Below are 100997 nucleotides of genomic sequence, written 5' to 3' on the forward strand. Positions count from 1 at the left end.
GGATATAATAAACAGAGCAGAAGAGGTATAGGTCGCAAACCAGAAAAAAATGGTCTTTAAAAAGAGATGAAGAAACAAGACCAATCGCCTAGAGCACCAAGACAGGTGTTAATCTAGGAATACCCAGAAAGATGACAGCTGATCAGTCATGTAAATTAAACATTTGTTACACAAGAATTTATCCAGAAAAGGTGTATCCATCCGTCCTTTTATTTGAAATTATAAAGTTCCAATCACTGTTTTCTAATGCAATACTCCATTGGTGGAAACAAGGTGTGTGTGAAAATGGTAGAAAACAAACCAAAATAAGCGTGTGAGTAGGTCAACAAGAAAAGTTGTTTTTGTCCCTTAAAGTGCAGAATTAGTAATGAGTGGAAGATATTCATTCTCTCAAGAAGGAAACCTCCCTGTTTGGGGTGCAGAATTAGTTCTTAGTTAGCTCTAGTGACTTTTTCAGACCTTGTTTTAAGGTAAGACAATTCACACTACGTGTTGAATAAGTTGTGTAAACGATTGTCAGGCTCCATGATGATTTTAATGAGCATTTTGACTTGCAGTGTGCAGCTGATGGAGGTGCACACTGATGGATGGCTTTGGATCAAAAAACATGTCACATTATTGAACTTAGAATATCCTGTGTGGCCAATAACATATATATATATATATATATATACACACACACACACACCCACACCACACATATCTGTGTGTGTATCTCGTAACACACATCACCAATCTTTTCTTAAACCAAAGCCTGTAGTTTACCTTTAGTAAGCTTAACCAAACCTAAATGACACTTAATATTAAGCATGTGTTAACCACAGAAGCTAAAGGTTACCTTGTACGTCTGGATGAGATACATAAGGGTGTGTTAAAGTGTCAGTATGTGATGAGCTGGGATGAAATGGTGCTGGATGGACAGGCAGATTGGTGCAGTCTCAGCTGTAATGCTGTTGTCGTACTGGACCATTTTGATGATAAGGGAGGTGAGCTGGAAGACAAAACAATCCATTTATCCACCGGTCAATCTGCATTTCTCACCTATTGTCATGAGCTCTGGGTAGTGACAAAAAGAATGAGATCACAGATACAAGTGGCCGAAGTGTGAGTGAATTTCCGCTGTGGAGTGTCTGGGCTCAGCCTTAGAAACAGCGAGGAGCCCCGACATCCAGAGAGAGCTTCACATTGAAAGAAACCAGCTCAGGGGGTGCAGGCATTCGATTAGGATATTTTCTTTGGAAGTTCAGGCACATCCAGCTGGGAGGAAACCCAGGGGAAAGATTATATATCTCATGTGGCCTGGGAACTCCTAGAGATCCCCCAGAAGGAGGTAGAAACATTGCTTTCTGGAATATCCTGCTTAGCTTGCTGCCACAGTGACCCCTAGATACTCTAAAGAAAATGGATTCTCTGAGCCTGACTTGGAGAAGAAAAATGTTGTCTGAGTGTGTGCTTTGTTTTTCCTCCACTAATACAAGTGCTAACAAATTCATTCACTTAGTTTCCTTCAAATAGTATCTTGATGAGTTTTAAGCCAGCTGCTTCATCTCTAAGTGTTGAAAATGTCCATAATTGAGCAGTCTTGATATTAAGTCAGTGTGTTTTCTACTCTTCTGCTGTGTATACATCTTGGACAAACTAGAAACCTATCTATTGGACATGTAAATGTAGGAAACATGGTGCCACTACGTCACTTTTAGTGCAAAGCCTAATATTTAAACTGATGATGCTGACACGGTCGGACAGAACAGATGCAACCTGAGGAGCTGATCAACATTTCTCAGTAGCAGAACAAAAGAAGTAACCAGAGCTACGTTGCTTTGATCACACTTCTCTGTACAGCCGGATATATTAATGATTTAACAATTAAAAGCACAAAGAATACCCAGTTTATGAAGAAAAGATCGAGTAGAAGATCATGTTGTTGAGATTTTTCACTGGGGAATAATTTGCATATTGCTTTGAAGGATGCAAACTAGGTACTGGGACATGTACTGTCTTTCCCCTTTGATGGACAGGTTTTAAGATTGTACTGTGTACTGTAAATGGTTAAATACTGTAGCAACCCAGAGAACAGTTTGTAAGGGCCTCACCTGCAACTTTACACTCAGGCAAGAATTCACGAATACACTTCACACTTCAGCCTGCTCAACATGTCACCGTCTGACAACTTTAAGCCGCTTTCCGAATCTTTTATTTTTTTCTAAACCATGCTGACACCTGTCCCCTTCATTAAAGTAATAAATCAGCCTCTTATATTCTAAAAATATACCGAATGAACCTAACTGCTGCATCCCAAGATCTATAATTAATGTGGTCATATCCAGCGCGGGAAGAGGAAATCTGATGTTCCCCTCTCCTCTCCTCCCTCTCTCCAGCGCCATCCTCAGCAACCCAATAATCCCTGAGAGAACAAAGTGAGCTGTGAAAGCATAAATATAACTGTAGTATCAAAACTTTCAAATCTCTGTCGCTGTTGTTCTGACAGCTGCCTGCACTAATAAGCCATCAAAGATCTCCCTCCACTAACAGCTAACACCAGTTCAGTATCATCGCTGCTGTCTGAGCATGTTTGCGTGTTGATGTTTGTGTCTATTTACCATGAGCAAAATGCAGGTAAAGATAAGAAAAAAACCCATGACGTAATTTTCGATTGGGTTGTACATCCATCCATCCATTTTCTATACCGCTTATCCGTCAGGGTCGCGGGGGAGCTGGAGCCTATCCCAGCTGACTACGGGCGAGAGGCGGGGTACACCCTGGACTGGTCGCCAGTCAATCGCAGGGCCAACACACAAAGACAGACAACCACACACTCTCACACTCACACCTAGGGGCAATTTAAAGTAGCCAATTAACCTAATGTGCATGTTTTTGGTATTGTGGGAGGAAGCCGGAGTACCCGGAGAAAACCCACGCAGGCACAGGGAGAACATGCAAACTCCACATAGAAGGGCCCAGACCGGGATTCGAACCTGGAACCCTCTTGCTATGAGGCGACAGTGCTAACCACTGCACCACCGTGCCGCCCTGGGTTGTACATTTAAAATAAAAAATAAACTAGTCTTTGGACAGTCATGAGCTATGATATCAACAACGGAACAATGATAAATGGTTACAAATGAAATTATTACAGGTTGGGCTTTTGTGGCCACAGTGATATGTGTAACCACTTTCTTCGTCATGGATTATTAATCTGCAAATGTGAGTCACTGTCAAGTCCAAGAAAGGCTAAAGCGTATTATTTGTTTGGTTTTACTTTATCAAAATGCCTCCCATTGTGACAGGTAGATCATATCCCTTACATTTGTCACTGATGACAAATATGGCCCATTTAATCCCAGTCATCCTGAGGAAACCAAAGGGGAAGACAAACGACGCCAGAACTCACTCACTCTGCGGCTGAAATCGTCTTGTTTGATGGGGTACAGGTGGTGATTCACCTAACTTGATTTTCTCATTAAGACCCTCCGATGTCCTCGACGCCATCCAACTCTGGGGCCACGGGGGAGAAAAAAAACGGCATATTAAATCAGCCCCTACTCAGCTGTACGGCTTCCTGAACTCACCACGTTACCCTGTGAAACCTCTCATCTTAAGAACTGTCACTTTCTATTAATACAGCCTGCAGACAATCTGATCAATTATGCAAATAGTGAATAATTTATTAAATTTAGCATGAATTTCTCATAAGTGCGTCACACTGACAGAGAGGCCCTTGTGTAACTACTGTAGTATGTTTGCCACCATCAAAAGCTAATAAAAGCATCTAGAGATCAGCCTTTCCTGTGTGACAGTACAACTGTCAGAAGACAGCAGATACATTTCAGTGTTACACAGTACATTAACACAGGAACCATGTGCTGGCTAGAGTGAAATGGTAGAAATGTCATTTTGCTGTTTTAAATAGTCTTCAAAATAATGATTTTAACAGTTTTTTCAGGTGCATGTGGATCCCTTATTTTGTTGTGAAGATTAACATATATCTGGTTTTCTACTGTATTCTGACATTAGTGATTGCCTTTAGCTCAGTTTAAAGGTTAAAGGAGTTGCTCAACTTAATTGGCCTCAGCAAAATAGTGCCATACCTTAAAATGGAATGTTTCTTCACTTATAGTCATAAAATTGTCCAAAACCGATTAAAAAACAGGCTCTTTGGGGAAAAATAAAGGGCACAGTGTACAATTGTGAGTCTGCATGTTATCTGTACATCTCCGGGTGCATTTGTATTGAATTTACACTACTTTGTTGAATTGGAATCTTGACGCTGTACTTTGGTGCCAGCTAAGGTGCACTGAGGATATTTCCTTATCTGCACTGCTTGGTCATGATGACTCGCTCTGCATCACAGTGGCAGGGTGTGTGATGCCAGTCCAGCAGTATGTTGCAGTCTGTACTAAATAAGTGTGTCAGCACTTGTGTGTTCGACAATACGTTGGTAAGTTTATTTGGTGTAAACACACCTATACACATTTCTCCAAAATGTTGCCAACCAGCTGACGTGTGATCACACAGACACACTCACAGAAAATTTGATTCTCATTGTTACACTAATGCCAGCAAGACAGAATGAAAAATGGAGAATGGGTCTGACCAGCTCTGTAACCTAAGATACTTAATAGACTATACTGAAGGCCATTCCGTACTGACTCTCTCTGATGCCATCTGAAGGCAGTAGGTATATGTTTAACTGCAGTCTCTAATTTGAGTAGTGTTGCACACCATTAGAACCAAGACTATTCCAAAATGGCCAAAAACCTCTAACATCATTTAGATTAATTATTCTACATGCTCTACTGCCAAATGGAATTATCAAATAGTTTCCAGAGAACCCTGACAAATAATAGATAAATTAAAACTTCTCTTTGCTAGCAACTCCTTCAGCCAGCCAGGCCTCCCCCTGTGACTCCATCTCAAACATTCACTTATCCAGGGCTGCCCCCTCTGCTGGAATGGATCTGTTCATGATCACATTCAGGCATTGCAGTAATGCACTTTGAGAGGTATCTAATGTCTTTTATTAAATCTGCTTTTTTTTCTTTCTTTCTTTTTTTTTGGTGTTGGCTTGCTGTGTGCCAGCTCTCTCTTTCATGATGTCAGACTGCAGACAACAGTCGGTGCAATTAATAGATGGGTGAGTCAGTGTCCCCCTGGGCTCTCTATTATTCTCATACATGTCCTCCCAGGCTTCATGCTTTTATACTTGGCACATTACAATGTGTTGACAAATCAACTCATGAGCACTTAATGGCACACAACAAGATAATGTCACACGCAACAATAATGTCAACCACACTGAAAAAAATCCCACTGAAAAATAGCAGTTCCTGGAAGGGTTCTTGTCTACAGGGTGCAGAAGGCAGAATATGTTTCAGTACTGAGGAAGCTAGATAGGAGGCTAGCTGTTTTTACTGAAGTGTAATTCATACAAATAAAGCCACCAAATAACATAAAGCAGATCCTCGATGCAGCACATATTATTGCAAATGTTATGACACCAAACAGCAAAGTTAGCTGCTAGCTGGTGGATATAATAATATGATAATTCTGCAGAAAGGAGGTAGATATTTCCCTCCATAGCTTATGAAGGCTCAGCCCTGTGACTGGCTGGCGGCCAGTCCAGGATGTACCACGCCTCTCGCAGTCATCTGGGACAGGCTCCAGCCCCACCTCGATCCTGCACAAATGAAGTGATTTAGAAAATGGATGGATGGATGGTTTGTGAAGACCTAAAACTGAGCTAAAAGATGAGTGACTATTGGACTTACTGTACATTTTCCAGATGCCACAAACATGACCTCAGCTGAATGTTGATGAGGGAATAAATAATGGATAGTCCCATTTACACATCCGGCTGATGGAGGACTCTTTAGAGGTTAAATGCCCCACTTTGTTCAACAATTAGCTGCTAGTTTTGACATTCTGCTGCTTTTAGAACTGAAAAAGCTGCTGCTGGAAATGATGTTGATGATAGTGGTGGGGCTGAACCAAACAAATAAAGCTTGAAAGTAAAGCCAAAACAATTAGCAGAAAGATGTTAAAATGTTCTGTCAAGTTGTGGAGTTTCACATTTAATGTTGTAGTTAATGTATCGTTAATATAAAAAAAATTAATTTAACTTTAACCTACTATTCTATATGCACTATTGCTATAGTTATCTTTAAGATGTAAATGAATGGAATAAGACATAAATATTCGTGTTTGAAGTAGCAACTTATTAAAGTTTGTCATGAGATATTTTTGTTCTACAACTTTAGCTTCTGATAAAGGCAGGCTGCAGGGGAAAGTTCTTTAGAGATCATGTTCTGCTGCCAAGACTCAGTAATGCGCAAAAATCTCCATTCCAGCATATTTCACCGCAGCTGTAACAAGATTACAGTGCACGTTTAGTCATTGGCAGACACCGCAGACATGCACATATTCTATTTATTTACAGGTACACCAACACAAATAAGATAAATCTGGATCTGGAATACCTGCAAATGGTGCCACTGACAGCTTGCTATGACTTTAAAGGAAATCCCTTTCTCAAAGTTAAATATAAATTCCATATGATCCTTTAATTACTGACGTGCTACTGGTGGCCCTTAGTTAAATAATTAACCACAGTGATAACATACTGTACAGTTCAAAATCTTTGGAGAAAGAAGTGAATACTCGTCAGATCATTTGTTCGCACTATTCAAACAACACCAACGTATTGAAGTTATTAAATCTTTTTTAAGATGTGATAACAGAATGATTAAGGTTTAGCTTAAGCACAAAAACAGTTCGGTAATGTTAAGGGAAAGATAATGGTTTGCACTATTTACTTTGCTAAGTGGATGTTGGTTGTCATGGTGACAATAGCCTAAGAACCACATGCTTACTGTTAGGAACAATCGTGGACAGTGATTGGTTGCAGATTGAAACAGGAAACAAACAGTGGTCTCCACAAGTCTGAAATTTTCATGGGCCATCCCTCCACCCAGCCCCCAGCCCAAAACAGAAGGAATCCAAAAAATCAAAATAATCAAACAATAATGTTTTATTTCTTTGAGTCGCTGTTCCAGCCGTGCTAATCACTGCTCTCACTCTTCATTTACTGTTTGGCTCTCCTGACCATCATTGTGCTCTCCTGTTAAGTTGTGGAGGAGCTACGAACTTTGTGTGCTTACAAAGAGCAACAGCAAAGTATTCTGCATATTATGCCTTCAAAGGAACCAACAACTAGATTTCACAGTCATGGATGTAAACATAGATTACTCACTTATTTTTACTATTATAGGTTTATATGGTTAAAATGTGTGCTGGATTTGGATGGAAACCTGACTAACACTAACACTGACACAAGCGAGTGTCAGCAACACAATCACTTTGAGTTAGCGCAGCGTGATACAATGTGCCCTTCCGGCACTGGACCTTTTGTCAGACGCTGTTGGTTTCTTTATTCCTGTCACTCAAGTCGAAAGCACTGCATTTATGTTTGTGGAAAAGTTGATTAATTAAGTTTAAATCAGAAGTAAGCAAGAAGATACCTGCCATACATACATTCCATTTAATTACATGAACATAAATAAGGTAGGCTCAGGAATATCTCCAGGGAAAGAAATTTATGGTAGGAAATTTATAATTACCTGCTTATTCTTGTCTATAGTGTATGTCATTTGCAGTAAAGAAGCACCTAATATCTTAATATGATACATGTATCTTCTGTTTAATAAAGTAAGGTAAAAAAAAAAAACAACCTAGGAAGTCTGCAAATACCCACAAATCTGTTGGTGGTTCTGTCTCCATTGTGATCTTGAGAGCACAGCTGAAGGTGGTTTGTTTAGATGACATAGATAACAGAAGTACATATTTAAAGGATGCAGTGTGTGTACGTATGTTATGCTGTGATGTTATGTGTACATATATACACATATATAAAGTAGTAACAATGACACTAATTGCATCGAATATATAATATTGAATATATTCTTACAGGTATATCTGTAAGGTTGTTTGTTTGGTAAACTAATGTTACTTCTCTGCTGAATGGTGTGCATGCATCTGTGAGAAATAGCTTCCAATCTTCAGAAAATAAAGTGAAATGGGACTGTAAAATAAAGCAGTGTTGTTTATCCCCTTGGAATTGCAAGATTATTGGCATATCTTTCACAAATCCACCTCTAGAGTGAATAAAATAAAGACCAGGGGTAAATATACAACCTGTGTATTCCTTTCTAGCTAGTAAATTTGTTTATACTTTCAGTGTCTGGAGTATTAAGTGCTTGAACATTAGTTCACCAAATGGCAGGCAGAAGTGACATGAGTATGTGTCACTGACTAATAAGAAAAGGGAGATTTTTTTTTTCTTAACAAAACCAAATAACATCCAACAACAAAATCCTCTGAGTATTAATTTACATCAAAAGTGAGTCCTTTTCACTCTGTTTGACATTTGCCCTTGTATTCAGCAGTCCTAGAGCAGAGCCTGTAGAGGTGCAGAGATGAACCTCTTTACTCAGAGTGTAGATTCTGACAGCAGGATGGGGCTTTTGAGAAGAGAAAAGCTATCACATCCAGATGTAAGATGACACAGTGCTCATTTGCTTCAGAGGTGAGAAATACTCAGGGCCATGGTGCTGAATGACCTTGGCACTTGTGTCCCCAGGGAGAAGTGAATTAATAGCTGACCTTTAGATTATATCCTCTACTTCTCTCTCTTTATTTTTCCAGGCAAGTGTTGATTTATTTGTTTATTTATTTTACTGCAGTCTACTCTAAAATGAAATATTTAGGAGGCATTAGTCTATACATTTCCAAATAAGCTTTCAAAGACAACCAGTCACTCACTTTTTAAAGTTAATGTATAAGTTTAGGTACCAATGAAATGGCAAAAAAAAATTATTAACCAAGTAACTAAATTGATCAAATAGATGTGTAAATAATAATAATAATAATAATAATTAGTAAAGATGTGTGACTATTGGTCTAGAGGGAATCTGTAGTGTAGTGTAGTGTAGTAGAACAAGAGAATGTAATGGGAAAAGGGGATATATTTCTTTTGCTTTGGTTGTGTAGCTTGTGTATAATATAGGAGGAGACTCAACTTAATGACTGAAGTATCTTAAAAGAATGAAGGCAGACTTGTTTGCAAAAGGTATTTGAACAAAGAGAGTGGGGATGACCAAAGTCAACAGGATACATCATCTTGAGACCATGAGTGTCAAACGAATTTGACCACTAAACTGAAGGTAACACCACATATATAGTTTCCTTAAACTTATGCTTTATATATGAGAACTATAGTGTGTTACTTTTATGAAATCAATAAACTTTAAACAGAAAACAACAAATTTTTATTTTCCATTTTTAACAATGCAAAACACTAGCACTTTCCCTCATTTGAGGATTTTTTCAAACTTAAAGGAAGGCTGCCTTTACTGACAATGTAAAAATCACACAGCTGTAGCATATTACCTTTTATTAATAAGGGAAAACAAAAATATGTCAGTTTATATGTTCTTTTGAATAACATTTATTTCAATGTCCCGCTATTCCTTTACAGCAGTCAACCATCAACCTGGAAATGAAACGACTGCATCTGTTAAGGGTCCAATATAAAAATATATATCCTCAAAATAATAGCTCATTCAAATTCTCTCACTTGGTTATTGTGATTTCTGCTCCTAAACGTCACTGCACAGCATATCCATATCTGGGCCGTAAGAAGTCACTTTGAGGCATGCAGGATTGCAAGCTCTCATCTGTGAGGTGCGAGTCATGTTTATTTTTGATGTAGTTCATGATGGAAAATACCTGCTCGGACAAGTATGTGGATCCAAAGATCGACAGGACTCCAAATGCATACTTTTTCATGTTCATGTAAGAGTCGGGAATGGCATTCCATGTATCGAACACAAGTTTGTCGGGTTCGGGAAGGTTTTCAGTGTCACTCCATTTGTGCTTCTGAGTAAGAACAGCCTTCTGATGAGCAACATCTTTAAATCAGCTGTCAAGCTTCTGAACTTAAGACACCCACACGTCTTTGTCAGCTATGTCAGCCAGTTCGAGCTCAAGATCGGGCTGACTTACAGCTGTAACTGCAGTCATGTTCAACAGCAATGATCGCCAGGTGTCGCAAACAGGACGTGATGGATATTTTGATCGACAAAATATTAAAACAAGTTTTACGTTAATGTCACAAGAGCACCTCAATCTCTAAAGAAATAACTATTACAACGAAAAAAAACTGAATAAATAGAATGAAATCAATTTAAATTAAGTGTTCAATATTTATTCACATCATTTTTTCAGCAAAATATGCTCGCCCTCTCTTAGCCACAGGAGCCACAGAAGAGGGACAATGAAATGGGAAATGGACATTGAGGTGTAAAGAATGAATTCCAGTGAACCCTCAAATTATGCGTTTCAAATTGCTTAAATTATGTTTCTGAGAAGTGTAACGATTGTGTATAAGAAAATCAGACGCTGTTTGTATCTGTTTAGAGTGTATTATCTGTCCATATCCAAATATTGTATTTGCATAGTCCTACAGGTGCTATGTACCTTATTGAATAAAAAACTATCAAGCTGCAGTGATTTTTGTTTTCTTTCATGTTGGGAGTTTGGCTGCTGACAGCCAGCCCTGAACCATAATGCTTCTGTCACTCAACACGCTGATACAATTTACTCTCATTTCCCAGTGTCCGGATGCCAAGGGCATAAAAAGGCAAATGTTTCAGAGCATCAAAGAAGCGCAGTTAACCAGCAAGCTATCAACTGGGAACAAAGGACAAGCACAAACTGGGGCTGTTAAATGAATTGACATGGTAATACATAGCATGCGTTGACATTTATGTATGTGCAATATCATATCATGGGTGATAAAAATCTTTCTCTAAAACACATTTTCAGACAGGAATGTCAGGATGTTGTGATATTCACTGGTCTCTCAAGTCCTCATGAGTTCTTCCTCACAACATCACACCATGTCCCACGCGCCACCAATAAATATTTAACCATGTAGTTTGCTCTTACTGTCAATATTTTATTGATGACAAAGTGGTTAAAGTTGTGGGCAGGTTAATCTTAACACAGGGAACCTAGTGACACAGGGGTGAAACTAAGTTCACCAGGGACAGGATAGTTTTCCATAAAAATATATTCATTATTTATCAGATTCATTGCCTTGACTGCCTAGCTGCCTCAGTCATAGTCATACAGCCATACCTTATTTTACTTAATGGGACAGTTAATCCAAAATCAAAAAATATATACACTATATGGTCAAAGGTATTGGGATACACTTCTTTATTATTTAGTTCAGGTGTTTCAATCAGACCCACTGCCACAGGTGTATAAAATCAAACACCAAGCCATGCAGTCTGCATTCACAAATAACAACAAGAGCTCAGTGAATTCAAGCATGGTTCTGTGATAGGATGCCATCTTTGCAATAAGTCAGTTTGTGAAATTTCATCCCTGCTAGATATTCCACTATCAACTTTAAGTGGTATTGCCGGAAAGTGGAAGCATTTAGGAACAGCAGCAATTCAGGCATGAAGCAGAAGGCCACGTAAAGTCACAGAGCGCGGTCACCGAGTCCTGAGGCGAATAGCGTGTAAAAGTCCTCAACTCTATGCTGATTCCATAGCTAAAGAGTTCCATACTTTCACTGGCATTAATATCAGTACAAAAACTGTGCAGCAGAGCTTCATGGAATGGGTTTCCATGGCCAGGCAGCTGCATGCAAGCCTCACATCACCAAGTACAATGCCAAGTGTCGGATGGAGTAGTGAAAGGCATGCCACCGCTGGACTCTGGAACAGAGTTCCATGGAGTGACCAATCACGCTTCTCTGTTTGACAGTTTGATGTGCGAGTCAGGGTTTTGCAGATGTCAGGAGAACATTACCTACCTGACTGCATTGTGCCAGCTGTAAAGTTCGGTGGAGAAGGGATAATGGTATGAGGCTGTTTTTCAGATTGAGCTAGGCTCCTTACTTCCAGTGAAGAGAAATTGTTGATCTCTACTTTGAATAAGTAGGATCCCTAATAATTAGTCTGTCAATTGAAGGAACTTGGAATCCTAGTACAATTTTGCATCATAAAAACACAATACAGTGCAGCAGGTGTTTGCTTTTGGCCCATGGCCCACCATGAAGCTTTAGTTTTCACTCTCTCAGGGAAAGCATTTGGACAATACCCCAGAGTAAGAAGAAAAAAATGTATTTGGGGCAAGCTAATTCCCAAATGTGAGGTGATTCTTCTGTGTTTTTCATTTCACCTTGCTGTCCTGCCTTTTGTCTACAGAAATTCATATCCACAAAGCTAAAGATATTTCTCTACAGCCTCACTGAAGGAACAGTTTGCCCTTTAAAAGAGAACTACTGCACAGAGTGCTCAAATATGCTTTCCTTCCTTTTCACTTTTCACAGACCACATTTGCATAACATATCTCTAGCCAGTGTGGGGCTCTGATGAGTTGGAGGTCCTGATCAGTGAAGAATATGGCAAGTGAAGTGTGAAATAAAGCAGCAGATGAGACCTTGTTCTCTTACTGTGGTAGAGAAGGTAGACGGCGATCATGAACGAGTGGAACAGGGATCTTGTGACTGCCATAATAGGTACCTGAAATGCAAACTGAGTAAGCATCCAACTCACGGATTTCTGTCTTTAAAACAATTTATCACACTAGCTTTAATGAAGATAGAAGTATCATTAGGAATATATTGTGCGTTGCATAAGACCAAACAATTGGGAAGATAAAATCTAATAGGTAATTACATTTTTACTGTATGAAGCCTGTGTAGTGAAGGTGTTTAATCAATTTGCACATTTTGCATAAACAGCAGAGTGGCATGACTGTTTTTATCCAAATGGACTGTATGAATGAAAACATAGGAGAAATATTTATACATATCTAAAAGAGAAATCTCCAAGGTTCTGTGCTCAGGCCAATGCTATTCACCCTTTATGCTCCCCATCTGTGATATTATTAGGAAACTCTCCACACATTTCCAATGACATAAAAACCTGGATAACTTGCAATTTTCTGCTTCTAAATTTGGACAAAACCTAAGTTATTGTTCTGGGCCTTAAACACCAACAAATGATCCAATAACATAGCAACTCTAGATAGCTTAACCTTGGCCTAAGGAATCTTGGAGTTATTTTTGATTAGGATATGTCCTTTAATTCACACATAAGACACATTTAAAGACTGAGTTCTTTCACCTCCACAATATTGCAAGAATTAGGCACATTATGAGTCAGAAAGATGCAGAAAAATTAGTTCATGCATTTATCAATTCCAGACTGAATTACTATAACTTCCTTTCATCAGCTTGGCCCAATAAGTCTCTCAACACTCCCCAGTCAATCCAGAACGCTGCTGCACGATTGCTCAGAAGAAGCAGTATTAGAGATCATATTTCTCCCATACTGGTTTCTCTACATTGGCTGCCTGTAAAATCCAGGACAGAATTTAAAATTCTTCTCTTCACATATAAAGAATTTTACGTTCCACCAGAATTTTACGTTCCCAAGATGCAGGATTACTTGTGGTTCCTAGAGTCTTCAAAAGTAGAAACCAGAGCCTTTAGTTGTCAAGCTCCTCTACTGTGGAACCACCTTCCAGTTTTGGTCCAGGAGGCGGACACCCTCTTTACATTTAAGGGTTGACTTAAAAACTTTCCTTTTTCATAAAGCTTATAGTTAGGACTCCCATGATGCACTGAGCTCTCTCTTCCTCTCCCTCTCCTTTTGAACACATTTATGTCCCATTAATGCATGTTACTAACTCAACTTCTTTCCTGGAGTCCTTGTGCTTTCTCGTCCTGCAGGTTCCCATGGATCGTGATTAGACCTCCTGCTGCGGTCCTGCTTGAAACCCACTGCAATTACTACCGTTTATTCATAATTTATTTTAATTCTATTACTACTCTGTACAGCTGCTACCATTATTATTGTTACTATTATCGTTATCATAATCACCATAGTACATTCTGTATACTTCATCATTATCATTATCGACAGTTCCAATACTTCTGGTATTATTGTCCTTCTCTCACCCCCCACCCCCACCCTTCTCTCTCTCTTTCTCTCTCTCTCCCTCTCTCTCTCTCTCTCTCTCTCTCAGCCCAACCGGTCAAGGCAGATGGCCGTCCATCTAGAGCTAGGGTCTACTCCAAGGTTTTTGCCTTGTAAAAGGCAGTTTTTCCTCACCACTGTCCCCAAGTGCTTGCTCAAGGGGGAATGCTGGGTTCTCTGTATTACAAAATTTAATTAAAGAGTTTGGTCTAGACCTGCTCTAATTGGAAAGTGTCATGAGATAACTTTTGCTGTGAATTGGCGCTATATAAATAAACTCCATAGAATTTAATTGAAAATAGGATCGTGGTTATTATGAATATTTTGCTCAATTTCTGCTCCTAAATCCTTCTGAATGCTGCACACTGGACCTGGATGAGATCCTATTAAAGAAAAATGATGGACCTTCACGGGAGAAAACTCTAGTGACCCTGAAAACAAACACACAGAACAAGTTGAAGCAGTCCCACCTATCACACAAGGTATAAAAATGTAAACTGCTGATTTATGAATTTGAATCGATGCATTCAAACACACATTTTTTTATTAAAAACCACAGTGGAAATAAGTCTTGTACTTTACAATGTGTTGTCCTTTATATTTTTTAGATATTTGTGATGTAATGTCCCTTCCCCACTATCAATTAAATCTAAAGCGTCTTAGTTAGCTAACTTTCTAAGCATTAGCTTGTCAACTGAAATGCCGAAGCTGCTGTTTTAAGGGTTTTTAGGGCTTCTAAAGAAGTGCAAGGAACAACTATTTTCTACACTGATATATTTTTATGAAAGAAGTTAGATTAAGGTAGTTGCTGAAAAGGCAGGTAGTCAGTATGTTAAACAACTATTGTTTTCAGGTTGGTTAGCCAAAATTAAGTCTTAATTTTATTTTATAATTTGACTTGTCTGATAACATGTTCATTTAGTCAATTGATTCATGCATTTCAAGCCATTCCAGAAAATTTTCAAGATGATTTCTGTTGACAAAAACAGCAAATAGGTCAAGCTGAAGAGAACTTCAAAATAACACAATTTTCTATATTTCTGACACAATAAGCTTAAAATAAATGTCATCACAGTGAAGCGAGGGTGTGGGAATGAATGGAAACTAAGAGTCTCACCATAACTCAGGTGCTATTATATGATTAGGCCACATACATACACAGTATGAAAATTATGATCTCCTGTCATTTGTTCTTTGAAAGGAAAGAAAAGGGGTAGAGATTTTCAACAATGTATAAGTGCAAGGGCCTTTTGAATGGGCACCACTCTCTAATTAGAGAGTCACTGTATCAATCACCCTGCAGTGGCAGGCTAATTTTTTCATCATCAATTACCTAGAACATTTTAGACGCTGATCAGACGAGACTTGTCTTAAACCCACTGCCGAGCTGTCATTGACACTAATGGAATTTTAAATTGTCCCTCACAGTGGAGTTGTACTTAAGTGCAAGTTCCAATTATGGGGAGGGTAATTTAGCTAATCTCCTCAAAAAGTGACAAGACTCCAATCAATATCAAAATGTGTGCCCCTCTTAGGAGTGAGCAATTTCCTTCCATTCTGACACACCACTTTGCCACATCAGATTATTGCAAACCACAGAAGGAGAGCTTACCTTTACCTAGGAAATAAACTGAATCAATATGTTGTCTTTGTGGTTGTTTTGCCTTGTGTTAAGGAGTAAATAATATTCCATCACCAGCGCTATGTGATAGGGGGAATAAAGTTCCCGGAGAGTAAATATCAGTAGGTGTTAGGACTCTCTAGACCAGACCCTTTGACTTTTCTTCACTATAGTCATGTACACCAAGTCAGCAGCAGTAAGCCTGTCAGTGCTGGATATCATTACTGTCATTATTCTTTACCATTAATAATAAAAACCATCATTGTTGTAGTATGTGTTTCTATAGGCTGTGGAAATCCTCGCCCAGAAGAAAAGCCACTTATAGACTAGTACAGTAGAGAAAATCTTATTTTAAATACAAACCTTGTGCCTTGAGTTACATCTGTCACTTAGCCACTGTTCACAAGGATTCTCTGAACATGTCACAGTCATTCACCAAATGACTAATGAAGGAGCCCATAGTAAATAAAGAGTCTATTAGGCACTTTGGTTTATCTGCTGAATGGGTTTGGCTTTATGTCTGTTATGGGCTCATGCATTTTTCCTTCATGGTTGATATTTCTGCAAGATTTCATAGCAGTGGTGGGTACATTACAGTTCACCAGTAACTAAATATTTTTTTATTTTATTTACATTTTTTGGCTTATTTTCTTCTATGTTACGTTAGGATTGTGTGCAGGTTCATAAGAGACTGTTTCTGCTAAAGTCAGAAACTAAATATAAAAGGTGTATCGACATGTTACAGCATCCTTAAACTTCAATAATTCCAGTACAAATGTCGCAAGTCTCAGTTCCCATCACAGACAGCCACACACCAGGTGTGAACCCCCCTATCCAGGTTTTGATCACATGAGAAAAAGATCAGTGACAAAATCAGTCTCTTAACTTTCTGAAAATTTCTCAGACCAGATTCCTCATTTCGACAAATTAGGAGACAATGTCACAATTATTCATCTTTGTCCAAGAAATAAAAGTGTTTTCACTCTACTTGAGGGAGATCAACTGTATTTAAAATTTAAAATCAACAGCTAAGCTGTATGTTCTGCTTAGATTTATGTATGCAAAACTAATCCATCACTGTGTATTTCATTCTGTCTAATATCTTTAATTGTCTTGAGCATTGTCACAGAGATTGCAGATTTGGGAACTGCTAGGGATAGATTTCAGATTTTGTTTTTCATTTTCAGATTATTAGAGCCTTGTTAAATTACATTTTATATCATGATATCAATAATTTACAACTTTTAGGAGTGAAATTTTATAGGCCTCTTAGTTTAGTAGCTATTATATTCCTTATTTCTTAACTTGGCAAGCTACTGTAGAGCTTCTCTCTATGAATAGAAGCCATATCATCTCTCATCTCTATTTCTGCTCACCTCTTAAATTTACCATCAGGTTCTCTTGATATGTACTGTACATGCGACTCTTTATCTGACATCAAATGTTGACATCAGCAATCAATAACCTCAGACAAAGCAATGACATATGAATATTTTCAGATTTTTCTCTACAGCTGAGCTTTTAGTGAATTATGATAGAACGGTCTTTATACAAGAGATCCTAGCAGGACATGTAGCCTCAATTTGTCTGTCTGACCTTGTGGAAAAAGCAGAATTGATATTTCAAAACCTGTTACCCCATTATTATTATTATTATTATTCATACAGAAGCAGCTCTTCTGGAACCTTTGTGTATATGACATATTCTTCATCAGCATATGGAGCTGTCATAAAACTGAAGGTGTTTGAATCTTCTTTTTTGGGGAATGAAAATTTATTTCATCTGTGTTATGAGTTTATCTGATGAAGATCATATGATATAACTGAAAGCTCTAGAACAGGGAGTAAATGGACCTTGTGAAATGAATGAATGTACTTTATTAATCAACGTTCACTGACAAGACCCATTTATTGTCTTTGCATCAGCAAAATGTATACTTGTTTATCTTCATATACACTATATAGAGAAAGTACTGTGACAACTGTTATTATTCACATGTAGTATGGGGCTGCTTTTTAGGGGTTGGGCTCTCCCCCTTACTTCCAGGGAAAGTAAATCTTAATGCTTCAGCATACCAAGATATTTTGGACAATGCTATGCTTCCAGCTTTGTTACAACAGTTTGGTGAAGGTATTTTTCTATTCCAGCATGACTGTGTCCCAGTGCACAAAGCAAAGTCCATAAAGACATGGTTGGATGAGTTTGGTGTGGAACAACTTGACTGGCCCACACAGAGCCCTGATCAAAACCCCATTGAACACCTTTGGGATGAACTGGAACAGAGACTGTGAGCCAGGTCTTTTCATCCAACATCAGTGCCTGATTTCACAAATGCTCTGCTGCATGCATGGGCGACAATTCCCACAGAATTGTCTTCCCACAAGAGTGAAAGCTGTTATAGCTCCAAAGCTGTTTGTGTATTTAGAATGCAATGTCATTAAAGTCCCTGTGGGTGTAATGTTTAAATGCAAAGTGCAAAGTCATCATTATATATCAAATTAACTGTCAGAATTTTAAAAGTTCAATAAAAACAAAGCTGCATTAAATACAAAACTGTACAGTTCTTATACTGTAATGTATGTCTTGTAATGTATGTAATGTATTGGCAAAATAAAGTAAGCATGCTACAAGAAATAAAGTTATGTTGGCATTCAAATAACTATTAATAATAACAGCCCACTAATAATAGATGCATGCGTCTTGAAACAATGCATTATATGCTACAGAATGAATAAGAATATAATACATTGAAACAATGCATTACATACTATAGGATAAATAAAATGAGGGGACTTAAAATGGAAACAAATAAAAGGATCCTGCATCAGAAAATTTCTAAATGAGTCTCAGTGGATGAAGTTACAGGGTTCTGGATTCTTTCAGGGAGAGAGGGGGGTCTAAAAGAAACCTGCCCCCCAGGGCTCCTGCTGGGATAATCCAGTCTCGATAACAGGAATGAATTTTATTCTAATCTCCTTCTTATCTGCACTGACTCCATTTGGATGTAGGCAAGACACATTTTCTCATTTATGAACAAGAGCTTCAATTCACAAAGTCAACATGAATTTGTTTAAAGTTCTTAATTAAAAACATACACGTTGTGCACGCGTGAACATGCACAGCAGCACTAGACAATGCAGTTTATCTTGCACCGAGCAGAAATTCACCTGATTCCAACTGATTGTTAAGCTATGAGGGAAACTTTTTATGTACTTCAGTATTTATTTAGCTGTTGCATGGAAATAACAGCGGATGGCTTCTTTTATTACTGTTACTCTTTCAGTTACAGAGTCACACATTTTAAATATGTTCCCATTAGTTAATTGCTGTTTCCGTTGTCATCATGCAGTCCGTGCTAATTTCTTTGATACTGTGAAATTAATCACGAATTGAAGGCACCGCAAATTAATACCACAATATCACTTAAATATTTTCACATTCCTCTCATCTGTGTTGTAACACATAATGTCAACAGCCGTTATCCTGTTAACAGTGAGTGGTGCTTACTGTGGTGCCCAGTGAAGACTGAGTGCTGTCCCATAAAAATAGCAAAATGGCAAGCTGCATCATTGAATTACCAGACCTGTCTGTGCGACACACCTGCTTTACAGCTCAAATGTATGAGAGCGCCATTTAGTAGGAATTTAGGTTGTAAGTTAAATGTTGCTGAAATTGTACTCACACCTGTAGGTGGTATATCTCATGCTGGGCAGGGCAGAATACAGAGAAAAATGTCTCCTGCCTATCAGCAGAGCAGTGATCAATGTGGAAATATTTCACAGGTGGATTCCAGAGGGAACAGGAACAGTGAAAACCTCACTCTAAATGTGCAAAGGTATTATTGCACAATGCATACTATCATAATCTCCATTACTGTATTAATGGAGACTTGGGCGGACCTTTGATTAAAATGTCAGTGCCACAAAGGCAAAACCTTGCCGTGACCTCCCTGAATTTGAATTAATGAGATATTTAGACTGTGGTTTTCCTTCCCTACTGCCCCAAGGGCCATTATGATTATCCTAAGCTGTGGAGTACATCTGCGTCTATTAATTTTCATCTGACACTAAGTAGGCAGGCACATATTCAGCAGACATCCTGGTCACACATAGTGGAGCTTTGAACCCGCACGTTGTGGGTCAACAGTCAGTTTGTTAAAGCTGAAGAGCTGATGGCCACTTTGACATTTCTGCACTCTGAGCATGGAGAATTACTGTAGCTTCTAGCTGACTTAATTAAGAAAATGTCTCTTCACCTTTTGGGGATGTTATTGCTTGCCTGTCATATGATTTAGTTCACAGTACTGTGCTAAATTAATGATATGATGAGAGGCTTCAAAGAAGTTTCTCTATACTGTACTTTTTCACATGTAGAGGTCCATACAGTGAAGCAGAATACTGAAACACATCAATGCTGAGATAAAAACTGCTGTGTTGTTAATCCACAAGAACTACACTCTAGAGCCCACTGTATGTCTATGTCCTCCGTTGGCACTAACTAAAAATCATAAATCACCTGAAACAGGCCCACCAAAGGAAATTTATGACAAGATGACATCATAAATGTATTTTTGGTTTGAGTGACATCATTTTCTCCTCCATTTGTCTTCCTGCAGGGGCCCTCCTGCATAATAAGCCTGCAAGAGAGCACTGGCTACAGAATATAGTGCCACTTCTAAGTCTTTAAGCTTCTTTAAGACTCTTGTAACAAAGTAAAATTGCAACTGTTATTTAGAGATAGTAATGAATGAGTTTCTCCTCTATGACAACACAAGTCAGGGACTGTCTATGAGTTATGTTGTGAGGAGAACTCATTCAGGACATGGCTCAAAATGCTTGCTTTTGACTGTTATGAGCCTGTTAAAATCCATATAGATTGTTTTGGTGTGAGTTTTGAAGATACAAAATTAAAAGTTGAATGTCATACTCCCCCTTGTTATCCTGTGTAACCTTACACATCTGGTGCTCAGAGTGAGGGTGTGGGGTAGAGTTGCTATCTTCAGAGTGGAAAAATAAGCACCTTGCAGATGTGTTCCTGCGGTGGCAGGTAATGAATTTGTACTTTGCACTTGATTTCTGTTTTGTAACATATTAACAGAACTGTGTAGCATATAAGATTTCTAGGTCTGCCATATCCGTTCTTTTCCAATTTAACAAACCAGAATGGAAAAAGATATACCTCAAAATTGAAACCCTTTCACCCACCCATCTACCTGGACTTAATGTTCAATTACATCCATTTTTATAATAAAGTCATTTTACAGTAAAAATACGGTATGCTTGGCCTATCAATTTGACAGACAAGGGTAGGACAGAATACCAGGTAAAACTGGCCCAGATAGGTAAGTCTCAATCAGGAGGTATCACAGATAGGTTGCTAAAATATGAAATAAAAAAGTTTCTTAGGGGGAGGCTCAAGAAAAATATGATGACAATGATGTTGTTATGGTTTGGGGTAGTATGTTTTCTGTTGTGCTTTTCTTTTTGTGCTCTCTCTCTGTTTCCCTTTCCATTTTCTGTTCCTTTTGCAGAGCCTGTGTGGCAGGGGGTGTGGCTGGCTCCTCCTGTTGGCAGCTGAGACACACCTGAGTTCTATCAGCCTATTTACTCCACTTTATAAGCCTGGCCTGCACTCCTGCTTGCTGCCAGATTATTCTATGCTCTATCTCTGCATGCTGTTTGCCAGCTCCCTGCCTCCACAGCCTGTGTTTGTTTCTGGTTTTAGTTTGTGGAGTTGATAAAAAGAACCTTTTATTTCCTCTCAGCAGTGTGTTTGTCTCTGTTCTGGGGTCCTGTTCTTAAAAGAACCTAACAGATGTGAGGATATCCAGAAAAGGAGTTTTCTATGATAAAGGCAACAATGTCCTTTTCTTGATTGCCTTAAAAGATTGGTTTGACTAGCGCTCCAAAACTTGCCCAAAGAGGTCATGATTGTACCTTGATTTCTAAAACTTTAGTTTAGTCCAAAACAAATCACCAGAAATCTTGGTCATTTGGGACAAGATGAAAACGTGGTAAATCTGCACATCTTGAGACATGACCTGAAAATATTATAATAATATAAAAGCCAACCTGCTTTTAAAGTGCTTACCCATGGATAGGGTTACTAAATAAGTAAGTCAGGCACAAGATGTGGATGTGTTCACTACAGTCATGGCCAAAAGTTTTGAGAATGACACAACTATTAATTTTTACGAAGTCTGCAGTTTCAGTTTTTATAATGGAAATTTGTATATACTCCAGAATGTTATGAGGAGTGATCCACTCAACTGCAATTATTTGCATAGTCCCTATTTGCCTTGAAAATGAACTTTATCACTAAAACCACATTTCCACTGCATTTCAGCCCTGACACAAAAGGACCAGCTAACATAATTTCAATGACACACAGGTGTCACACACATTAACACAGGTGTGGGTGTTGATGAGGACAAGGCTGGAGATCAATCTCTCAGGATTGGACACTTGGAACTGGAAGATGGTGCCATTGTTCCTCATCTGTTAGTCATGGTTACCAGCAAGGAAACACGTGCAGCCATCACTGCATTGCACAAAAAGGGCCTAACGGGGAAGTTTATTGCAGCAAGTAAGATTGCACCTCAGTCAACCGTCTATAGGATTATCAAGAACTTCAAGGAGAGAGGTTCAATTGATGCCTAACAGGCTCCAGAGCGCCCAAGAAAGTCCAGCAAGCGGCAGGACCGTCTCCTGAAGTTGTTTCAGCTACGGGATCGGGTCACCACCAGTACAGAGCTTGCTCAGAAATGGCAGCAGGCAGGTGTGAGTGCATCTGCACGAACAGTAAGGCGAACACTTTTGGAGGAAGGCCTGGTGTCAAGGAGGGCAGCAAAGAAGCCACTTCTATCCAGCAAAAACATCAGGGACAGACTGATATTCTGCAGAAGTTACAAGGACTGGACTGCTGAGGACTGGGGTAAAGTCATTTTCTCTGATGAATCCCCTTTCCGATTGTTTGGGGCATCTGGAAGAAGGCTTGTTCGGAGAAGACGAGGTGAGCGCTACCATCGGTCTTGTCTCATGCCAACAGTGAAGCATCCTGAGACCATTCATGTGTGGGGTTGCTTTTCGGTCAAGGGAGTGGGCTCTCTCACAATCTTGCCTAAAAACACAGCGATGAACAAAGAATGGTACCAGAACGTCCTCCGAGAGCAACTTCTCCCAACCATCCAGGGGCAATTTGGTGATGAAGAATGCCTTTTCCAGCATGGTGGAGCACCTTGCCATAAAGTAAAGGTCATAAAATGGCTTAGGGAACAAAACATTAAGATTTTGGGCCTTTGGCCAGGAAACTCTCCAGATCTTAATCCCATTGAGAACTTGTGGTCAATCCTCAAGATGCGGGTGGACAATCAAAAACCCACAAATTCTGACAAACTCCAAGCATTGATTATGCAAGAATGGACGGCCATCAGTCAGGATTTGGTTCAGAAGCTGATCGACAGCATGCCAGGGAGAATTGCAGAGGTCTTGAAAAAGAAGGGTCAACACTGCAAATATTGACCTATTGCATGTAATTCTCAATAAAAGCTTTTGATACTTGTAAAATGCTTCTAATTGTATGTCATTATACCATAGAAACATCTGGCAAACACCTAAAAACCCTAAAGGAACAGACTTTGTGAAAATGTAATATTTGTGTCATTCTCAAAACTTTTGGCCATGACTGTATATTTATGCTCCAAAGTCAATGTCCTCTGCTGCTCTCGACATTAATGTAAAGGAACTGAAGAGTCAATAAAAGTGTCTGTAGGTAGTATAAAATGAATCTAATTTTAACCTTCTGTCCAACACTTTTTAGGAAGGATGTTGTAGTCTACCCTTTGGTAGATTAGGTTTTATAAAACCAGATCAGTTTAGTTATCTTGAATTACAAAGAAATAAAGAAATATTGAGAGGTAGAAAATCTGCACAAGCAATGTAACTTTGTATTTTTGAGGTGGTGGGGCAGGTGAAGTTCTACAATTTATTCTATTGATTTCCCTGTGGATGCCAACAATTTGATAATTAATTTAATACAATTTAATACAGCTGATATTCTGAAGTGAGAGTCAAATGAATAGAGATAAAGAGCAGGAAAGAAATGAAGGGTGGGAGTAGGAGAAAGGAAAAATAGCTACATAATGAAGGTTGCCATTGGTTCCTCAGTACCACACTGTGCATCTGATGGCAGCTGCTGCTAAATTGATGTATAACACAGACTTCCTTTCAAATACTTTCATTTCATAGAACGTGTCATGTTGCCGAAATGGCATCGACCAGAGTCAAATTCTTGTACAACGATTTTTTTAATTTGATTGAAATCTTGAATGCTGTACAGGCCGGAAGGCTTCAAAGATAATTGTACAACTTGTACAGAATCTAGAAAGGGGTCTTCTTTCTGATCCATGGGGAAGAAGAAAAGGGAAAAAATGATTTGAACATGAAATCAAAGAGGATCCAGAGGAAACAAGCGGCTCAATCCAGTTACCTGTCTGTCTTACACAGGGAATGGGAAGAACGAAGGGACTGCAAATCCCTCCTGCGTTTAACATCAGTGATGAGGAAAATTAAACCAATCTTGCATTGCTTTTAGTTAGGCTACTTATTTTCTGAAATACTTGAATCCTTGAGTTCCCTTTACTGTATGTGTGCTGCAATTCTAACACAATTATTTGTGTAAAATGAAAGCAATGATCAATATTTAAATATAATTCAAATTGTAATTCCAACTTTCCATGAAGGAAAGCTGCTCAAACCCGGAACCCTCTTGCTGTGAGGCAAGTGCAGTGTTAACCATCTCACCACTGTGCTACACTGAATCAATCATAGCTATATGTAGATATTGGATTTTAATAATAAAAAAAAAAGATTTCTTAAAAGGGGATATTATGGTTTGGTGACATCAGTGGGTGGTGTTTTGTCAAAATGGCTGTCTTTCTTTACCTCCCATCACTCATCATTGTAGGCTTGATTTGCTTAGTGATGTCAATAGTGGTCTTTTTGTGAAGAAGTCATTTGGTGTGAGTTCCTCCTGATCTTGGGAGAGTTTCTTCTTGATCTTCTACTGAATTGGATCTCTTCAGCTTCTTCAATTGTCCAGCTTCATCATGGACTGCCCTGTTTCCATGCCTGGATATCCTCACTTGACCCCACTTTTCCAGAGTTAGAGGAAGTAATTACACTGCTAAAGCCTTGGTAATCAAGGGCCATCTCTTCAGTTGTTGCTCCACCCCATGATGAAAACTGTCAGCACTCATGAAGGTGTGCCCAAGTTCAAAATATTTGAGTGTGATGTCTTCAGTTGAGTTGGAGTTGTGGTTCCCCATACTAGCAGGCGTTGTCAAGATTCACCAATTGTCACTCTGTGCTGTGCATTTGTCCATCCACAGGACAAAATGAGAAATGTCATGCTCCCTTGGCAGAGCATATACAGACACCACCTCCTCTACCTTCCTCCCAGCTATCCGCTCACGCCGGATCACAGAGATATTGTTGTTCTTTTGTTCTGTTTTCTTGCAAACTGAGGCAAATGTCTCATGGACAATGGTGATCTGTTTGGTGAACACAGCAGTCTTCAGCCCTGGCATTTGTGCAGCATGATTACTTTCTGGATGATCATGCTGCAGATTTGCAGACTGTCACTGTTGTTCTTCAGCATCAAGCTTGTGGTGTTGCCTTCTACTTGCCCCTCTTTTCTTGAGGCCCTCCTACTTTTTACTGGTGGAACAGTCTGTATTGGGATTCTGGCGTCTCCTGCTGAGATAAAGTTTGCAATGCTCCTCACACAGTTTGGTGAAGCTGATGTTATTGTTCTTTACTGTTTTCTGATTTTTCTGACATTTTGTATGGTTTGTTATATCACCTTCGTTTGTGGTTGTGTTCTCTGTGATAACGACTAATTGTTGGACTTAATGTGTTTGTAAATAGGGTCAACTTTATTTTATTGGCATAGCCCTCTTTGAGGGGTATGAAGTTTGATGGTAGTTCAGCTCATATAGTAATGTGATTGCTAGTTTCTCAATACTTTATGTTATCATTACTTACCATATGCTGACAGTGCCATCACACAGTGATGCTGTTGTGTGTTGTTACAGTAGAATGTAGAATTGGATGGTTGAATTTCAAAGCAGACAACAGTAAGACTGAGGTCCACCATCGTTTTGAGTCAGATTTTCTAGTTTCTTTTCTTTAAAACAAAGGAAAATTGTACTCTGAGACCTCTTTCACAAAACAGTTATCACTGTTGACCTGATGAAAAAGGTCTGGATCTGCAAAGGAAGTTATTAACAATAATTACATTTTGATTGAACATTTCTATAGTACAGCTTTTCTAGCCTTTATGGCAGTGGTTTAGTTTAACGGTAAGAAGCCAGAGTACCTGGAGAAAACCCACGCGGTCACTGGGAGAACATGCAAACACCACATAGAAGGGCCCAGACCTGGAGCCCTCTTGCTATGAGGCAACAGTGCTAACCACTGCACCACCCAGGGAAATTCAAGTAACACTTTCTATTTTAATTATTTTGAGATGCACATTTTTCAAAGAGGTCTTTGCACTCTTTTATTTTTAATAATTTATTTTCACTTAAAAAGAAAAAACTGTAAATATTGATTGTAAATATTTAAATATATTTTATTTGTTATTTATTTGATTTGTCAGTTATTGACTGCATAAGCAGATGTGGAAAGAACTACTGGACTCTTTAAGTATGACACTAAATCATAACAAAGGTAGACATTTTGATGTCCAAGACCTTTTGAAATTTTGACTAACTGGAATTCTAAATAAATACCCAGTGGGTTTTTTTAACCAGGAAGCATCCCACTTAGATTAAAAATATTTTTTTTCAAGTGAGAAGTCAGGGAAACACAAAAGTTGCTTTAATTTAGCCTGAGAGGAAGACGAATGCAAAATGAATGAAAATCCATCCAGTAGCGGAGGTCTTCCAGTCCACAGCGGCGGACTGACATGCTAACAGACAAACCAACTATGCGTATTAATATTATCATACTTTTGTCAGCGTATATTACTGATGTATTACTGAATGTATTAACCAAGCTATAATAATAACTGGATTGCTAGCATATACCTGACAGCCTTCCAGCAGCTGTCATTGTGAAACCTGACCTCACTGTTTAAGTCCTCATACAAGCTTGAAACAACAACAGCACAACTGTGTTCCCTTACTGCAAATATTTTCTGATTTGCTGAGTGAATGTTTCTGTCTTCATATGTCTTCAGTGAAAGGAAAGGAGGAAATAAACAGAGAGCAAATAATTTCATTTAGAGCAAAAGGTTTAACTGTTGCCATTTATTGTGGACAGGAAAAGAAGAAGCCACAAAGGGTACAACCAATCTGATCGCTAACAGAGCTGTGACAAATAGCTCTGACAATCCTGTCAGTGGTGCAAACACTGGGCCAGAGTGTCTGAATGGAGACCCGCCAGGCCCTGTGTGACAAATCGTCTCAGACTGCCAATCTGTCTGCCTGCCCACAAACTTTCAGCTGTCAAATAATGTGGAGTCAGTGCATAGAGATTATTGAATAAATATCATATTTCTGCTTTTATTATTCTTTGCTTCCTGTTTCTTTTGATAGAATTTTTGCACCTTTTTCCGCACAAGTAGGCAGAATGACTCAAATATTCCTATTAAGAGCAATAGAGAAGCACATAAAATGAACAAAACAACTGAAAATATGAAAAAATATTGTAAGTAAAAACATTCTGTATGTGAGTGATCAGAAAACTGACACAGCTACTGTAAGAGAGTTCCAGCCATACTTCCACTAGGTCTGTGTGCACATCATACCGTTTCTTCTGGTGTCTTCTTCCAGCAGATCCTGAGGTGTCTTCCAAGATCACCTTTGACAGATGAGAGTTTTATTTTGTAACCCCAAAGAAGAATATTTGATAACTGATATGTAGAAGAACAGGTGACAAAAGCTAGAAAACTATGAAATGAGAGGGAGGCACCTTCTCTTCTGTTCATGTGCAACTAACTCCCTAATACTTCTAGCAACAGGCGCAGCATTTAAGCCCCTGACAGGTGAACTGAATACCTGCAACTCTCACCTGCCTAAGTGGTTACCTTTTGGACTCCTTTTGCTGACCTATTTGGACTGTTTTATACCTGGACTTCCAGCTGCTTTGAGTTTGCCACTTTTGAGTAAGTTTAATAAAATTCCCTTTCTTCATTTAACTCCTTGTGTCTGTGTATGCATTTGGGTCCTCCATTTTGATACAAACATAACACAAGTATAACAAGAACCAGTGTCACATATCACAGCATCTGATTTGTAATTCTAGTCTTAGGTGGTTCTCTAAAATACACAAAACTCTACAACAAATGCATACTACTTACTACATCAACTATGTGGCAAGTAAGTTTCAACTTGAATTTGAAATGAGCTCAGTCTAGATTAATTTTGTAACTTTTGGCTAAGGAAGCTCCGAACAGAGAAAGTTTGAATTATATCATAAGTTAATATTAACAAATTGAATGCCTAAAACATATTTAGTTTCTAAAGAATGTGATAGTAGTGTGATATTTGTAGGTTATACTTAAAATATTTAATTTCATGATTATACGTCATAAGTCGGGATTGTTTAAGAAGCTAAATGTGAACAAGAAGTTATACAACCTCAGGGTGAAAGGGTGAGAGAATGCATGAAAGTATGTAGCATAAAACCAGTTCGCTTTTGTAGCCTTTTAATCTAATCTAACAGAAGGCCGACGTATTTTATTTCAGGAGCAGGACTGGCTATGCACGGTATGGACAAAAGTTAGGCATTTTTGCCAATTCATACAGCAGAGCAATAATGAGGTCAGGCACTCATGTTGAACAAAAAGTCCTGGCTCACAGTCTCTGTTCCAGTTCATCTCAAAGGTATTAGATGGGGTTGAGGTCAGTGCTCTGTGTGGGCCAGTCAAGTTCTTCCACACCAAACTCATCCAACCATGTCTTTATGGACTTTGCTTTGTGCACTGGGACACAGTCATGCTGGAATAGAAAAGGGTCTTCCCGAAACTGTTGTCACAAAGTAGGAAGCACAGCATTGTCCAAAAGGTCTTGGTATGCTGAAGCATTAAGATTTCCCTTCAGTGGAAGTAAGGGGCCGAGCCGAAACTGTGAATAACAACCCCTATCAGAATACTTTTGTCTGTGTAGTGCCCATGAAGATACTAGGTCAGAGCTGATTTGGCAGCACAAGGGAACCTACAAAATATCAAGCAGGTGGTTTTAAAGTTGCAGCTGATTGGTGTAATAGTGTGATGTGGTGATGTGTTGATGTTCTTGTCTGGTGATGTGGTTGCTTTGCATATGCAAATTCTGAGTATTTAGTTGCAGCTAAATCTGACCATTAACATTTAGTATCAGCCATTTCACGTTCCTAACAAGCTTGTAGGATCTAACAAAGAGGCTACAAAAAGGTAGACTCTAGTTTGCAACAACGGTAAACCCAGTGACTCTCTTCCCTGCTGGATCATCCTGAGAAGTGGGTTGTTAACAAGAATACTGCTCTAGGCTGGTTCAAATTTTGTTAATCATTATTTTATGGCATAGGTCCATAATACCTCCTTGTCTGGTGCCTATGTTTTTAACATTTGGGGGGACATTTCCCATCTGTCTTTGACTACAAAACCAGATAAGCCAAAACCTGATCTTTTTCGAACTCTTTTTGTGCAGAAACACATTTTCATTTCAATGGACAATTGAAATAACACCACAACATTTAAATATATCATATATAAAATTTCAACATATCTGTGGTTTGCAGAAATATACAGTACAAACATTTGTTCTCTTGATTGTGATAGGCAATGTATTCTTTTGTTGTTTTACACCCTGATTTCTTTCTTTCTTTTAAAAGATTCTCTTGTCACTTGTGTGACTCTCTTGGTCCATGAAGTGGAGCAATTAATGAGTTACTCAAATAAAAATTGAACAAACTGTCCTAAATTGTGGAGAGATGGGCAGCTTAACTGAAGGTCACATTTGCATACAATTTCCCTCTATTGACTTGTAACCTGAAAGACGGTGGCTCAGAGAGGTGAGTATATCTCCTGACAGCAGCAACATGCTCGAGTGCCGGCGAGGAAGCCCTCGGCTGTGTTAAGACTCCCAGCAAAGTGTTTGTCACACATGCTGAAGCTCATTTTTCCCAGGCAACAAGCTTTCCCTCTTCATGAGAGCGCCATGAGCACACACACTAACAATGACAAAAAGCGCCTTTGGTGCAGAAATACCATGCAAATTGACTCCTTACCAAATCTTGAATATGCAGTCACAGTTGCTCAGGTAGAGTTTAAAAAGGAACAGAAAGGCAAACACACTTCCAGCATGTCTCTGCAGATGAAAAATGAGGGACTGATGTGGCCGCCACCCTCGATGGAGGGTGGCGGCCATCTAGTCAAAACCTGAAGTGAAACTCCTCATGCGTCTTGACTTTTGTATAGCAGCCCACAATGATTTTAATTTTCTAAAATCCCCCCCTATGCAACATGTGACCACCTTCCATTAATTTAATCATACTTCACCCACAGTACTTACCACTGGGTCATGCCCCATTATAAATACAGTTTTCTCTATTAATGCACACAGTGATTCCCAGTAGGTTTGAAGAGTAAGTGATTAATTTGATTGGCTTTCCCCTCTGGCGGTACAGCCACAGACTTTTCATTTTGCAGAGCAGATAGGGTAGTAGGAGTACAAATTTACCTTTGTGCAGCTCGTTTTTCCTGAGTGACGAAAAGAAACACTGAAACACACACAATATTTGACGAAACTGCTTTGTGTAAGGTTAACACTTAAATCGATAAATAAATCAATCAATTTAAATCCATATTGAGACATCATCAAAAAATATATTTTTTTACCCAGTTTCTATGTTATTATTAAGCATGTATAATTTTTCAAAAAAAATAAAAAAATAGCCACCTCTATGCCAGCAGTGGTTGTGCCAAGAGGCATCAGGTTTTTGGGCTGTCGGTTTGTACATTCATCAGTCCTGTTCTTGTGAACCAGATATCTCAGGAACACCTTGAGGGAATTTAGTCACTTTTCACATAAATATCCATTTGACTTCCAAGATCAACTGATTACTGTGGGATAACATACTGTATATTTTTTTCTGTTTGTGAATGACTTTTTGGTGAAACCAAAACAATATCTGTTTGTCCCTCCTTAGCCCATATAATGTAAAAATGTGATATTTGCCCCATAATAACAATGCTTTATGCATTATGCATTGTGCAGAGTCAGTTTGCGACAAAGGGTAGAGTTAAAACATCAGTAATTTTCATTATTTTGGGGTAAGATCAAAAAAAAGGAAAAAAATGAGATAGTATGGCCAATCAATTAAACAACATGCGTTAATTCTGCAATGCTCAACCCTGCTATTGCTAAGAAATATATAGTAAGTTTTAATGTGGAAAGTTCTAATATGGTGTGCGTTAATAAGGTCCTGAAAAATATATTTTTGCTGTAGAGGTTGCAGGTTTTCCAGATTACTCAGCGAAGCTTGGAACAAGATTCACTTCTAAATGTAGAGCTACAGCAGTGTGCTTCACAGAAAATACACACTGACTTTATGTGTTAATAATCAATGCACAAAAACACAGAGGGATTTACACACATGCTAGATATAGATATTTAGGTCAGAGGTATGTTTTATAAACTATTAAATGCTTATAGACTGTTTGCAAATGATAAGTGAGGGTTGAAGCAAAGAATTGTTCCGTATTTCATTTGCTCTCTTATCATCCAGGTGGCCAGTTTGCTTAACCCACAAAAATCATTGAATTAAAAATGCAAAGGGCTTCCTCATGTAACATGACACCTTCAGTGTTAACCCGCAGAGAGAGAGACACCTGCATCTATGCATATCCCATTAATCTTGTTATAGTCCCATCCTCTTTCGTACTGTTAAATATGCATTAAAAAGAATGGAGTCATTGAGTATATTTGGCATATAAAAGATACAGGCTCATCATTAAAAATCCATGTAAGCCCTTTAAAGCTGAAGAGAGGTGATTTCATGCTTGGCTGCATCATTTCGTAGGTGCTACACTCCACTGCCGCCGCCAATACAAAACACACACACACAAGAACACACACAGAATCAGACAGTGACGTCCTTGGGTCTGCCTCCCCCATGCAAGGCTCAGTGGGATGGATGCGGTGTCTGAACTAATGGAGCAGGGAGAACACAGGCTGGCTGTGAATAGAAGGAGGTGGAGGAGAGATCAGGGTGCTCTTGAAGCACCTCTTCGCATTCGCACGACAGCAGGTTACTGTCATCACTGTTTTTTGGAAAGCAGAGTAATATTTAGTGACGAGAGCTGCCGGATCTTCGCTGGGAGTAATAACTGGAGACCGTCCCTCTGGAATGTTTGGGTTGCAAATGAAAGGTCCCTTGCTTTTGTTTACATGAGACTTCACGCTCATACATCAACTCATTGGTGAAAATATGCTGCTAAATTTGACTTGTGCACTAATGATACAAATGTGCCAAAAAGTCCCCCGAAGAACATCTGCGGTTCCATAACCATAAAAACATTTTGCCTCTGATTAATGTGGTATTCTTAGGCTCATGGCTCTCCTTAGCAGACCACCAGATGAGATGTTCAATCAACTATGCATGACTTGACCTTAATGGATTTTTCACTGGGAGGCTTGGGTTGGTTATTAGGGAACCAGCTCATGTGGAACAACCTTGTCCCCTTGGGAGGGGAATTACACCAGTTCATAGGAAACCCACATTATGGTATGAGGAGAATAGAGGAAAGTACTGCTTCCTCTTGGCTCACATACTTCTCTCAGTTTAAAATGTGCCAACTGTGTGATCTCAAAAGAAAATTTTCCATCTGCTGCTTGATTATGAATTCCCTACCCTTTCTCTTTACTTTATAGTGCTGTTGGCCTTTTGACTGTGGTGCTGTTCATTTGTCTTCACAGTGCTTAATGTCACCCATTGTGATTTACCTGCCTACTTGAATACTGGATATTTCTGACAATAAAATCAACTCCTCGTTATATGTAATTATACAAATGTGCTCGTGATTGGCTTAATTTTCTTGTACGAATGGGCAGTGTCTATTAGACCTCGTGCATATTTAAAGTCGCTGAGGAAATTAAATGGTTGCACTGGATGTCTGGTGAAAAGGATGACCCATTATTGCGGTGCCAACCAGAAACCTTGATCACCGAGCTATGTTTATCCCATTCCAATCCGCATGCGTTGGTAAATAAACAAACAAAATGGCCTGGTGTTGAATTAATTTTCTCCTCCAGCTGTGTACTCTAATTGGGATAATAAGCTGAAAGGTTATCAACACTTGATGAGGCATTATTCAAGCACCTATCTCAGTCCCACCTACCCTCGCTTCTCTTCAGCAGCATTACAGTACGTCTGTGCTATAAAGTAGGAAATGAAACCACAGCTCCATCTCTGTATAAATACATCAAATTCTCAAATTCGGTGGCTGTAGAGATGCCCTGTCTTGAATATAATGGAACTAGATAACACTAGTACCAGAAAATTTCAAAACCTCAACAGCAATGCCTCTTTCCAGAAATCGTTACTCAAGAGAATCCGCCGACCTTGTTGTGAGCAGTTTCACATGGGAACTATTTTCTTTCTACCAAACTACACTGGATCACCGCACAGAAGGAAACACACATCTACTCATGGATGAGAGGCTTGTGCTGGTGACAGGGTGGGAAGTAAACATTATTGTCATTCTCCTGCACTGAGCTGTAATGTTAGCTAGCTTAGGTACCTGGCCTTTCATTCATGAGTAAATGCACAAATCCGTCTATGTGGTGATGCAGGATAAAAACAGATTTGATAATATCATGTCAGCACACCTTGACAGCCAAATTAAAGGGATACTCCAGAAAGATACTCGTGGGCTTGAGTAATAAAGAGAATGTACCCAGAACTTCCCAAAATGCAACACTTATGACAGCGTCTTTCATTCAATGATGAATGCCTACATTTTTCAATCTCCAGTGCAGGCTTTCTTTTATTTATTTAAAGTCTCAAGGCTCAACATCAGTGACAACATGAAGGTTATTTATAAGACTTATCTCCAAAGGCACAGATAAGATTATACAATAGGCTGTGCAGCACTAATCATGATGAGTAAACCGAGTTACATGTGTAAAATTGGTGGGTGACCCCTTTAAATCTAAATTATTTTATGAATCGTTGCACTCTGAAGTTGCAGGAGAATTTTCAAAAGCTGTCCCTAATCAACTCTGATTATCTTGTAGCTGTGTTGTTTCAGTGGACTCATTTTCCCTGTGGATTTTCTCAAGTAAATCTTGTCATTTGTGTTTTGACAAGTGAAAATTAATTGGATGGGCACTTGACTTCCACACACAGGCTGACACTCAAGGCTGTTATCATAATTATTTTTTTACATCTTTGTTCAATAGCACAACAAATACCGAATGCCATGTGACCTATTCATAAGAAAAATACAAAGGCACTCTTATTTATTATATGTCAGCAATGACATTACATCAGTGAAATTCATCTGCTGCATCTACTGATGAATTAATGGAACCATTCTGAGCGTCTGCAGTTCTAGCCTCGGTTAAATAATGTTTATACTAAAGTAAGAAACAGGTTGCTAATGTGACCATTATAGACCATCTAATTAGACCACAAGGTAAAGTGGCACACTGGAGCTAAATAAGACTCATTAGCCTTGCCAGCAGCCCTGTATGCTGTACTGCTGATCACAAGGTACAAGGTTCCTTCATTTATAATTCTATAACATACAGTGGTTTAACAAGACGTTACTTGTAGTTTATGTTACTCAAAAAGAAAAATTAAATAAATATATGATCAAATAATAGAAGCTTTTTTATGGTGGAGTGTGGAGCTGGTTATTGGGGATACTTGGGAGAATGATGGTTGGCCTCCAGTGTCAGATCAGTGTTAAAAATGTTATAGAGACAACAACAGCTACAGTTCCTCAGAACTGCAGACAGCCCTGCCCGCTTTTAACCTGATTGTGTGTTCTGTATATCATCACATGCGATTGGTCACATGCTCAAAGACATCAGTACAACATGTACTGCTCATGGACGAGCAGTGCAGTGCAAAAGCAGACAGCACGGGAGGGAGATAACAAAGGTACAGGTTTACAGTTTCTGAGATAACTGTGCTGCTAAATGCTGTAAAATTACAGAGTCTTCAGGAGGAAGGCATGTTATTAGTATTTAACAAGACTTAACCTAGTGTGGCTGGACTGCATGTGTTCAGTGAGTGAAAATATGGACAATGTGTTATACTGTGTTAGAGTATGTAGTGTGCATTCTTAGATTTAAATTGTTTAAGTACACTGAAGCAGCCCATTATCGTTCCCCTGCACCAGAGAATGTTAATTGTCTGAAAATAGGACAGAATTGATGAGGTAAGAAGATGTGACTACTCTTCACAAAATAACAATAATAATAATAATAATGATAATAATTTTATTTATATAGCACTTTTCAAAACTCACAGTTACAAAGTGCTTCACAATAAAAAATTTGCAAATCAAAAAGGACAATCAATTATTATAATTAGATAAAATGCAGCAAAATTCAATTCCAGAGTTTGAGGGCATGGACAGCAAACACGCAGTCACCCTTAGTGACTTGCCGAGATTTAGGGACTGACAGGAGGGCCTTGCCAGAGAATCTCAGGCTGTGTTCAGACTCATAAGGAATTAAAAGATCCTGTATGTAAGAGGGAGCAGGCCATTTACAGCTTTAAAAACAAACAGTACTGTAGTCTGTGAATGTTATGTTTACTGATACCTGAGTAAAGGGCGTTAAAATAGTCAAGTCTGGAAGAATGAGGACATGTATGACAGTTTCAAACAGAGGTAGGGGGGAGGTAGGGGGAGGAAAAGTCGAATTTTTCTTCATTGTCTTAGCTGTGAGAAACAGGGTTGAACAACCTTGTTTACTTGTGTATCAAAGGAAAGCTTGGAGTCAAAGTTGCCACCAAGGTTGTGGGCCTCAACACATATGTTATTTGACAAGGTTCCAAGACAGGAGGACAGATGGGTAACATTACTGGAATTTGGGGTGGGAGGTGTAATGATGATGATTTCTGATTTAGCGTCGTTTAACTGCAGGAAGTTGCTGGACATCCAGTTTTTGATTTCTGTTATGCAGGATAGGATATGTGTGACATCAGAGCTGCTGGTTGTGAGTGGTACATAGAGTTGAATGTCGTCGGCATAACAGTGGAAATCAATATTGTGACTGCGTAGGATATGACTTAGCATGTAGACAGTGAAAAGGAGAGGACCCAGTATGGACTCCTGAGGCACACCACAGGAAAGGGGATGCATTTCCTGGCAGAACTGAAAAGGACCTATTTGATAGGTATGATGTGAACCATTCTAGTGCCACTTCACTTACTCCAACAGTGTGCTTCAAACGGCTGACTAAAACATTGTGAATGCAGCACTGAGGTTGAGGAGGATTGAAATCGAGTGCAGACCAGAGTCAGCTGCCAGTAGCAGGTAGTTTGAGATTTTGATAAGTGCAGTCTCCGTACTATGACGGCTCTGGAAACCAGACTGGAACTTTTCAAAAATGCAGTTCTTGTTCATAAAATAAATTAACTGGAAGGCTACAACTTTTTCTAGAATTTTGAATGAAAAAGGCAAATTAGAGATGGGTCTATAGTTACTTAGAACAGCGGGGTCAAATTATGGCTTCTTTAAAAGAAGGCAAACAATAGCATGTTTGAAGGGAAATGGAAAGATTCCAGAGAATAGAAAGCAGTTATCAATGGCTAAGATGTTGGGACCAACTGTGTGAAGCACAACTTCTAAAAAACAGGTAGGGATACAGTCTGGGAGGCAGCTGGTATAGGCTTTGACTGTGCAACAATGCGTTCCAAGGAGGAAAGTGAAATCTCATGGAACTGTTTTAGGAAGAAAGGGGCAGAACAGACAGATTTCTGGTTCTTTAAAGACACAGTGGAATTGTTTAAGAACATCATTAATTTTTGTTGTGAAATAGTTGAGAAATTTCTCCAGAGAGGGTTCAACAGACTCACTGGCAGGGGTACTCAATACAGAATTAATTGTTTTCAATTAATTCACACAATACTTGACCATCACAGCAGAGAGAAAGGCTGATAGCTAAATCAGATTAGTTCATCCTCTGCACTGAGCAATGGTATCATATTGTATGATGCTGCATGTTGACATTTCAGCCAAAGTTCCTCATCAGCCTCAACTCTGCATTGTCAGATTTCAGTGTTCTCAACTTTCATTTCAGTTTGTCAGGCTCAGCTCCACTTATGTGCCTTAATTGCACAATGCTGGGATTAGTTTTGACATGTCTGAAGCAGCTACATCAGCTAAGCCAACATTGTGTTCACTGACTTATGAATAGCTATCGACTGCACATCCGTTTGATGAAGTAGTACTAATATAACAGACCACACAAAATGAGGTACATCATTTATGAAAAGACTAAGCTCAGCTGCATTACATGATACAGATCAGAGACATGGCATCCCCCTGTCACTGTAATTATGCACCACAATGGTGCCAATGCATTTAAAGCAGCTGCATTATTACAACTGACAGTAGATTCATCTCTTCATCACTTATGCAGTGTGAGGCAATTTTCCAAGGCTTCCCCAGATGGTTGCCAATTTTATACAAAATGGAAAAGAGATTCAGTCCAGCTTAAATTGATATCTCCAAGTCATAGGTTAGATAGTTATTTGAATGCCTTGAAATAAAGTATGGGGTGTTGCTCTCACGTCTATCTGACAAAAGTGACAAAGAAAAATCACATGTTTCCCAGAGATATCTTTCCAGAAGGATGACAAAACATCCTAGCTGGCTTTTATGGAACCATTTATTCCACTTTAACATCGCCCACACTTTTCAGGGTCTCTTAGGTTGCCTTAAAAGTGGCCATTACCACAGCTTTCAGAGACAGGGACCTCTTGTAGGAGGAGCACCACTTGATACAAAGAGCTTTCATCCTCAGATTTTTCTGTCTGAATGCAATGCTGCACTAAAACAAACATATCACGAAGGATTAAATGAAAATGTGACCAGATAACTAATCTCAACTTGTTTGAAATTCGTTAAGACTGCACACATTAAGTGTAGTCACTCCGCTTATGTCCAGCATCCTATCATTATTAAATAGGCCTCACTCACAAAATGCGATGCATGATGATTTGTATAAAAGTCCTACTGTGCCATTCACGCGCATCACAACTGTGATTTGTGTTTTGTTTTTTTTCTCTATTTTTGATTGGTAGTTTTTGAATCCTTTTTGTCAGATTTTCTTGCTTAAAAGCCCTCGATGAATAGGTTGGGCTTGACCTGACTGAACTATCATTTCACAGAGTGACAGCTGACTGACATCCAGTGCTGTGAATTAAAATGTAATGTCACTGCTTCTCTCAATAATGTTTGTTTTAACAAATCAACTCAAATAGCTTTTGTTATCATCCCTTCAAATTATATCAAATGACACCCCTTCAATCACTTCAAAAAGTGAAAGATTTATCATAATACTCATCATCTCTCTAAGCCTCATCATCTGCTTTATATTCATACCAAAATTGCACTCATTTAACAGCAAGGCCTCAGATGAGAAATAGCCACCAAATTTACTCTTGAGGATCCCCAGGTGTCAGTGTTTTCACAAACATAATGGTAAGTGAAATGGGATGCTGGTTTGGTTGCCTTTTCATTGAGGCAATTGATTCACAATTTACACATAAAAGAAGTGAAATTAATCAGTTTTGGTGCAGTAACGTGATAGTGATCTTCTGTGAGTTACTGCTTATATTGAGTTTCTTGTAAAGTGCCTGAAGTTTTCTTTGGAGTCAGTAGCATAGAGTCAGCTATACATAATCTAGTGTGATTACTGGTTAAAATGTGATAGCTTATTACATTAAGTAGTTTTAGTTTACAGCAACAAATCAATGCCAACAGGCAAAAGGTCTGAGAAAACTGAACATTATATCTTTGTAACATTAAATTTGAATTATTTAAATTTACCTACCTGATGAGTTGAAGTCAACTGACAAATTGTGGAATCAATTGACCAACATGCTAGAAAACAGAAACAAAAAAATACATTTGGGCAATGACTGACATCACTGTTTTATGAAGCATAAATGTGACAATGGAGTAAACACTGTAACTGGCATTAGCTTACTAGTTTTTTTTAAGTCCCCAGAACAAAACTAACACTGTCCATTGTAGCACAAAGCATGAATGTAGAAGCTGTGACTGGCACACAGATGTAATGAGGTGGTTCTATCCAGACTAATTAAAAAATAAAAAGAAAGAAAAAAATCTGTGGCAAAAGATTATCATTAGTTATGTTAAGTTTCCTCTGGACTAAGGTGAAAAGACATCTTTCTCTTTAATTTATTTAAAATATTTACAGATGCTGGACCATAGAACCACATTACACATTACAGGCTAGAACAACTTGGACAAATGAGTTGGATCTATGATGACTTCCATACAAATTGTATATGAAGTACAGTTGTTCTGATGTTAGGTTAATCACAGTAACATGCACAATCACTATTTATAAATGCTTTTGGACTGGCTAATTCCAATAATTTCATCTAACAATGCATTTCTACATCGTTAATGCACTGGGCCTGCTTCTACAGAGGAATGCAGGGTGTTGTATGCTGTACAGATTGTAAAGACAAACTTTTCTCTAACGCAGTAAGATAAAACTGTTTTTATACTGACCTCTCCAGTCATGTTGTTGGCGTGTCCTGAACTGTGATCAAAAACTGAAGTGTGAGCACAGGAGTCATTGCACATCCCATTTGATGACCATAATAACAGGGTCTAAGACAATCCTGTGCATTCCTGCATATAATGTGCATCTAGTGAGGACAGGCACTTAATTTTTATCTCAGTTGTTTTTGTTTCAACAGTGCTTTGTGATGAAAGACTCTGTTGGAGACTCTGCTGAGAGCCACAGAGGTTTATACTGATGCCCTGACTACAAAAGATGTGATACCACTTGCTTTGATTTATTAGCTACCCTTCAATGTAACTGTACCCACATTTGAAAGGTACATATTGGTCTCAGCCCGCTATCGATTCTTTTGCAGTTAAATGGATGGCTTTGTTTAACAGTGAAAAAGTGAGCAATTTTACACGCAATGGCAAGCTGTTTAATAGTCCCAAATCTATATTTCATTAAAATGATGACACATTGCACTCCTGGCCCTCTCCTAACTCCTGTACTATCGATCTCCAACAGTTTGGGCCTTGTAGAGAATAATAAATCGTCCCTGCATCTCTGGCGCTCTTTTTAAACACTCACCTTCCATTATACATGTGATGAAACACAGGTATTGCATAGTGACATGAATTTGAAGTCACCCTGCCATGAATCTTTATCACTCAAGATGGGTTACAGAGTGATTCCATTCTCATGACAATGTACAGTGATGGACAGTAATTACTGTCTAGGAATGTTCTCACAATATACTGCATGTTCTCTAACAGAAGAGAAAAAACAGGAGAATCCATCTCACTTAGCTGCTCATAGTTCCCCAATTTTTTGTGTGTAACAGCCAGGAGCACCACAATCAATAGTATATTCTCTATTTTTCTCTGCTCACACAACCCCCTCCACTCATGTGTGCCTTAATAACAGGGAAAATCCCTGCTTCTTAGGCTCATGTCGTGTCATCTTTCATAAAAATATGACCTTTATTGTCCCTAAGTAGCATTTAGTTTGAACAGATAGCAGTGCGCTTTTTTTCTACATCTCTTTTCTTTCATTTTTACTGTATTTCACACAATTAAACCTAAGTAGATCAAAATGGAATGAGAGAATGCTTCAGTAATGGGAACCTGTTGTGTTTATGATGAATACTGGCCAATCTGTCTGCCTCTGGAGGGTAAACACGTTTGACATTTGGTGCTGACCTTATCCCTTCTATTAGACTGCTTGTTTTTCTGACAGAGATGGATAAGGGAGCTTTTTCTCATTTCATCATATAGTATGATGCTGGTTAACAAGGTGTCCTTGTTAGGTCAAAGCATATTCACATTTACATGTTTCAGCGGGACATTTGAGGTGAGCTCATAATGAACATGAGCTGCTCTGAAACGAGGAGGGCTATGCCACTTGAAATGTCAGCGAGTAATGATTTTAAGTATTTTAAGTACTATGAGACATTTTCCAAAGTCTTTCTATTCTCACTATAAGCTATTAACATAAAATTGAATGCATAAATATTTCATGAAAGCTTTTAATATGATTGGCTTCCCAGTAAACAAAAGAAAAAAAAATCCAGTTCGCCAAAACAGCAGAGGCTACTGCGGCTGGACAGTGAAAGAAAAGCATGCTGTTGCCTACACAAAGTCAAACAGTAAATCAAAGAGACCTCTCAGTATACTGAACAGACTGCTTGACTGACAAGTGACCTCTGGGAAGTGCAGCGCAGAAACACAGCAACAAGACGCTAATCAAGATTAGCACCTGGGTTCTGTGGCGTGCAGCGACAGACTGTGATAAAAGAATGGATGCGGAAATTTGTCCCTGACTGACCCAGACATAATCCACCCACCTTCACACATCCTCCACCTCACAATATGGACATCACATGAAACAAACCATAAGAGCTTGTTTTGAGTTTTTATATGCCAGTAAAAAAATGTATAACACTGTTCATTTATGATTTCCTCCATAAAGACATAATCAACACACAAACAAATACTGTAAGCACTATCAGTCACTAAAGTATGCCATCAGCAAAGTGGTCCGCTCAAGTTTTCTGATGTTTTGTTCTCAGAAGTGCATCAAGCTTTTCTCGAGTCACTGTAGTTACAAATCTTATAGACAAAAAGATATTGTGCGATGTAGTATAAAGCCAGAATATGTCAGTATATGGAAGGAGCTGCGGTGGGAGATGGATCAAACAACACATACATGCACTTCAGTCTTTCCTGCATGTCTAAAACTCATGAAAATGGTTTAATTCTACAAAAGACACATGAACACTGGGAACAGCTATATGTAAAATGTTTCAGTCTGTCCGGTGAAAGAAAAAATTAGTTCCTGGATGAAACTGCTCATAACTAGGTCAGGACTTCTGGAAAGAAAATCATCTTTTTTGGTGTTTTGAGCACCACAAGTGAAGTATCGTCTGGTTCCATTATATTCAAGAGAAGGCAGACATCTCTGCAGCTAATATCTCCAACAACTAGCAACTCATCAAAATTAAGAAAAATATGTACTTTTGATTTTGGTCTAAACTGTCCCTTTAAAGTCACATGAAGAGAAGCATTTAAAATGGAATTGTAGAAGGAACCCTCACTGCCGGTTATGCTCATGTTGTACCGGCCAAGGTTTCACACTCATGATTCTCTTGCCATTCTCGATAAGAGTCTTCGTCGGTTCACAGACACTATGCCCTATGAGAACCCAGTACAAGGCCTGTGCTTCCACCTGAACCCTGGCTTTGATTACAGAAAAGAACAGGTGTGAATTAAGCGAGTGCAACAGGATAGCTTCCTGTGAATAAATGCATTTTGATTATGAGCAAACATTGCCCTCCTTTGGCCCTCATTATGCAAATTAGGAATTGTATTTTAGGGAAAGGGAAGAGATGGAGGGTGATTTGTTTGCAAGAGGATTTTGTGCAGCCTGGCAGTCATATGCTGTTGATTAACGGACTAATGGACAGGCAGCAGAGTGGGGTGAAGTAATTTCATACCAATCACTATTCATTACTTAATGAGAGATGATGACTCGGGGCACTCTCCAGCCTCAATGGCTGCAAAAGGCAAAGTTGATGAATCGTAATAAAAAAATCATATCATTATTTACCTCTTTAAATTCACCGGGGCTAAGGAACATAATTAAGAGGCACACGGGAGAGCGATGGAACAGTTTTTTCACAGAAAGACAATCATTTATTATGACCTAATAGGATTTTTGTTTACAGCTCAGCCCATGAAAACAACCATAGTGTTTACCTGTTGAACCAAGGCATAATCAAATCAAATACATGATCCACAATATATTTCACTTTCGTAATGCTGCTCAGTAATGTGTGGTTACCCAATGACTTTGTAAATGAATGAGCCAGAAAGAGTCATCTTATTTTATGATCTCACTTAATTAAATTTTACAGATTTTTATTTTCATGACATTATTTCTGGAGTTTGTGCAGTGGATAATGAAGTGGTTGTAATCTAAAAACAATGATACAAGTGAACTTTTTTTTTTGAGCTACTGAAATTTACAGTTTCTGTATTTGCTTAATGGACTGATAAATGGAGCAGAGCTCAACTTTAGCTTGGACAGTGGTATATTAATATAATGAGAACATTTTCTGTCATGCAGTGGTTGTTAAGTACATACAGAGGATTGCAAAATGTAAACTACAGGCTGTATTATCTCATCTTCTTAATCTTTTGTTCTACCTAATGGATTGCAGGGGCCCTGAAAGCCCCAGCTTCATTTTACAATATTTGATATGTGGTAAGTAATGAAGTGATAATCTGTTATTTACATGCTAAAATTTAAAAATGCTTTACAATAGTCCCTACATTATCTCCTAAGAGATGTAGGGATGTAACATACAATAATTTTTGTTATGAATCAATGCATTAATTAGAAGAGAATTATCACTGACTGGACGTCAACATAAATAAAATTCTTTGGTGTGTGTTATACTGGCGAAGAAAGCTTCTTCTTCTTCTTCTTTTGACACCAGTAATGTAGTTGGTGTTGAGTTTGTATTTCCAGTGTTTGTACAGTTAACTTAACAATGCGAAGGGAAATGGATCACGGTAAGGTTTCATACTAAAGCGTAACACTGCCTGCATGGCCTGCACCAACTTGTTACAGATAAGAGATTTCTCTGTTGTGAACGTTGATGGCAGTAGCAGTACACCTGACAAATGAAGGTTCAGTTAGTTTGCATCAATTCAGACAAGTTTAACCTTGTACACTCACCAAGGAAAAAAACAACAGTAGCATAAAGAAGAAGAAATCCAGCGCAGAAAGATACTGAGGCTGGCTGCATTACGCCATCCAAGAGGATATGGCTGGCCAGGACCAGGCATCCAGCCAACCAATTACTTTGTTTTTGGCTGCAAGAACCAACACAAAAGTCTCCACTTCCTCCTGCCGTCTGTGGATGTCAAGAACCAGTGGATTAACTTTATTTTTGATGGAAATGAGATTTGAGTGTCCCCACAACACCTGCAAATGTGTGCATTTTATTTGAGACTGTTTTCTCAACGAGGGCCAGTAGCAGTACATACTTAAGGATGGATCGGTACCGGCTGTCTGTGATAAGCATTCAGACTCAATAGCTGTAAGTTTTGCCATGTTGTTTTGCTATTTCGCAAAAAAGCCTGTCACGTTCGTTGGACTAAATGTAATATTGAGTGACAGTCCAGAGAAACTGTGGGAATGTTAGATCTTCTTTAATGCAGAATAAATGAGAATTCTTTTCTCAACAGTCAACTCAACTGTCTTTTCCTGTTTCTTTTTGCATTTTATAATAATCTCAGCTAGCATACACTTTCTTGTTAAATGGAAAGTCATTTTGTCCTCAGCAGGTGTGTGTGTGTGTTGCTGCTGTATATGTAAATTAACTTGATAGACATGGCTCACAGGTAACGATATAGAAATGGTCAAACTGCAAGAATTCATTTTCTTGGCAACATTGTGTGGATCTAACTTTGATCAGCACCCAGCAGGTAGCCTGCACAGCGGACATCGGTTAGAGTCCATTTATCACAGTTTCCAGACTTTTTTGTTTCAGTGTCGATCTGTTGCACTTCATGGGGTACAGAGAGCTTCCTTGTGCAATGAGTAAACGTTAGGGGTGTTACAGATGTGTTCACTGTTGGTTTTACATCCAATATGCAAAGTGGTTTAGATAATCTGGCAAAACTACTGTTTTACAACCTGTCCCATCTAAGTGCTCTTGTGGCCCTGTTGGAACTAGTTTTAACAAAATCAGTTAACTTGGTCATAACAGTGTTATCATAGCCAATTAAACCAGTGGACAGAGCTGTAAGAATTAAACCAAATTTGTTGTTAAACTATAGCTACTTTGTTACGGTTAGAAAATAACTGATTTACAAACACTTTTTGTGCTTTTTGTTTGTTTGTTGTTTGTTTGCTTTTTTTGTTTGTTTTGTTTGTAAATACCAGTTTTTACCCTCTGTCCAAAATAAAAAGATATTAATTTTAGTAAGGTAACACAGAGAAAAAAATATATCCAAACATTTGATAAGCTAGAACCAGTGAATGTTTGCCGTGTTTGATAGTTGACTTGAATGATTACCAGAATTAATATTGACAACTACATTTTAATAAATATGTATTTAATTTGTTTGCTGATTTTTGTCACAGGCTGTGGTTTAAAAGAGCCATTTTACTTTATTTTTTTATTCTTTTAACATTTAGTTTTAAAAAGATGATGTGAGATTATAGGCAATGGTGCCTTTTCCTGAACAGAGTTCTGATTTCTTCTGCTGTCCAAAACTTGGACATTAGTTCGCCATAAGTCACATTTTTTTGTTTGTTAAAGGTCTTCGGGCAACTATCTGGTGGCATTTGCTGGGTTTTCAAAAGATGTGTTTTGTGCCCCCCATTTTTATAGTTTTTGTTGTCTTAAGAAGATATTTTATGAGGTTTTTTCTTTCTTTTCTGCTGGGTTTTATGAGATTTTGGAGAGCTGTGCCGAGCTGAAGTGCCGAAGTGCATATGGTCCAATAATCTAATCCATATGGTTGAAGTTATTCCTCATGTAAACATCCAATTAAATATGCTCTCTCATTCTCCTTGCAGTGTTGATCTATCATTATGGAACAGGTGCTGTTTGAATAGTGAACTGTGTAAATTTTGGAGTTTGCCGAATCTCTCCTCTCCCCTGACAGTTGCATGCGATGGTGCACATGATGGTCTGAAAAAGAGATAAAAAGAAAGGGGAGAAGGGAAGTAAGTTGTATTTCAGATCAGTTCACAACATGGAATATTTTTTCATTTATTATTAAATTCCACGGTGGGAGGAAGAAAAGACTGGATCAATTTTGGTCATCATCATAGTAGATCGCATTGCAGGCTCAGTGAATCTGAATTATATTTTCAGAGAATCATCTTCACAATTCACAACTAAAAGTTCCAGTTTGAGACAATGACCAAATTTTAGCAAAATTTGTCTATTGTCCAGTTCTGTCTTTCTGTTGGCAACCCTTCACCTGACTGAAAATTGCTAAATTGCTAAATACTAAGAACTAAGTTTTCTCAATTTTGGGTTTTCTTCCATGTTGTGCAGCTCACTTGGTTCATAGACTTTAGACTCTGGAAAAATTTCACAAATATTAAACCTTTCATTATTTGTAAATTGATAAGAGGCTTTTAATTGACCCTGTTTTCAGTTGGTGGGGTCCTGACAACAGTTTTACAGGTGAGCAACAAAGGTAACAATATATCCATGCATCCATCCATTTTCTATACTGCTTATCCGTCAGGGTCGTGGGGGAGCTGGAGCCTATCCCAGCTGACTACGGGCGAGAGGCGGGGTACACCCTGGACTGGTCGCCAGTCAATCGCAGGGCCAACACACAAAGACAGACAACCACACACTCTCACACTCACACCTAGGGGCAATTTAGAGTAGCCAATTAACCTAATGTGCATGTTTTTGGTATTGTGGGAGGAAGCCGGAGTACCCGGAGAAAACCCACGCAGGCACAGGGAGAACATGCAAACTCCACATAGAAGGGCCCAGACCGGGATTCGAACCTGGGACCCTCTTGCTAATGACGCTAAGCAAAAATTCAATTGGGAGGACTATCTCTTTGCGCATGTCCTGTAAGTCAGAATGGTTTTGCTGCGATCCTTTAGTTCCACTATGTCATTCTTCCCTCTCCCAATCACAGTGTCACGTTCCCCCTACAGACAATTGCTAGCAAGCTGTGAAATTTTAAAAGTGTTCTCTCTCTCCACTCTCATTACGCTGTCTGTCAGCCCCGTGAATATTTGCATTGCTGCTTCATCGTTTGGAGTTCGCTGTCTTTTCAATGAAATTGTCTTTCCCTGATTGTCTAGATAAAAGCATGTCACATTATGACTCGAATTCTCTTTTCAGAGAATTAAGATCTGAACAGCAAACTCCCGCTCCCTCAGTTTATCATAAGCGCCCGCACTGTGTCTTCAAGTCAGTGCTGGCTCAAATGTTTATGAGTTATTAGTTTCCTAGTTTAGATCTGAGGGAATTTCTGCAGCTGTTTCATCTCATGAGACTGCTAGTCTGATTGCAGTCAGCTTTTCTTCCGTTGCTTTGGCACCTTTCACAGAAGAAACAACAGCAACAGCCGAGTCTCAGCGCGGACGTAAACGCAAGAGAAATCAGCTGATTTTCACCCCAGTAGACTAGGCCTTCCTCTTTCAGGCCTTCGTCTTCATCCGCCCAGGCGTTTCAGCATCATCAGCTGCTTCTGCACGACCGCTGCTTCAGCTGCCGCAGCCACTCACGTCCCTCCTGCCACACCATCCACGCCACACCTTGATGCCTCCTAATCACCTGCAGTCGAGTTCACTTCAAGCCGCAGATTCCCATCTCCAGATGCTCTAAAATACTTCAGTCCCTGCAGCTCCTTTGCTCCTCAGTTCAGTCAGTTTAGGCAAGCTTTTCACTCCTTAGGCTGCAAATAAAATCCCCTCCTTTCCCCCTTCACAAGAATGCAATGAGAGACTTTCTCTCCATTCATTTCTGCCATCATTAAATCTATATGTAGAGTTATGATATGTTTCCGATGTATAGGTTTAGCTCATGTGCCACCTGTGGTAATATAAGGTCACACTGCCTCTCTGCACACTATGGCTCGCAGTGTGGTGCTTAGGTTTAATAATCTGTTCATATGCATCAATTTTATGAAAACGCCTGTACTCCCCGGGTGCTCTCTTTTCATCTTAATCAAACTTTGTCACCGAAACCACATTAAACTCTTAAACGCAGGATGACGCACAATTAATCTTATTTCGCATGACGTACAAACTGTATGCACAGCATACACGCAGTTACAGTAAGAAATATACCCCACTGGCTCCACCAACCAAGAGGAAGTGAGACCACTTGAGGAGGCATAAAATCTTGAAATGAGTCACTTACTGAAGCGAAGTAAAACTTCTACTCTTGTGCCTCATGCTTTTGCATTTCCCCTGCATCATTCAGCTCTACAGTGCATCAGCATTTACCCCTTGCTGCAACATATCGCATCTGTCAAGGTCGTGGGGAGGCTAGAGCCTATCCCAGCTGACTATGGGTGAGAGGCTCAGTTCACCCTGGACTGGTCGGCAGTCAATTGCAGGGCTGACACACAAAGACAGACAACCACACACACACACACACACCTAGGGGCAATGTAGAGTAGCCAGTTAACCTCATTTGCATGTTTTTGTGTGGGAGGAAACTGGAGAAAACCCATGCAGGCACTGGGAGAACATGCAAACTCCACACAGAAGAGCCCAGACCGGGATTTGAACCTGGAACCCTCTTGCCGTGGGGCAACAATGCTAACCACCGCCCTAAATCATTATTATGGCAGTTACAATTCATCAGGGTTGAGCTGGCCTTGTAAGTTTCAGTCCCAATGGTTAATAACTGGTTGTTGTTAGCTGTTCGAGAGTCAAGAGGTTTTTTGTTTTGTTTTTTTTTGACATTTCAGTTTTTAGAGTAATAGTGAACAGTGAAACGAGACAGTGTTCTACACTAGAATTTAAATACATACTGTACATCATGCAAACTGATGAAAGACTATACCTAATGAACAAGACTATACTCCCCATACTAGTCTCTTTCTCATGGATGCATCTCATTCGTCAGAGAGTTTCCTGTGGTGATCTACTTCCTGCCGGGGTCTAAGCTAATTCATTTTACTCGAATGATCTCATTCATTTTACTTTCCTATTAGTCTCTCCTGATTGAAATACATCCACAGCCCAGGGTCAAGACTCAGCATGGTATTCACCAGCAACAGTATAACTGGCATCCTTATCGATAATCATAAATACAAATAATAATTATCCTCATAATTTAGCAAACCCCAAAAGTCAAAGAAATACAGTTTAAATTACTGATCGTTATTATGCGGCCAGAATGTTAAGAAGCAGATTTGAGACTGTGGTTTCTCTCTAAAAGAACACGAAACCAATGAACTTATTCCTGTCCACTGTACAAGTTTGGCACAACCTGAATAACTGGCAGTAGTATTAAACTGTAAATGTATTAAAATGGTAAATGTCAGACCATTTGACGCACATCAGATAGATTCTCTTATACAATCCAAAAAATATCAAATCAAATATGGTCAACAACATCATAATTAAGAGTAAATATCATATTCACTTATATAAATGGAAATCATCTAGTCATCTAGTTTGGTTTAGAAATAATTAAAGAATTCTTCTTTTACTAATATTAGCTGGTGTACAAAAGTCAATACAAATTTGTGTCATACTATTCTGCAATTTCTAGTGATTTGACCTAGATGGAATGCTTTTATTATTTATTCCTTAAAGGTATACAATGTATACTCCCTCATTAGTGTGGTGATTTGCTGATTAAGTCGCAAAATATAAATCATGTGTGATACAATACTATGTTTACTTACTTACTTGTTTACTTACTATGTTCCACCTTGGTTATTATGTTTTGGCTGTGTACAGTTGAGGACCGTTGAATGGACTGCTGGAATGAGAAAATGCATCACCTTGTGAATTTTTTCCTTATGTGCATGTATTTATTGTCAGTACAGTCTACTGCTGTATTACCTATTGTCTTTATTGCTGCTATTGATTTATACTGTGTTTGTGAAAATCAACATTACTCTAAATAGTTTTTTTAAAAAAAAAAAAAAAAGTAGGCACCCTTATACTTGAAATACAACATTTGCTGGTTCCTGCTCCTCAAACTTAAGGATCTGCTTCTTTTCTTTGGTCATTTCTTATAATAAATGAAGAATCTCTAGGTTTTGAACTGCTTTTGAACTAAAGCGTTTCTCTATCCACTCTTTCCATACATGGGCAGAAAACTGTTACCTTCAGTGTTACTGCATATTGACTTGGCAGCAACAGGTTCAAGCCTGCATGTGCTCGGCATTCCTCACAGATGTCCAGCTCTGCTGCAGTACAAGTTTCTGACATCCTCCCACTGTTGGATAATCAAAAATGCATTACCATTGATCTGAACTCCATTGCAAATCTTGCATAACGTGGACTTTCCTGAACAAATCACCCTCATTTATGTCTGTTATTCATTCTTTATCCTACCTGGTCACCATTAAAATGTTATGCTGACAGTCAGATACCCCTTCATCAAAGCGGCTGGCAAGACTTCTACTCAAATGAGATGAGGCCTCCTTTCAATTAAAACTGACTCCTAACTGTTCTTTGTTGGGCTTCCTGTGTTCCTGAATTCCCTGTAACCCTTTCATCACCTGCTCCTCATTAATTCACCTCGTATGGTTCTCATTGCATTTCTTCATCTCTTGCTCTTGTGTTTTCTGACTATGAGTTAGCTCAGGTCGACAGCACAGTATGTTTGCAGTGATAATGAAACAGAAAGTCACTATGACCCGTTGTTCACAACCCATGCATGAGCGCATGAGGTGGGCTCCACCTCCACCACCGCCGCCACCAGCAGCTACTCCAGCATGTTTATCGGCTCTGTGAGGATTAGCGTGAAGGTTCAATGAACGTGGCTTTAATTTTTTCCCTCCTTTCAAATCACTCCTGGATATTTTCACTCACTCTCGCAAGCCTTTCTGTCAGTATTGTGTTAGATTTCAGGCCAGCATCAAATGGCAGTGACTAAAGATGACATTTGAAAGTAAAAACCCTAGTAAAACCTTTTGTCTTGACTACCTCTACAGAGAATCCACATCTGCTAGTGATTAAACGGCTCAGTAGCTTTAAAAATTAGCTCAGAATTATATTACTTTTTATTAATAGTCTGGAGAGAGAAAACTATATCTCTGTAAAATGAAGAGGCTGAATAGCCAACTTCTCAATTCCATTCTGAAATTTAATCAAACTGCCAATTAACTGTATTAGCAGGGGAGGCTACATGTTTAGAATTGATGGATCCCAGTTACTCCTCTTCCTCATTCTTAATGAAACTGTGAGACAGGAAAAGCCTTGAAGTTGACCTTCATCTACTGATCTGCTAATTAACTTTGAATTAGACTTTGATGTGTTATTATTTACCTGCATACGTACAGCTAAATATTCACAGATTATGGGGGGAGGGCATAGACAAAGATGAGCAAATTTGTGTTCCGTGTCATATTGAAAGGTCCTGTAGACACGATCACCCTGGCACAGCAACACAAATCCAGGCAGGTATTACACCCGTCCTCCCCTTCTGTTCCTCCATGCATGTCAGGTCATCCTTCCCCTACTTATCCCTAAAGAGACCCTTGTGTCAAAAGGAGGGTGAAAACAAACATCTGGGGGAAAAAAATGTATAGAAATGTAAAGTCAAGATTTAGCTTCCTATGTGTTACGTTGCTCATACCTATGAGCCGAAATCCCAAACTGAATATTGAAAAGACAAACTGTGATGGCCCTCCAGTAAATTAAAACATATGACAATGTCCACTTTGTATTTCCCCTTTTTATGTTCAAATTGAGTTACAGCCATTTGTGGGTTTTTTTTCTCTCTTTATTATTTTTGTCATACATTGTTTACTAGACAGCGCGTACATTTGGTAGCAAACTGTAATTATTTTAGTTGTGTTTTGCTCAAACCTTTTGATTATGCCCTTCTTTAATGCCAGGCAGAAACAAATCAAAACTCTGTATCCAGAAAAGCTGGACTCATCAACACTAGATCTGTTGTCTCTCTCATCTGGTATGTTTTTAATATAAAGAAGTATAAAGGAAAGAGAGAAACCAGAGTTTTGTTTTGATGTGCTTTGCAGTGTGAACCTTTCAGTCATCTGTATCGTTGTGTAGTTATCCATTTCTCAACTTAAATCTTCATTTCAGTCTTGGCTTTCAGATGTATCACCCCACCAGTGGCCAGAGCCTGAGGCTGGCCCACAGGGTTGGGTCACCACAGGACTGCTGCAGTTCCACATGAGTGAACCTGAAGAAGTTTTCACCTTTGCAGCTTCCACATCGCCAGAGAAGACACAGGCTGAGACCGCAGCGAGAAACTCAAGTAAACAAGAATGCATCTGGAGGGCAAAATGTTGTGTGAGAAAAGCATCTGATTGTGCCTTGCAGGAGTTGTGTGATGTTCTGAGGAGGATCATAGCGGCCCCTGACATCTAAAGACGGCGTCATTCATTCCCGGGAGTCCTAGCAATGCTCCACATCGGGAGGCAGATCTTGATGGGGGAAAAAATGAATGCGCATGAATACGTGTGGCTGTGATGTTGAATTTGGATGCATTTCAGAGAAGCACACCATATGCACTTGTCACTGAGTGGATAATCCCGAGATATGCGGGATCAAGGTTAATCTGTTGTTAAAAATGAAATGGCTTCAGAACATATCAAGACACGATATCTCTCACTCAGCATATTTACGGTTTTGCCAGCACAGCACATTTTTGCTGAAGGTTGAAAGTCATGATGACTTACTTGGGAATCCAGACATAAAACCCATATGGATAATTTTTCTAGCACAGAATATCCTCTTTCACCTTCTTTCTTTCACAGCCCTTCTTTTGCATGATGGAGTGGACCTTTGTAAGGATCATCTATCATTACATGGGATTACTATTTCTTTGCATGCTGGGATCTCTTAGGATTACAGGGAGATTACTTCATATTTTCAAAACCCCCGTGCCAGATCTGCCTTTATCTTTTCAATCCGGCATTTTTGGTAAGATTCTGAATCTCCACCATTCTGAAGCCTTATCAGAGAATTCATTTCCACGTTTTCTCAGTGTCAGTAAAACCTGTGATTTACGTGCATTCCATGTGATCTCTGATCTCTGAAGTCCTACAATCAGAAATAAGATAGAGTGATCACAGTCTTTCTGCTATTGCTCACCACATCTGAAACTCACAGAGAAAAGGTAAAAATTTAACGTTTCTTTAAGAAATATTTTTTGGATACTGTGCTGAGGTCAAACTTCAAGGAATCCAAATAAGCATTATTAGAATCACTGTTTTATAAACTAAGAATAGAAATAACTAACATGTTAAACTAGCAGTCCAGACAGTTCACAAGAAGCAACATATTCTTGCAAGGCATCCATGTTAAATAATGCACTGTACTAAAGTAGGCAAACAGAAAACACATTAGAAACCCTAAAGGCCTACATAGACTAGATAACACGGTGATACTAATTGTCAGTGGAAACGTAGTTGCTAACAGCATACCAAGTATAAGAAAGAGGAACAGACACTATTTTTTTCCTGGTTAAGACTTCAGATTAAATAAAATAGAACAAGTCATCTCTTGTTGGTGTACATATTCATAATACCACTTAAATACATTGTTTTAGTAGCTTTAGACTCTTTATAATTCGTAGTATAGCAAACTGGCTGTTCCAGTGAATTTTTTTTTTTTTATTTATTGGGAAAAAAAAAGAAAAAAAGTGTTACAACTGTCCCTGGTCACCACTATATATCTCAGTTTTTAAATTTTTTTGCACAGATTAACCAAACAAGCTTTGAAATTCCCTGAAGACTAACATTCTGTGGCTTGTTCCATGTCCCTAAGGCTTTGAAGGAGACACAGTAGCTGTGCTGTGTAGGAAGCAACACATCATTAACAATTCAGCGAGCTACACTGGATAAACGTGAAGGTCATGTTCTGATGATATTGTCATTATAGAATCTATATAGTAAATGGAAGAAAAGGAGGATAAAAAATGCATGTGAATGTCACCAAAAGGCATGTGCACCAATATCACACATGCACAAAATAAATACATTATTTTCCATGTCACCAAAACAATAGTTCATCATTTTGGTAAATACGCTGATTTGTTTTCTTGAGACGAGATATCAGTGAATGTGTTACTAACAGTGGGTGTGGTTAGCTGCAGGTGGGCAGAGAAAGCTAGCCAGTGAAACCATTTCACCTTTAAAGGACATACTGAGGAAAGCAGTATGAACCTTAGAAACATTAGCATGAGTAAGAAGAGCCATAATTATGAGAATACAAAATTCTTCTTCTTTTTTTATGTCTTTCCCTCCAGTCTTTATGCTAAGCTAGGCTAAATACTTCCCAATGCCAACTTGACCTAATTAAATAATAAAAAAGGACAGTTTATTGGAGCTGGAGCTGAATAGCATTCACCATTTGCCATTTCTGTTACATGATTTAAAAAAAAAAAAAAACTAATAAAAATTAAACAAGCACCATATGTTCTGTGTTGAGTTTACAGGTGTTGGTAGCCATTTTAATTCTCTTGGTAGCCTACAGGGCAAGACTAGCTGTTTTGCCCTCCCTCAAGTCCTCAAGCTAAATATGTCCTCAGCAATAAAAGATAAAAGAGGTTTAGATCAATCTTCTCATCTTACTATTGGAAAGAAAGCAAGTAAGCATATTTCTCAAAATATTGAACTACTTCTTTAAAACTGCATTCTCCATCATGATATTAACCATCTCCTTTTCCTCTTAGCATCTCTCTCCCTCTCCTTCTTGACAGCCTGTCATCCCCCACAGATATATCTGGTTTCAGCATTCACTGACCTCTACAGTTACAGCCCACCACAGCTGAGAAATGATATGGATGTGACTGGTGAAGTGTGTTCACCAGCAATGCTACAAAATTGGTGGGTATTGTCAGAATCACTTTGGGGAGTTGACTTGCTATTATCCAACACCAGAAAAGGTTGGTAACCTTGAGGAAAGGTGAAATGAAATGCTCCTTTAATGGACTCTCACTGGCTTCCCAATCGTAAAATGAATTGAACAGGAATTTCATGTTTTGGGGGCCTTTTGATTCTCTCTTTTAGTTAATCAGAAGTTTTTCTTTGTTTTCCTTGTCCTCTAACCACTTACTGGAGAGACAAGGAGGCATCTTGACACTTTATTGCCAGCACGGATGCTACAGTAAATGTTAAATGTCTCTCGATCAATAGTGTTGCCCATAGCTCTGCACTGTACTGAGTCTCTCACACTGCTCTGCTCATTAGAGATGTGTCTGACCTATAGGCTTACATCAGCTCACTGGCAGCAGATAGAGATACCTGTAAGCCTCCACACACACACACACACACGCGCGCGCGCGCCACATTTTATTGTATAGCTCATCAGTCCAAAAAAGAAAAGAGCAAAAACAGGATCTACTTCAACACAACGCAATAAGACAATCTAACAGATTTAAAGGACATTCTGTAAATTTTTTCATCTCATATTACTGACAAAATGGCTTCATTTATGAGCATTTTAATAACCACAGCCTGTGTCGTCTAACAGACAAGAATAGAGAGTAGCAGCACCATCTGCTGGAGAGACCTGTCATAACTTTAAGCGGTCATGGAATGTGAAAAACTGAGAGAAATTATGGAAATTAGGAGAATATTTTGGTTTGAACATATTTGAGCATATATATGTTAACTTATTAAAGATGCCACCATCTAATGCTTATTCACAAGGAATTCAGTGTGACTCCTGATTTAACGAAAAAAAACTACAACCAATGACTGATAGAAGACATCACTTCTCTTTGAGTTGCAGAAAAATCTCTAGCAATTAGAGGCTCTCATGAAATTTTACATCTCTTGGAAAACAGAGCTGATAGATTTGCCGATGGAGACTAGACATTAATTGTGGAGTAGACATGGACTTCTGTCTATGTGGATCTCAACCCATCAGTGAGGAGATAGATGCCCTCATTTCCATAACAGGCCGGAGGCGTGTTGTATGAACAGCAGATGACAGCTAAAGTAAGGACAGGGACACTTTCAGCTGTCTCAAAATGATGTTACCAGCATTGTTTTTCAGTCTAAGGCTGACAGCTTTTACAATATTTTTCATTACACGGTTAGTTAGCGTATCAAGATTTTTGATTTATTAGTCATGTTTAACTTTATTAGTTATTAATTACTCATGGGTTAGTAGTCACTAGCCAGCCTAACCCTGGTGATGTCACCAGAGTAATCTCAGTGTTGACATTATTTGGAGTATAACCAGAGGAAGAAAAAAATAACATTATAGAGATGCTTGCACTGCAGTACAGGATGGGCAGAAAAACACTCTAGATATTGGGGTCTATTTTTTGATACAGACAATATCACTCCCAAATTTCACTTACGTGCACAACTGCAGGTTCAAGTTCTCAGTTTTACCACACATTCTTTGAAATTCTGATATATAGTTTAGTTCAGTTCAGTCATTTTAGCATTTCAGTTGGGAAATTTGATTTGCAGTCAGTGGCATGAGATAAAGACAGCAAAAATGTTAAAAAAAAAAAAAAAAAAGCCTTGAGCAGGACGTGGATCACAAGGGAGAACTATCCTGCTGATAGTCAGCCGGGTGAAGGGGAGGAAGAAGAGGTAGACAGGACAGAGAGGATGAAAGAGAGAGAAAGAGAGAAACGTACATGCAATAAACATACATTACAAAGGACAAACATGACTGGTTGTTTTAATTGAAATGCTGAAGAACTATGTATTGTATGTATTTGTTTTTTAGCTGATATGCTGTTCAAGGTAGTTCTAATAGCACTACATAGAAGAAGGACATGGGCAGATGTTGACAGTAGACACTGGGTTTGTCAGAGGGACAGATGCAGGTCAGCATGTAGATCTGGATGGAGAGAGACCTGCAGACAGATACAGAGAGAGAAAGGAAGGGAGGAAGAGACACAAAACTACAAGGAAAACTGGACACACAGTTAGTGACATAAAATAATGAATCATATGTTGACTTGATGAGAGGAGAGGAGGGGAGAGGAAGAAGAGGAGAGGGTATGGGGGAACTACTCAGTGGATCATGTTTGTGTGCCCCGATATATATATTTACAACATAGAAAGTACAATAATACAAACAATTCCTAAAATGCTAATTTATATGTTCAGATTGAGCAGAATTATTGCATATTCGAAGAAGAAGAAGAATCTGAAGAATCACTTTATTGACAGTATATATATTTTTACATACACACACTGAATTCGTCTTCTGCATTTGACCCATCCTTAGTTGAGCAACACCCAGCAAATTACATGCAGTGAAACACACACAGGAGCAGTGGGCAGCATCAAGTGCCCGGGGAGCATATTGGAGGGGGTTAAGTGCCTTGTTCAAGGGCACATCAGCCAGCTAATGAAGGGGGGCAGCATTTTCGCATTAATCACTCCACCACACCCAAATTTTTCCTGCCCGTCTGGTGGGGGACTCGAACCGGTGACCCTCCAATCACAAGCCGCTTCTCCAATATGAAATTCCAAAAACAAGACAGAATACAAAATGAGTGACTGGTATTGATTTACAGCCCTGTCATTCCCCATTATTGTCATAATAAAAGACTACACTTGCTTTTGAAAGCATGTACTTTGCACCAGGGTGTTCTTAGCTGGAGCATCCTTTGAAATGAAAAAAAAAAGTCCAATCTTTCTGTACAAACATGGTTGTGCAGAAAGATCAGTAGCGATTTGATGTCCTTGGTAACAATTTTTACTCTTCCAGATTAAAAGAAAATCAGAAAGACAGAAAGACATTATTCAAAGTAGTGCTGAAAGTCCAGTTCTGCCATATTTGTGCTTTATCTTCCTGGTAGTTAGGTGTGAAATCCTGCTCATCAGTGTCATGGGAGATAATGAGACCATGTGAGATCTTATTACCTTCCAGCACCGACAGTTTCAGCGGCAATAATTACTCCCACTGGCGGCTTGCTTATTGACGATGCCTGCCCAAAGTATCACTCTGGGACTAATGGCTTCCCTCCTTCACAAGGCAAACAATGGAATGAACACCGCTTCAATCAACTCTGAGTGATGGATTTAATGACAAAATGATTTTTCCTCCACTTTATCGCAGAGGAGGAGCGACACATGCAGAATAAGATAGGTCTCCAAGGGGATGTGTTTGTGCCAGAGTCGAGCTGTAAACAAGTGCACTGCTTTTTATTTGCTGTGATTTCATTGCATTTGATGGTAAGCGAATGTGACCAACCAATTGCTGTTAACTTGCAGAAAATGAAATGCATTACTATGTGTGAGCGTGGGTCCCTCATCAGTTCTCTGTGATGGCGTGATGTCTTTAGGGTTGTAGTGGAAAAATGAGCTCTATTGATTTCAGGGAGGAAGGAAAAAGAGTAAGAAAGCAAGTAGAGGGACTCCAACTAGCCTCAGTTGGATCATGAGTCCAACATGCAGTGACAAATGGACGGTGGAATGAGAAAGAACACCCTGAAATCAAATTGAGTATGGATTGTTGTGGCCTGGATTTATAACTCTGGGGTATCCCAAACCTGGAAGTCATAAATTGATGCAGTTGAAATGGGGCATCACTAGGGGATTGCGGCTATGATTGGTTTACTGCGGGTGTCACCGACGGACAATACAAACGGCGAGTCATTGTTGTCCCACAACAGGGCTCGTTAATAGAATATACACAGACAGAAGTTAAAGGCCGTGACAAATCTGCCTCTGTGGACCCTGTGGCTCGGGGAGGCAGGAAACAGCCACATATCTGCACACAACACAAGCACCACTCAGGGACTCTGACAGGGTGACAGCCGGGGTGAGACCAGCACAGTGGTGTGCATGTAGAGTATTGCGGACTTTTAGGAAAACATAGGCAACACACAGTCTGTTCTCTCATGATGGATCTGAAAAGGTTTGAGTGATAATAGCATCTGGTGCAGAATTTTTATTAAAATACACTGGCTGCTTGTAAATGATATAAGACTGATGATAGCTACTTTTCTAATTCTTTCTTAACAGATTCTATTAAATTACCATCAACAATAAATGTATCCTAACAAACATGCATGTGTTTCCAAAGACGATATATCCATGAATACATCTGAATAGCTCCACTGTTGTCTGAAATGTATTAAAAATGCATTGATGAGCTACAGTGTTGCACTAACTGACATCTTCAATCTTTAAAATGTATGTTGGCACTGTTGTTTATTTTGAGTAGATCGCACATACTCTAATATTCACTAGAGCACTAAATGTGTGTTAATCTGTGACTGAATGCATAACAAATGTATTGGTTAGTTGTATTGAAACCAGTAGTGCCAGGCTGTCAGCTGGAAATTACTAACCTTTTTTTTTATTTCAAATAACCAAAGTATATTTGCAAGCTGTTTTTAAAGAGTTTTGGCTTAGGCTGATAGCCTTATTCTTATAGCCTTATAAGGCCGTTCCACTTGGAATTCACTTCAAATCAACCAAACTGCATTTTTCCGTACCATGAAAATATGATACCAAATATCTTTGGATATTTATCCAAATAAAAGACAATTTTATCTTGTTCACAATATGATAATATTGCCAAAAAACATTTGATGTCTGTTACAAGGGGCATTTGGTCTGAAAGTGTTTAACTAGTTTGAAATTTGAGAGGGAAAGTGACTGAAAAGGAAGCTATATAACAAAACTATGCAAAAATATTTTCAAGCAAACAGGAAATTGAAAGCCAGTGATAAAAATAATAATGCAAAAAGAACATTTTTATTGTAACATCATATCTGTTATAATAATACTATGCTATGTATATATATTTGTATTTATATTTTTACATAGGACACAAGCTAATCAGGAATACATAGAGTACAGTCAGCAACATAGAAAAATATCCGAGTAGTATTGGCACAGATGAAGAAGTATTTACTGTACTTTACATGTTATACATTCAGCAAAAGAATTGCAGAATGAAATAAATACATGTCCCACAGTGAAGTCAAATTTTTTTTTACATTCAGTTCAACACATGAAAGATGTTCTGCAGCGAGCAGGCAATCGTACTCCTTTCACTTGCAGTACACATTCACCTCCACCATCCACACACACACACACACACACACACACACACACATACAGGAACAGGATTCTGAGTAAAGGGCAATCAAATACAAAAAGGTTCAAGTCAGCTAGTTTCAAAGGTTGACAGCACTAGCAAGGATCTATTGGATTTATGGATCACCTTTGAATTCACTCTCAGTTATTACAGCAGCATAAATGTACAAATACATTTAGTCATAAAAACAAAAAATACCCTGCTCTACAGACTGAAGTTCACTGTAATGTAAATACATTTCTTTATGAGCTAATACAGTTCCTTCAAGTAAAACCTTTCACAGGATAGCCATCCATCTCATGAGACAATTTCAAACCTGTATTTGCCCTTGAAGGGGCAAATCTCACTACCACAAACATGCTTTCCTTTGTTGATTCACGCTGACCACTTTGGGTAAACACACATGGCCTTAAATGCAAACAAGCTAAAGCCTCATCCATAGACAGTATGTGTTTGTGTGTGCTAAGGGGAGGGGTGGCTGAGAAATGATGCGTGATGCATGATGCATGACGGTCCCTACAGATTGCTTACACAGCTTTGCTTAGTGGCTTTTTGAGAACAATCTTTGTGCCCTAAAGGAACCCCTTTGATTAGAGTCAATCATGGTGACACTCTGCTTACCATGCACCACAGCAATGGTTTCCAAACAAAAAAGAGCACTTTGCTATGTCACCTTTTGTACTCTTTGAAGACGATACAATGCTTGAATGGCCGACAGTTCAGTTTTAACAAGAAGTGCAGGATTTGACCTTCAGATTTAAAGAAGCTGTGCATGTATGAGCCAAAAATAAAACAAGGGAAAACAGCTAGTGGAGGTTGATTCAAGGTTGTCAATAAAGTGCACTTGCCATCAAACCAGTGCAAAGGTTAAATATACCTCTATGTCAGCACATAACTACATATTCAGCAGATGCACAACCATCGCTAGATATGAGACATCTGTGGCAACATTGTAATAACAGTTCTCTAATGTCCAAATGTAAACATCATTTGATAGACAGCACAGTGATGAGGAAAGCATGCTCACCTGTATGCTGGAAAATGACATCTCTCATGTAACTCTTGAACATGACAGGAAAGGTTGTGGAGAAACATATCAAAAAATACAACATTTAGCTGATGAGATGGTCAAAATATGGCATCATATATGTTCAAGTACATGATACGGTGTCTGCTACGATGATGCTTCCCTGCTTTCATCACCATCATACTGAACTTGGTTTACAAAAAGTGACAGCATGTGAGGGAGAATCTTGGCAGTGGGTCCATGTTGGAAAATCATCCAGTACCGCCAAACAAGCAATGTCACCCTGATTTACGGCATTTAACAAATAATGAATTTCAAAGTGCCTTATGGAATCTATCTTTGTGTAGACAATTTTAATCTACAATTTAAAATGGCTCATTAAAAAAGTGAAGGTCATTAGACCATAAGATTAGACTGTATAGTCATGGATAACGTGTTTCTTTTTCACATTATGCGTGCATATTTGTTGTTAATTTTATCAGTGAGTCAGTTTTGTGTCTCCCTGTCATGATTCAAGGGACAAAACAAAAATAAGTCCTGTATTTTAACTGTGATAAAACAGTAAGTTATAATTCCACACATATGCTTCAATACTGCTACAGTTTATCACAAGAATTGACCATTTGCTAAACCCCTCTGCTAAACAGCAACTGTCCATTCATAGCTTAGGAAATGCTAAGCACAAGAGGTCAAAGTTTTGATTTCTATACTGAAGTGGTCGTCATGGGATCATCCTATATTAGTGATGTGATTGTAATTCAAAGAGTTTCAGAAGCAGTATTTATTTAGCCTTTCCAAAACCAACAGCAACAGCATGCCAGGCTAATCAGCATATAGTAGTGCAGTAGTAGTTAATACCTACAATAGTAACCAAGCCTTACAAGGTAAAGGAGCATTAACATTAGGAAATTAGGTTGCATCAATTGTGGGTTGCCAGCGTCATCATAAATGTAGTAATTGTCTTTTGTGTGAAACCAGTTTAGCTTAACATTAGCTGCTTTATCCTGCTATAATGAGATTTGGGGAAAATCATCGATCCAGTGACCCAAGAATACATTTGCAAAACTCATCAATCCTCATCATAGAAACCTTTTTGATTTGAATGTTATAAATGTAAACATAGGTTGTACCACTTGAAAACGTGAACACCTTAGCACACCAGCCAAACAGGACCAATTTAATATGAAATCTTTCATTTTTCCATAATCTAGCGTAGTCAGCTGGAGAAAGTCACATGATGGTTTGGGCTGAAGTTAGTTTATGTCCTGTATGTGACATTTATTAAGCATGTGATGTAACTTAAATATGTTACCTAATCTATGTCACATAATTTATCTTACAACTTGTAGTGCGTAAATGGTCTCCTGGCTGAAAGTCCTGTGACTTACAGTTCTTTCTACTGCTTCACTGATATGAAAAACTTGACACAGACAGTGTTAAATGAAATGTGAAAAGCAAAAAAAAATAAAAAATGGAAAATGCAGCACTTGGCAAATGATCAGTTTCTAAATATTAGTCAGTCAGTCTTTCAGTCAGTCAGTGCAAAGAATCAATTATGAAGTCAAGGCTAACACAACAGGTATCAAAGATACTGAATTGCTCATTTATGATGTAGCCTTAAACTTGATATTCATGGTCATTGGGTTAGTTTGAACTGTTGTACAGTGTAACCAGATGTAAATGTATGAAAAAGCTAATTATACTATGTTGAATCATAGGCTACATGGGGTAACACTCCTGGCGCCATTGTCTAATAAACAGTTTGATTTTCATTTGATAGATTTGATGATAACAACACACAAAAGATCACAGTTAGATGGACTACTTACACCATAGACACATAAGTAGATAAAAATAAATAATTTAAACAATATACTCATTTCTGTAAAAAGGAACATCTATGTTTTGTACAACAAAATACTTCATGTACAGTCAAGGGGAAAAATGCTGCGCATCTATTGCCTCGGTTCTAATGATAGTTTAAGGTGTAACCCTTAAAGAACAATTCAATAATCCAGGCTCTAAACCAGCTCTAAAGGGAAAGTTGGTAAATGCTTTTGACCACAATTAGCATCTGTTAGTGTTCTGGCTGAGAGGTTATTTATAAGGCCAACAAAACATCTACAATCAATCCTGTGATAGATGTTTTGTTTTGCATGGCTACACGTCAAACTCAGATGTCTGAGTTAGCAATTTAAACAGTCACAATACACAAATCTTTTAATAACAGTTGCTAACAACCCTAACAAATGGGATATACAGGCCTTGCTTCTTGAATACCAGGGATTATATACATTGAATATACTGTACAAAGTGAAGGTAAAGACCATATCCTCTGAACTGCCTCCATCAGCCACCAACATGCTCTGTCCCGTAAGTACTGCAGTAGTAGCACCTTTATTTGAAGTAGTTGAGCCCTGCCACTAAGAAGAACTTCTCCAGGAAAAGCTCAGAGTCCAAGACAGCAATGTGTGCAGCACGGCCGATCAAGGTGTTGGCTGTGTTGGGCAGAGCGTGGAACACGTTCTGGCGGATCAGCCGGCACTCTTTAGCCTCCACAAGTGGCTGCAGGAGGTTGTTGATCATCTCAGTGTACACCGGCCCTTCAGTGTGAAAGTGAGGAAAGCTCCAGTGAGTCCTACTCAGTACATGATACATCTATTGTATTTAAATGTATTTAATATATATACTGTAGTCTGTCACATAACCTTCATTAAACAGCAACATGGTGTGTGGTGTGCACGCTTCCTTTCTTTGTATGTATTAAATAAACAAGATACAGTATTTTAATTGGTCAGTTTTAGGGGTGCTAAAATAATAGTATTTTAAGAGTATGATGAGCTCACATCCCTAATTAGCCCAAAATTTGTTGTTAATAATGCACTAATATGACATGGATGGACACTGGTCAGATATGAGTCATCTACCTTAAACACAGTTTCTTTGTCACTGTTGTTACATAGACAGCAAAGTTTTAAAAACCTTGAAATATGTCTCTTTATATTTTTTCAAAAGCCCCCGAAGAATCTCATGTTGCGGTTAAGACATGGTGTGTAAGTGCAGGCACCCTATGCAACTTTTTCTAACTGTGAACATTTTACAAGATAATGGTATACAAACTGTGTGTAACAGAGGAGCCATACTACTGACAGATTACTGAGTCAGTTGACTGACTTCGCAAGGTTCGTTACACTGCAATATCTATCTGTAGCTAAAATGAGCCTCCATAATATAGTGCTCATAGCCATTGACTGTATATAAAGATAGATAACATAAGAGCTCATGATACATTAATTGCCCCCTGGTGGGTGGCTCCCATATAGGTAATAACCCCTCCCTCTTATTGTTAATAGACAGGACACGAGCCAAACTAAGTACATGTCATCACACTGATGCATGTTTTCATTTTTCTTGGTTTTGAGTTTGGTTTTTGTTTGTTCCACCGTCAAATCACGACTGCACAGACTCCAAGATGGCATCGTATCCGGGATGTGTTAACCTCAGTTACAGCCACAAAACCAATTAGTGTATTGAATTGTGCAAGCGATATTTTATTTCTTATGATTTAATTATAAATTTGAAAGAGGAAGATGTGTTATTTCTTTGTTTAAAAAATGACATATTGTCCCTTTCAATAATTCCAATTAGTTCAACACTGTGATGTTTACAAATACAATGCTGTAGGCTTGGTACTGAGTATTCTCATAGCTACTGGGACAGTAGGACTACGAGAAGATAATCCATTATAGCATTAATATATGTACTTCTGACCTGTGGTTCTGTCTTTAAGAGCAGTTTTGCACATCTCTATTCTGGCAGAGTGGAAAGGGACATAACGGTCCTGTGGTGATGCCACCAATACCACATTCTTGAAGAACTGAAGCCCTGAAAGGACACAAAACAAACAAGTAAATGAGACTATACTCTGTGTGGGTTTGTGAGCGTGTGTGTGTGTGTGTGTGTGTGTGTGTGTGTGTGTGAGAGAGAGAGAGAGAGAGAGAGGGAGAGAGAGAGGGAGCGGGAGAGACGTGGAGAGAAAGGGAGACAGGAAAGGAATGAATTGGTTGTAAAACGCAAAGTACAATCACAAAGTACAATGACAGGCTTGATACGATAAAACTGCATTTTTTTTCTCAAGTCTCCTGTCAGTGTGCTTTTAAGAGAGTGCGCTGGTGGGTTTCCAATGACAGGGTTTGGATCATTTTGTCAGCCTGCCACAGCGCTGGAGGGGTAAAAAAAAAAAAAAAAGTGTTTTCAGGCTTATCTTCTTCCAGCCTGTGTGACAAACGACTGCTTTGTTCCACTCACACAGTGGGGAGGCCTCTCACAGGCCTTTCTCAGTTAGCTGGCAGGGGTTTGAGTGTTAGTGAGCTGACACATACAGAAATTTGACAAAAAAGACAAGATGACAACATTTTCATGAATATCAAGTAATAGTCTTTTAAGTGAGGCAGTCAATATAGTGTCTGTGTTTCAAATTTGTCCGTTTTTACTCTGTACCTGGTTTTTGGCTCAGGAGATAGAGGAAGGTTTTCCTCGGATCAACGTGGTCTCTGAAGGTGAGCTGCAACAAGGATCCAGATTTCTTCAGCTTCTGCATTAACCACAGACCTAAGTCACACAAATATGGATGATATTCTTAAATGAAACAGCAAATGCTGCGTAGGAGCACAAAACATCAATATGCAGCACTGCACAGCATTGTGAACACAGCACAGTTCCAGTGTGCGTTTTTCCCACAGCTGATTGGTGGCCTCACCTGTGCTGACCAATGTGCTGTTGTTGTACAGCGTTCCCAAGTGTGGGCCTGACAGCGAGAGGAAAGTGTGCAGTTTGGGCAAATAGCAGCGGAAGCGAGGCCTCGTCAGCACTGAGCGGATGATGATGTTCCCCAGAGAGTGGCCGATGAAGCTGTTGGCCGGACACAAACAACTTTCAGGGAGAGAAACTTGCAACTTGAGTGGGCGGCTAGAAAAACAGTGCCTCCTACGCTGCTGACCTACAGTACGACACTGTGCAGTATCTTATTATAGACTCGTCGGTGAGAAGGAACTACTTCAAATGCAGCCGATTTGGAGAATTTAGCTACAACATTGATGATAACAAAAAATTCATTAACTTGTTAAATGTTTAAACATTCTCAAAGGCAATGACAACTTAATGATGCTAACATAGAGGGCGTATCATACAAATTAACAGCGCCTTCCCAGCAGTGGGAGATATTAGATTCATGAAGCTATGTTTAATTACTGTACTGTTACAGCTCTACCCAAAATCCCTCACCGGCATGTCTGCTCCTTCTCATCTGTCTGCTACTGAACTAAATATAAAAGAAACGCGGAAAGAACCAGATGCTATTGCGGCAGTCCATTGCTTTTGTCTTTGATACACACCCTCTAGAGAATATGCCCGAAGAAAGAAAGTTAACAAACTTGGGTAGAAACACTTTTTTAAAAAAAATAAATTGGCACATTGAGGGCAATTAAGCAGGAAGATGAATAGCTTAATTTGATGGGAACCAGGCAACACCTTGTTGCATAAAGGAGTACAGTCTACCAAGTGAAAGTCAGAAACTTATTGGCAAAATATGATAAGAGCTTTTCATCCATTTTGTGCCACTTACCCATTTTGAGCTAGTTCAGCCTATTTATTATCGTGAAACAGCGATTCTCATAATTTCAGGCACTCATGCTGAGACTTAGTATCAATGTAGAGTCTCTGCTGCCATCTGCTGACTGAAGAAAATGCTGCTTAACCCGTCCTGAATTTGCCTCAAATAATCAGTCAAAAATATGAGTTGTCAGTAATGTGTGTGTTGCACAGGATTAAAGTTGAGTGTCTGACCTTATCCTGCCGATGGTGAGATTGTACAGCTGGATATGCTGAATGATCTCATCCAGCAACCTGTCTGTCATGGTGTCGAAATCTGCGAACGTGTCGGTCTGCAGGGAAATGGAGAAGAAAAGCACAGCAGTCAGCTCTCTACGAATCGTTTTAAAGCACTTTCAGAAAATGAGATTGTACATATTATCAAGTAGCGCCCATCACCGTCATCTCCAAATGTACCTGGTTTCTTTCAGACATGAGGAAGTCCAGCCTGGATCCTGGCAGTCCTAACTCAATAAAAGTCTTCACCAGTCGAAGGTCTGCACTGTTTCCTGGAAGAAAAGAGGAAATTATACACACAGATTCTGGCTCAGCTCTTATGAAGAATGCTCATTAATCATTTCAGAGACACCTGGAATATATTTCATGGAATTAGTATTCACATACTGCATAGTGCAAAACGATATTTTACCTTAGTACAACATACTCTCAGAGACTATATTACATTTACAATGCTCATAAGACATTCAAATAAAAAAAAAGGATGTACAGCAAGCTAAAGATGTATCAGTTGAACAACTATTAGGTTATTGGTCAGTTGCGAACCAGAACATTCAGCTGCACTCACCATCAAGCCCATGGACACACACCACAAGGTGTATACCGTCATCAAACTCTTCATCGTCCTCCTCAGGGGGGAAGTAGGGCAGATCTGATGCCAGGAGAGGAAGGTCACTATACAAACTGGCCTGAAAGCTCAGCTCTTTGAACAGTTCCTCTTTGGCTTTGTAGAATCTGGAGTAAAGGAAATGACAAGAGACATTATATTCTGTTTGTTAGGAATAAATTGAGAAATGTAATTCCCAGAAATGTGGACAGACAGGAAAATAATGTACAATCTTTAGTACTGGTCATAGATCTCATTGTACATACAAGTTTGCACAAGACTAAAAGTGCATCTCTTCGAGGTGACTCACTCCTACAGTGTTGTCCCTTTGGTCCAACATATAATATAAACCTGCCTTCCATTTTTGTATGAGATTAATTTTAGTTCATACTACCCACATCCAAGCAAACCAGCTTATACACAGACGTCCCACAGACTTGCAAGTAGTTTCCCTAGGTTTTATTTCCCTGTCACCATGCCAGGTTACAAATTTTAGCAGAGGAGAAGTCAAAACAAATCCGATTTCAGTTCCTGTACTTGCAGCTAATCATAATGGATTTATCTGTTCTCTCTGATGTGATTTAATACTCAGGAGGCATTTCACCTCATTCTGACTTCCTTGCTTCATATTGCCCTCATTCCATTCTGTTATACTAGGTTTTCCAAGCATGAGTAACTGCCACCTACTTCACCAGATGTCAACTGCTATCTCCACAAACTCACAAAACCTGTAGTTCCTGTAGTTGGTGTGGATTATAATCTCACTCCTACAAAGTTTTCTTGGGAAGAGGACCTGCATTTTCTGCAGCGTTAATTATTGACTCCCAAGTATTATTCACACCTGCCTGTACAGAACTAACTGTGTATTCAAGAAAGCTTGAATGCAGCTTTAATGTCCAACGATAATTACATGGGCCACCCCCCTTTCAGTTAAAAAACAGTCAATAGAGGTGATTTTCAAAAGTAGTGGTTTTTATTACTGAACGGAATAAAAGTCTTACAAGTGGTCCTTTTACAGGTAAGTTTATGTTGATTAGCTATTTTTGCTGTCTAATCTGCTAACATCAGCAATGTTCCCTTGGCAGATATTTGATAGCTTAGTCAGCAAGCCAGGGTGCAGCACAAGACATGCGTTAATGCTTGTAGGTAAGAAGGAGACATTAGCTAAGAAGCTAATCTGTGGTGCAGCCTGTGGCCCTTAATGTGTTGTGTAGCAGGCTGCTGTCTAGCTGTTAGTTATGTCAGTGCCTGCCTAGAGTATGTAGACAAGTACAATGACATCCTGCCTGCTAGAAATCCAATGACAGTGAGAAAGCTAAATTGAAATTAAGACACTGTGGCACTTTTTGTGTTGTGTAGCAGACTGCTGTCTGGCTGTTGGTCAGTGTCATTGTCCGTCAATGTAGGCAGAAACCACAAGCTTATTTACAAAGCAGATATAGTTGTAGAGTTTTTCGTAGAGTGTATTTCAATTAACCCTAACACATTTACAACACATTTTGGTCTGCTAACAATAAGCTTATCTAAAACATATACTCACTTCAGCATCCGTTCATTGGTCTCATCATCCATGTTCAGAGGATGGAGTGAAGACGAGGAGATGATACCAAAGGAGCCTAAGGGCTGATGGGTAATAGGTGAGGTAGCCTGGCGAGCCGAAATTCCACTGATGGATGGAGAGTCTCTCAGAACAGAAGAAAATGGCAGACAGGTCGGAGCACAGGATACCGACATATTCACCACCTCCACCATCTTCTTGTTCACAAAGGCCAGCCCTGAGTTGGGAATCTTAGATGACTTAGTGGGGCAGTCTAAAGGCTCTTTCTCGATTGCTGATATCCCACTGAAGTCAACAGATGGTGGCATATCGTTCGCTATCAGCCCTGTAAGGTCACTCGGCCTCTGTGTGGTGGTGGTACTATTCGGCAGGTCATTGGAGTGTTGGAGTCGTGAAGGCTCTAGAGGTGTTCGGGAGAAATCCTGACACTCCTGGTCACTGAGCAGTTCAGTCTGTTGGAAACTTTGGCACTCATCTCCAGTGTTAATTCTCTCCTGGTCTGCTGCACTTTTATGCACACATGGTTTGTTTCCACAGCTGCAGGGTGCTGCTTCCGTTTCAGCAAGATGCACATCCTCCACTAAGGTGCTTACTTCACTGATGTGTGTTTGATGGTTCATATTCTCCCCCTGGCTGCCAATAATAGCACTTTCCTTCAGATGAGTGCTTTCTGCAGACTCTTGTAAAAGCAAGGCATCAGACACACCACTTAACACAGATTTGGTTCTGTGTGTCTCTGACAGGTTCTGTGAAGAGTTTAATTTTTCAGAGTTAAGACTCTCTGTGAGGATATGAGCAAGATTTGTTTTTAAATTTGGTTCTAATAAAGACGAATCAGATTGCTCTGAATCTAGGTTGCTGATTAGCAAAGAGCAGTTGATAGTAAATGAATCCTGGTGTTGCCTAAAGCTCTTATTGTCTGTTTCCTGGCTGAGCAGCACATGGTCCTCCTCAGTGTCTTCAGGGCTACTTATCTGCGGCGCAGAGACTGACTTGGTCAGCTTGCTTAGCTGCCTCTGCTGCTGGTCCTCCTCGTAGGGCAGGGAGCTAATGGAGGTAAGTGAGGCCTGTATACCTGCACTTGGAAGGCTTCCGTTGCTCTCCATCTGCAGGCCCTCCAGAGAGCTGCGGTGCACTGGGTGGCGACACACTATTTGTTGTGGAATCTCACGTTCACTAGAAAAGTCTAAAGGAGGTCGGCCACGCAGAGCAACCTCCATGGGCCAGGCCACCGAGCTGGGCTCGCTCTCAATACCTGAGTCAGAAATAACTGAGGACGAGCGCTTCATGATCTTGCAGCTGACCAGACCTCCACGATGAGTCATCTCTTTTCTGAGATCACCAGTAAAGGGAGGGATGACTGGATGTGCAGAGGGTAGGTTAGTGAGAGGAACATCTTCACTCTCATCATCTATAGAGTGATTTAATGGCATGGCAATATCAGACTCCTCTTCATTGTTTTCACTCTCTTTTGCTTTGCTGCCATTTGTGGCATCACAAAGTTGGTCAGTATTTTCTGTTAAATGATAAGCTGGAGACTTAGCACTGCTGTTATGAGAGTCAATAAGGGGATTGTGATTGGAAGAGAGATCCAGGACTGCTTCTCCTCCATATGAATCCACATCACAAGGCTTAGCGATGTACCTCAGGCCTGGATTAAAGTTCTCGTCAATCTGGCCTTGTTTTTTCTCTAGTTCCTTCAAGCTTACTGCCTCTGCCAGAGAGGGACCAGCAATGTCCTCACTAAGAATGAAGTTCTGGGTACTAGTGATGCTTGTCCCGGTCTGACTCTGTTCTGCAATGAGAGAGACATATGTGGGCAGGTCCATGCAGTCATCACTGTTCAAGGGGTCCTGGGTTATTGCTGGTGGTCTGGCTCCCTGGCAGCTTTCGAAAATCCCATTGGCAGAAATGATGGCAGCATCTGGGTTCGTCTGTCCATCAGTAGTTGGCACATGTGATACCCACTCTGGAAAAGCAATTGTAGTTCTACAGTGAACATTGTGTCTTGAAAAACCAAAAATTGGTGTTAAGTGTATTTAAGACAATATCTTCTGCTACTTTCTGTATTACCTGTTTGAGGAGACTCCACATATCTGTCTTCAAAGATGATGGGCAGGCTATTCCAGTCTCCATCAATGTCCAGGCACTCAACAGGTAAAGGAGGCATCTTGGTCAGGTAGTCTGAACTCCGCACTTCTGCAGCTATCTGGCCATGTCTGTTGATTCTGAGTCAGCAGAGTAATATCATAAATACTACAGTTCTCTCTATTCACAGAATTAATTATTTTCTGTTTACTTACAGTTCCTCTTGAAAAATAAGAGATATCTCTTTGGGGTGTTCAGTGAAGAAGTATGCCTCTGAAAACCTTCTGACCTGATGTTTCCAAAAACAGATAAAACAATTTTCACCTTGGTGAAGCGTCACTCTTAATCTTAATGGCATAAGACAAAGAAACTGGTCAGTTGAATTAAGTCAAAAATTGAAGGTCTGCACACAACAAGAAATTCGAATCACTAATTTCAGTGACACAAGCTTGAGCCAAAAGCTTTCTCCTTCTCTGGCTCAAATTAGAAATGCATCATCCTTAAAAGTCAGGCACTGTGACAGGCAAATCACCAGGAACACTATTTCTGGTGTATTTTCTCTCCACAATAATTACAGAATAAGTGTTAATTGAAATCTTTACTCCTTTGGTGGGTGGAGGCATGACAGTATCCCCTCAGGGTAATCAAATACCAAAGCAAACATGTTCATTATTTTCAGACAACTGAGACGAAACAGAAACTCATAAGAGAGCCTTGAGAGCTACTCCACTGTGAAGCACATATTCATATTAAAGAGCCTGGTGATTAGATAGAAATTGCAATGGAAATTATATTAACTTGCTCAGTTGGGTTTCAGCTACTGAGGTCTAAAATAGCATCTTTGGTAATTCCCTTTGTAGCACTCACAAATCATTCCAAGTTGCCATAGACTGATCAGTCTAAACTAACATATTAAAGTAAAGTAAATTAAGTCTTAAGTAACATTTTGACCTTTGATTCACAATAGTGCAGTGGTTAGCACTGTTACCTCACAGCAAGAAGGTTTTGCCTGCGTGGATTTTCTCTGGGTACGACAGCTTCCTTCCACAATCACAAAAACATGCACCTTAGGTTAAATGGCTACTCTACATTGCCCCTAGGTGTGAGTGTGTATGTGGTTGTCTGTCAGCCCTGCCATTGACTGGCGACCAGTCCAGGGTGTACCCCGTCTTTCACCTGTAGTCAGCTGGAATAGGCTCCAGCCCCCCGTGACCCTGATGGCTAAGCGGTATAGAAAATGGAGGGATAGATGGATTCACAATTGATATGATATGATATGAAGGTTTCTTCCTCATCACAATTGGTTTAAATGTTATTTTTACTTGGCATACTTGCCCAGAGCAATAACTCCATGGTGGTGTAGAAGAATTTTATTCAACAGCTTGTAAAACACTGTATTAATTGGCGGCCTCAAAAAGCTGCTTATAGAACTACATTACCAATGGTTATGAAACTATGTGTAGTGTAGTATTTCAGTGTTGTGGTGTGGGTGCCATAATGAAAATTATTAAATGTATATATTTCATCACTGCACTCTAATATGGAGACTATCTGGACTGTGTGCTGTGAGGGTACACACAGTAAATGTTGAGCCTAGTGTAACCCTGCCTTTGATGGAGTGTGGCTCTCACCCTGAGCGTGTGGTGCTCCTGGGCCAGGTAGGAGAGGATGTGGGGGTTGAGCACAGCGGCTTCCAAGAAGCAGCTCCACAGAGCAGCTAGCTGGGAGCAGAGCTGGCTCACATCCCTGCTGATCTGCTCTGCAACCTTCTCATGGCCTTCCTGCAGCTGATTGAGACATGAGATGGCTCAGAAGTTATTTCTATGGGATCCTTGTACCACAGTTATCCTAATAATACAATACAGGAGATGCTTTTGGCCTGTGGCTGACCATTAAGATTTAGTTATGGGCCTCCAAAGGAAAAAGTCTGGGCACCCCTGGTTTAGCGGCTTCTTTTAATTCTTGAAAACCATGATTACTTAATGTCTCTAATGATCTCCTGCAAGACTTTAGCAGAAAGCTTCAAGATTTTTGGTTACCAAAGAAAACATTGTAATCACGTCCATCCCCTTATATTCCTACAGTATAGTAAAAATAAATTCAATTAAAATAAATTTCCTTTCTTAGTATTGCATTTTTCAGTTGTTCTAAATTCTTGTGTTGGTTAGCATACTAATAAAAAAAAATCAGCCCCAAACATCTAGATAAACCATTCCAGGTGTCATTAAATGTTTGAAGTCATGCATCAACTCACTATTCATGATGAGAAACAACTGCATGTCCATCGAGAGACAACAGAAATGTGTCTTTGATGATGGCTCTTTTATATGGAGATAGAACTAACATACCTGTAACTCTATTGTGAGCTGATTCAGAGTTTCTTCAACGGGCAGCACCTCTGTGGAAAGAGAACAGAACATGAAGATATATGACTCACTTTTAGAGATGAAAACTACCCAACAGCATATAAAATCAATCAGTTAAATCAGTTAAAATGTTGGTTACACATTCTTGCGTCAGTAGAAATAAGGAAGCATTACAATTGTTTAATAATACGCTTAAAGTGATCAGTCTTGATAATGAATACTTTTAGGACTTTAACATTCTTGTGTTGGTATTTTATTTGATTAAACAATACATACAACACTTATATATTTTTTAGTACAATAAAAAATAAAAAGATTGAATATAATGTTTTACACACACTCACCTGAATCGAGTGGAGTCTGCTGGAGCTGTGGGTTTTCCTTCTTCAGTGCATTGTAGTAAGTGTGCAGGCCCCTGTGTGCGACCAACAGGAGGCGACAGAGCCTTCGATGCCACGTATGAGCCCTCTGCAGGCAATTTTCACTGGGCACATAAAAGCTTCCCTGTAGAGAAGGAGACACAGAGGAAATGTCAGCTGCTATGCGGGTCAGTAGTCACTTCAATGGCCTGCCTTAATAATGGACATGCACCCATACTTTAACTTTATAGCTGCTCCTGCAACAGTTGCATGGGCATGTCACTGACCTAAAGGGAGCTTCTTTCTGAATAGAAACGTGTAAGATAATTCCTTGGAAGATCAAATAAGACGTTAAAAACAATTGCCCCCTAAACACAGCTTGCTGTCAGCTGTAAAAACAGATCATGGGCCATAAGGAGGATGTTACGCATCCTTGTTATGACCTTTTCATGTTCACAAGTGGGAGAGGTTGACCCAGAGCTCAATACAGAAGGAAGAAATAATGTTTCTGTAACTGTGTACATAAAACTAAAAATCAAAAGTGCTCAGCTAAAATCATACAATGAAACATTCAACAATACTAAGTGAGTAACAAAGCTAAAAGAAGCAGCTTGATTAGGAAATAACATTCCATGAAAAATCATTCCTGTAATACAAGTACAATTTCCCCTGCCTCTGAGTGGAAGCTAAATATAAGCTGTAATATGGACCACATTTCCAGTAGATGGCTCTCTAACAATACAGTAGAAATATTAACTGTATTTCACCAATGCAATTAACAGGATGTGCTGAGTGAGAAACAAGCCCCTGTCCAAACAGCTACAAATCACCAAAGCCTTGATACTGTAATCATTTGTTTTCTAACTCATGGCCCCCTCACTGAACAACTGACATTGCACACATTAGGCGTCATAACACTGAGCCAGATAGCCTTGAATGTGACCGGTGGCTGCTTTCACCCACTAACAGTCTGCTGCCAAGCGAGTTCTTCCCATGGCTGGGATGTTTTGGGAGCGCCAGTGGGACTCTGAGCTTCGAAAGGCATGTGATGCCTGAGTATCTGGGGGTGTACTGTAATTTGCCTCAAGCAAGCACAGTCTCCGGCCCTATCATCATACCTGTGTGCGCTCTGTAATTGCAGCTACCCAGTATACCCAAACCAGGAAGGAACATCTGTATGTTTACTTTCATAATTCTTTTTACCTTTATAGAGGCCTGTCTGGATGAGTCTGCAAGCAAAGGGCAGAGGAAAAATAACTATTTTTCACTATGAACTAGTCATTATCCTAAAACCAGAGATTCTCTGGAAGCTGACAATGCTTGGGTTATGCTGAAAGTAACAAAGATTTCCTCTCAAAGTATTCTTTTATGCCACAGAAGGAGCTTTATTCTTCTGTGTGAGATGCAGCCACTGATACCAGAGGAACTCGACATTTTTTCAGCAAAAACAACATTGTACTTGAAATGCTGTGGTGTTTAGAGGGAAAGTGCTGAAGACATAGCGCAGCCACAGGTGAAATGCTCTAAATAAATAAAGGTGAAGGAAGAGGCGGCGTTCTGAGATGATTTCACCTGCAGCTATGTGGTACGTGGCACTTGCGAGCAGAACTCATTAACGTGATCAAACGAAACCCCCCTGCTTGGCTAAATGCAGAGCTTATTAAAGTGCCCAGCCAGGGGTGAGAGTAAAAACCAGGAGGGGGAGGGCAGGGGGGCGACCAAGGCGCTCATTAACATTTACAGTGCAGTGTAACTTACAGTGTGGCGTCCGCAGGGACCCGAGAGATGTATGTTATAAAATGATGGAAAAAATGGCACCAACAGTTTTACAACTCTACTCAAGTTGGAATAATTGCCACAAGAGAAAACTATAGATAAGAGACGATTTTGATTAAACATAATGGACACATCAAAAGTCAGTCACTTCAGAACTGACTGGAAAATCCAATCTCTAAACTTGACCTGCTACTAATATTGTAATAAAAATAGTGCAAAAGTTTTTTACACAGACCTTAGCTGACTCCAAAATCTATGAAACATGTAGATTCTACACAGGTTTGAGTAATAGCCTACTGAGTATTGTAGTAAAAATTTCAGTATGTATACTGAACACGAAGCCTGATGAGCAGTGGTTTATAGCAAGGTTCATCAACTACACTGTTCAAGGGCCAGAATTTTACAAAGCACTGCTGGGAGTTGAACGTTCAAAAAACATAACAAAACCAAAACATGATGAAGGCCTAATTAGGCTTATTATTTAACATTTTCACGTTCTTACAAGTTAATGTTATTTTTTGTCACTTCCTTAGTCTCTGTCATTTGGTTTTGAGTCCATGTGTCATGTTCCTTGTGTTTCCATGTTTTATGTTCAAGGTTTCCGTCACTTCCTGGTCCTCTGTCTTTTGGTTTTGAGTCCATGTGTCATGTTTCACGTGTGTCTTGTGTTTTCATGTGTTATGTTCAAGGTTTTTGTCATTTCCTGTTTGTCATGTTTTATTTTGAAAGCTTCACTTCCCCTGTGTGTCCCGTTTTCATGTAGCTTTGCTTTTGGTTTTCCTGATTGCTTTCTCCCTCCTAATGTGTGTCACCTGTGTCTCGTTGTCTTGTCTATTTAGTCCTCGTTTTCCCAGTCACCTTTGTCAGAGTGTTTTTGTATTGTCTCCATGATCTTCCATTTGCCTTGCCATGCTATGCTGTGAACTTTGTCACAGGTTTTTCCCATTGATCCCATGCCACAGAAAGTGTGTGCTTTTTTGAGTTTTGCTTTAATAAGTAAAGAGTATTGTTTGGACCTCTGCCTCACCTGCCTGCCCATTTTTCATTCTGCATCAGGGTTCAGCTTTCCCTGCGTCAGCAACGACGCTACTTTTTGACATTTTTTATAGCCTATATTGGTATTAACAGATGATAACTAGATACTTAACTAGGAAATGCTCTCAGACCTCCACCAAGGTGCTCAAGTGTTCAATGCAAAGCTGACACCTTAACTAATAAGTGAATCCTCATCTCAACAAAAAAGTCAGTTCCAATAACAATAACAATGCACCAGGTTACATCTCTGTCTCATCTCTCCCCTCCCCTGGTGTTGGACATGCGTTTTGTCCAAATTCCCACAAAGTCTGGAGATGTGGCATCTTCCTCCAAGGTTAAGTGGAGGTACGGATGAGTGTTTATTTGTACTTCAGAACACAACCGCTGTGAAGAAAATTAGAAAATAATAAAATTTTTCTGATTCTTTGCTTCACTGTCTCAAATGGCACTCCTTTTCTTCACTCGCTGCTTCACTCGGCCATCGTTGCTCTCCTGAGCCATGGAGGAGGAGCCAACACACAGCCAATACTCATTCTGCAAAAGTGAAAAATTATTTGTGTGTCCCTCTCATATTGAGGATTCACTTCAAAATTTAAATAGTTTGTCCTTGGCACATGGTCCATCCTTCCAACAAGTCTCATGAAAATCAGGCCAGTAGTTTCTCCATTATTCTACTGAGAATCACGCAAACCAGACTTTGTTTGTTTATGCATTAACAATTGGAGTGACAAGAGTTTCCAGCTGCTGCTATTCAAGAAATACTGAATCACTTTATCTTCATGTGATTAAAGGCCATTAAAATACTTTAATTCCTGTAAAGTAAAACATATATAATTTTGATTAATAATTATGATAACAGTAAGAAAATTTCTGTTGTGAGGCTTAACCGTACTGTAAATGAGCACAGAGGCATGAGAGGGAGTTGAACAGGACTACACCATCATTTCCAGTGAGAGCTGCTATCACTTCCAGATGCTAAGCCTGGAGCCTACATGCCTGGACAGGTTGGTTAATCAGATATTATGAAAAGTCACAGTGCAGCACAGTAATAATATCTGTGTTGGCCTCTGGTCTTTAAGCCTTAAGACTCCACGGAGCTCCGACAAATGACAGATTCTGAGGGACAGGCAGGTCCAGGATCAGTAATCCAAATGGGGATGAGTCTCTACCTCACTCTTGAGCTGAATCGTGTTGCTTCTGGATGACATGCCAAAACAAATGACAACTAAATCCATCAGCCTGTGTCCCTAAACCGACATTACGTTTACGTCATCACTGTTTGCTTACAAAAAGGGAACAACCGGCTGAACGGGGACAACACTCAGCTCATGTTGAGCTGTTTTTTTCAGCTTGCTGAGACAAAGCGGGCTTTTACTCTCTGTGACTTCCTATTTGAACACAGCTGAACTGCTAAAGGTTAACATACCTCAGAGATGACAGGCTTGCAGTAGCCAGCTCCGAACACAAGGTTCTCCACAGACATGGCAGATGGGTCGTTCGTGCTCTCTGGCGAGCCCTTCCCCAGCCAGGAGCCCTTTCCTGTACGTGCAAAGCTGCAGAGAGAACAGGGAGGGACAAACACATGCAGGGACAAACCATGAGTGTGTATGTGTGTGAAGGAAGACAGTTAGGTGGAGAGATGAGAGCTGCTGCTATTCCAATCAGTCAAGTGCTGCAGTAATCTATGTAATGCATTGCTAAACGCTAAGTTTGTGATACTGAGAGCTGAATTCATCAGATAAGTGTTTGGAAAACTATCCATTCAAGCAGCTAATGGATACACTCTTAATTGTAACTGCCAAAACGAATACAAAGGATGAAAAAGCTGTGCCAGCAGTTCATTCTCTTGAGTTCTGGGTGCAACTACAATTATAGTTGTCACTCAGAAACTCAAAATCTCTGTCTTTTAAAAAGTTCTAACCCTAACCCTAACCCTCTACAAGAACCCTCTCCCACAAAATGTTGTGCATCCAATCACAGCAACACGTACAGTGTATATCACCTTTGATTGGTTCTCATGAATTTTATGAGAACATGGTAAAAAAGTAAGTCACATTCTAGTATATAAAAGCAGTAATGATTTTATCTAAATATGCACGGTTGCTGTAACAGGCTGCTGTACTGTCCTTGTCAGAACACGCACTCAAATTGGCCTTCAGCCCTTTCAGAAAGCCTTCCTAACATGTGATTAATGTTGTGAAAGAAATTTTAACCCAAACAATGATCTTTTCATAAACCTAACTGAGTAGTTTTGTCGCCTGTACCAAAGCAAACTGCCACAGAAAACTCACAGTAATTTCAAAAATCCTTAACAATAAGTCATTCACCAGTAAGTCAAAAAAATATCAGCTCAATATTCTGATAATGTGTTTCACACAAGACTCGAGCTCTGGTTACCAAAGTGAAAGTCCAGTGTTTGATTCATTCACCCACCACAAGCTGCTCACTATGCAGACTTTGTGGCCCTTTATGCCTGACCCCCTGGAGAAAGTTTTCTATAAAATATACATCACATTCCAATACATAAAAGCAGTAATAAAGTGTGGTGTTTAGAAGACACTGGCTGCTGTTTTGTCAGAGTAGCAGCAGCTATAGTACATTTCAACCAGGGTTATATTAGAAAGAAATTAGCCTGGTCTTTCACGTTTCCACATCATACGAGCACTAACCAGCCCTAGACTGCAATGCAAAAAGTGCTGAGTCTTTATTTAGTGTTTTCTACATGGATCAACAATAGAACATGAAGCTCAGACTGCAGTATTTTAGAACAACATCAGAAATTAAGTCTAGATTTAGATGTGCAAAGCCCCCCTTAGCTTTACCTGATTAGTGGCTGATGTAAGGCAACCAGTGAAGCATGTATGGACACTGAAATAACGGACAGGTGAAAGTAGTCGAACATGACAGGGACGTGGTGATGGAGGCCTCTCCGCGGGTGGAAGTGGAGGCTGAGGGTCCGACTGCTGATCAGCGGGACAGTGGTTATCTCTGCCAGCCTGAGGAATGGAAGAGGAGAGAAGGATGTTACACTGATGAGAAATACTTTGGCCCAGCTGTGCTAATCTCCATAACTGCTGTTTTTGATATTTTGCCTGATTTTTCTGTAGCATATATAGTGCATATACACAGACACAAAGGACGCAGAACAATCGAGCAACAAATAACAATGAAAATGACTTCAAATGAGAGTAACAACAGGTACAGCACAAATAAAAAAAAACACTTTTATCTCTGATTAAAAAACAGTTAAAAATGCTAATGTAAAGTGGTGTGTGCAAAACAACAGAGAATGCAAATTAGTTGCTAATTAGTGACAGCTCACACACACAAATCTTGTTTCTCTATATGTGTCATTCTGGCAAGAAAACACAGTGATAATAATATATTAGAAATATATTGTGTATTTTAAAATGTACTTTTGGTGTGAACAGCCAGACTACTGCTCACACATGAGGAGCTTCTGCCTCCTGTGCATCCCCAGCATGACACATCTATACCAGTGGACCCTGGTGAGGCTCTACTTTGGTACTAACAACAGCAGCTCTTTGTTTGAGGAGGTGGTAGTACACTAACAAATATCTTAGCCTTCTGCCAGACTCTGCCAGACGATGCAAATATGCCGCTCACCAGTGCTCTAACATCCTTATTAAGGACATGTATATTGTTCTCGCAGCCATGAAAGAAAGAACCAGAAAGAAAGAGCTTGCAAGTTGAAATGAAATGAAATGTTACTGGAGGCCTAGTAGATATTCTGCAGCCCTTCAGACTCTGAGTAAAAACAACCAGAGTCCATGCTGCATGACAGAGAGGAGCTCCACAACATTGACAAATACTATAATCACACAGGTATGACAACACAACACTAACTGCTCTTTACTAATGCAGAGCTGCTGCTCAATACAAGAGCAGTACACCAATAGAAATTGTACCTTTTGCAATGTATGCTAATGAAAACTACCCATTTCTTCTTGTGTTTGTCCCAGGGAAACAGACAAATCACAGCAATCTTGTACTGCAAGCACCAACGTTGTGATCAGGTGCTTAAAGAGATGGCTACGAGCCAAAGGACATAATAAGCCTTATTCATGCCTAGTTTGCATTCTCACTCTTGCATAAAAGTTGCACAAGGGGAAAGACTAGCTTTCTCTCTCTCTTTTCAACACACCCACACACACACATACACACACACACACATACACATACACATTTTATTACTAACTATTCAAAAACCTACTGTTGCTCATTGTCGGTGAAATGAAGGTCCAGCTTCAACTGAAAGTCCACCTCACTCAAGGCTTCCTCCACCTGCAGAACATTGGTACAGATGTTAATGCATGAACATCATTCAAAGTAGAATCAAACCTCTCGCTGATCCTCTGAGCCCTGCATGGAAGCCTCTGCATTTTGTTGTCAAGTCTGAACTTATTCATTCAGATTTGTCCTTTTTTTCGATACTCATCTACTGGTGTGTCAAAAGTCAAATACTGGGCCAAGAGAAGGAACAGCGTGACTGACAACGATAGGACGGACATGTTAGTGTCGGCATAGGACTTAATGTGACCAGCCTCGTTTGCAATGCTGATTTACTCACTTCAAAGTTTATGTTCTCAGTGAGGTCTGCACACTCCATCCCTGCGTTTCTTTTAATCTGATGTAGGTTGAACAGAATTGAATTTCTCTCATGTTCAAAGTGCCATAGTGTTATCAAGGCTTGCAGAAATAAAGAGCACCTATTTAAATTTGAAAAACCAAGTGGAAAAACAAAAGGTATGAGCAAACCACAAAGAAGGTGTCGTGAGTGGAGTCTTTTGAACACTGAGGTCCAGCATTTCTAATTAGAATAAATGTCTCCCTCTCATTCTCCTTACAAAAACACACACACGTACTCTACGGTTAACATACAAATCCTTCCAGCTCGGCCCATATTGATGCTGTGATTGATTGAGCATACATACAGCGTACACAGGGGAAATGAGAGGCTATTTTTGTCCATGCTATCTGTTTCTGTGAGTGGCAGATAACCTCCGGAAGGTTAATGAGTAAGCAGCCTTCAGGAGAGCTTACGGCTGAAATCTGATATGCCTCAAATCTCCTCTGTCTCCACACCTCCATGTGAATTTCTATATTTAATGAAATCTTCTAAAATTAGGACTCATGCAGAGACACGTGAGACAGAATATCCACCTTTTGACTGAAGCAGGGATCCAGACATCTATACCGAAGACATGTGTCAGACAGCAGCAGCGGTGCAGGGTAATGTCGAAGTTGCAGGTAATATGTGGATATGGATGATTAGCTTTGAGCGTGGCCATCTTAACACCCCCACACCCCAGCCTGTCTCATCGCTGTCACCACTAATCAATTTGAGCTCCGGTGGCTCCCAACAACAAAAACAGGCAGAGTGGATTTTCAGGGTCGCGCCCACGGTGAAACCGTAAAGGACAGTACATCAATAACTGTCTGGCAGGTTTACACGCCTGGTCATTTGAGCTGAACATGGGCAGTCTGGGGCACAGGAGATTTACATTTGTCTGTGAATTAAAGCACATTAATTCCCAGACGTAAGTGGTAGAACTCAATAATCCTCAGAGTGTTTCTGTTTCCATGATGGTTAGGACAGAGTTCTTTTCAAAGGGGAGGGAGGAGTGTTTAACTTTGCTAACTGTTGTTAAAAATGAATTTAGATTTTTTTGGTACCCCTGCCACTATTGTGCTCCAACCAATCAGTTCATCACCTTTTAAAAACAACTGATGTATACTTCAGCTATTACTAGCTATTAGTTCAGCTTTTACACCTACACAATCAACTGCTTTCTTTGCTTCAAAACAACTCTCTAAAGCCAGTGGATTTCACTTTTGGGAAGTGGTTTATATTAGCTCCACATTAAGTGACAACACTGAGTCTGAATTTCATATTAATGCATCAATAACAATCACGGAGCAGTATTATTACTCCATTATTCAGTGTGATAATGTGACTTCTTCATTACATACAGTAGTTATGTTAGGTCTGCTTCAATAAACTGGCTTCGATTTCTGTTATGAAAAGGGAGTATTGTTTGTGTCAGATGGTAGGAGTTGGGACCAGAAACTTGTGTAGGAGGGACCAGTGGATGATAAGATGCATTAATTAATGTCCATTTAATTTAACTATTACACAGCTTGCTTGTACTGCAATTATCTGTCATGCATTTTACAGCCAGGCTACTGATAATATGCAAGCAGCCAAATGACATTCCCTATTTCCTCTTTTTCTGTGTGTGTGTGTGTGTGTGTGTGTGTGTGTATACAGAAAATGTCACCGGCATGACTCACCCTTTCTCCGTCCAATAGCAGGTGGACTTTGAAGATCATGCAGTCATTGACAGTAATCTCTTCATTTCTGTAAAGGATCTGAAATATCCGGCTGAACACGGTGCCATCGTAAACCCCCGCAGAGCTGAAGCTGCATTCTCCTGATACAGGAACACAACAACGTGCACAATAACTATCAGCTCTACAGCAGTATCACTGATTCACTGAACAACAGGCATTTCTGTCACAACAGGCAGGACTTTCAAACTGCAGAACTACACTAAATATGAATGTTTAATTGATTACATATGGGGCTGTGTCAAGCCAAAAAAATTAGGCTTTTCATTTGGCAAATGCATCAGCTGATATTTGCAGTATGCTCTCAGATTTATGAATATGTACACGGATGTGAAAATGGATAATGAGTCTTGTGAATGCTTGACCCGACATTTGCAAATGTTTACCTAGATTGGTGTGGGATCTGAGCGTGTATGCTCAGATCTGGAAACACGTGTTAAGATTTGTAAATGTGTGTTCAGATTTGAGAATGTGTCCTATTACAGCAGTGTCTCATGTCTCCTCTAACTCAGATCCACTCTCAAATGGGCTTCTAGCTTTCTGTTTGACCCCTTTTTAATTTCAACAGGCATTATGATAAAAATCTGGCTAATATCATGCAGAGTTAAGAACATTTTGTGAGCCATCTACACACCATAGTACCATGTATAGATAAAGCTCTAAATGTTCGCAGATCTGCCCTTGCAAGTTCATAAAGCACGCACACATTTACACAATTAACACGATATTCTATTCCACAGCAACCTGCTGATGCACATGAAGCAAATTAAGAAACGTGTCCAAATGCAATAGTCAAACATGTCCTGGTATGCCTGAAAGAATAGCTTAACATTTTGGGAAAAGGACTTATTCTCTTTATTGCAGGGATAATTCGATCCTTCTTTTGTCGCACGATGAAAGCATGGCCCACCGCTTCTAAAGCTCACTAATCAACATGTATCATCATTTTTGTTTAATCCATACAAATCCTGAACACACCAAGAAATAGTCTGGTAAAACACTGCAAAACTGAAACTCAACTTTATTTCTGTTATCGTGGCAATTAGTGAGGGTTTAGTGCTGGTAGCTCTTTCTTCTGTTTGCAATCTTTAAGCAAAGCAAAGCTGCTGGCTGTAGTTTCATATTTGGCATACAAACATGTGAGTGGTATTGATTCTCCTCTTAAGATGGTTACACAAGCTTAAAAAAAATTTTCACAACACTTTCCATTCATTTTGATGGAACTGCTGTGGATTCATTCATAAGAGTGCAGCAGTCCACAAATTTTAAACTGAGTTGAACTTTAGTGAGCTCTGGTCTATGAATTGGCGACGAAGAAGAATCGCAAATTGCCTTGACAGCATGAGGAAATGGAGAGCTGGAGAGCTCAAAAAGGATAAATACAAATCCATCCATCCATTTTCTATACCGCTGATCCGTCAGGATCGCTGCTGGGGGGAGGGAGCTGGAGCCTATCCCAGCTGACTGGCGAGAGGAGGGGCACACCCTGGACTGGTTGCCAGTCAGTCGCAGGGCTCAAAGACAGACAACCCCTCATGCACACACTCACACCTAGGGGCAATGCAGAGTAGCCAATTAACCTAATGTGCATGTTTTTGGTACTGTGGGAGGAAGCCAGAGTACCTGGAGAAAACCCACGCAGGCACAGGGAGAACATTCAAACTCCGCACAGAAGGGCCCAGACCGGGACTCAAACCTGGAACCCCCTTGCTATGAGGCGACAGTGCTAACCACCCCCGGCCAACCATAAATAAATACAAATACATTTTTTAAACATACTCATAAAGTCAACTATGTAGCAAAAGGGTTTCCTAACTAATTCTAAGAACTAAGGACAAAATTCCAGGTTGGAAAACACAGAACAGTATAGAGAGACACCGTACAACGTGCTAGTTTAGTCTGCTAGTGGGGTGTGGTTGTAGCTCAGCAGCTAAAGCAGCTCACCAACTGTCCCTGCAAGTATAGTGACTCTGTATGAAAGTGTGTTTCCCAAAACAATGAAATGTATTTTTAATGTCAACTTACTTGTTGTGGATGTACAACACTTAATGAGGTTAAGACCCTGCAGCATCCCAGGGGCTTTTCGATTTCTGTACTTTTATATAATTTTCAACAAAACAGAAACCTGTCTTAAATCAGATAAAAAATAAACGCACCAAATTCATATTCACAATAATAAGTTCAAACTGGAGACAGACTGACTTACTAATTACGCTAACAGCTGATCCGGATCTCATTTTCTGGATCAAGTGCTTAGTGGTGCAGTACTGAAGACACAAGACAGGATGCAGGCTTTAAGGGCATAATTTCACAAAGAAAGAAATGATTTCCCTGTTATTAAGATAAAAACAATTTCAGGAATAATATTTTAAAATCTATTCATTATGCTGACATGGTTAATAGTACAGTTGGGGTTTGTGCATCTGTACTTTGTGTGTGTCATTGGTTTGCACTTGGGTTTTTTTTTTTTTGGTAAATTTAAATGTACACACAGAAAGGAACTGATAAATTGGATTCTATGCACAAAAACGAGTGTACACATTTATGCATAACACTGTTTGTGCCCATGATTGATAGGTAGGACCCCTGATGTTTCGATAGTCGACATTTCTCTTGTTCTAGCACTTTTGTGAGTGATATGATTACTGTTTACTGTGTGCTGCTAGCACATCAGCAGGGCTGCAGCCACTGAAGCAGAGCTGCTGTCCAGCTGTGAGCCGTGAGAGGTCTCACAAATCCCCCGCTGTGGCTGTGCTCTTTTCTCACTCATTCTTACCCTCCCTCTCTCCGCAGGCCACCTCCTGATAACACTGTCACTACTTGCAGCATCAAGCAGCCCCAACCAGGGTGACAGATGTGTGGGAGTATGACTGTTGTCAAAGACTTGGTGGATGTGTGACAGAGACAGCGTAATCCCTCTGGGTATGTACTGCATGTGGAAGGAGTTGTAGCTGTGTGTCAGCACTGTCACCTCACAATCAGACAAATGCAACTTTCATATTTTTGTTTTTATCATGTCTGCTTGTGCTTGTTTAGGTGCAGTAGAGACTCTGAAATGTGCGCAGGAATTAGCATAAATGATTGGCTATGTGTGTTTGACCTGTGAAGGGCTTGTGATTCGCCCTCCAGGTGCCTCCGTGTCCTCTCTCCCATGCAATGTGGCCCTTCAGTGTGGCCAAAGTCACTAAGTCAATGAACTGTAGCTGCTGCGCTTGCACTCACTTCTTTCACACACTCACCTGCACTATGCTTCTACTGAATGCCAGTTTTTGTTTTGCTTGTTTCCCACAGGGTTGATTAAGTGTTACATCTAGTACCAAGAGAGTAGAAGTGATAAAAAAAAGCTGTTTTGCTGAGATCTCTTTCACATTGACAATAGTGTTGTTTGCATACAAGATGGAAGCAAAAAAGAGAAAGAAATACCTGTACAATATACTGCAATTTAACATCAGACATACTGTGAGTTCTACCTTTCTAAATCTTATCATTTATAAGATGTGTATTTTATGTTGACGTTGCACTGGATTTCCTTGAATGTTTATTGCAAGATATACCAAATATTTTGTTCACATAGAATTATCTCTACTATTAGACTGTGTTTTTCTATGTTGGCATTGGACAGCCTGTGTAAATTTTGCTGAAAGGAGGTCCGTGGCCACAAATGGCATTTATTTATAGGGTAATGCTAAAAACTTTAAATAAACTTTAAAATGCTAAAAAATTTTTAAAAAGTTGCCCTTGCCTTAGCACTGATAGATATATAATATCTTATAGATAATAAAATGCAATAACTTAGAAAATGGCTTTTCACTTCTGTCAAAAACTGCCTTTTAAAGACAGTGTTATTTCCGAGCAGAAACAGTTTTCCACAAATTTCGCAAATATTAACTGACAGTTTGCAAAAATGTTGACCTCATCTACCTGACAGCAAACTATGCTAACACTGTGATAATATTTGCAATGTTTACTAATATTTCTACACTCTTCTTGTTTTTTTCAACTGTTGGATATGTGGTTTGAATACATTTTAGGGCTCCCATTCACAGTGGGTTAGATCTAACATCTGTTGCAGCAGAAAGACATCAAGCCCAGCCAGTTCAGACATTATGGTGTACTGCAGTTCTCGCAGGTGTTGGGGAGTTATCACATCCTGCACATTAAAACTCGCTGAAAAGCCCTTAAGCTTTATCCATAGTGAGTCTGTGCTCGCAATAATCTGCTTACAGCTATGCTGCTCTGCATCTGTTGTGTGTGAGAGTGTGTGTGCTAGTCACTCCCTATCAGTAAAACACACAAAAGCAGAACTGCTCTTCTTGATCGGAGGGAGTATCTTAGTCCGTGCAGCCAGAGACACCTTAAACACCGTTCCAATTCTCCCAGTTAACACTGCGACTTGAAAATCACCACGTTGTTGTGCGTGAATCACAGTCATTAAATACTTCAGTTGAGTGTGTGGCACGATCCTTCACACAAAATTCATTTGCCTGAAGGGTACAGACAATTGAAATGTCAAGCGTACACTTTTACAGAGAACACAGTCGGGGATTATTTCCTATGCCTTTCCTCTCGCTAGCCGGAGCACTGTGTGGTTCATTTATGCTCAGGATTCAGCATGTGAAAATACATGACCTTGTGGAAGGAGCTGCAAAGGGGAGGGGAAGACCGCAGCCTTCCAGTTATGATATGGACATGATCTTCACTGTAATGTGCACTGCTGCAGAGATCCTTATTCGCCACCTATCCTATTGCCTGCTAAAACATAGGCTGGCAGTCAGTGGATTAGAATTAGGCTGCAGTAATTTGAAGCAGCTACACAGGACTTTGTGAATTTCTTTATAGAGTTGACAAAGAGAAGTATAGGATATTAAAATCTGCATGGTATGAACTGGAAGAATATAAAAATAAAAATTATTAACATGTGAAAGTAGCGGAAGGTTGTTCTAGTAAAGTTAGATTTATTTAGGTGTAAGTGCGTAAATATTTATGGAATAGTTCAACATTTTGGGAAAGATATATTTGCTTTTGTGAGATGAGAAGATCGCTAACAAGCTTCTGCTCGGCAAAGCTAACTCACTCCTTGTTTCAGCTCAAACCTAAACCTACATTATCAGATTTCCTGGCAACTTGGGGGCAGCAAAAACAAACTGTGAGCACACCATTAGAAAAGTACCTTTTAGATTGTGAACTGTTATGTATCAGAAGTCATATTTTGTCCATCTAATGAGTGTAAGTCCAACATTTATTCTCCTGCTAGCTCTGTTTTGGCCTCTAACTCATGAGCGATGCATAAGGGTTATATTATTTTACTGTACTGTACTGTATTTTACTGTATCACTATATTATATGATTATTTGTACCCACTGCTATGAGGCAACACTCACACAATATCACAAAACTCCTCCAGATGGACTATGTTCTTTTCCTCACCTGACATCATGTAAAACTGCACCTCCAGGATTTGGCATCCTAAAAATAGACCATTGAGAACAAGACTACTGAACTGTTATTTTTATCATTTCCATTGCATTCTATCATATTTTGGCAAATTAGGATTTCTCTCCATCCATGAACCAGGGAGGTAAATGAAATACTCTTCATTGCTGCTATTCATGTCAGTGTCTTCCAGGAAAAAAAACACTTGAAATGACATCACTGTGACATCTTAGACTGAGATTCATCGCCTTGACAATCAGCCATGTCCTTGCCAACCTACACAAACACACACACACACACACACACTGGTTCTGATACAGCTGTGAGAACATTATCTCCCTGGTGGCTTTTACTTTATATATTTGAGCTACATGCCTACTCTTATTATAACCCCAACCTGAGACTGAAATCATATTTAGGATCTGAAGTCCTAACAATCCAAACTGAGCTCATAAGAACGGTTGGTTGCAATGTCAAGAATTGGTCCTCACAAGTGCAGTTAGATCAAATCACACACACACACACTGCTCCAGTCATGACAAGCTAAAAATAGCCATTATTACTGTGAATCAGTATTGCCAGTGAAACGGCTTCCTGCATTGCCAGAGATCCAGATTTTAACGCTTGGGTTGATTCGGAAACACTGTGTCACAACCTATGAATACAAAGGAGGACAAGACCTGAGAGGAATCTTTTATGATAGAAACCATCTGCATGTATTTAAAAATTAGAAAGTGTAAAACACACAGGGCATGACGTCAAGTGCTGTTTTTAATCCCATTTACATAGCTGGTTGGGTGATTTGTTGCTTGTTATCTACAGTACCTTCATTAAGAAACAATCCTGTGAGTAAAGGACTTTAATTTTACAGGTGAAAAATAGTACAACTTATATGTTATGGTTACATATTAGAATAGTTTTTGCTGAAGTGAGGCATTTTGAGATTAGCTGTTCCATTGTGCTCTATGCTGCCCTGCTTTAAGCCTGTTACGTCAGATTCAGTCTTAAATCCCTCATTATAGGACAAAGGAAAAAACCTCCTCCTGAACACAAAAATTCCACAAAAGTTTTGTTTGCCTATCGAACTGAAAATATGTATCCACACACACACACACACACACACACACACATCAAGGACATCAAGTATCAAAGTATCAATATGACACTGAGTTTGCAAAAGCTGAAACTAAAACTTAATTGCATTATAAAACAGTTCAATCATCCTGTCACCATTTGGTTTTGTAAGACATTAGAGAGACGAGATTTTCTGCAGTATGAGTCAGTCCATCCAAAGACAGCCAAATGTCCTCAATCACTGAGATCAGGTACAGCCATAAAATTCACAGCCACCACTCTCATTCTGTGATGCACAACTCTGTATAGCTTGGATAATAGCAGGAACACACCAAAAGAATCATTTACTGTGCACAGCTACTTATTAAAAATTAAAATGAAATTATTTTTATGGCTTTTATATGCAATTAAAATGAAAGATTCCAGTGAATTCTGAGGTAAATCCATGAGACATCAGTAAGCAGATGTGGAAATTCATGGTTGTTTTCCTTTGGCATTTGTGGATTGCTTTATTTTAAGAAAATCCTTTGTCGTGACTCTAACTGAAGCTCTTTTGAATCCATAGATGTCAGAAATACAGCCAAGACATGACAGAAAATAAATCTGTGAGACGACCACAACCCCGAGTAGAAAATGTTCGTATTTCACATTGACACCATGCTGTAAAATTATGTTGACTAGTTCCAGGAAAGGTGCAGAATAAGAGCACTCCCTGCAATGCCATGTACTTTAACACAAAACACTGTACAATTACTGTTTTCACACAGACTTCAAAGGCAAGCATGAACAACACTATGTGTGTAATTGAATTCCCTGTGTCTACTGAGGTTTTCTCACACTCAGGCCTCTTTGGATGTGGACCACTGTGGAGCCTGTTCAAACAAGGTCTAAACTATATATAGTTTACATCAGGAATCCAATTTGTATCAGAATTTGTCAGAATTACAGACCCATGGTATGACCCATGATATTCGATTAAAAAACAGCTGTTGGCCAGTCAGTGTTAACAGTACCTGTAACTGTATCTGTTTAAATGTACATATGTTGCTGTTTTTATACAGTGTATGTTGTCTCTGACACATTCCTCTTCTTGTTTTTGTCTAAACCGCATGTTTTTTTTCTTTTTCACGTATACAAGGATGAACAGGCATAACTGTCACCAGAGGTCCAAGTGGTCAGGGGGTCCCTGGGCTACTGTCTCAGTTTGAAGTGATGTTTTCTATTTCACACTGGAATGTCAATGAAAGAAACACCAAGTGATGCAAAGCCACGACAAAAGGACACAAAAGGACTGCAAAGAGACTCAAAACAACCGCAAAGAGACGCACAATGATTACAAAGAGACACCAGTTTAATCACAGCAAGTAATCAGTATCCTGTTTAATTTCTTACATTTATGGCAAACTAAATTTCATGAAAATCAGAATTAAGTGGGTTAATTTTTGAGTCAAGCTGAGTCAATTTTGTGGTACGGTCTGCATCTCTCAATACGCATTGTATTTGTTTACTAATGAATCTTGACCTCCCCATTGTGAGACACGCATGTCAAAAAAGTGTGTGTGTGTGTGTGTGTGTGAGAAAGAGAGGGAGAGAGACAGACAGACAGAGAGAGAGAGAGACAGACATGGACAGAGGATGGAAATATCACTTGCCCTCACCTGAATTGTCTTGTGTTGTCACTATCAACCTGTGGGGCACTCGAGGTGAGACCTTCAGCCCTGCTCGTATCTGGTAGAACCTGAGGGAGAGGATGCAAAAGTAATAGTCAATTTAAAAGCGCGCTAAACAAGTTTACTTACTGTTATGTCCAAATGGCCTGGAGGTATCAAGGAAATATATGATTTTATGTAATCAAGCTGCTGTTCACCATTCACTCACAATAGGCAAAAGGTTGCTTGCAGCTTTCCGTAATCAGGGCATTCACGCCCACTGTTATCTCTCTGATTTTTCACTCTTTCTTTCACTATTTCATTTTTGCTGATTTGCCAGCTGTGGGTGGATGTTTTTTGCAGATGACTATACTTGAGGCCTGAATATCATGTGTACCAGTGGAATGAATCTATGGTATTATAGTAAATAAATTCCTATTGTATTGCTAAGAGTCCTAAGGGTCAGAACCCTAACTTGGAAAATGTTTTCACTATAATTTAAAGTTAGTATTTGTTTAATATACACTTTAAGTAGACAGTCATCAAATTAGCAAAAAGGAAAAACATGATAGCTGGAATTTCTAACAGAGGTTCAACAGGTAATTATGCTAAAATGTAAAGTTGAAAACAAAACAACTTATGAATCATAATATTAAACTATTGAATGGTACTTAAATTGCTGACAGGGCATGATGAGTTGCGGCTGTACTCATGCCTTTCTTATCACACTCGGTGTGACCTAACTTCAAATTGATCATTGAGGTAATAAGCCTAGAAAGAATACAGGATGCTCATTTCTAGCATTGACAGGACAGGTTTTATGTGATAATCTTCACAAGGGCAGCGTTTCAGAAGTGTTATTCATGACATGGATGAGAATTTAACAATGTCATGTTAAACAAAATCAGCCATGAATTGTACAAATGTAGATAAATTATTAAAAGGTAACGGGCACATGTTATTAATAATGAAAAAGACATGCACTTCTGTTCAAAAGCTGTAAAGTATACTGTACATGGTCTCAGGTGAGCACTGGTGCAATGGTGCTGGCAGACATTTACATTAACATGAAAATGTACTGATCCAAGTTGGAAATTTTTAATATTACGGCTTCAGAAGTAACTGCATTCATGAGGAAGAAAATAGAATATTAGCACGGAGCTATAAAATGGAACCGCAGAAAAGCCTCACTGATTCACACACGGATTATTTACATGACATTCCAGTCTTAGGGCAGCAATGGAAAACATACCTTTGAAAAGGTCATTCTGACAGTTCAAGTCAACGCAGCTTTGTGTAAAAGCACATCTCAGCTCTCTGGGGACACATTGGCGGTCTGAGAGACCTAAGCACAGCTGTGAGCACTGTCATCAATGCGTTAGCGACAGCACTCATAAAGAGGCATGGAAAAGGTTTTTTGAGGTAGACAAATATAATGGATGTTTCTGGAATGACTCAGGTCAACTCAGTTACAATAACTGGTCAGAGACTAATGAGCGATTCGTATAATTGTCTGCTCAATGTTTAATTTCCGGTAAACTACATGATCTTTTATTTTAACTATTAGGTGTAAGAGCCTGCAAAGCACACATCTTAACAATTTTATTAGTAATGAGATGCTGACGGACAGTGGAACTTTTCAGTAGTTAACATTTTGTTTGCACAATTAAACGAGCTTAAAATTCATTTAAAAATGCAGCTGTGTTTTTAATTTTAGTTTCTTAAGTAATTGAAGACTCTATCGTTGCCCCTGTTAGTGAAAAGTGAAATTACCATGCCTATCGCCTTCTCTACAAATCAAACGCAGGTTTAATCCGCATTTTAATGCAATCAGTGTGCAACTGGGCCCTTCAAAATGTGCAGCTGTCCCCGATTCTGGCACAGGGATCTGTACTGATTTCTGGTACAGGGATCTGTACTGATTTCAGCAGTTACTTTGCTGTGTGGTGAGATGCATGTGTCCTGGTGACTAAAGTATTCCTATTCCTGTTCAGTGCTTGATCTTTACATTGGGATTCAGTTCTCTTTAGTTTCCACATCAGATATCTGTTGCTATATGACGCAACCTGGCAACCCGTAAAAACAAACATATTAGTGCACTCAGCTGAAGGGATTACCATGATAAAGCTTTAGCCCATCCCATTTAGAGAGGTAAAATCATTTTGATAAAGCTGGTGTTTCGGTGAGCCGGAGGCCGACCAGATGAGAGGTTTTAATCTTCCTGCAGAAACATCACTGGACAAGCACAGCCCTTTTTCATCTTACAGAATATGATGAAAAACTTAACTGAAACAAGTACAAATTTTAATTTTGTTATTATCTTATTATTTTTATTGGTACAGCCCATGATATTTACAACTGATCGATGGAAAGATTGTAATGCTGATTTTTTTTTTTACCATAGATAAAAATTCAAAGAAACTGCATAGATTGTTTAAAAAAACAATTTAATTTTATGCTCCATGGTTTATATATAGTTGTATAGTTATATTGACAACAATATAATACATTCATTTACAATTTAAATAAATAAGTGAGTTTAACTTTGGAGGCTAACAAAAAAACAGACTGCATTAGACTCAAAAGCAGAGATTGCAGCTACTTAATTCTAACTTATTTAGGCTTGCTTGTTAGCATTTTCTGCTTGGCTGGCCTTTTTGGAGTAATAAAGTATCTGAGTTCATACAAATAGATTTTTTTTTTTTTCAAAAATCAGCAATTAACTTTAACCCACAATTCAATCTCACATCTCACAGGCTAGTTTTAACTTGATAAAGCGCTCCAGCTTTTGGCGTCCTGTTGGCTGCCATCTCTGTGCTCTGCTGTACACGTGATGATACTGCAAACTGCACGTGAAGATGTCAGGTGGTCTGATTGTGGTCTGAACTCAGTTTTGAGCAAATATGTAGTTATTGTGATTTGCATTTTAGGGCAAGTTAATCAGTTGTTCTGAATGTTGTTGACAGAAGCATTCACTCTGTGTTGTATTGTAAAGGACCATTTCATTGGACCACACAATGTCCTGACATACATTTTCAGGGGCTTATGGGTACTTGCTCAAACAGGCCTCAGCACCTTTTTTTTCTTTTCTTCTTTTGTGATGGAGTGAGTTACAGTGTAATCTTTATCCAGCAGAAGGGAAAGAGGCGAAAGGGTACATTTACACAAGAAATTAAATTTTACCTTCAGCGTTTCTTTTATCAGTATTCACCAATCTGTTCCTATCACAGTGCACACACAGGTACCATACAATACTGTAATAATGTTTGAATCTGTTAGAGGAATGATCTATGTCGTACAGCTTGTCTTGTCACATGCAGTCAGTTAGCAAAGATTACCTGAAATGGAGGAAGATACTGTTTGGATTATGCTGAGCTGCAAGAAATCATTTTGTGACGCCTTCCAGTCATATTGTAGTGTGATTTCTCTTACAGTATAAGTACCGTCTGTTCCAGTTTGAAAGCATTATGTTGAACTACTTATGTCTCTTTCAAATTTTATTTTTGAATTCAGTTCCTATTCAATTACAGAATATTTTAGCAGAGAAAAAGTCAAAAGAACAGCAGCTATTTCTGATAAATATTAAACTGTGATGATCCTTTGGAGGCAAGTGTGAGTATGTCCAATGATTTGCTGAGTTGCAAGATGGGATGTCAGTTCATTAAAGTTCATTAGTTCACACAGTTCATTAAAATCATGATTTAGAATTCAGAAATGTTCAGGAAAAAAAAACAAACAAAGCTTACCCCCTTTGAAAAAGATCCACATTGTGAAACTTGTGCAACTCTACAGAAAACTCCAGTGTTCCCTGTACTTCAGACATGATATAATCCCATTCATCACCTGCCAAAAGAGAAGACAAGCAGCAAATATGACATACCAGACAGATAAGAAATAAAGCAAAAATAAGACAGAATACACAGTGGAAGATAACACAAATGGTAACATTTCTAAAACCAGCTCCCACTGTTATTTCTTCTGTTGATACGACTCATAGTCCAGTGTCCATGGACCTGACTGAAGGCAGACATCTTGGTCTGAATAGTTATCACCATCACTATTCAGGTAATTCTTGGAAAACTAAATAACACCCGGTCGTTGAATCATTTCAGAGTACAAGCAGTGCTGTGTGCAGCTGTAAACTGCTCTCATTGCTGTGCCCTTCTTAATATAGGATGCTGCGAGCTGATTTGAGCTCAGCCTCTATTACTGTAAATGTCAGCTCTCTGGTACATTGTTATTATTACCTGTATAATTATGGGATTAGATCTGTGTACTGTATGATTCTGCTGTTTTAATACATTGACCTTTAATTAAACATCACATACCTGCAAAACTGGTAATTACATCATAATTCTAATAGTAATTTTTGACTGAAACAGGATGATTTATCAACCGCAATTTCTTCTGCCCTCTGCTGCATTTTTAATTGTACGAAGCTTATAGTTTAGTTTACTGAAAATCTCTTTGTTGATCACACACTGAAGCACTTGATCTTGATTAAGGAAACTCTTGTTATACAGCTTTGTACATCTAAACTGAACTGCTGAAAAATATACACATTCAGTTCTCATTCGCCCTTAAAATTAGGGGTTCAGCATGTTCATAAATGATTTTGATCTTAGTGTTAGACCTAAGGTTTACGAATACAGCCCCATATCAACAGCTCACTGACATAAATGCAAGCAAACACTCAGCGCAGCTAAATGCATCAGATCATAGAAAACAGAAGTCTCTAAAGGAACCTGTGATCATCATATCTCTGGCACGCTGAAGTTCAATTCATACTCATTTGCATGTTTTCCACTAGCAGTAATTAAAGCTCAGTGTTTCCCTAGTACTTCCAAACATGAACCATCTAATTTTTCTTTAAATCCCTACTGTCTGAAAGCATTAGGGGAAAACAAGGACCTGATACTCAGCAGCGTTCAGAGAAAGTGCTGTGGAAGCTGAAACCCTAAAAACTGAGCTGCCCCCAACTAAAGGAGATGAAACATTGACAGTGTTTACAGTGGAGTGCATCAAATAACCTCTCACCGAATGCTTTGAAATCTAATCCTTGTATGTGTGTGGTATTTGGTAAGTGTTCCTGTTAATGCTGTAAAAACCGACATGGAAAGTCATCACTAGAAGGAACACGTGTCATAACAGAAACAGCCATCGCAGTGAATCACCTTTCAGAAGGGCAGCTTCACTTGTGCATTATGGCTGGTCCTCACCTTAGCAGACTTAAAAGCAGCACTCCATTTTCGTTAAACAGTGAAGACTTATCTACACAAGCTGGTTTTATTACATCAGACCTTAGACACTGGGGTACTGTGAGAAGTTAATTCGCTGATACTAAAATGCTTAAGTTCTGGCTATTTACAGAGGACTCCAGCTTGCAGATATCCTGTTAATACCAGCGATCTTTCTACTGCGACCAACAAAAAGTAAAGCAATTGACTGTTTTATCTTGGTTACAGTTACAGCCATTCCTGTCAAGATATTCATTCATCCTCAACATAGGCAGGTTATTTTAAAAGTGATAGAGTTGAAAAAAATCATAGAAGTAAAGAAATTACAATAGTTGGTGGCAGATTTGATCAACTGTAGCTAGCCAGATGGTTAGAATAGGCTTTGCTGTCTGACTTTTTAATGTTTTCAGCTGGCTCATGTTTTAATGAGAATGGCCATATAAGTTATCATGCTAACAAAAAGCCACATGGCAAAAAGTCAGCATCCTCCTCGGCTCATGAAAATAAAGAAAGAGTGCTGTTCATGTGTTGCAGTATAACAGTACGTTATAGTACATACAACAATGCAGACATTTTTAGTCTGATCAGCTGTTTTAACTGAGGGAGATCTTTGGCAAACTTAATTCTATCTTGGATAACATGCTGGAGTTGCTGAAGAGGGTAATTCACCTCAATGAAATAAACAGCAGGACAGAGCCGCAAAAATCTGATAACCTCAAGGAGTGTCTTCTAGAGAAATACCACAGTGTGAGTGTGTGTGCTAATTTCTAAACACATTGGTCTGGAGGAGAATAAAAAAGGTCATGGTGTTGGTGTTAAAGCATATGAACATAAAAGTGAACAGTCCTGAGAAACACACTATCCTCCTTTAATATAGTGCATTGCTCACTGCTGCAAATGTCCTGAACAGAAAAGAAAAGACGCAACTGTTTTGTCTCTCCTTGCTGACTGTGCATGTCGTGTCACAGTGACACACTCGCCACATAACGCTGAAGCCTTGTGTGTGTCAGTGTGACCACAAATGACAATTATACGTCATTTGATGTGAAACTGTGAGACCCTGCAGCATGTACCAGTACTGTCAGCACTGATTAAGCTAGCCGAGGCTGCTTCATTGCTTTCCTAATTCAAGCCAACATCCGAGTTATCTGTTATCAGCTGTCTCAGAGATTCAAAAAAGGAGATGCTCTCTTCTCCAAGAATGTGTTAGGTAAGCAGTTAGGAGGAGAATAAACACCACGTACATGATTGAATGGAAGCTCCAGGGACTTAATATGCTTTCTTTCCCACCAAACCAATCGCTAGATAGCTAGAGCACACAAATATTACACAGACTGATTATCAGTATCTGTTAAAAATTCATCAATAAGTTAATCAAATCAGTGAGGCACAGAGCAAAACACCCACGCTGGCAGCTTCAAAGGCACACAGCTGTCATTCATCTAAGTAGGATACACGGTGCTTTCTTTGAGGACCATGACAAGCATGATCATGGTGATGATGATGAAACAACTGCTCATCTGCAGCATAAGACAAAGCCTTTAAAGAACAACGTGAGGTTACCCTTATTTTGAAACTGTCAACAAATCCCATGAAAGCAAATCTAACAATACATTTGTCCAACTCTATATATTCCGACTTCTAAGCCTGCCTGTGACATACAGTCCTAAGCTAATTCTTGCCTTCTAAAGAGGTACAATAATATTTTATTTTGAAACCAAATCTCAGAAGTTTAGGGTTACTCAGACAGTACTTGCTAGTGAGATAAATTCTCAGGTGGTTTTGGTCTTTTCATTGTATTTTTTTTTTTTTTTCAACAGAAAGAAAGAATATTGGCAGGCTTGCCTTTATCCATCAAGCTTTATCCTACAGATAAAACCTTTTTCTTTTGTCTAACTCCATTCATCCTATTTTTAGTCTTATTCAGTCAGGATCCTTTATTTTCCCACCACAATTTTTACAGGTCTTTGAAACACGGGTCTTTAATTTCACATAACATTTTACATTTATCTCCGTACTTGCTTGATCATTTCTTAATATAACAGAAAACTTTGGAGCAATACTTATGCTATACTTATATAAATAAATCTTGTAGAAAATCCAAATCCAAATAATCAAAACACTTTAGACACTTTCTTTTTAAAGTCATGATATTCAATACTTTCATTAAAAGCACAATGTAGTATTCACGTTGATTGCTGAGTCTCATTCCCAGGTCAAAGTGAATGAGGCTTAACAATCAGCCATGACTGATTATTACACCTTTAAATGAAAACCTTTTTTGATAATATTAATGAAAGACTGCTGAGACATCACATTGGATAGAAAACACATTGCATACGTGGATTTTAACATATTAGCGTGTTTAAGGTTTCAAAAAGTCTTGATGTTTCAAAACCAGTAAAGTTTTCTTCTGGGATTTCTTAAGTGCAAATGCATGGTGTGTTCTGTTAGCTGCACAAGGCTGCTGCACAACCTATAGACTAGCTAAGGCTTATCATTTCCTGTTTGTGCACTTTTACACACTATTTCCTCCTGATCCTGATTTTCTACTTGCAGCGAATCATTAAACACTAATCATTACAAAACAACCATCTGTTGTCTTATTACAATTTAATGCAAGCCACACACATGCTGTCATTTTTGGAGGTCTGGAGTGTGCAGCTGCAGGAATTCCTCCACCTTAAGGAAAAACTAAAACTCCTGGCTGCTCTTAAACTGCCCTCCTACCCTTTCAGCAATTCCTGTTGGTGTCAGCTCAGCTGGGAATGCTGACTGACATCTCCAGTCTCAGTTTGGGGAGGATGAAGGGGCAACATGGCCATGCACGGGGAATGAGCAGATTCTGCAGGCTGTGTAGGTGTCATTGCAACACGGAGAGTCATTGTCTGCCACGACTCGAAGCTGCTGCATGTGTGCACAGCTCAAAGGGCCGGAAATTAATCTCAGGCATTATTTCATTCATTAACATCCAACTCCCTCTGCAGAACACAATAAGAGAAAAAGGACTATCACCAAATATAGGGGTCTGTTACAAAAGACTAATGAGTCACAGGACCTCCTTCAAGAAAAAAAAAATAAATGACATAATACAAATGTTTAGAAAGTATTTTAATGATATTAGGATATGTTAAATCAACGTTACTTTAAAAGCATTTCCTTTTCACTGAGTCTGTTCTAAAGAAAAAGGATCTCTGCACACTGGAGAGGAGCATAACCACTGAGCCAGCAATCATGTGATGGCTTAATCTAGCATTTGCTAAAAACTTCCATGATGCTGTGTGAGACTGCTGTTTGCTGCAAAGGCAAAAAAGAGACCAAGTGGCACGAGTCAAGTTATCAAGTTAAACGAATTGGAGTATGACTCTGAGAGGATGTGCCTGGCTTTCCTTGCTATCTCCAAATGAGATTCTTTCATTCCTCTGTAGTGTTTAGGGAGCTTAGAGATCATGGAATCTGCTCTCAAGATCATAAATGGATTACATTTGTAGTCACAACTGTGATTCACTATTAATTTGTTTGTACGAGAACCACTACATGGACGTGTGTGCAGGCTACACATACAAATGTGCAGGAGCTCTTCAAAGACTGGTTGAAAAGTCTAAAGAAGGACACGAGATTGAATTACTTTAGAGCAGCTGACTGCTTTGAAATGTCACACTGTTGTACTCTTACATGGTCTTGTGGCTTTCTGCTCAAATTATATGTTTACATGAGTCACATGAGAGTCTGAATTCACGCTGTGTTACAGTATGAGCAGCTTTATTAACTGTAATCTATTTAACCTTGCATCATTGTTTACTTCTGTTCTCATCTTTTTGCAGCCCACTGTGACATCCGTGCATTGTTTCATTTTGAAGTGGGAGCATTGCTTTGTTCATTTTAGACAGCGTGAAGGACTCTTTCAGACTACAGCATCTGTGCAGAACTGATGATAAACAGCACACACTGTATTGGACAAGCATATTTCCTTGCTGTAAAGACACAGAACCACACAGCACACATTTGCCAGCTTATTTTATCAATTTAAATTTCATTTACACATTTATTTTGAGGGGTTAATTTGGTTGATATGCTCATTTTTCTTTATTAACGTATCAGTGTGGACTGTCCTTAAGTGTGTTTACAAAAGGACACATTCCCGACGTCCACACATGCAATAGGTCAAAGACCCTCAGCTGCCTTAGAGATGCAGAACATATGATGTATGAATGAAATTCACCCTTAGACTCTATTGTTTCCCATAAAAACCATCCTCACTCAGCCTGACTTCGCACTAACCAGAATGCAGCTTTCTCTGCTGGGATGGAAGACAACGGACTTCCCAGTCCTCTCATGTTCCACACACACATGCAGACCACAGCCATCCCGGCAAAGGCGAAGGAGCGTGTCACATGTAGAATAAAAGAGCCTCACCTTAGCAGTGATGAAGTGTAATATCCGCAGAGGGTTCGCTTCCAGTCTGTACTGAGTAAATCACGATGTTTATACCACCGCTTCTCCTGCTGCTGCTGCTGTTGCCATGGTTATTCATCCAGACCCTGAATGTTCTGCAGTCCCACCCCCCACCCCCCTCTCTCCCTCTCCCTCTCTCTCTCTCTCTCCCTCTCTCTCTCTCTCTCTCTCTCTCTCTCTCTCTCTCTCAATCCTCCCCTTATGTCTCTCTCTCCTGACGGGGATTTCAATTTGGGGAAGTGCGCACGGCGGAGTCTGTCGCGGAATCTGGCTGTGTGTTTATCCTCCGTGTCCGCCCGGCGTTTTGCAGACAATACATAGCCCATAGACTGTGGGCAGTTTCATAAGGGGAATATTAATAGCCAGCAGTGTGTGTCCTGCTGCTG

The 100997-nt window shown here is 39.3% G+C and overlaps 1 protein-coding gene across 1 annotated transcript; it reads right to left on the reverse strand.

Moving 5' to 3' along the window:
- Positions 1-59324: 59324 nt before the first annotated feature.
- fam135b (family with sequence similarity 135 member B) lies at positions 59325-100696 on the reverse strand. Its single transcript, XM_046418242.1, has 20 exons — positions 100573-100696; positions 94666-94762; positions 90929-91008; positions 82707-82846; positions 80626-80696; positions 79214-79387; positions 77818-77944; positions 73566-73725; positions 73204-73253; positions 72487-72642; positions 71071-71144; positions 70841-70995; positions 68750-70736; positions 67171-67337; positions 66783-66874; positions 66561-66658; positions 65476-65627; positions 65217-65327; positions 64488-64601; positions 59325-63319 (listed from the first exon to the last, which is right to left on the reverse strand). The coding sequence occupies exons 2-20, from the start codon at positions 94740-94742 to the stop codon at positions 63114-63116; spliced, it is 4191 nt and encodes a 1396-aa protein (XP_046274198.1). The 5' UTR covers positions 94743-94762; positions 100573-100696; the 3' UTR covers positions 59325-63113.
- Between the last annotated feature and the right edge of the window lie 301 nt (positions 100697-100997).

Source organism: Scatophagus argus, chromosome 17 (assembly GCF_020382885.2).
Source record: "Scatophagus argus isolate fScaArg1 chromosome 17, fScaArg1.pri, whole genome shotgun sequence".
NCBI classification, from domain to species: domain Eukaryota; kingdom Metazoa; phylum Chordata; class Actinopteri; family Scatophagidae; genus Scatophagus; species Scatophagus argus.

Bases quoted from the DNA above. Each gene is read 5' to 3' on its own strand.
- fam135b (XM_046418242.1), bottom strand. From the start codon at position 94,742: ATGTCTGAAGTACAGGGAACACTGGAGTTTTCTGTAGAGTTGCACAAG. The intron at 73,726-77,817 runs GTATGTTAACCT...CCTTCTCTACAG, and splicing joins GCAAGCCTGTCATCTCTGAG to GGAAGCTTTTATGTGCCCAG. The intron at 64,602-65,216 runs GTACAGAGTAAA...GTGTCCTTTCAG, and splicing joins TCTCCTGAGCCAAAAACCAG to GGCTTCAGTTCTTCAAGAAT.